This window comes from Phyllobates terribilis, unplaced genomic scaffold (genome assembly GCF_046119375.1).
Source record: "Phyllobates terribilis strain yellow unplaced genomic scaffold, ASM4611937v1 Scaffold_1__5_contigs__length_1240528914, whole genome shotgun sequence".
Classification (NCBI taxonomy): Eukaryota; Metazoa; Chordata; class Amphibia; order Anura; family Dendrobatidae; genus Phyllobates; species Phyllobates terribilis.
In genome coordinates this window covers 174028051-174172229 of record NW_027362761.1, presented here as the reverse complement: position 1 = coordinate 174172229, position 144179 = coordinate 174028051, and the positions used below count along the sequence as shown (strand labels likewise).

Here is a 144179-nt window from a genome sequence, read left to right as displayed (position 1 = left end):
GAGTGCAGGCTAGCCCATCAATGAAGCATAGCTGCCTACGATTTGATTAACTCATAGTACCTGCTGAAAGTGGTTCAAGGAAGAACAAACAATATTGAGAAACCCCTCAAGACCTCATGTCTCAGAGATACTCTGGCCAAGTTATCTAGCCTTCACATCACAATTTAGGCCTCATCAAAATCACTCAGGTCCCCCACCACTTGGCTTCTGCTCTGGCTTCCATTCTATTATCTGAATTCCATTAGCAGCCAGTGGCTCTTTGAACATTTAAATGGTACTTGTAATACGAAATTTGTAAAGATGAACAAAAACAGTCACAGGACTCTAGTCCAGCATCCATGTTAGTACTCCTTGGCATCCAAAGCAGGGTACTGCTGCGAAATCTTCAGTTGGCACTGGAATGCTAGCATCCTGGGTGCTTCTGGCATTTACAAGGCTCCCTTGACATCATGTGAAGCCTCACATGACCTCATAACATGTGTCACAATGTTGCATTGACATAGTCTACACCAGAGATGCCAGCATACAAGTTCCACTGTGTGAGGTAGTAATGAGGGTCATTACTAGTGATGAGCGAGCATGCTCGCCACTGCTCGGTGCTCGCCCGAGCATCTCAGTACTCGAGACTCTGGCGCTATTTAGAGCACCAATCATGCAGGGATTGTCTGCAACTCACTGTAATGCCACAGCCATGGTGGTTGTGGCATTATTGTGATTGCTCAAATCGATGAGAACAGTGCTCACAGTGAAACATGAAAAGCCGGCAATTCAGCAGCGGCATACACCAGTACCCGACAATTTAGAACAGAAAGAATAGAGCATCACAAATAGATTAGATAGATAGAAACATGTCAGTCACATATATAATAAGTACAGTGATAGTGTTGGTTACTGTACTTGTCACTTAGTGTTAAAATAAAGGATTTATTTAAAAAAAATAATAGTGTTTTCATGCACCTGTCTCTTTAAAAAAGCCGGCCGGCAATTCATCGGTACCTGACAATTTAGAACAGAAAGAATAGAGCATCACACATTGATTAGATAGATAGAAACAGGTCAGTCACATATATAATAAGTACAGTGATAGTGTTGGTTACTGTACTTGTCATTTAGTGTGGGGTTCCCCGTAATTTGTCTCTAGCGGAGGTTAAGCAGACGGCTGGGGCAGATGTTTGAAGCCTGGGAAGGGGGTAATACCCACGGAGCTTCCCAGGCTACTAATATCAGCCCCCAGCTGAATACCTAGCCTTTACTAGCTATTAAAATGGGGGACAACAAAAAAAATGACGTGGGGTCCCCCCTATTTTAATAGCTAGCAAAGCCTAGGCAGACAGCTGGGGGCTGATATTAATAGCCCAGGAAGGGTGCCATGAATATTGGCCCCCTCCCAGGCTAGAAACACCAGTCGTCAGCCGCCCCAGAAATGGCGCATCCATAGGATGCGCCAATTCTGGCACTTAGCTTCGCTCTTCCCACTGCCCTGTAGCGGTGGCAGTGGGGTAATAGGGCTAGGGTTGATGTCAGCTTATAATGCCAACTGACATCAAGCCCAGGTTAGTAATGGAGAGGTGTCTATAAGACACCCCCATTACTAACCCCATAGTCAAAGTTAAAAAAACCCCACAAACACCCAGAATAAAGTCCTTTAATTGAAATAAACACACAATTCTTTAATGTTCTAAATTAAACGATACTTACAGTCACGCCCATTCCAGCTGAAGCCAACGATCTCCTGCAATAAAAGTAAAATAATAAACCAACCTCATCCTTACCTTTCCATGGTTCCCAGGACAGCTTCAGCTCTGCTACATAGAGATGACAGGCAGGACCGCAGCAGAATGCTGCCATCCAGCTTGCCATGCCGCAGACACTGAAAAGCTTCTCAGTGAAGCTGCTCAGTGTCTCGCTGTGACGGCATCCAGATGAGCCGAGTTCATGTCCAATGAACTCAGCTCACCTCATGCACGTCACTGACAGCATGGGAGAATTCTCCTGCACATGCGGTGAGCGCAGGAGAATTCTCCCACGCTGGGATGGCATTGAGATGACAGGCTGGATCGCTGCTGAGCGCTGCCACCCAGCTTGTCATCCTTCAGAGACACTGCAGAGCACAAGCATGCCTGCGCTCTGCAGTGTCTATGAAGGATGGCATGCTGGATGGCAGCGCTCAGCTGTGATCCAGCCCGTCATCTCAATGCCATCCCAGTGTGGGAGAATTCTCCTGCGCTCAGCGCTTGAGCAGGAGAATTCTCCCACGCTGGGATGGCATTCTGATGACAGGCTGGATCGCAGCTGAGCGCTGCCATCCTGTAAAGGACATATTAATATTCATGCTATCCAAGTGTAAAGGACATATTGATACTCATGCTAGAGCAACTCCATTTTGTCTGCTTGCTTTAAAATCATGTTATTATCACTCCTTGCATAACATACATTCTTTCCTTCTTTTCTCTCGCTTCATCTTTCCCACACTAACTGTTCTCACAAGAACATTTTGTATTTTGTCAGACACTCCACTCCTGTTATCTAACTAGTTTAGGCCAGGATTGACCTTGTAAAATTTCCATAGTGCTTCGAACTAGCAATGATAATATGACCATATATGTGTTTCCGTAATAATTGTACTAACATTGGTTCAAGCCTGTAGTACTGTAGTATGGCTGCAGAGTTGATTGGCTATTAAAATACTCAAAACAATATAAAATGCTAAGCAAAATAAACGGGATCAGAGATTCTTTGAATCCTCCCAATACGGAGCACGCATTGCCTCCGTTTGGTTTTCTGTGGATTGCGCAATCAGCATAATAATTTGACACTCAGTTGGTCAACCGTGAAGGGTTATTGCCCTCCCTCAACAGCTGGTGCCGTGACTCGGATCCCTAACCAGGGACGCCCCTCCACCTCTGGAAGTCCACAAAGAGAGAGACTTGCCTTCAGCCTCCCCCACTGGAATTGGGACTGATCATCCCCCACAAAAAGCCACGGTAAGTGCACCAGTTCTTTACTAGTGACACTGACCGTTTGGTGTGGTTTCCACGTGGTGTGTGGTTGTTTGCCGAGTCTTCGGACGTCCTGGTTGGATATAGTCAAAGGTGAGACTATAAGGGGTGTAGTCCCATTAGGGTCTGATATTATTTACTTTCCAAGCAGTATCACCTCGGATTGACAAGTGAATATTGTGTGAATCTTTCCTTCTTTAACTTCTGACAAAGATCCTTAGGAGACTGGACACTGTTAGGTTTGGTCGCGGCAGGTGATCGAAGATTGGGTAGGGCACGCACCCAGATATAACTATATCTAGTGTCCGGAGAGCTGCAGGCAAGAGCTCCCTTTCACCTAAACCATTTCAGGGTAAACCCGTTCAGGGCGGGTGATCGAAGATTGGGTAGGACACGCAAGTAGATATACGTATATCGAGTGGCTGGAGCACTGCGAAGCTGCAAGAGTGCTCCTTCTTTCATTAGCCGTCTGTACGATTCCCCCGACGGATGGGGTGAATTAAAAGGTAGTAGGTATTAGTGGAACAGCTGGGAGCTCTGGCCAGACTCCGCTGTGCACAAGCATTAAGAATCTTTGTTGGTTGTGAAGCTGCAGTAGTGATTAATCAATGTTTCCGTAGAGCAGAAAAAAATTTGTTTCCCCTGCAGGAGGGGGAGGATGTGATGAATATCATGATCGGTCGAGAAGGGAAAAGATCTTTTAAGAATGCACCAAAAGTGTTTAAGGTGTTAAATTTTCCTGTGGAGGGGAGGCTTCAGCCTGTGTTGTGGGATGAAGTCATCTGGCAGCAAAGGGGTAGATTAGTTGACTGTGGATTGTTGGAGGACGCTGAGAAGTTCAGGAAAGTCGCACATGAGATTTGTGATGAAGGATATGTTGAAATAGAGGAGGAGATGAAGCCTGGTTATTTCAATTATTTTTATGTAAAGAAGGGAAAATTATCACTGTGACAAAAACTGGTTGTTTTGTGCTACAAAATGAAGCTGATGGGGAAAAAGAACAGGAGGAAGTAGATTCCCTTCCCAACTTATGTGTCCACAAACCAACTCCGAAGCCCCTAAAGAAGCATCCCCTACCCCCACAAATGTAGCAGTACCCCAGCCCCTGAATGCGGAAACTGAGCAATTTATACCTTATGAGATTAAATACCCTGCACTTCCCACTGAGAGTCAGTCACCATCATATAACCCAGATGGTTGGCTCTGTAATGTGTGTTGGGTCACTAATCCAACTAATCCAGGATGGAGCAAGACGTGCTATAATTGTGGAGCACGTAAACCTGGTGTTGTAGCACCAACTTGCCCATTACTTAACGCTGACGGCAGGTATTATAAATCACTACCCCCACCTGCCCCTGCCATGGTCCATACTCCATTCAGAGAGACCCAGGGTCCTCTGAACTCTTCCCTATTCACCCTCTCCCAAACTGGGGAAGTAGAACATGGACACGAGTATCAGGAGGTGGCGTCTGTTTTACTGAATGGTCCTCCGGATTTCTCCACTATACTGAGAATAGGCATGGGGAGTATACCACAACAGCAGGTTGGGATCATTGTAAACGCAGCAAATGCGAAACTGCAGCATGGGTGGGGGCTAGCTGCAGAGATATGTTGTATTGGGGGACCTACAATACAAGCTGCATCTAATGATTACATCTGTGACCATGGTCCGTTAAGAGAAGGAGAGGTGATGGCCACAAGAGCCGGACAGCTATCATGTCAGTTTGTTATACATGTAGAGAAAACCAAAAGAGTAATGTCATTGTGTAAGATTACAGTACAAGATGTTAAATGCAGCAAGGAAGATAATGGAATGTTGAAATGTTGAAAAGTAAATGCATGTGAAAAAAAGGTTGCGCTGAGTTTGTTGACAGAAGGAAAAAGTACGTGGATATGTGGAGGAACTTAAATGGTTAACTGAAATATGCGCGCTGCCAGATAAGCGCCCAGTTACAGCTGCTAGCATAGCAAAACGGCCTTGGCTTGATATGGAACAGCAGAGAATTTGTAAAAAGAAAAAAAAAGGGGCGAATGGAGGAAGAAAATGCATACAATAAGGGAAAGACGCTATGTTATGCGTATTATGCTCTCCGATAATGGCGGAGTAATGAATTGTTGGGAATGTTCTAATTGTGGCCAGCAGAATCCATTGTCAGCAGATTATTGTGTTGCATGTCACGCACCCCGTCCAGGAGCCCACCCTTCGCTACTACCCAAGCCACTCCTAGTGCCCCATCCTCATCTGTTATACCTATGTCCGCCCAAAGTTCCAACCCTTCCTGCAGCGGCCATGTTGCTACACCCATTGCATCACCTCCGGCCTCTGACCAGATGTCCCTTTGGTGGCAGCCATCTTGGTGCACCCTTCCTGTAGTATGCTTCCTTCTGGTGGCGGCCATCTTGGCACACCCGGAATACAGCCAGCAATACACACTACACCCAGAATGTGTATGAGGAAGATCATCATGATCAATGTGTGACAGAGCATTAGACACCAATACGTATGAGAGTGGGTTTAACTTCTGTCAAGCCCTTAAAATATGGGCTCAGGATAAGTTGGCTAATCAATCCACTACCCTCAACAGCACATATTTATGTCCACTTTGACATTAGGGCTAAAATATGGTGATGTAAACTAATTTTCTAGATGGTCATATATCCTTAAGTTTCTAATAGATGCACATATACGTTGTCTGGTTTACAGTAATTGATTTAGCAAACGTTTTTTTTTTTTTAAATTAGCATTCCACTACACAAAGACTGTCAGTTTCTGTTTGCATTTACATATCAGGGCAGGCAAATGACTTGGACAGTGATGCCGCAGGGTGCGCAAAATAGCCCTAATCAGTTTGCAAAGAACATGTCTAGCTGTCTGCTGCCATAGCCCCCACGGAGCAAATGTCCATCAGGGCCAGTGTTAGCCTCCTCAAGCATCTAGCAAAACTAAATTGTCGAGTCTCCGCCTCAAAGCTTCAGTTTTGCCTCGGTCAAGTGGTCTTCTTAGGCCATTGCCTTACTCCGGGTGCCAGACATCTCACAGAAGAAAGGAAGACGGTCATCTACCTACTACCATTCCCAAAAGATCCCATAGAGCTGCAACGGTTCCTCGGACTATGTACATATTGCAGACAATGGATCCCAGACGCCTCACGTCTGATGCAGCCCTTATATGATGCATTAACAGAAGACACTCTGGCTGATGTAAACAACAAGGACCACCAAGAACTGCTGCAACAAGCCTTTGAGCAACTAAAGTCAAGGATAATGACAGCCCCTGCCCTTGGAAATCCGAACTGTGCTCAACCTTTCCATTTGTATGTCTCTGAGACAGGAGGACATGCAGCTGGAGTACTCACGCAGAGACACTGTACAAAGCAGCGCCCAGTCGGGTATTACTCAGCGCATCTGGACCCGGTAGCCAGGGCCTCCCCCAGCTGTCTACGAGCGGTTCACGCCACACAGCAACCTAAACATCTGTCTACACAGAGACACCTGCGGCTGCAGTGTTCGTTGATTTTGCCAGAAAATGTGAAATTACACCGGTGCACCACCATCAACCCAGCCACCCTGCTACCAGCACCTGAAGGAGAGGGGAAAGAGGCTCCACCGCATAATTGTCTGGAACAAATTACTGCGGAGTCAGCTCCACTTGCTCTAGTGGGGGAAGTACCCTTGGATGACCCAGAACTTACGTTATATACGGATGGATCCAGATATGTTGACACCTCTGGCAGGTTTCATACTGGATATGCTGTCACAACTGAAGATACATTGGTAGAGGCTGCAGCCTTACCCCCCAGTATGTCAGCACAGGAAGCAGAGCTCAAAGCCCTGATTGCTGCTTGTAAACAGGCCGAAGGAAGACGTGTGAATATATTTACTAGAGATGAGCGTTGTTCTACTCGAACTGTTCGCCAATCTCAAATTCGAGCTGTTTTGGGCGGTGTTCGAGCCGTTCGGCGAACACGAACAATTTGAGAAAAATTCGGCTGTTCGAGGTTATGTTCGATAACTGTTCGTGCACCAAAATCATAACTGGATTTTTTCTCAGTAATGATGAAAATTAATGTTAATACGCAGTTTGAGTGTACAGCGGGGTGGGGGGAGGGGCAGGGGATGAATCTCTGCAGGAACAATGAAGATCTCCATTTTTTTTTCTCTTTCCCGCATTTACAGTGGGGAGGTGCAATCTGTCAGCCTATCAGCAGCGCACACACGGAGCGAAGTGCTTTTTTTCACACAAGCAAGGGCATGTGTCATTGGCAGTGTATGTCACATGTCCTTGCCCTATAAGACCAAGCCATTTTCCCCGTCGCCACCATTTTCTCACTGCTGCAGCTGCGTGTTAGACGGCACCGCTGTTGCTGTGTGCGCTATACCTTGTTAATTTCAAGCCAATTTTCGCACAAATATACAGATAGCTTGGGAGTAGGGAATAGTTGTGATTGCAGTCCTTTTAAGGACTAGGTTACAGCATTTCCTACGACTTTTATCAGGCAGGTCTGTGCTCTTAAATAGATAGGTTGTGGGAGTAAAGACTAATTGTAATTGGAGTCCTTTTCAGGACTAGGTTACATCAGTTCCTATCAGTTTTTGCCAGGCAGGTCTGTGCCAGTGCTGTGCAAGTTTTTTTCACAGCATTTGGCTGAATCTAGCAAAGCTAATCCTTTATGGCCTATTGCAGAGTGTGTTAGTCAGTGGAGTAGCCTATCTGTCTTGCAAGATATACCACCTGTGTATAGAATACCAATTTTTTTACTGCACCTAGTGAAGTAAAATCTTTTGGGCATAGCATCATTCTATTAGTCCATCTATACTGACCTCCATCAGGTTGCAAACTGAATCTAATTTTTTTCTGCATCTAGCTCTGAAAAAATATTTGGCCTTCTAGCAGTGTGTCGGACTTTCTCTATTAGTCCATCTATACTGACCTCCATCAGGTTGCAAATTCAAAATAATTTTTATCTGCATCTACAGTACCTCTGAAAAAATATTTGGGCTTCTAGCTGTGTGTGGGACTTGTTGTATTAGTCCATCTATACTGACCTCCATCAGGTTGCAAACTGAATATATTTTTTTCTGCATCTACCTCTGAAAAAATATTGGGCTTCTAGCTGTGTGTGGGACTTGTTGTATTAGTCCATCTATACTGACCTCCATCAGGTTGCAAACTGAATATATTTTTTTCTGCATCTACCTCTGAAAAAATATTGGGCTTCTAGCTGTGTGTGGGACTTGTTGTATTAGTCCATCTATACTGACCTCCATCAGATTGCAAACTGAATCTAATTTTTTTCTGCATCTAGCTCTGAAAAAATATTTGGCCTTCTAGTAGTGTGTCGGACTTTCTCTATTAGTCCATCTATACTGACCTCCATCAGGTTGCAAATTAAAAATAATTTTTATCTGCATCTACAGTACCTCTGAAAAAATATTTGGCCTTCTAGCAGTGTGTCGGACTTTCTCTATTAGTCCATCTATACTGACCTCCATCAGGTTGCAAATTCAAAATAATTTTTATCTGCATCTACAGTACCTCTGAAAAAATATTTGGGCTTCTAGCTGTGTGTGGGACTTGTTGTATTAGTCCATCTATACTGACCTCCATCAGGTTGCAAACTGAATATATTTTTTTCTGCATCTACCTCTGAAAAAATATTGGGCTTCTAGCTGTGTGTGGGTCTTGTTCTATTAATCCATCTATACAGACCTCCATCAGGTTGCAAACTGAATATAATTTTTTTCTGCATCTAGCTCTGAAAAAATATTTGGCCTTCTAGCAGTGTGTCGGACTTTCTCTATTAGTCCATCTATACTGACCTCCATCAGGTTGCAAATTCAAAATAATTTTTATCTGCATCTACAGTATCTCTGAAAAAATATTTGGGCTTCTAGCTGTGTGTGGGACTTGTTGTATTAGTCCATCTATACTGACCTCCATCAGGTTGCAAACTGAATATATTTTTTTCTGCATCTACCTCTGAAAAAATATTGGGCTTCTAGCTGTGTGTGGGACTTGTTGTATTAGTCCATCTATACTGACCTCCATCAGGTTGCAAACTGAATATATTTTTTTCTGCATCTACCTCTGAAAAAATATTGGGCTTCTAGCTGTGTGTGGGACTTGTTGTATTAGTCCATCTATACTGACCTCCATCAGGTTGCAAACTGAATATATTTTTTTCTGCATCTACCTCTGAAAAAATATTGGGCTTCTAGCTGTGTGTGGGACTTGTTGTATTAGTCCATCTATACTGACCTCCATCAGGTTGCAAATTGAATATAATTTTTTTCTGCATCTAACCCAGCCAATAGTTTTGGCCTAATACCACAGTTTGGCCACTCAGCTCTGCTCGGTTACCATCCATTGTTTTTTTGTGCAAACAACTCCAGAGTTGTGAATTAGTTAACCACCAAAATGAGTGGAAAAAGGCCTGCTGCTGGTGGAAAGGGGAATAGGCGTGTTGGGAAGGGGAAAAAAGGTTGTGTCCGTGGGGTAGGTGTTAAAGCAACAGTAACATCTGCAGAAGAAAGACCATCTTCCAGCCAAACTAAAATGTCTACTTCTTTTAGCGGACAATGTGATAAGATCCCTTTCTTACGGCCACGCCAATCGCTACAAATTCCAGATGAGGCACAAAAACAGCAGGTGCTTCAACGGATATCAAGTGCTCCTTTAAGTGGGCTCTCCTCCACATCAACTTCAACATCACAAATGCTCCAGTCCTCAGAGGTGTCACCCAAATCGCACTTGCTTCCTCACAGCTCCCAAATCTCCAGCTGCCCGTCTGAGTATGAGGTAGAACAGATGGTTGAGTCTGCAGAGCTGTTTACTCATACTATAGCCTGGGAATCAGAGGTCGACTCCAGCGCTTCTGTGAATCCAGACGAGGAAATGATCTGCACTGATGCCCAGAATCTTTATGAGTCGGATCCAGGACCAGACGCAGAAGGTTCTGACCATAATGTAGACCCTCATTCCCAAACTGTAACTCCTGTTGGTGGAGACAATGAGGAAGACGATGATAAGACTCAAATACCTGATTGGAGCGACAACTTTAGTTTTTTGTCAGGGCAGGAACAGGTTGGCTCTGAGGACGACGGGTGTGATAACACACAGGGTGATGATGATGAGGTTGGAGATCCCACTTACTGTCAACCCACAGTCAGCCAAGAGATGAGGTCAGCAGAGGAGGTGGAGGAAGATGCTAGTGACGACGAGGTCAGGTTGCGCCTTCCTGGACAGAGACGTAGTACTGGAAGCACGTCAACAACTGCATCCTCAAACACAACTCTGCCTCTCACCACAAGTCGTGGTGGCTCTTCAGGTCGCATGGGTGCTAAGCCTTGCATAGCCTGGGCATTTTTTCAGATCGATAAAGATGACCCAACTCGTGTTATCTGTAACATTTGTCAGCAAAAGCTAAGTAGAGGCCAAAAAATACATAGTTTGAGTACTTCATGCATGAACCGGCACATGGACATGAAGCATAAGTTGCAGTGGGAAGCTCAGTGTGCTACAATGCGGCCTAGCCGGCCGGGCCAACCACCGTCTGCCATATCTTGTGCATCCGCGGCCTCTTCATCCTCTGTGACTGGGGGGACAGCAGTCACACCTGTTTTGGGGCGCAGACCTGCCACCTCTTTACCCGCAACAGCCAGCGTGATTGGCAGGTCATCATTTTCTTTGGAGGTGGTAACACCAGCTGGTGTTGAGCGCTGTCCGACATCGATAGCACCACCTTTGGATCAAGGCAACCTAACATGTCCGCCTGCATCTTCCTCACAGACCGGCAGTTTGCTGGGGACACCCTTATCAACCCCGTCTAAGCACAATAGCCAGCCCTCGGTCCCTCAGATGTGGACAAGTAAAAGACCATTTCCTCCTAGCCATGAGAAAGCTAAGAGGTTGAATTTCACCATCTGCAAGCTCTTGGCTACAGAAATGCTGCCTTTCCGCCTGGTGGACACAGAGGATTTTCGAGACCTTATGTCCGTCGCAGTGCCCCAGTACCAGATGCCCAGTCGGTACTACTTCTCAAAGAAAGGTGTGCCTGCGCTCCACCAGCATGTCGCACACAACATCACCGCTTCTTTGAGAAACTCTGTGTGTGACAGGGTGCATTTCACCACAGACACTTGGACGAGTAGGCATGGACAGGGGCGTTACATGTCGCTGACTGGGCACTGGGTAACTATGGTGACAGCAGGACAAGGGGCTGCTGTCCAAGTCTTGCCGTCCCCACGAGTTGTGCGTCAATCCTCTTTATGTCAAAGTTCCTCCACTGCTTCTGCCTCCTCAACCTCCTCTCGGTCTTCCACCTGCACCCAAAGCCTGTCTGGTCATGCCACAAGCTTTCTAACTGCGCAGAAGGGATCCTGCACACCTCCTTACTATGCTGGCAGTAGGGCTCAACGTCATCAGGCGGTTTTTACTTTGAAATGTCTGGGAAATGTGAGTCACACAGCTGAGGAGTTGTGGTCAGCTCTGGAGAACCAATTTCATGAATGGTTGTCTCCACTGGACCTGAAACCAGGGAAGGCCGTGTGCGACAATGCTGCAAACCTGGGTGCGGCCCTTCGCCGGGGCAATGTCACACACGTGCCTTGTATGGCTCACGTGTTGAACCTGGTTGTCCAGCAATTTTTAGCCCACTATCCCAGACTAGATGGCCTTCTGCAGAGGGCACGGTCGCTGTGTGCTCACTTCCGCCGTTCGCATCCCGCAGCTCAGCGACTTACATCTCTACAGAAGTCGTTGGGCCTGCCACTTCACCGGCTAAAATGCGATGTGCCTACCCGGTGGAATTCAACTCTGCACATGTTGCAGCGACTGTGGCAGCACCGACAAGCCCTGGTGCAATACGTTCTGACGTATAGCCTGGGCCAACGAGATTCAGAGGTGGGGCAAATCACGCTGGAGGAGTGGTCTCAGATCAGGGACCTATGCACCCTTCTGCACAGTTTTGAAATGGCGACGAAGATGTTTAGTGCTGACGATGCCATTATCAGCATGACTATTCCGGTGATTTACATGCTGGAGCACATGTTAAACAGAATTCGGAGTCAGGTGGTGGCACAAGAGGAGGTGGAGGAAGTAGAGGAGGAGGAGTTGTATGCGGAAGGGCTAACATCTGCAAGGTCCAGACGGTCAGCAGCACCAAGGCGGCAGGCATGTGAGGGTGGGGGAGATGGTTTTACCAGGGCGCATGGTAGCAGCCAAACTAGTGAGGAAGGTGCAGGAGCCCAGGAAGAAGTGGAGGACGAACTGATGGAAGACTCATCAGATGAGGGAGACCTTGATCACATTTCTGTTGTGCGAGGTTGGGGGGAGAGGACAGAGGAAGGAAGCATGATTGTTACCTCGCCACCAACACAACAGGGACTTGGTGCTCCTGGATGCGCAACACACATGAGTGCCTTCTTGCTGCACTACCTGCAACATGACCCTCGAATTGTGAGAATTAGAAATAATCCTGACTACTGGGTTGCCACACTGTTAGATCCCCGGTACAAAAGTAAATTTGCAGAAATTATTCCTGCCATAGAAAGGGATGCACGCATGCAGGAGTATCAGCAGAGACTGTTGCAGAATCTTACATGTGCTTTTCCACAAAATACCAGTGGTGCACGTAGTGAATCTCACAGTTCCAACTTGCCAACCGTGGGACCGTCAAGTGTTCAGCACTCAAACCGTAACAGAACCACAGTATCTGCTGGTAACATCAATTTTGCGGAATCATTTCACCACTTTTTTAGCCCATCCTTTGCAAGGCCACAGGAGACAAGAAGTCTGACACATAGTCAACGCCTAGAGACGATGGTACAGGAGTATCTCCAAGTAAACATTGAAGCCACGACTGTGTCACTGGACCCTTGCTCTTTTTGGGCTTCCAATCTGGATAAATGGCCGGAGCTAGCCACTTACGCCTTGGAGATCTTGTCATGCCCCGCAGCCAGCGTTCTGTCTGAACGTGTGTTCAGCGCTGCTGGTGGTGTGCTGACAGATAAGCGCACGCGGCTCTCCACTGATAATGTAGACAGACTCACGTTCATAAAGATGAACAAATCATGGATCCGAAGCGACTTTTCTACCCCTGTGTCATCCTGGGGAGAGTAAAAGCTTGATGATTGGTTAAAATCACCCTACCAACCGTTTTAAGCTTTCAAATTACTAATCATGTTTATCTGTATCTTGACTGGAAAATAATTTGGGCTTTGTAGCAGTGTGCAGCACTGATCCTATTAGGCCATCTATAATAAGCTCCACCAGATTTAAAATTAAAAATAATTTTTAGCTGCATCTAGCCCGGAAAATAATTTTGGGGCTCCGAGATGCGCAAGACACATAAGTGCCTTCTTGCTGCACTACCTGCAGCATGACCCTCATATTGTCAGAATTCGAAGTAATCATGACTACTGGGTTGCCACACTCTTAGATCCCCCAAACTTTTCGATCAACCTTTTCATTTTAATAAAGACCAAAAAAATGGTCATTTTTGAAATTATAAGCATTAGCAGGTTATTACAAACTGAAATCAAACAGTTTTCAACTCAAAACTTTATTCTAGGTGATGTTACATTTTCACATAGGACCCCTTGTTCGAAAGGAACTTCTGAACTCTCTCGTCCATTGAATTTTTCAGGTTTTGGATGGTTTCTGCTTCAATTGTTTTGCATGAGGACAGAATACCCTCCCAGAGCTGTTGCTTAGATGTGAACTGCCTCCCGCCATCATAGACACTCCTTTTAATGATGCTCCAAAGGTTCTGAATGGGGTAGAGGTCAGGGGAGCATGGGGGTCACACCATAAGTTTGTCCCCTTTTATGCCCATATCAGCCAGAGATGCAGATGTTTTATGTGCAGCATGAGATGGTGCATTATCATGCAGAAAAATGATCTTGCTGTGAAATACACGGTTCTTCTTCTTGAACTATGGCAGGAAGTGCTGTTTGAGAAAATCCACATACATTATGGAGTTCATCTTTAGCGCCTTCAGGGATCCTAAAGGGGCCGACAATCTCTCTCCCCATGATTCCAGCCCAAAACATTACTCCACCTCCTCCTTGTTGGCGCTGTAGCCGTGTTTGCGTGGGGTGTCCATCAACCAGCCATCCTCCACTCCATCCATCTGGACCATCGAGCGCTGCACGGCACTCATCCGTGAACAAAACAGTTTTGAAATCAGTCTTCATGTAATGTTTGGCCCACTGGAGCCGTTTCTGCTTGTGTGAAGTGGATAGAGGAGGTCGACAGGATGGCGTATGCACAGCTGCAAACCTCTGAAGGACCCTGCATCTTGTTGTTCGGGGGACGTTGGAGGCACCAGCAGCTTCAAAAACTTGTCTGCTGCTATGACAAGGCTTTCTTGCCGCTGCTCTTTTAACCTGACGTAATTGCCTGTAGGAAAGAGTCCTCAATTTGCCCTTATCAGCACGCACACATGTGTACTGTGAATCAGCTACATACTTCTTGATTGCCAAGACACTTCATCCTGATCATCGCACAATGTTGATTGTAGTCATGCCTTGACCTAAACACTCCACAATTTGTTGCTTCTCAGCAGCCGACACATCCTTTTTCTTTCCCATTTTGGCAGAAAATGTAGGCTGCTTAATAATGTGAGAGAGCCTTCTTAAGTAGTCTTGCCTTTCATTGGACACACCTGCCAAACTAATTAGCACAGGTGTCTGCAATTGCTTACAGTGATATAAAGAGCCCTGACACACATCACCATCAATGAGTTTAACTGACAAACAAACAAATTCTTCCCTTATCACTCCTAAACACTTTTTGCATAATAATTTGGAACGCAGTGTACATGTGCTTTTCCACAAAACACCAGTGGTTCACGTAGTGAATCTTACAGTTCTAACTTGCCAACCGTGGTCTGTATGGAATTGTTCAATAAAGGGCCCAAAATTAAGATAACATAGATGGGAGAGGTCTCTATGAATAGGAATTCCTAAGTATTTGATACCCTGTGAGGGCCAGGCACAGGGAAAGTTGGACTGGATGGAATCCTATATGGATTTAGGGAGGGAGACATCGAGGGCCTCAGACTTCGCTGCATTGATTTTAAAATTTTACCATGTAACAAAGTGATCTATTTCAGCCATAACAGCAGGGATGGATATATGTGATTGAGTGATATATACTAGGACATCATCAGCAAATAGAGAGCACTTGTACTCGGTGCCTCCCACCTCAATCCACCTAATATTGGGGTTATGGCGAATTGATGAGAGCAGGTGCTCCATCACTAGGATGTATAAGAGAGGGGACAGAGGACATCCCTGCCTTGTCCCATTGGTGATTGTGAAAGGTGATGAAAATGTTCTGACGCACCCCCTGGGCCTTGGGACACCCGGAGCCGGACCCTTTTTGGTGGATGCTGGTGGTTGTAGTCTTCGTGGCGGCGACCCGGTTCCGTGGCTCAGGGCGGTCAAACCAGTGGCGGAACTATTTATGTGGTTTTGATGTTTAAATGTCCGACTACGCCACCCGTGGATTGCGGTCAGAGTGAACCGCCGCTACAGGGCAGACCGCTGAGGCTGGTGTTGTGGGTGCAGCAGAGCGTAGCATAACTCCCCACGGGAGGAGTATAGCCTCAGGGCAGTGTATGCGGAGGATGGGGGTGATGGTGCAGGGCAGCAGCAGTAACGACACGGAGTCAGTGATGCAGTCCAGGGCCTTTACTCACAGTTCTTATTATCCAGACGTCTGCAGGTAACGGCTGCCCACGTCGTACTGTGCTCACCAGGTGAGGGGCTCAGACAACTCCCAGATAACTTTGGAGCACTTCACAGGACCCCCTTTGTGTGTCCTTTGTCTGGCCTTTCTTACCAACACTTCTGTCCGGCTGCCTCGGGCCTCCTCTTGGTAAACTTGGCGCCAGTTTCCCTGACCCTATGTGGTGCCTTCCTAGCGGGTGTAGCGAGGGGCTGCGCCACATAAAATGTCAGAGCCTCCGGTTTCTAGCTGAGGGTCGTTTCCTGCCTCCACTAGTTCGGGGACCGGTCTCCCCCTTTGGCCTGACCCCTCCACGCAGGTGGATTCGGGCGTGCGGTGGCGACTCGCCCGTCCGCACCCCTGGGATCCCTTCATTCCTCGTTCCTGGAGCCTTCTCCGCTCCTCTTCCTTCCTTCTCCCTCTTCCAGGCCTGGGCCTCTGTTACTAGGCCCGCCTCCGGAGCAGAGCTCATGCAGAGCCCCTGCTCCCTGCCACTTCTGCTCAGACTTCTCTGCACTGAACTAAGATGGTGCCCACCTTTTATACTCCCTTCTCAATGCACCCAGGAACTGCTTCCTCCCTGCTCCTGCACTACAGGGTTCCCCTTCCTCAGTGTTCCCTCCCCCCACTCCAGCCAGGGACAGGGACTGTCGTGCCCATCTCAGGGGCATATTGGTCGCCCTGCCCCACGGCAATGTGGTGTAATGCATGCAGGTGTCGGGTCCTGATCCACACTCCATCCTTACCTGAGAGTGAGATATCACACCTCTGGGTGAGGTGCAATACGTCTGTAGCAACCGAGCCCTCAGGGTGCTACAGTTCCATTTATCTTCAGCCTAGGTGACGTATTGCGATACAGGGCCGTGATTTTGGCTATAAAAGGGTCCCGTAGACCCCTACCCCAAGCTTTTTAAGAGAATCATATATGGCGTGCCAGGAGACTCTATGGAATGCTTTCTCAGCATCCAACGAGAGTATCTAATTACAAATTTTTAACTGCATCTAGCCCAGGAAATACTTTGTGCCTAGTAGCAGTGTCTGCTAGTCAGCGGATTATCCCGGCTGTTAAGCAAGCTACACCACCTGTAGTTTAGACACTTAATTTTTTCAAAGGAAATGCTTCGGGACCATGGGATACTTAGTGAAGAGCATCAGGAGGCACCCCAAGGCATAGGGGCTGGGACTGGCAGTAGGATGCCTTGCGGTGGACAGCCGAGCTCGATCCTTATAAAAGCTTTTTAACTGCAGCAGCTTTAGTGGACGCTACTGGAGCTGGAATTACCGCGGCTGCTGGCATGAGACTTGCCCTCCAATAGATCCTTGTAAATGGATTTAAAGTGTATTCATTCAAATTAGAGAGACAATTTAAATTAAAAAGCTTAGAGCTGCCTCCACCACAGGGGGGCTCGCTCGACCCACCAGCGGACAGGCACCAGTATTGGGAGAGGGGGGCTGGCCGTCAGGGTTCACCGCGGCTCTGGCACAAACCCGGCGACACGGAGGTGGCACGGGCAGGAGCGGACTGGCCGTGTCGGCTTCTCACTTTTTGGATTTTAGAAGGGCATGACATGCCTATATCTGTGTCTCCCCCTCCTTTTACTCCTCCACCTCTTTTATTTTCGCATGACTATATGTACTTGTCACTTTTCCATGTGTTAGTTATGTCTTCTGAGCAGTTTGTCAGCTTTTGGACACCTTTGAAGGTGTTTTCTATGTGTTTCTATGTGTTTTTGTTTGCCTGCCATTGGTTTTAACGGTGTTCGAAGGTGTTCGACTAACAGTTCGGCGAACACACGGGTGTTCGACGAACCGAACCGAACTCGAACACTACGGGGGTGGCTCAACACTAATATTTACTGACTCGAGATACGCCTTCGGGATTGCACATGATTTTGGGGAGATCTGGGCAAGGAGAGGCTTTGTCACGACTGCAGGTTCTCCTATGAGACTACCGCCAAGAAGTTGGTCTCTGAAGTTGTTTGCCGGTATGGAGTCCCAGAAGTTATTGAAGCTGATCAAGGACCAGCCTTTTCCTCATGCGTATATCAAGAATACATAGCATGATCGGATCAACAGTGACGTTACATACTCCTTACCATCCACAGTCAAGTGGCAAGGTGGAGAGATTGAATGGCACACTGAAAGGGCAATTAACCAAAATGATGCAGGAGACTACGGCCCAGTGGCCTGAGCTCCTTTCCATTGCACTATATCACATACGCACCACACCCATAGGGAAACACAAACTGTCACACTATGAGATACTATTTAGGTCACAACCAGCCATAGCTAGATTTACCCCACAATTATCAGAAGAAACAGATTATGTTGTGCAATATGTGATTCAGCTTGCCAAAGCCTTAACTAACACCCATGCGTTAGTATCATCTTCTATTCCAGAGCCAGCTGATGCAGAAGGTTATCATACCTTCAATCCCGGAGATTATGTGTATGTGAAGAAGCTTGTTCGGAAACATGGACTAGAACCATTATATGACGGACCATACCAAGTGCTCCTGACAACCCCAACAGCAGTAAAACATGAATTTTCTGAATATAAGTCTAGTGATCCAACATGTGGCAATCTGGATGTTGGATATTGTAGCCCCCTGGGACAAATGCCTTCATGGTGTACGTTATCAAATAACACCGTTTTTATCGATTTGGTACATAAATTAGTATTACAGCACTCTGTTTTATGGGACCTGCCATCAGCCACATATTGGGTCTGTGGGAATAATGCGTATAAATGGCTCCCAGTCGGAGTAGGGGGGACTTGTACGTTGGCCCGGCTAACTCCAGCCACTTATCTTATTCCCCATAGTAAAAGTAGATTTGAGAGCCATCCCTCTCCATACCATCTATAAACGTGCCAAAGACAACACCCCACGCCCATCAGGAAGACCTCATTTAGTATAAATGAGTATACCCAATAAGATAGCCAGTACTGTCTTCCTCTACCCTATGGTAACACAAATGTGGGACAAATTAGTGGAAGTCACTGATTACTTAGATCACCAGATTTGGAATATTTTGGAAGTAATTAATACTACTGTTGCAGTGCAGAATCAACATACTTTAGTGCTGGACTATATGACAGCAGCTCAAGGAGGGATGTGTCAGGTTATAGGCCCAGCCTGTTGTCACTATATTGACCCCGACTCTACCATATGGTTAAAGACTAAAATAGAAGACATTAGGAAACTCAGGGAAGAATATAACAAACATAATGAATTGACCAAAGACAGTTGGTGGTCTGATACATTTTCCTTTTTAAATCCTGCTAATTGGTTTAAAGGGATTGGTGGATAGATTGCTGGAATATTACAAGGAATGTTGCATATTGCTGCTTGCATCTTGGTAATATACAGTGCCTACAAGTAGTATTCAACCCCCTGCAGATTTAGCTGGTTTGATAAGATGCAAATAAGTTAGAGCCTTCAAACTGCAAACGAGAGTAGATTTTATGAACAGAAGCATAAATCTTACAAACCAAACAGTTATGTTGCTCAGTTGAATTTTATTAAATTTTAAACATAAAAGTGTGGGTCAATTATTATACAACCCCTATGTTTAATATTTTGTGGAATAACCCTTGTTTGCAATTACAGCTAATAATCGTTTTTTATAAGACCTGATCAGGCCGGCACAGGTCTGTGGAGTTATCTTGGCCCACTCCTCCATGCAGATCTTCTCCAAGTTATCTAGGTTCTTTGGGTGTCTCATGTGGACTTTATTCTTGAGCTCCTTCCACAAGTTTTCAATTGGGTTAAGGTCAGGAGACTGACTAGGCCACTCCAACACCTTGACTTTTTCCCTCTTGAACCAGGCCTTGGTTTTCTTGGCTGTGTGCTTTGGGTCGTTGTCTTGTTGGAAGATGAAATTACGACCCATCTTAAGATCCTTGATGGAGGAGCGGAGGTTCTTGGCCAAAATCTCCAGGTAGGCCGTGCTATCCATCTTCCAATGGATGCGGACTAGATGGCCAGGCCCCTTGGCAGAGAAACAGCCCCACAGCATGATGCTGCCACCACCATGCTTGACTGTAGGGATGGTATTCGTGGGGTCGTATGCAGTGCCATCCAGTCTCCAAACGTCACGTGTGTGGTTGGCACCAATGATCTCGATCTTGGTCTCATCAGACCATAGAACCTTGAACCAGTCTGTCTCAGAGTCCTCCAAGTGATCATGAGCAAACTGTAGACGAGCCTTGACATGACGCTTTGAAAGTAAAGGTACCTTACGGGCTCGTCTGGAACGGAGACCATTGCGGTGGAGTACGTTACTTATGGTATTGACTGAAACCAATGTCCCCACTGCCATGAGATCTTCCCGGAGCTCCTTCCTTGTTGTCCCTGGGTTAGCCTTGACTCTTCGGACAAGCCTGGCCTCGGCACGGGAGGACACTTTCAAAGGCTGTCCTGGCCGTGGAAGGCTAACAGTAGTTCCATAAGCCTTCCACTTACGGATGATGCTCCCAACAGTGGAGACAGGTAGGCCCAACTCCTAGGAAAGGGTTTTGTACCCCTTGCCAGCCTTGTGACCCTCCACGATCTTGTCTCTGATGGCCTTGGAATGCTCCTTTGTCTTTCCCATGTTGACCATGTCTGAGTGCTGTTCACAAGTTTGGGGAGGGTCTTAAATAGTCAGAAAAGGCTGGCAAAAGAGATCTTTAATCCACACATGTGAAGCTCATTATTCTTGGTGCCTGAACTACTTCTTAATACTTTAGGGGGACCAAACAGAATTCTTGTGGTTTGAGGGGTTGAATAATAAATGACACTCTGAATTAACTTTTTACGTTTTAAAAAAAAAAAAAAAAAATTTGCTGCAGTGCATTTCCCACTTCCAGGCTGATCTACAGTACAAATGTCACAATGCCAAGTTAATTCCGCATGTGTCAACCAGCTAAATCTGCAGGGGGTTGAATACTACTTGTAGGCACTGTATGTCTTACTAAAACTAGTCTTTTATTGTATCCCATTTTGCATGAGGAAAACGTGAGGAGATGCCGAAAGGAAGGACCCTGAACTGAAAATGGCATACTGTCTGATTTAGTGAGACAACAAACCTCAGATATTGCTGGTAATCTGAGTGGATGGGCACATGGTAATATGCGTCTTTTAGGTCTACGGTAGCCACGACAAAGTTTTTCCCGATCAGTAGGACCGTGGATTTTACTGACTCCATTTTGAATCTTGTGTAAAGATTATATTAATTCAGCCGCTTCAGGTTGATAATAACCCGGTGTGTTCCGTTTGTTTTTTGTTTTTTTTACCAGGAATAATCTTGAGTAATGGCCCTTGCCCTGTTCTACTTCTGGTGCGGGAGCAATTACTGCTGAAGATTGCATCTGCTGAAGATGTTAGAACCTTCTGGAGTTTTGCTGATGGGAGAGATGTTATGTCCAGTCTTTGAGGGGGAAAGGAGGAAAATTCTATTTTTATTCCTGACCTGACCCAGTCTAGGATCTTGCGGTTTGAGGTTATTCTCCGCCATTGTCTGAAGAATCCTGAGATTCTGCCTCCCACTTGTCTAGCGTCATTGCCTATCAGAACGCTGGGATTAAAAAATGCTTTTACCTCTTCCCCTTTGGGGTAACTCCAGCGACCTGATTTACCCCTTCCTCTGCATGAGGGATTTTGTGTTTGAGGGGGACAAAATCGCCTCTTTTTGGGTGTTTTCGGTTCTGGGAGAGATTTCTTTTTATTGGAGACTTTCTCCAATAAATCGTCCAGTGCTGGACCAAACACGTACTCCCCTTTGAAGGGTATGGAGCATAATTTGGTTTTAGATAGGATGTCACCACTCCACATCTTTAACCATAGTGCCCTTCTTGCAGTATTGGAGGGAACTGAAGTTCTTGCTGCAATCCGGGCAGATTCGGCGGAGGCATCCGCTGGGAATCCCGCTGCCTTTTGTAAGAGGGGCAGTGAGGCCAGATGATCTTCTCTGGAGGTACCGCCCTGGTTGTAACCAGCAGAACAGGGTTCTTGTGATGCAGGTGGAGGCAACGTTCGTTCTCAGGGCAGCAGCTGATGTCTCCCATGACTTCCTTAGTAGACTATCCATCTTATGGTCAGTGGATCCTTAAGCTGAGAGAAGTCTACAAAGGGTAGGGTAGTCTTTTTCGCTACTCTGGCCATCTGAATTTCGACTTTAGTATCTCTGTCCACCATTTAGAGATGTCCTCATCTAAGGGGAAGCGATCCTTTAGGTTAAGATGGAATGTTCAGCTTCCTTTCTGGAAATTCCCATTTATCCAGAATTCAATTCTGGACGTTGTCATGAATGGGGAACACCATTTTCTTCCTTGATCTTAATCCCTCAAACATCTCGTCTTGGACCGTGCGTGACGTTTTTTCCTCTTCTATTCCCATTGCGTTTCTGACAGCAACTAAAAGTTCTTCCATGTCATCAGAGAAGAAGAAAAATTTTCTATCATCCTGATCAGTATTACAGCCTGGAGTAACTTCGCCTTTCTCCAACCATTCTTCTAGGGCTGAATTTTCTGCCTCGAGTCTGAGGTATCTTCTGGGGTGCACTTCCTCTTTTTGGATACTGAGAGACCCTCAGAAAAAGATTGTGAGAAAATGGCTAAGGATGACTGGACCTCCTGGCGCACCATTCCTGGCGCACCATTAAGGAGGGTTGCTCCTCATGGATCATTTTCTCCGTATACGGCTGACATAGGACCTTTTTGTGGGCAGATGGGAGCTTCTTAATGCAAATGGCACACTTGCGACTTGCAGGTTTTCCTTTTGATTTTGGTGCAGGATCCTTGTCACCTGGGCCAGGGTTTGCGCTGGGCTCTGCAGATGCAGCTTTAGGGGCAGACACATCCATCATTAGAACCTCAGTCCTACCTTATGGTGTCTTCCATCAGGGTCCTTTTATACAGGAACCGAGATCCAGCCCTCTCCTCATCCAATAGGATGGAGGCTCCCCCTCTCTTGACTTCAGGTCTAGCCAATTGTGATTACTGCCCCTTTTTTTTAAATTTCAATTTTCCCGCCAAAATGGCGGTGCTTTCCACCTTGTAACTCAACCGGAAGTGATGACGCGCCCACAGAATGGACCGGCGCTTGTCACTTTCTATGTGCGCTCTATGCAGCCGGCGATGCTCCGGAGGAGAGCTTTATGCGCAGGGAGAGGGGGGAGACATCTGTAACTGGTTGGGGAGCTAAGGGAGGCCCCCAGCCATTCTCTTCCCATCATCCAGCATTGCCTAAGTCCCGGAGGATGGTGCTGTCCCACCTGGAGGCAGGAGCAGCAGGATGGAAGGAAGGCATGGGACGATCGATCCACGGCTGCCTGACTGAAAGGTATGAGAATTGGGGAAGCTGATCGACGGCAACAGCCCCACCAGAAGGAAACCTCTTCATTCCTTAGGGACAGGAAAAACACTGAACTTAGAGGGAAGGGGAGGGCTATTTAACCTCTTGTTTCCTGTCCCTAATTAGGATGGGGAGGCAACCTCCTGTTGGTGCTGTCATGGAGGGGATTAGAGAAATAAAGGCTCTGTTTTTGACCTTACCTGGGTCACTGCGTTGCTACTGTACTGTCGTGAAAGACGCTGCATTACAAATGAAATAAGTTCACAATACCCTGGTCCAGCTGCCAAGGAGTACTGACATGCATGTTGGACCAGAGTCTTGAAATAGTTTTGCTCATCTGTATAATTTTGCATTAAAGATGCTTTTGCAGGGTAAATTAGCAATTGAGCAGCCAAGAGCAACTTACATTGACAAAATAAGTCGTTTGTCAGTCTCGTAACTAATGGCATATAAAAAGGTGATAGCTGTACTTATAAGGGTAAACTCAGACAAAGAAAAAGGTAGGGTTATGCATATTAAGATTTCAAAACTTACTTTCTCATCTTTGTCAAAAAATAAAAATAATGCACTTCTTGCATGAAAAAGTGTCAGTTTGTCAGTGGAAATATGCCACTTAACAAGAGGCCAATTGTTTTAGCTTTTAGAATGTGAACTGTAAATACTTAAAAACTGTATTTAAACACAACTTCACAAAAAAAATTACATACATACACACACTTACTTAGGTCCAGATACATTTGGACAGTGACTGGTTTTAGCTGCTTACCAAAACATATTCAAGGTACAGTTATATAATCAATATGGTTTTAAAGTGGACACTACGCTTTAACCCCGAAGCCTGTTTTCACCTTCCTGACCACACCAATTTTTTCAATTCTGACCAGTGTCACTTTACAAGATAACAACTCTGAAATGCTGCCAACATATCCCAGTGATTCTGATATTGTTTTTCGTGACATATTGTACTTCAAGTTGGTGGTAAATTTTGGTCGATATATTCATAAATAAATGCAAATCATATTGAAAATTTGAAAATTCTGCAACTTACAAACTTTGAATTTTTATGCCCTTAAACCAAAAAGTTATACCAAACAAAATAGCTAATAAATAACATTACATGTCTACTTTAGATCAGTATCATTTTTGAAACATTTTTTTGTTAGGAAGTTAGAAGGGTTAAAACTTTATCAGCAATTTCTCGTTTTTTCAACAAAATTTACAAAGCTAATTTTTTTTTTTTAAAGGAACCACAATCACATTTGAAGTGACTTTCAGGGGCCTATATGACAAATACCCAAAAGTGTCAATTTTTAAAACTACACCCCTCAAAGTGCTCAAAACTATATTCAAGATATTTATTAACACTTTAGGGACTTCACGGGAATTAAAGCAATGTGGAAGGAAAAAGAATGAAAATTTTACCTCTCTCCCCCAAAAAATATTGCTATAAAGATGGAAAATTTGGTTCTAAAAGGGTAACAGGAGAAACTATACAACAAACTGCATGGTCTGTTATCCTGAGTACATAGATACCACATATGTGGTGGAAAACAACTCTTTGGGCACACCGCAGGGCTCGGAAGGAAAGGAGCAATATTTGACTTGGAGCGCAAAATTGGCTGGGATAGCGGACACCATGTCAAGTTTGCAGAGCCCCTGATGTGCCTAAACAGTGGAAACCCCGCATTTCGGAACCTACACCCCTCAAGCATCTAGAGGTATGGTGAGCACCTTGAACTCGCAGGTAATTCACAGAATTTTATAACGTTGAGCTGTGAAAATGAAAAACTTAAATTTTTCCCACAAAAAAGGAGAAATTGGACCCTCAAATTTGTTGTGCGATTTCTTCTGAGTACGCAGATACCCTAAACGTGGGGGAAAAGTATTGTTTGGAAACATGGCAGGGCTTGGAAGGGAAGATGCAATTGAATTTCAGAGTGAAATTTTGGCTGGAATAGACTGCAGATTCCATGTCACATTTGAAGAACCCCTGACATGCCAAAACAGCAGAAACCCCCACTAGTGACCCCATTTTGGAAACTACACCTCTTGAGGAATATGTCTAGGTGTGTAGTGAGCATTTTTAACACTCAGATTCCTGGAATTGTATAATGTTGGGCTGAGTCAGTGGAAAATTACCATTTTTTTCCACCAAAATGTTGCTTTGGCCCCAAGTTTTCAATTTTCAAAAGGAAAAAATGAACGGTACAATTTGTTACGCAATTTCTCCTGAGTACACGGATAGCCCATATCAGGTCACCATATTGGAGTTCAGATTTTGCTGGAATCGTTTGCGGGTGCCATGTCACATTAGCAGAGACTCCGAGGTGCCAGAACAGTAGAATCCCCCCCATAAATGACCCCATTTTTCAAACTACACCTCTCAATGGATTCATCTAGGGGATCATATTGACACCACAGGTGTGTCACAGAATTTTATACCATTGAGCGTGAAGAAAAATAATTAAATTTTTACCACAAAAAAAAATTGTTTTAGCCCCAGATTTTACATTTTCACACAAGGAAATGGGTAAAAATGGCACCAAATTTGTCACACAATTTCTGCTGAATGTGGCAATACCCCATATGTGGCTGTACAGTACTGCTTAGGCACATGAAGAGACTCGGGAGGGAAGGAGCAATATTTTACTCTTGGAGGACAAATCATAGAATAGTTTGCGGACTCCATATACAGAGCTCTTAAGTGCTAGAAGAGCAGAATCCCCCTCAAGCAACCCTATTTTGGAAATTATACACCTTTAGGAGTTTATCTACAGGTGTAGTGACGATTTTAACACCATGGGCATTTCAGAAACAAGCAGCAATGGATGTTGCAGAGTGAAAATTGAAATACGGAATACGCCCATATATTGCAGTGCCCAGCTCGTGCTTCTGGAGTCATGGACTCCATAAGTTAAGAAGAATTTCATCACTACAGAAATGCAAAACATGTGGACACTAAATGTTGTTAGGCACACTGTGGGGCTCAGAAGGGAGTGGGGTATTTGGATTGGGAGCGCAGAATTTGCTGTATTTATTTTGGGGGACGAGGAGCCATAGCGCTTTTCCAGAGCCTTAGTTGTACCAGTAGCATGGAAGCCCCCTATATTTCCATTGACAGACCCAAGTTGGGACTTGCTTTTTTTGTGGATTGAGTTTAAGCTTTATTGGCAACATTTTACATAACATTTTGGATCACATTTATCCTGCGCTCTACCCTGAGCACTTACATCAGAGTTTCCATCCAAATCTCCACATGATGTGATTCAGATGAAACCTCTGAGGGATCCAATCATTATAATGAGGCAGCAGAGTTACTCTGGACTCCATCTGGGCTCCGTTCAATGTTGTTTTCTTCAGAGGTGCAGAAAGCCGGATTTTGGTAAGAACTTACCTGTAAAATCCTTTTCAGCGAAGGAAGGAAGGGAGACACAGATTCTCTACTTCGTGGGTAGGCGGAGCCCCATAGGATAGTCACCTCAGATTGGAAAAAGACGACCGGCCCCTCCAGTATATAGGCTCCTCCTACTCCCATGTTCATCAGTCCGTACACAAGCTAAGGAAGAGCAGACCAACCAGTAGAACAACATATCCCCTTCTGAAATTTCAGAAATGAGAGAAAACAGGTTATGTAATAGAAACACACAGTCTTAGGCATACCCCATTGGACCTGACAACTGTGTAGAGCTGGCGAAACTGGAAGGAGAGCCATAGAGCGCTAAACCCAGTCCAGAAGATCGACATCAGGAAGGAGACGCGCTGCATCTAGAAACACAAAAAAACACTTCTGCCCTGGGAGGGTGCTGTGTCTCCCTTCCTTCCTTCGCTGAAAAGGATTTTACAGGTAAGTTCTTACCAAAATCTGGCTTTCAGCAGCAGAAGGGAAGGAAGGGAAACACAGATTCTCTACTTCATGGGACGTCCTAAAGCAGTACCTACTTAAGGGTGGGAAATAGAGGCAGAAGCTTCCATACCCCAAAACTTAGGCAAGAGCGCAAACCGCACTAAAATAACGGAAAACTAAGTAAAGGGATAACTTAAATTACCGCCGCCTGCAGGACCCTGCGTCCCAGGGCAGCATCGGCTGAAGCACTTACGTCCACCTTATAAAACTTAGTAAAGGTGTGAACGGAGCGCCAGGTGGCCGCCCGGCAGAGCTGCGCTGCCGAGGCCCCCTGACGAAAAGCCCACGATGAGCCAATGGCTCTCGTGGAATGAGCTTTAACTTTAACCGGACAAGGCTTGCCCTTGAGCCGGTACGCTTCCAGGATAGCTGAACGGATCCACCGAGCTATCGTGTCTTTGGAAGCACGTTGACCACGCCGACGACCTGCCGGAATTATAAAAAGAGTCCGACTTCCGAAAACCTTGGGTGATCGTAAGATAGAACCTCAATGCCCGCACTAAGTCCAACGAGTGCAAGGCCCGCTCCCTTGGATTCTTAGGTCCTGGACAAAGAGAAGGCAACACAATGTCCTGATTAATGTGGAAATGTGACACTACCTTAGGCAAAAAATCTTCACAAGTACGAAGCACCACGCGATCCGGAAAAAATTCCAGAAAAGGAGGTGAGCAAGAAAGTGCTGCCAATTCCGATACCCTTCTCAAAGAGGTGACTGCCACCAAGAAGGCCACCTTCCAAGAAAGTAGTGAAAGTTTAGCAGAATCCATAGGCTCAAAAGGCCTATGCTGAAGGGCTTCCAGGACTAGATTAAGCCGCCATGGAGCCACAACTGCCCTCCGTGGCGGAAACTGACGTGCGACTCCGCGAAAAAAAGAGCGCACATCCCTACGAGAGGCAATAGCCTTCCTAAAAAGTGCGGAAAGAGCAGATACCTGTCCCCGCACCGTACTAACTGCCAAACCCCTGGCCAGACTAGATTGCAGAAAGGCCAAGAAGTTGGGGATGGAAAAAACCCTCGGGTTTCTTGAGGATCCAGAACACCATGAATAGAAAGACTCCCAAGTTCTGTGATAAATCCTGGACGTAGCTGGACTCCGGGCCGCCCGCAAGGTAGCAATGACCTCGGGCGAAAAACCGCGACGGGTCAAGATCTTGGTCTCAAGAGCCACGCCGTCAAACGAAGGGACCTCAGGTCCGGATGACGAATGGGCCCCTCAGTGAGCAAGTCCGGGCGAAGGGGCAGCGGAAACGGAGGTGCCGCCTGAAGAGACACCAGCGTCGAATACCATGTCCTCCGCGGCCAGTCTGGTGCTATCAGAATTATTGATACCCTTTCGAGTTTGATCCGTCGGATCACCAGAGGTAGTAAGGATATCGGCGGAAACGCATAGATCAGCTTGAACTGACCCCACGGGGCCACTAGAGCATCCACCGCCACCGCCTCCGGGTCCCTGTACCTGGACATGAACGTCGGAACCTTGGCGTTCAGCCTGGATGCCATCAAGTCCACCTGAGGAGTCCCCCAACGGGAACACAGCAGAGAAAACACTTCTGGATGGAGACTCCATTCCCCAGGGTCCACTTGCTCGCGACTGAGGAAGTCCGCCGAGATATTCAACACCCCTGGAATGTGAATTGCAGAGATTGCTGGAACTTTGGACTCGGCCCAGACCAGGATCCGAGAGACCTCCGACAAGAGACTGGAACTCCTCGTCCCGCCTTGGTGGTTGATGTACGCGACAGCCGTAGCGTTGTCCGACTGGATCCGGACCGGTAGACCGCTCAATAAGACCGCCCAATGTTGGAGGCAGAGAAATATTGCTCTCAACTCCAAAATGTTAATCGGGAGAGACGACTCCTTTGGCGACCAGACTCCCTGAATCCAGAGGTTGTTCCAAACTCCCCCCCAGCCTGTCCGGCTGGCATCGGTTGTCACCACCGACCATCTCGGAGGAAGGAAGGATTTCCCCACGGATAGAGTCTCCGGACGTAACCACCATCCAAGAGATTCTCGCACCCTGCGCGAGATAATGACCGAGCGATCCAGAGAAGTTAGCGATCGATCCCAATGGGTCAGAATAAGGCTCTGGAGATCCCGGGAATGAAATTGTGCAAATGGTACTGCTTCCATAGTTGCCACCATTTGACCCAGAAGGCGCATGCATTCCCGAAGGGACATTGACAGCGCCGACCTCATAGCCTGGACCAGAAGACGAAGGTTCGTCTGTTTGACAGGAGGCAGGGACACAACTGCCCGAACAGTATCGAACTGCATCCCCAGGAAAAGAATGGACTGTGCTGGCTCCAATGACGATTTCTTCCAATTGATCAGCCACCCGAAGTCCATCAGGTACTGAAGGGAGAGATCGCGAGCCGCTATTGCCTCCTCCGCTGTGGGTGACACTATGAACAGGTCGTCCAGGTAGGGGAGGATCGTAACTCCCTGTCTTCGAAGAAGCGCCATGAGAGGAGCCAGAATTTTTGTAAAAACCCTGGGAGCTGAGGCCAACCCGAAAGGCAGGGCCACAAACTGGTAATGGGTTTGACCTATAGCGAAACGCAAGAAACGCTGGTGAGCCCTGCCGATAGGGATATGCAAATAGGCGTCGCGGATGTCTATGGACACCAAGAAATCATACTGCGACAGGGTCGCTATCACCGATCGGAGAGACTCCATGCGGAACTTCCGCGTACGGACGTAAATATTCAAATCCCTGAGATCCAGCACTGGACGAAACTTGTCCTTTTTGGGGACCACAAAAAGGTTGGAATAAAAACCCTTTCCCTGGTCTTCCGGAGGAACCTGAACCACACCCTGCTGTAGGAGAGAGTCGACCTCCTGAAACAGTGCGGCAGCCAGTCTTGGCACGGACGGAACGCCCGTCAGACGAAACCTGTCTGGAGGCAGCGAATGAAACTATGAAATAGCCTGCCGACATAACCCGTGTCATCCAGGAATCTGCTATGTGGGATGCCCAGATCGACCCGAATTGTAGCAGACGACCTCCCACCCGAGAGCCCTCGGGGGGATCCCTGGCGTCAGTCAGCCTTAGCAGACTTTTTATCAACCTCCCGTCTGTCCTGAAGGGACCGTTGCTCCCAAGGAGTACAAGATTTCTGGGCGGATCTGCCGGAGGATGAGGGACGACCCAATCTCCAAGAAGGCTGACTGAATCGTCCCCTGGCCCGAAAGGACCGAAGACCTCTGCTGGGCCCTGTCCTGCTGGCTGTGGATGCCACTGCCTTTTTCCCAGGCAGAGTAACATCCTTAGCTTTAGCTTTGGCAATTAGTTCCGAAAGATCTGAACCAAAGAGCTGACCACCCTTATATGCCAGACTAAGCAATCCCTGTTTGGATACTGCATCCCCGGTCCACTGTTTAAGCCACAGAGCTCTTCTAATCGTGACTGCCGAAGCCTGAGCCCTGGACAGAATTGAAGCAGTGTCCAGTACTGCATCTCTGCCATAACACATAGCTTCTTCCATTCGCTGAAAAAGCTTTTCCACTTCTGAACGCGAAGTCCCATCCTGCCACGCCGCACGCAGCTGATCCAACCACCGCAGAGAAGCCTCACCGGCCCACATGGTCCCCAAGGCCGCTCGGAAACCATGACCCGCGGCTTCATAGATGGATTTCGCCGCTGACTCCGACCTTCTGTCCAAAGGATCCTGAAGATTGGCTCTCCCTTTAACAGGAAGCAGGGAAGACTTGGTCAGCTGAGACAGAGATATATCCACCTCAGGAGAGGGAACCCAATTAGTAACCATCTCCTTGGCACAGGGATATAGGGCATCAAAAAAACGCGTTCCTCGGAAGCGTTTATCCGGACACTGACGCTCCTTCTCCACCACTTCGTTAAGTTCCTCATGCGCAGGTAACGTAGAACGAACACGGCGCGTCTTCTGATACAGACGGCCCGACCTAGACGGTCTTGTCGGCTCTTCAGACAGCTCTAATACTTCCCGCATGTCCTTAATAAGCCCATCTACGCGACCAGAAAGAGAAACAGAGTGATCCTGTTGATCCTCCTCTTCGGACTCAGAAATTTCATCAACCGAATCTGTTGGTGAATCCGAAGCCTCTGATGCGCTCTGCGAGGGAGACAACGCCACCATAGTCTTGCGGCGCTTTTTACCTCGTGGCATTGGGTGTGATCTAGCTGACACCCACTGTCCCAGGAGACTAGAGAGACTATCAATGGAGCGAGTGAGCGCCTCCACCTTAACATCACTGAGCGTTGAACTTGATGTAGTAGAAGGCCTGAGTGTATCAGAGGCGTGCGACTGAACCTGAAACGGATCAGGAGACCGATCCGCACTCCCAGGCCCCTGATCCGACATGCCACCCACACCAGATGCCAGGATGTACAACAAGGATGGCAAAAAAGTGTGAAAGCTGCACAGCCTGTTTTCAAAACTCACTTTTTTATATATATATATATATATTTTTTTTATATATGCGACAGGCTCTGAAGGGTTAAAGCTCACCCTTAGAAAAGAGCTACCCCAGAGATGCCGAGCAAAAAATCAATAGGGGGAAACTCCCTTAAACACCATGTGTTTCCCCTAAAGTTCCACTTTTTCAGAAGGGGTTAACATCACAGCAACTAGAATACTACACAGCCTAAAAGGTCAGTGAAGTAAATAGCTTTAGGAGAGAAAGCGGCAGTGCTCACGAGGACTCCTAATAGGTAGCCTGGAGAGACAGCACTGACAAAGAACCCCTGCCAGAGGCAAAGGGGACTCACCGGTACTGCGGCGACCGCTCCTCCTAAGTGTGTGGACGGACGGGGAGCAGAGAGCATGAGGCGCCGCTGGACGCCGGAGGGAGAAGCAGGGACCGCCAGCGCACGCTCAACCAAGCGCTTCCTGCCTAAGTAATGACGGCAGGAAGCCAGGAGACGCTAGGCCACGCCCCCGCTAGGCCACGCCCCCGCCTTATTCAAACAACAAAAATGAGGGCAGAAAACTTCCTACCTCTATGAAGGCAGGAAGCAAGTCAATAAAAGCAAGAAAACGCGCGCCAATACAGGGAGCTTCCTGCTTCAATGAAGGCAGGAAGCAAAAACGAAAAAGGATGCGCAAATAAAAAATAAAAATTAAAATTACTGGCCTCCGTCTCTGCTCCCCAGTCATGGCAGCGTCTGAAATAGACAAGAAACACACAGGCAGTACACTTGCCGTAGCCGTCAAAGATACTCTTTAGACCAAAGAGCACTTACCCGGCTGAACGCCACAGGGATCCTCAGGGATGTGTGGCGCCATGGCTCTTTGCTCCCCCCTATGGCGGAGCACGCAGGGACCCTCTCAGATGTGTGGTGTGCGCCTCCGCCAGGGAGCGCCCTGTATCCCCCGGGGCCGGCAGGAATAAGTGGGAACCTCCTCAAGGGGTACACAGAGCTGCCAGGGGAGGGTCAGGGGTCTCAGCAGCGCCGAGACCCCCAGAGACCTCTAGACCACGGGGGGTCCAGGACTCGCTGGATATAAAATAACAACTCTTCTGAGGAGCTGCCGAAGCGACTATCCTCTGAGACCTCAGATAAAAAGACTGATGAACATGGGAGTAGGAGGAGCCTATATACTGGAGGGGCCGGTTGTCTTTTTCCAATCTGAGGTGACTATCCTATGGGGCTCCGCCTACCCACGAAGTAGAGAATCTGTGTCTCCCTTCCTTCCCTTCTGCTGCTGAAATCTCTGGCGGACAGTGCTTTTATACACGCTTAAAAAGACAAACACCACTGGATCATAGGCCAGATGGCATCCACAGTGCCTCCATTTCCCTTATTATAGGGAATCTTCCTCCAAGGGTTGTCCGACTCACATATTTCAGAGATTTACACGGAAACCCCGGTGTAAGCGCTCAGCGTAGATAAATGTGCGCCGAGCCTTACTGTGATCTTTGGGAGGCAGAATGAACAAAAAACAGCAGGTGAAGAATTTGTTCTATTTATTTTTTATGCCGTTCCTTGTGCGGTATAAGTGATAACACTGCTTTGTTCTTCGGGTTGGTGCAATTAAAGCGATACCAGTTTCATATCTTTTTTTTATGGTTGGCTGCGGTCACACACTAAAAAAAAAAAAAAAGCCTTTTGTTTGCAAAAAAAAAAGTTTTTGCATTGCCATATTTTGAGAGCTATAATTTTTCTAGATTTCTGCCAGCAGTCATGTGAGGGTTTGTTTTTTTGCCGGACGAGTTGACATTTTTATTGGCACCATTTTTGGGCACATAACATTTGATTGCCTTCTATTCTGATTTCTGGAAGGCAGACTAAATAAAAACCAGCAATTCAGAAATTGTGTTTTTTTTTGTGTGGTTCACAGTGTGGTAAAAGTGGTAAGGCAGCTTTAGGGTATGTGAACACGATCAGTAAACACTGCGGATTGGACAAAACGCACATGCACTGCGTGCAAACCGCAGCGTTCTACATTACAAGCAAAGTAGATGGGATTTCAAGAAATACCATACCCACTATGCGTCTCCGTGCAACCTGCGAATCACCCACGGACACGGACATGCGGCGCGTCTTTCCAGACCGCAGCATGTCAATTTCTCTTGCGGAGTTGCTAGTCTCCGCAAGAGAAATTAGATCAGTGCAATGTATTGATTGCGGTGAATCCGCATGGTTCAATGAACACATGCGGATTCACCTGCGTGCAGCGCTTTGGACGCAGCATAAAGTATGCTGCGTTCAAAGCGCTGACAGCACGGATCGTGTGCACATACCCTTATTCTTCGGATCAGTAAAATTACAGCGATATCACATTTGTAATTTTTTATATTTTGCCACTTTTACACAAAACTTTTATAGAAGAAAGAATTGTTTTTGCTTCACTTTATTCTAAGAGCTAAATTTCTTTTCATTCTCCACTGATGGAGCTGTATGGCGGCTTGTTTTTTTGCAGGACAAGATGACATTTTCAGCGATACCACTTATTTACAATTATTTGTAAACTTATTTATCGACTTTTTGATTGCGTTTTATTCCACTTTTTGTTTGGGGGTACAATGAAAAAGCATAGGTTTTTGCCACGTTTTTATTTTCTACATTGAAGGGATTAACTAATGTCACAGATTCATAGATCAGGTTGTTCCAGACACAGCAATACCAAATATGTGCGCTTTGTTTATTTTTGTTTTTACATAAATATGCCCATTTATTGGTATAATATTTTTTTCATGTTTATTTCTTTATATTTTTTTTTTCTACTTAGACCCTCTACGAGACATTAACTTTTATTACGCTGATTGAGCATGGTAATGCACCAGCATTGTAGTGCATTACACATGTCAGTGTGACACTAACAGAAGCCTTTTAGACCAAGCTACTGGCATGGTCTAAACAGGCTACCGTAGTTGGCAGACCCGAAGGTAGTCATGACGACCTTGGGTTGCCATGACAACAATCAGGAGCCTGCGATCACGTCTCAGGGGTGCCGATATTGTGAAATGCTGTGATCGATATTGATTGCAGCACTTAGGGGGTTAAACAGTCCTGGCTGTGATAGCCGGGACTCGGCTATCACTTAAAGAGGTTGTCCACTACGAAAAAATGGCCCAATGTATTTAAACGGTGAAGATAAGTGTTTTTGTAAATACCTTCTGATGTGCGTCTTGCCTGTGAGTGACGCTATCACTGACCACTCACAGGCATCATGTGACCCCCGACTGCAGCCGGCTCTGGCATCCGCTGATGTCACGTCAAGTTCTGGCTGCAGCCGGGCATGACCCGCTGATTGATGGGTTCCGGGCAGGGTTTCCCCACGCGTCACAGCCCAGCATCTACCGCACGCTTTCCCAATGAATGCAGGAGAGGGAAAGCGCGCAGTGTATGCTGGGCTGTGATGCGCAGGGAAACCCCACCCAAAGCCCATCAATCATGCGGGGAGCGCATCACGGAGTCAACCTCTTTAAGCAGATTTCCCGGCAGCGATTGCACAGGCACAGCTCCTGTGTCACGCACGATCGTAATGACGTATAGGTACATCAAAGGTTGTGATTGGGTTAATTTCAGGGTATTCACATCCTAATTGGAGTAAGGGTTCAGAAATTCCAGCTCTTTAATATGTAGCTGCCAATTTATAGAGGGACCCAAAGTAATTGGACAATTACCTCAAAAGCACTTTAATGGGCTGCATGGGCTATTCCGTTGTTAATCTATCATCAAACAGGTAAAAGGTCTGGAGCTTATTCGCATTTGGAAGCAGTTGCTGTGAACTCAAAACATGTGGTCAAAGAGCTCCTCAATGGAAGAGAAACAGACCATTATTAGGCTGAAAAAAAATACAACAGTGAGCTAGCAGAAATGTTAGAAGTGGCAGAGTCAAAATTTTGGTACATTCTGCAAAAAAAGCCTGCACTGGTGAACTTGGGAACTCAAAGGCCTGGACATCCATGGAAGACAACAGTGGTGGATGATCGCAGAGTCCTTTCCATGGTGAAGAAAAACCCCTTCACAACATCACAAAGTCTACTTTAAAGAGAAGACTTCATGAGAACAATTACAGAGGAGAGGGTTCACCACAAGGCGCAAACCATTAAAGAAGTTGTCCACTAGTTCTACATTGATGCCCTATCCGTATGATAGGGCATCAATGTAAGATCGGCCAGGGTCCCACACGAGGCACCCCCGCCGATCAGTTATCAGTGACGGCGGCGGCCGGAAGTGCTCACCTGCGGGGCTCCGCTGTCAAGTGGTAGTGGCCACCGCGGTGTACTGCACATCTGCCTCCCATTCAATTGAATAGGAGATGGATCTGCACTACACCGCGGCGGCCACTACCACTTGACGGCGGAGCCCCACAGGTGAGCACTTCCGGCAATCGGCACAGATAACAGCTGATCGGCAGGGGTGCCGCGTGCGGGACCCTGGCCAATCATACATTGATGCCATATCCTACAGAAGGGGGATCAATGTAAAAGTAGTGGACAACCCCTTTAATCAGCCTTAAAAATAGAAAGGCTAGATTAGATGTTGCCAAAAAACATCTAAAGAAGCCAGCCCAGTTCTGGAAAAGCATTCTTTGGACAGATGAAACTAAGATCAAACTGTAGCAGAATGTTGGGAAGGATTGTGATCCAAAGCACACTACATCCTCTGTAAAACACGGTGGAGGCAGTGTGATGGCATAGGCATGCATGTCTTCCAGTGGCATTGGGTCACTAGTATTTTTATTGATGATGCGACTGAAGCAGCTGGATGAATTCTGAAGTGTACAGGGCTATAGTTTCTGCTCAGATTCAACCAAATGCTGCAAGGTTGATTGGACGGCGCTTCACAGTAGAGATGGACAATGACCCAAAACATACTGTGAAAGCAACCCAAGAGTTTGAGGCACAGAAGTGGAATATTCTGCAAATTGCCGAGTCAATCACCAGATCTCAACCCCATTGAACATGCATTTCACGTGCTTAAGACAAAACTTAAAAGGGGTTGTCCGGTCCAAATCGATAAGTCTGCATTCACTGTGTGACTGTAGACTTATGAAGCGCCGCTTTCAGACCCGGGACCGGAGGGTATTTATGAGTTATACGTTCTCCCGGCCAGTGGGTGCGGCCATGTTTCCATAGAATTGTATGGAAAGACACACAAACAAGCAACAACTGAAGTCAGCGGCAGCAAATGCCTGGCAAAGCATCACAAAAGGAGGAAACCCAGTGTTTGGTGATGTCCATGGCCTCCAGACTTCAGGCAGCCATTGCCTGCAAAGGTTTCTCTACAAGTATTAAAAATTAACATTTTATTAGTGGAAAAATTTATTTGTCCAATTACTTTTGAGCCCCTGAAATGAGGAGGCGTAGAAAAAAAGGTTACAATTCCTAAACTCTTCACAGAATATTTTTGTACAACCCCTTTAATTAAAGCTGAAAGTCTAGAATATGTTTGTACAACCCCTTTAATTAAACCTGAAAGTCTACACTTCAAATTACATCTCAGTTGTTTAATTTTCAATAAAAAATAGTGGCATGCAGAGCTGAAATCACGAAGAGTCTGTCACCGTCCAAATATTTCTGGGCCTAACTGTATATCTTCAATCAAATTCCCATAAATCTACAGTACAGACCAAAAGTTTGGACACACCTTCTCATTTAAAGATTTTTCTGTATTTTCATGACTATGAAAATTGTACATTCACACTGAAGGCATCAAAACTATGAATTAACACATGTGGAATTATATAATTAACAAAAACGTGTGAAACAACTGAAAATATGGCTTATATTCTAGGTTCTTCAAAGTAGCCACCTTTTGCTTTGATGATTGCTTGCACACTCTTGGCATTCTCTTGATGAGCTTCAAGAGGTAGTCACCGGAAATGGTTTTCACTTCACAGGTGTGCCCTGTCAGGTTTAATAAGTGGGATTTCTTGCCTTCTAAATGGGGTTGGGACCATCAGTTGTGTTGTGCAGAAGTCAGGTGGATACACAGCTGATAGTCCTACTGAATAGACTGTTAGCTGCTTTTTTCTTGCCATAATACAAATTCTAAGTAAAGAAAAACGAGTGGCCATCATTACTTTAAGAAATGAAGGTCAGTCAGTACAAAAAATTTGTCAAACTTTGAAAGTGTCCCCAAGTGCAGTTGCAAAAACCATCAAGCGCTACAAAGAAACTGGCTCACATGAGGACCGCCCCAGGAAAGGAAGACCAAGAGTCACCTCTGCTTCTGAGGATAAGTTTATCCGAGTCACCAGCCTCAGAAATCGCAGGTCAACAGCAGCTCAGATTAGAGACCAGGTCAATGCCACACAGAGTTCTAGCAGCAGACACATCTCTACAACAACTGTTAAGAGGAGACTTTGTGCAGCAGGCCTTCATGGTAAAATAGCTGCTAGGAAACCACTGCTAAGGACAGGCAACAAGCAGAAGAGACTTGTTTGGGCTAAAGAACACAAGGAATGGACATTAGACCAGTGGAAATCTGTGCTTTGGTCTGATGAGTCCAAATTTGAGATCTTTGGTTCCAACCACCGTGTCTTTGTGCGACGCAGAAAAGGTGAACGGATGGACTCTACATGCCTGGTTCCCACCGTGAAGCATGGAGGAGGAGGTGTGATGGTGTGGGGGTGCTTTGCTGGTGACACTGTTGGGGATTTATTCAAAATTGAAGGCATACTGAACCAGCATGGCTACCACAGCATCTTGCAGCAGCATGCTATTCCGTTCGGTTTGCGTTTAGTTGGACCATCATTTATTTTTCAACAGGACAATGACCCCAAACACATCTCCAGGCTGTGTAAGGGCTATTTGACCAAGAGGGAGAGTGATGGGGTGGTACGCCAGATGACCTGGCCTCCACAGTCACCAGACCTGAACCCAATCGAGATGGTTTGGGGTTAGCTGGACCGCAGAGTGAAGGCAAAAGGGCCAACAAGTGCTAAGCATCTCTGGGAACTCCTTCAAGATTGTTGGAAGACCATTTCCGGTGACTACCTCTTGAAGCTCATCAAGAGAATGCCAAGAGTGTGCAAAGCAGTCATCAAAGCAAAAGGTGGCTACTTTGAAGAACCTAGAATATAAGCCATATTTTCAGTTGTTTCACACTTTTTTGTTAGGTATATAATTCCACATGTGTTAATTCATAGTTCTGATGCCTTCAGTGTGAATGTACAATTTTCATAGTCATGAAAATACAGAAAAATCTTTAAATGAGAAGGTGTGTCCAAACTTTTGGTCTGTACTGTACATATATTGTATTTTGCATATTTTTGATCTGGTCACAAAACTATCTGGCATTAGCAGTGTTCGTACCCAGCTTACTGCATATTAATGGGAAAAATTAATATCAAATTTATTTTATTTTAATAAAGAAAAATTAAACAGCGATTCAAGTAATTGAGATCCCAGTGCTGCTTTCACTTATATTTTGTTATGAATTTGCCTTTAATTGAATACAAAATACAGATAAATTGGCTTTTACATGTATATTTAAATCTTTGGTTAGACGAAGAAAATTGTTCTGGCATTGGAAGACCCATCACATGGACCTACAATGTAAAATGAAAAACAACCATTAGTTATATTCAATATTTTCACTTCCAACAGATTTAAGCACTCATTTATCACGCATCTATATTTTTTGCTAGACACAAGTTTTGTTAGGTCGTTTTAAACAAACATTTTTTATTACTATTGAGTCCGCATTTTTATATACAGAGGGTGAAATACGTATTGAACACGTCATCAATTTTCTAAGTAAATTTATTTCTAAAGGTGCTATTGACTTGAAATTCTCACCAGATATCGGTAACAATCTATCCAATCCAAACAAGCAAAGAAATCATACCATAGATGTCCATAAATTAAGTTGTGTGTAATAATGAGAAATGACACAGTGAAAAGACGGATTTTGGTAAGACCTTACCTGTAAAATCCTTTTCAGCGAGGGAAGGAAGGGAGACACAGTCATTACTAGTGGGTAGGCGGAGCCCACATAGGATAGAACACCTCAGATTAAAAAAGAGTGTTGTCCGGCCCCTCCAGCTTGGGCTCCTCCTACTCCAGCTCTCCAGTCCGTACACAAGCTAAGGAAGAGCAAATATCACCAGCGGAGCAACATAACCCCTTCTGAAGAACTTCAGAGAAAAAACAAGAGACAGGTTATGCATATAACAGAAAAAACCACACAGTCCCAGGTACTACTCACTGGACCTGACCACTGCGATGAGCTGGCAATGCTGGAACAGAGCCTTAGCGCGCCGACCTCAGCCCAGATAATCGCTATCAGAGAAGGGTCACGCTGCATCTGAAAACACAACAACACACTTCTGCCATGGGAGGGAGCTGTGTCTCCCTTCCTTCCCTCGCTGAAAAGGATTTTACAGGTAAGGTCTTACCAAAATCCGTCTTTCAGCAGCAGATGGAAGGAAGGGAGACACAGTCATTACTAGTGGGACGTCCCAAAGCAGTCCAAAAATTAAGGGTGGGAAAAAACCAACAAAGGCAGAATCCCAACAACCTAGAAAAAATGCGCAACTAGCGCTAAATACAAGTTAACGATAACTTAAACTACAGCCGCCTGCAGGACCCTACGTCCTAAGGCTGCATCAGCGGAAGCACTGACGTCCACCTTATAAAACTTTGTAAAAGTGTGGACGGAGCGCCAGGTAGCCGCCCGGCAGAGTTGAGCTGCCGAGGCCCCTTGATGAAAAGCCCACGATGAACCCACAGCTCTCGTGGAGTGAGCTCGAATCTTAATTGGACAAGATTCGCCCTTGAGTCGGTAAGCCTCTAAAATGGCCGACCGAATCCATCGAGCTATAGTGTCCTTGGAAGCTCGTTGACCACGCCGACGACCTGCTGGAATCACAAACAGAGAGTCCGATTTCCGAAAACCTTGAGTAATAGACAAATAGAACTTCAAAGCCCGCACTAAATCCAATGCGTGCAAGGCCCGTTCCTTCGCATTCCTCGGTTCCGGACAGAGCGAGGGCAACACAATATCCTGGTTAACATGAAATTGTGACACCACCTTAGGTAGAAAGTCGCCCCGTGTGCGAAGCACCACGCGATCCGGGAGAAACTCCAGAAAAGGAGGCGAGCAAGAAAGAGCCGCCAGTTCAGAAACCCTTCTCAAAGAGGTGACTGCCACTAAAAAGGCAACCTTCCAAGAAAGCAAAGAAAGGCTAACAGAGTCCATAGGCTCAAAAGGCCCATGTTGAAGAGCCTCCAAGACCAGATTGAGCCGCCAAGGGGACACAAGCGCCTTCCGCGGCGGAAACTGACGGGTTACCCCGCGAAAAAAGGAACGAACGTCCCTACGCGAGGCGATAGCCTTCCGAAACAGCAAGGACAAAGCAGAAACCTGACCCCTCAGAGTGCTAACTGCCAAACCCTTGTCCAGGCCATACTGCAAAAAGGCCAACAAATTGGGAATGGAAAAAATCCTCGGGTTCCTTGAAGAACCCGAACACCATGAAAAGAAGGCCTCCCAAGTCTTGTGATAGATCCTAGTAGTGGCAGGACCCCTGGCAGCTCGCAGAGTGGCAATGACTTCGGCTGAAAAACCTTGACGAGTCAAGATTTCGGTCTCAAGAGCCACGCCGTCAAACGCAGAGATTTCAGGTCCGGATGACGAACGGGCCCTTGGGTTAACAGGTCCGGGCGAAGAGGGAGAGGAAGTGGAGGCGCAGCCAGAAGCGACACCAGCGTCGAGAACCACGTCCTCCTTGGCCAGTCTGGGGCTACTAACATAGCCGAGACTCTTTCCAGTCTGATCCGACGCAACACCAGAGGAAGTAAGGATATCGGCGGGAACACATAGATTAGCTCGAATTGGTCCCACGGAGCCACCAGAGCATCCACCGCCACAGCCTTCGGGTCCTTGTACCTGGACATGAACGTCGGTAACTTGGTGTTGAACCTTGATGCCATCAAATCCACTTGAGGAGTTCCCCAACGGGAGCACAGCTGTGCAAAAATTTCTGGGTGAAGACTCCATTCTCCGGGATCCACCTTCTCGCGACTGAGGAAGTCCGCCGTGATATTCTGAACTCCCGGAATGTGAATCGCAGAGATGGCTGGCACCTTGGCCTCGGCCCATACCAGGATCCGAGACACTTCCATCATGAGCCTGGAGCTCTTCGTTCCACCTTGATGATTGATATACGCGACCGCCGTCGCGTTGTCTGTCTGCACTCGGACTGGCAGACCGTTTAAAGGGACCGTCCAGTGTTGAAGGCAAAGGAAAATCGCCCTCAATTCCAGGATGTTGATCGGCAGGACAGACTCTTCCGACGACCATACTCCCTGAATCCAGAGATCGTTCCAGACACCCCCCCAGCCTGACAGGCTGGCATCGGTGGTTATAACCGACCACCTCGGAAGGAGGAAGGACTTCCCCAGGGATAACGCTTCCGGACGTAACCACCATTCTAGAGACTCTCGCACCCTGTGGGAGATGATGACACTGCGATCCAGCGAAGCCTGTGATCGATCCCAACGGTTCAGAATGAGCATTTGGAGAGTCCTGGAATGAAATTGGGCAAACGGAAGTGCCTCCATTGACGCCACCATCAAACCCAAAAGGCGCATACACCTTCGAAGGGACATTGCTGTCGAAGACTTCATAACCTGTACATGTCGAAGAAGACTTGCTTGCTTGTCTGGAGGCAGGGACACCACTGCTCGTACCGTGTCGAAATGCATCCCCAAAAACAGGATTGACTGCGACGGTTCCAGAGACGACTTCTTCCAATTGACTAGCCACCCGAAGTCCTCCAGGAGCTGAAGGGATAGATTGCGAGCCGTCACCGCCTCCTCCTTTGAGGACGCCACAATCAAAAGGTCGTCCAGGTAGGGAAGAACCGTAACCCCCTGTCTTCGAAGGATCGCCATGAGAGGTGCCAGAATTTTTGTAAAAACTCTGGGCGCCGAGGCCAACCCGAATGGTAGGGCCACAAACTGGAAATGGTCCTGACCTATGGCAAAACGAAGGAAGCGTTGGTGGGCCCTTCCGACAGGAACATGCAAATAAGCGTCGCGAATGTCGATTGACACCAAAAAGTCGTTCTGCGACAGGGCCGCCACAACAGAGCGAAGCGACTCCATGCGGAATTTCCGGGTGCGGACATGCCGATTCAATCTTTTGAGATCCAGAATGGGGCGAAATTTGTCCTCCTTTTTGGGGACCACAAAGAGGTTTGAATAAAACCCTCTTCCCCGGTCCTCCGGCGGAACCGGTACCACCACACCCTTCTGCAGAAGGGAATCGACCTCCTGCCGTAGAGCGGCAACTAGCTCGGTCTCTTTCGGAATGCGAGATCGACAAAACCTGTCCGGGGGTCGAGAAAGAAACTCTATGAAGTAGCCTGCTGACACAACCCGCGTCACCCAGGCGTCCGAAACGCGGGACGCCCAAGTCGATTCGAATTGGAGCAGGCGACCCCCCACTCGAGAGCCCTCGAGAGAAAACCTGGCGTCAGTCCGCCTTAGCGGGCTTTTTGTCAGCTTCCCGCTTGTCTTGACGGAAGCTCTGTTTCCAGGGAGTGCGGGATTTCTGAGAAGCCTTTTTTCCTGAAAAAGAGGGACGACCCGATCCCCAAGAGGGCTGACCGGACCGTCCCCTGGACCGAAAGGGCCGCCGACTACTACCGGCACTAGGCCTGCCCGACGCAGAAGCCACAGTTCTTCGCTGTGGTAAGGCCGCTTCTTTTGCCTTTGCCTTGACAATCAGCTCCGTGAGGTCAGATCCAAATAACTGACCACCCTTGTAAGCTAAAGATAGCAAACCTTGCTTGGAAACCGCGTCCCCGGTCCACTGTCTGAGCCACAGTGCTCTTCTGACTGTGACCGCCGAGGATTGCGCCCTGGACAGCAGTGACGCGGTATCCAAACCTGCATCACTGCCATATCGGGCCGCATCCTCCAACAACTTGAAAAGCCCATCTACCTCGGATAGCGGGGATCCATCCTGCCACGCCGTCCGTAGACGGTCCAACCAGCTTAGGGAAGCTTTACAAGCACACATGGATCCTAGCACCGCTCTGAATCCATGACCCGCGGCCTCGTAGATGGATTTCGCCGCCATCTCCGTTTTTCTGTCCAGCGGATCCTGCAGACTCGCCTTCCCTTTAACAGGCAGTAATGAGGATTTGCTAAGTTGGGATAAAGGGACATCCACTTCAGGAGAAGGAATCCAATTATCAATCAACTCCGTGGAACACGGATACAGTGCCTCAAAAAACCGTGTCCCCTGAAAACGTTTATCTGGACACAGGCGTTCCTTCTCCACTGCCCCATTAAGCTCATCCAGAGATGGTAATGCCAAGCGCGACCTATGCGACTCCTGAAACATCCGGGCCGACTTACCAGGACGTCTAGTTACCTCCTCCGGAAACTGTAACGCCTCCCTCATGGCTCCAATAAAAGCCTCTGCACGGCCTAAAAAAGAGGCAGAGTGCCCCTGCCGATCCTCCTTATCCGAATCGGACATCTCCCCATCTGAGCTTGAAGGGGAACCCTCCATAACAGAGATCTCCGAGTCGCTGCGCGGGGAGGGCAGTACCGGCCTGTGGCGCTTCCTGCCATGAGAGGATCTAGCTGACACCCAATAACCTAGAAGGTCAGACAGGCCATCAATAGATGACCACTGCCCCATCACCGAAACCCCCGACCGCTGCGCTTGACGCCGTCGAGGACTCCTGCGTGTCAGACACGCGAGACTGATCCTGTAGCGGACCTGGGAGACGGTCCACACCTCCTGGACCCTGATCTGACATGCCCTCACACAGTGTATGGCAGGATAAACCTGTCAGTAAGTAGGACAGTGTGGTTTCTTAAAAGAAAGCTGAAGGGTTAAAGCTCTTAAAAAGAGAGCTACCCCAGCTGACCCCCAATTAAGGGATAACCGCCTAATAAGGGGTTAATGTCGCAGACTCCCCACAACCTCTGTGAAATGAAAAGGATGTGCGAGCCCCAGACAAAAAAAGAGACCTCTATATGAGGTAATAGCTGCAGGACAGCACAGTCTGTCACCTTATTGTGCCTCAGAAAGGTGCCCTGCGCTGAGGGGGTGAGGGGTTAAGCTTCTGCCCTGACAGGCAGAAGCGACTCACCCAGCTGGCCGCGGTGCAGTGTTCCTTCGGTCTATCGGGAGGAGAGGAGAGTGAGGAGCCCGATGGAGGCCTCAGTAATGGCCGCCGCACTGTGAGGAGAGAGAAACCGGAAGAGGAGGGGCAGGAGAAAGCGCGCGCTCAGAGAGCTTCCTGCCCGCGAAAGACCGGGAAGGCGCGAAGCCACGCCCCCCGCCGGCTTCAAAAAAAGCGCGCGCGACTCCTCCGCTCTCCGCTCCTGCCCCGCTTCCATGTCCTGCAGGCCTCCACCTGCGGACAAAAAAACACAAGTCACCACCTGAAAACATGTAGCAGCGGCTGCCGCAGCAGCCGCTGAAGCACTCAAAACACATTAACATGCTGAGTACTCACCCAGCTGAGCGCCACAGGGACCCCCAGGGATTTGTGGCGCTGTGCCCAAGCTTCCCCCCAGGGCGGAGAACGCAGTGACCCCAGATGCGCGGTTTGCGTCCCCGCCAGGGAAGCATCCCTCATCCCCCGGGGCCGGCAGGGTTCTGCAGGGACCTCTCTCAAAGGGTAATGCAGATCCGCCAAGGGAGGGGTGGGGGTCCAGCAGCGCTGAGACCCCTGAGACCTCAAGACCACGGGGGTCCAAGTCTCTGTCCGATAAAAATAATAAAAAAAAAATTTTCTGAGGAGCTGCTTCCAGCAGCGACCATCCTCTGTGACCTCAAATTTTAGACTGGAGAGCTGGAGTAGGAGGAGCCCAAGCTGGAGGGGCCGGACAACACTCTTTTTTAATCTGAGGTGTTCTATCCTATGTGGGCTCCGCCTACCCACTAGTAATGACTGTGTCTCCCTTCCTTCCATCTGCTGCTGAAAAAGTATTTAACACATGAAGAAAGAGAGGTACAAAAGGCCATAGAAAGTCCTGACACCAGCTGAAATCTATCAGTAATTAGAAAGCAATCCTGCCACTTAGTGACAAATAATATCAGATGGTTCAACGGACGGCCTATAAAGAGGTGTTTCATTCTTTCTCTTCAGATAATCTCAGACAGACTGGATGTTGAGATCAGGGGTCTGTTGGGGCCATATAAAATCACTTCCAGGATGCCTTGTTCTTTACATTGAAGATAGTTCTTAATGACTGTCTATATGTATGGGGCCATTGTTCTGCTGCAGAATAAATTTAAATCCAATCAGATGCTTCCCTGATGGTATTGCATAATGTACAATTATGTACCTGTATTTCTCAGCATTGAGGACACCAAGAAATGTGCAACATTGAGGGCAATAGCCACTGTGGCCTGCCAAGGAAACTTTGTACAGCACATGAAAGACACATCGTGCTTATTTCCCTTCAAAATTGAAAGATGTCCAACAGTGCTGGCAGCAAACGGTGGGAACCAGATGCACCCATCTATTGTTCAGAGAAGTCTGGTCAGAAGTGGTCTTCAGGGAAGAATTGCGGTCAAAAAACATACCTTCCAGATGGAAAAAGCCAAGAAACTAAACTGTGCACAAAAACATACAAACTGGGGTGCAGAAAGATGCACCAGGTGCTTTAGACTGAGTCTAAGTTTAACCCCTTTACCCCTGAGGGGGGTTTGCACGTTAATGACCAGGCCAATTTTTACAATTCTGACCACTGTCACTTTATGAGGTAATTACTCTTGAACGCTTCAACGGATCCCGCTGATTCTGAGACTGTTTTTTCATGACATATTGTACTTCATGATAGTGGTAAAATTTCTTCGATATCACTTGCGTTTATTTGTGAAAAAAATAGAATTAGACTTACCGGTAATTCGGTTTCTAATAACCACCACGACAGCACCAAAGGAGGATGTCACCCCACCCTAATAGGGACAGGAAACACAAATAGGTTAAATAGCCCCTCCCACATCCTCCCTCCAGTGTTTTTATAAAGGACCACACAAGTATGGATGCTTCAAATTATATTTATTCAAATTAAATGATTGGCTAACCAAGCCTGGGAGGGAATTACCAGTGCTGTCGTGGTGGTTATTAGAAACCGAATTACCGGTAAGTCTAATTCTATTTTCTCCAATAACCCCACGACAGCACCAAAGGAGGAGTACCAAAGACTCATGTTTAGGGAGGGACAATGGCCTGAAGCACTTTCCGCCCAAAGGCCAAGTCTTTAATGGACATTAAGTTTAGTTTGTAATGCTTGGTGAAGGTATGGACAGAGGACCATGTAGCTGCTCTGCATATCTGCTCGAGGGAAGCGCTAGCCTTTTCTGCCCAGGAGACGGACATGGCTCTTGTAGAGTGTGCTTTCAGTTTCTCTGGTGGTGAGAGATTTTGGATCTGATATGATTCCACAATTGCTTTCTTGATCCAAGTAGCGATGGTAACCTTTGAGACCTTTTTCCCTCTGTTCTGACCAAATGGCTGAATAAAGAGATTCTGATTTTTTCTCCAGGCCTCTGTCCTCTGGAGGTAGTGAAGAACAACCAGTCTTACATCCAAAGTATGGTATTCTTCTTCTCTTTTATTTTTTGGGTCTTGACAGAAGGAAGGCAGAATTATCTCCTGAGACCTATGAAAGTCTGAGACTACCTTTGGTAAGAAAGATGGGTCCAATTGTAGAATAATCCTATCATCCAGGATTCTCAGATAAGGGTCATTCACTGAGAAGGCTTGGATTTCTCCTACTCTTCTAGCAGTGGTAATTGCTATTAGAAATGTTGTTTTCCAAGCTAATTTATCCAGCTCTATTGAGGCCAAAGGTTCAAATGGTGGTAGTGTCAGACCTTTAAGGACAATATTAAGATCCCAGGAGGGAACGTGGTTAATTATTCTGGGACGCAGACGAGTAGCTGCTGTCATGAACCTTTTTACCCATCGGTGTTCGGCAAGGCTCTGGTCGAAGTAGATACTCAGTGCCGCAATCTGAACTTTGAGGGTGCTGGGTCTAAGACCCTTCTCCAGCCCTTCTTGTAGAAAATCCAAGATCTGGGTCATGTCAGGATGCCGAAGATCTGGTACGTTTGGTTTATACCATGCTAGGAAGGTCTTCCATATCTTGCTGTATATGGAGTTTGTGATTTGCTTCCTACTTTTTTGTAGGGTATGAATTACTCGGTCTGAGAGCCCTCTAGCCTTTAGGATTGTGATTTCAGAAGCCAGGCTGCTAGATGGAGGTTCTCTGGGTCTGGATGGAGTATTGGACCCTGATGGAGAAGGTTCTTGATTGCTGGTAGAATGAGGGGTCCCTCTATGCTTAAATTGTTTAGTGCACAGAACCAACTTCTTTTGGGCCAAAGCGGGGCTATCAAGATTATCTGGACCTCCTCAGTCCTTACTTTCTGTAAGGTTCTGGGTAGCAATGGAATTGGGGGAAAGGCGTAAGCCAGATGGAAACGCCATGGGTGAGCGAATGCATCTATCCCCAGGCATACGTCGTCTGGATCTAGGGAGAAGTATTTTTCTGCCTTGGTGTTCTGGCGTCTTGCAAAGAGGTCCACCTCCGGACGACCCCATCGTTTGGTCAGCATGTGGAAAATGTCTGAGTCCAGCTCCCATTCTCCCGGATGGATATTCCTTCTGCTCAGAAAGTCGGCTTGGGTGTTGTCTGAGCCTTTTATGTGCAACCCCGATAAGGAACGAAGATGTCCTTCTGCCCAGAAAAATATTCTTGCCGAGATACTCTTTAGATTCTCGCACCTTGTGCTCCCTTGATGAGATAGATGAGCTACGGTAGTCATGTTGTCCGAGTAGACTTTTACGTGTTTGCCCGTAATGATTGGAGCCGATATCTTGAGTGCTTCCTCCACTGCCTTTAATTCGCGGAAGTTGGAGGATTTCTTGCTGGTTTCTTTTGTCCAGACCCCTTGGAAGGGGGTTTGAGCAACAACGGCTCCCCATCCTGTTTTGCTGGCATCTACCGTGACTGTTACCAGAGGGAATTGAGACCATGGAACCCCTATTCTTAGGTTCCTTGGGTTTAGCCACCATGATAGGGATGTTTTCACATAATGAGGGATCATGATCTTCCTGTCTAGTGAGTTTGGGGATCCGTCCCACTGTGCAAGAATGTGAGTCTGCAAAACTCTGGTGTGAGCCTGAGCCCAGGCTACAGATTGAATGCAGGCTGTCATTGAGCCGAGGGTTGACATGGCAGACTTTAGGGACACTCTGTTCAGGGTCTTTAGATTCGATATCTTGGATCTCAAGAGTATCTGTTTGTCCTTTGGTAGGAAGGAGGTTTGTCTGGCGGAATCTAGTAGAACCCCCAGGAACGTTTTTTCTGTGGCAGGGACCAGGTCTGACTTTTGATGATTTATCAACCACCCTAGGGTGGTCAGGATCTACCGAGGGACTTACTAGTAAGAAGTCGTCGAGGTAGGGAATGATGTAGATTTTCTCTTTCCTGATTGAAGCCACTACTTCTGACATAATTTTGGTGAATATTCTTGGTGCTGAAGATATCCCGAACGGCAATACGTTGAATTGGAAGTGTAACGTCTGATCCTCTTGAACCACTGCAAACCTTAGAAATTTTCGGTATATTGGATGTATAGGGACGTGATAGTATGCGTCCTGTAAGTCTATGATTGCCATCACATACCCCTGCCCTATTAAGGGAACTGCTGATTTGATGGATTCCATCTTGAATCTTCGGTAGACAATGTACTGGTTTAAGGGTTTCAGATTTATTATTATTCTGTATGTGCCGTTTGGTTTCTTTATCATAAACAGGCTGTGTATCTTTCTGTTTTTGGAACTGGTGAAATAGCCCCCAAGGATAGTAGGTCTTTTAGGCCGGACATCAGAATGGTTTTTAATCTTGGAGAGGTTAGATGAGTTATCCTTACTTTTTTGGGAGGATATGAAGAGAATTCGATCTTTACCCCTTCTTGAATTACATTTAAGACCCATTGACTGGAGCAGATCTTTTGCCATTGGGGAAGGTATTTCATGATTCGTCCCCCCACCGCACAGGCGTCACCGCTTCTGTTGTCGTTGTCCTTTTGGGGAAAAAATATTCCTATCTTTACCCCCTTTGGGGTAGCTCCATCGACCGGACTTGCCCTTCCCCCTGTATTGGGGATTCTGTTCCCGAGGGGGGCGAAAGGGGGTCTTCTTATAGTGTCTGGGTTCAGGCAAGGATTTCTTTTTGTCAGCCGCCTTTTCCAGGAGGTCGTCAAGGGCCTGGCCAAACATATATTCTCCCTTGAAGGGAATAGAACAAAGTTTTATTTTAGAGGCCACATCACCGCTCCACGATTTCAGTCATAGTGCTCGCCTTGTGGAGTTTGATAGGGCTGCTGCCCTGGCGGTTACCCTCACGGATTCTGCTGAAGCATCCGCCAGGAAGTCGGTGGCTTTCTGCAGTAAAGGTAGGGAAGCTTGTATCTCCTCTCTGGATGTGACCATAGCCAGGTGTTCTTCAAGCTGGTTGAGCCATCTTGACATGGACCGTGCAACACATGTGGAGACTACATTTGTGTTCATAAGGACTGCTGATGTTTCCCAGGATTTCTTGAGAAGGCTGTCCATCTTACGGTCCAGAGGATCTTTTAGTTGGGAGGAATCTTCGAATGGCAATACTGTTTTTTTAGCTACTCTTGCCACTTGAATGTCGACCTTAGGTATCTCGGTCCAACATTTTGCGGTTTCTTCATCTACGGGAAACCTATTTTTCATTTCCGCTGGTGTATTCAGCCGTCTTTCAGGGTTTTCCCATTCGTCCAGGATTAGATCCTGAATGTTTTTATGTATCGGTAACACCATCCTTTTCTTTGAACGGAGACCACCGAACATCTCTTCCTGTATTGATCTAGTGGGCTTCTCTTCTTCCACTTCCATCGTTCTTCTTACTGCTGAGAGGAGGTCTTCCATAAATTCCATTGAAAAATAATATTTTTTATTTTCCGGACCTTCCTCTGCTGAACTAAGTTCACCTTTCTCTATAGGGTCTTCTGGAAGGAATGTCTCGTCCTGGGAGTCCGAGTCTCCTCTTTCTTCCAGGGAAATTTTCCTCTTTTTTGCCTTTGGAGGCGAATCAGAAGTGGGTCGGGAAAAGGAGGCCAATGAAGACTGAATCTCTTGCCGGACTAGCCCTTTGATTTCGTCCATAAGGGTCGGCTGCTCTTCCCTCAATCTTTTCTGTGCATTTCTGGCATAAATATTTTTTGCTGGAAGAAGACCGTTTTTTTGAACATATAGCACACTTCCGGCTAGATTTATTTCCTGGTGCAGGATCCTTGTCCCCCTAAAAAAGAGGGAGAAGGGTAATTAAATATTAATTCTAACCTGCACCTAGGAAAGGACCCCCAGTGCCAGACTTACTGGGACTGGAATCGCGCTGGGCTCCGCAGACATGGCAAAGATAGACTTCTGACATCCAATGTAGCAAACAAATGGATTAGGTCCTACCTTAGCTGTCTTCAGTCCAGGGCTGTTATATAGGCGACTGGACTCAGCGCTCTTCCCCTTCCCTGGGGAGGGGGGTGGTGTAGCTCCTCCCCCTGGGTCCAATTTGGTGAAGCAGGAACACCTGCGATCACCTGCGGGGTTATTCATTTATTCCCTCTTTTCCTCTCTCTCTCTTTTTTTTTTGAACAGACCGGAAGTGACGTCAGGGACCCATTTCCGGTGTCCCATGCAACTTTCCGGCCGCTTCCTGGAGGCCCGTGTCACTTCTGGGATTCCACACGTGGAGCTCCACTACGGAGACCGCCGGAGGCCGCTTAGAGGGGGGAGAGGAGCAGGGCTGGAGAGCTCGAGGAGGCCTCCAGCCCGACACCCACCGGACCTTACCCGCAGGGGCGGACACGGTGGGGACAGGAGTCCCGAGTCCCAGAGGAGACGGGAGCAGCATCAGGGAAGGGGGAGAAAACTGCCCGGTCCCAGCTGCCCGGCTTAAACAGGTATGTCAGGTGTCTGCCGCCGGCACAGAGCACCCCGGATGACCTCTACATCCCAATAGGGACAGGAAAAACACTGGAGGGAGGATGTGGGAGGGGCTATTTAACCTCTTTGTGTTTCCTGTCCCTATTAGGGTGGGGTGACATCCTCCTTTGGTGCTGTCGTGGGGTTATTGGAGAAAATGGAAATTTGGTGAAAATTTTGAAAATTTTGCAATTTTCAAAATTTTAATTTTTATGCCCTTAAATCAGAGAGATACAGTACAGACCAAAAGTTTGGACACACCTTCTCATTTAAAGATTTTTCTGTATTTTCATGACTATGAAAATTGTACATTCACACTGAAGGCATCAAAACTATGAATTAACACATGTGGAATTATATACTTAACAAAAAAGTGTGAAACAACTGAAAATGTCTTATATTCTAGGTTCTTCAAAGTAGCCACCTTTTGCTTTGATGACTGCTTTGCACACTCTTGGCATTCTCTTGATGAGCTTCAAGAGGTAGTCACCGGAAATGGTCTTCCAACAATCTTGAAGGAGTTCCCAGAGATGCTTAGCACTTGTTGGCCCTTTTGCCTTCACTCTGCGGTCCAGCTCACCCCAAACCATCTCGATTGGGTTCAGGTCTGGTGACTGTGGAGGCCAGGTCATCTGGCGTAGCACCCCATCACTCTCCTTCTTCGTCAAATAGCCCTTACACAGCCTGGAGGTGTGTTTGGGGTCATTGTCCTGTTGAAAAATAAATGATGGTCCAACTAAACGCAAACCGAATGGAATAACATGCAGCTGCAAGATGCTGTGGTAGCCATGCTGGTTCAGTTTGCCTTCAATTTTGAATAAATCCCCAACAGTGTCACCAGCAAAGCACCCCCACACCATCCACCTCCTGCTCCATGCTTCACGGTGGAAACCAGGCATGTAGAGTCCATCCGTTCACCTTTTCTGCGTCGCGCAAAGACACGGTGGTTGGAACCAAAGATCTCAAATTTGGACTCATCAGACCAAAGCACAGATTTCCACTGGTCTAATATCCATTCCTTGTGTTCTTTAGCCCAAACAAGTCTCTTCTGCTTGTTGCCTGTCCTTAGCAGTGGTTTCCTAGCAGCTATTTTACCATGAAGGCCTGCTGCACAAAGTCTCCTCTTAACAGTTGTTGAAGAGATGTGTATGCTGCTAGAACTCTGTGTGGCATTGACCTGGTCTCTAATCTGAGCTGCTGTTAACCTGCGATTTCTGAGGCTGGTGACTCGGATAAACTGATCCTCAGAAGCAGAGGTGACTCTTGGTCTTCCTTTCCTTGGTCGGTCCTTAGGTGAGCCAATTTCTTTGTAGCGCTTGATGGTTTTTGCAACTGCACTTGGGGACACTGAGTTTTCCCAATTTTTCGGACGGACTGACCTTCATTTCTTAAAATAATGATGGCCACTCGTTTTTCTTTACTTAGCTGCTTTTTTCTTGCCATAATACAAATTCTAACAGTCTATTCAGTAGGACTATCAGCTGTGTATCCACCTGACTTCTGCACAACACAACTGATGGTCCCAACCCCATTTATAAGGCAAGAAATCCCACTTATTAAACCTGACAGGGCACACCTGTGAAGTGAAAACCATTTCCGGTGACTACCTCTGGAAGCTTATTAAGAGAATGCCAAGAGTGTGCAAAGCAGTCATCAAAGCAAAAGGTGGCTACTTTGAAGAACCTAGAATATAAGACATATTTTCAGTTGTTTCACACTTTTTTGTTGAGTATATAATTCCACATGTGTTAATTCATAGTTTTTATGCCTTCAGTGTGAATGTACAATTTTCAAAGTCATGAAAATACAGAAAAATCTTTAAATGAGGCGTGTCCAAACTTTTGGCCTGTACTGTATGTCACACAAAATAGTTAATAAATAACATTTCCCACATGTCTACTTTACATCAGCACAATTTTGGAACCAACATTTTTTTTTATTAGGGAGCTATAAGGGTTAAAAGATGACCAGCGATTTCTCATTTTTACAACAAAATTTACATAACCATTTTTTTAGGGACCACATCACATTTGAAGTCACTTTTGGGCGCATGGCAGAGCTCGGAAGAGAAGGAGCGCCATTTCACTTTTTGAATGTAAAATTTGCTTGAATAATTAGCGGACGCCATGTTGCGTTTGGAGAGCCCCTGATGTGCCTAAACAGTGGAAAACCCCCACAAGTGACACCATTTTGGAAACTTGACCCCTCAAGGAACTTATCTAGATGTGTGGTGAGCACCTTGAACCCCCAGGTGCTTCACAGAAGTTTAGAACATTGAGCCGTGAAAATAAAATTTTCACATTTTTCCCACAAAAATGTTTTTCAGCCCCCAATTTTGCATTTTCATAAGGGTAACAGAAGAAATTGCACCATGCAGTTTGTTGCACAATTTCTCCTGAGTAGGCAGATACCCCATATGTGGGGGAAAACCACTGTTTGGGCACACAGCAGGGTTCGGAAGGGAAGGAGCGCCATTTGACTTTTTGATTGTAAAATTTGCTTGAATACTTATCGGATGTGCCCCTGATGTGCCTAAACAGTGGAAAAACCAGACAATTGACACCATTTTGGAAACTAGACCCCTTGAGGTGTGTAGTTTCCAAAATGGGGTCACTTGTGGGGGAATTTCCACTGTTTAGGCACAACAGGGGCTCTCCAAACGCGACATGGCGTCCGCTCTCAATTCCAGCCAATTTTGCGTTGAAAAAGTCACACAATGCTCCTTACCTTCTGAACTCTGCCGTGCGCCCAGACACTGTATTTTCCCCACATATGGGGTATTGGCGTACTCAGGAGAAATTGCACAACAGGTTTTGGGGTCCATTTTCTCCTCTTACCCTTGTGAAAATAAAAAAATTGAGGCTAAAACATTATTTTTGTGGAAAAAGTTAGATTTTTTTATTTTCACGGCTCCATGTTATAAACTTCTGCAAAGCACTTGGGGGTTCAGGGTGCTCACCACACATCTAGATAAGTTCCCTGAGGATTTTATCAAGGGGTATAGTGAACATTTTGAATCCAGAGGTACGACACAGAATTTGATAACATTAGGTCATCATATTGAATAAGTTGTCATTAGTCATTAGTCTTGAGCGCAAGTGCTCGCTACTTGAGTTTGCATCAGGTACATGGGTATACACCATGTATCACGGGTGCTCGAGTGACATGCTCGAGTCCCCGCCAGCATGTTTCATGGTTATTAAACACCCCAAAAAAAACATGCGGGCATCGCTCGTGCATGGCAGGCAATCCCCGCAAGGTTTTTTTGGCCACGAAGCATATGGGGCAGAGACTCGAGCATGTCACTTGAGCACCCGCGATACTCAGTGCATTCCTGAGCACCCGATGCAAATTCAAGTAGCGAGCACTTGCTCTCAACACTAGTCGCCATATCGTCATTTTTTTTTTTTTTACTTTTGAAAAAAATCCCAACCCCATCACAACCCTAACCCTAGAGTTTATTTTGTATGCTGTTCCTCGTGCGGTATAAGTGATTAGACGACTTTATTCTTCGGGTCGGTGCGATTACAGCAATACCAGAATCATATTGGGTTTTTATGATTGACCGCTGTCACACACTAAAAGACGCATTGTTTTGCAAAATCTAGTTTTTGCATCGCCATATTTAGAGAGCTTTAATTTTTCCATATTTTGGCAGACAGAGTCATGTGACGACTTGTTTTTTGCGGGATGACTTGACGTTTTTATTGGTGCCATTTTCAGGCACTTGACATTTTTTCTATTCCTATTTTTGGGAAGCAGAATAAATAAAAACCAGCAATTCTAGAATTTTTTTAATGTTTTTTTTTTTAATTCTGTTCCGCGTGTGGTAAAATTGATAAGGCAGCGTTATTCTTCGGGTCAGTAAGTTTACAGCGGTACCACATTTATATTGTTTTTCTATGTTTTGGCGCTTTTACACAATAAAAGCTTATAGAAAAAAAAATTTTTTTGCATCGCTTTATTCTGAAAGCTATAACTTTTATTTTTCGGCTGATGGAGCTGTATGACGGCTTGTTTTTTGCGGGACAAGATGATGTTTTCAGCGGTACCATTTTTATTTATATTCGTCTTGTTGATCGCGTGTTATTCCATTTTTTCTTTGGCGGTATGATAAAGCATTGTTTTTTGCTTCATTTTTTTTTACCGTGTTCACTAAAGGGGTTAACTATGGGGACAGTTTTATAGGTCTAGTGTTGAGCGAGTATGTTCTGTTAACCCTTTCGCTGAGTATGCTTGGGCCGAGCTCCGAGTACAGCTGCTCGGTGATGTGTTTGAATCGCTCCCGTGTGCATGATTTGCGACTGTTTGACAGTTTTAATACATGTGAGGAATGTCTGCTTCTTACACATTCCTCACATGTAATAAAGCTTTCAAACAGTTACAAATCATGCACACAGGAGCGATTCAAACATAACACCGAGCAGCTATAAATACTCGGAGCTCGCCTGAGCATACTCGGAACAGAACATACTCGCTCAACACTAGTCAGGTCGTTCTGGACGCGGCGATACCATATATGTGGACTTTCATTGTTTTTTTTTCATAATAATATTTATTGATGGGTACATTATATTTTTATTTTTGGTGGATTATTTTTTTTATTTTTTTAATATTTTTAAATTTTTTTTTTTTTTTCATTTTTTGACACTTATTGGACTTTTATTCTGTGTCCCACTCTGAGACTTTCACTTTTTTTTATTCTGATCGCCTGTATAGCACAGGAATGCAGCACCATTCCTGTGCTATGCAGGCTGTCAGTGCTGCACAGGGAGAAGATAGTTTGGTCATGCACTGCGCATGACCAAAGAATCTTCCTGCTGTCTGGTGACCCGGATGTTGTCATGACGACATCGGGTCGTCATGACAACATCCGGGAAGCCGCGGCATACAGCGCTGGAGGCCGGAAGAGGAGGTGAGTATTTCGATCACCTCCCCTTGCCACCGCAATGCTGCGATCGACTTCGATCGCAGCATTGAGGGGGTTAATGTGCCGGGAGCGGTGCGGGACCGATCCCTGCACATAGTATCGGGTGTCAGCTGTGACTATCAGCAGACATCCGGCGGCGATCACGCCGCACCACTTGTGTGCGGGCGCGATTGCCATATGACCTAACAGTACGTCATTGGTCCAATCGGCCCAGGTCACCAAGACGTACTATTAGGTCATACGTCAGAAAGGGGTTAACACATTTAGCTGTAACACAAGGAAGTTTGTTTGCTGGATGGCTGAAGAGCAGTACAATAGTGATTGTCTGTAGGAAACAGTGAAGCATGGTGAAGGTTCCTTGTAAGTTTGGAGTGGCATTTCAGCAAATGGAGTTAGGGATTTGGGCAGGATTAATTGTGACCTCACTTCTGAGAAATACAGGCAGATACTTAATCATTATGCAATACCATCATGGAGAGATCTAATTGGCTCCAAATTTATTCTGTAGCAAAACGACCAAAAAAATACAGCCAATGTCCTTAAGAACTATCTTCAGCGTAAATTGGACTGTTACACTGCTCAGTCGTGATCGGCATTTCACTCATCATAGATGAGGGAAAAATCAACAGAACAGGAAACAATTATGCTATGCAATGGCAAAGGAGCATTTTTAACCCCTTTCAGACATGGCGATTTTTATTTTTTTTTGAACTTTGCTTTTTTAGATTTTTGTTCTTCCAAAATCCATAATTTGATTTATGCGTCACCATAGTAGTAGTAGTAGTATGATGGCTTCTTTTTTTGCAGAAAGATTTGCAGTTTTGAATTAACCCATTCAATGTACTTGAAAAAAAAAGTTCCAATTTTGAATTTAATTTTTAAGGCATTCAGTATGGTAAGAATGACCTGACAGTATGATTCTCCTTGTCAGTTAGATTGCACAAAACATGTATAGAATTTTTTTATGCAAGCTAAAAATAAATACATTTGTATATTTAAGAGACCCATCATTTTTTAGTCAATGGCGCTCTGTGAGGGCTTGTATTTTTGTGTGGAGAGTTGACATTTTTTATTGGTACCATTTTGGGAAATATTTACATAGCAGAAAGAACAAACAAAACAATAAAAAGAAACAGGACTATAAATTTAGTCCAAGTAAATTAAAGTTCATCACGCCCAGAGAAAAAAAAATAGATAAAATATTCAAATTTTTATTCCATATATGTGTCAAACAATTAAAATCCACATGTTGGTGATAGAAAAAACACTTGATTGTTGGGGATTGGAAGCAAGTGATTTGATTTTAAATAAGTACAGGAGCTGTTCTGGTGACAACCAGAGGTTTTAAGGTTAACTAATTCAACTCTAGTTTATTATGTAAAAATACAACAAAATTCATGAAACAAACCTTTGTTTTGTTCACTGCTCTTTAGATCTTGGATTTTTTCTCTTGTTTGTATATGGTGGATCATCTAAAAGTAAAGATATAATGTTAGTATAGCTATATCAAGTTATAAAGTTTAATAATTCAGCACAGTAATTGTGACTGGCCAAGAAAATAACTACTCTAGGAAATAAGGTTTGGCCAACACAGTTTACTAGAAAAAATGTACAGACTGGTCAGTAAAAACTAAAAGTTCAGAAGTTGGATACATAGAAAAATGTACTAATACAAGCCATACTTTTTCTAACAAGTATAAACATGAACATCTTTATGTACAAGGTCAAAACTGGTTGAAGGACATGTCCGGAGATTCTAGTTAGCTCTGGGTGGTTTTTGTCTTAGATTTGGGAAAACATGACAGTCATAACATACAAAGAAGTGCTGCCAAAATGTAGAAAGCAAATGCCATTAGTGCATTAACTAAGGGTGCATTTACAATGGCCGATAATAGGGAAGGAGCGTTCCCAAGAACACTAATTTCCCAATTATAGGATGGTGAAACACAGTTAACTGCTCGTTCGTCAGATGAAATAATTTTTTAACCTTGCTCAAAAATTATTTTTCACCGGCAGCACGTCGTCCGGTGTAAACAGTACGTGCTGTCGAGAAGAATGATAGTTCTGCTCGCATAGCATATCATGTTAACAATTGTTCTGTGTACATGTAGATGCAGTTGGCCTCTCTAAACAAACTATTAAATAACCGCTGATTGTCGCGCATGTCTTAATGACTGCGTTCAGCCTGTGTAGATGCCCCTAGAATAGAAACAGATGTAAACACATTTTGATAAAACTGAAATATTGTTTAAACATAATTACAAAACATCACTTCACCTTCCATTTCGGAATCACTGTCTTCCACATAAGGCAAGTTTATCAGAGTCTGACGTTTGTCCCTTAGGACGACAAGCTGCAGCTTCCCTCTTGATTTTTCTATCAATGCCTGGGCCTCACTCAAAGACATGTTCTCTGTTAAAATACCATTTATCTGAAAATAAACAGGATGTCGTGAGAAAAAAAAAAAAATATGACCTTTATAAAGAAACACCGTAAACTCCCATCCCCATATTGAAGACAGAATTTTGGAAAATAGAAAATGGAAAATAGAAAAAAAAAGGGAAAATTATTTTATGTCCAAAGTAGCAGCCCGAGTTCCGAAACAAATAAGTTTCGGAAGCTAGAAAAGTGTGCTCTACATAATAAAAACTAACTCAAATTACCCATGTCTATTTACATGATAAACAACAAAGTTGTCATAATTAATAGATTAGTAAATGGCATTACAGAAAAAAAAAAAAAATTTTTAGAAGATTACAGAGACGTTCGCCAATTCAAAAAGTGAATTTCCCATGGCAGATCTTGTGGAAATCTCTCTGTATGCTGCTCCTCTGGCCTACTGAAGTAGATGTATGCATGGCTCCCTCAGCCCAATCCTGTATGTATGGCACCCCTCATCCCTAATCCTGGTATGCATGGTCCACTCATCCTCAATTCTGGTATGCATGCTCTCCATCCAGGTAAGAATGGCCCCCATCCTTGTGTGCATGGCCCCCTCATCCTCAATCCTTGTATGCATGGCCCCTTCATCCTCAATCCTGGTATGCATGGCCCCTTCATCCTCAATCCTGGTATGTATGGCACTCCTCATTCCCAATCCTGGTATGTATGGCACCCCTCATCCCCAATCCTGGTATGTATGGCACCCCTAATCCCCAATCCTGGTATGTATGGCACCCCTCATTCCCAATCCTTGTATGTATGGCACCCCTCATTCCCAATACTGGAATGTATGGCACCCCTCATTCCCAATACTGGAATGTATGGCACCCCTCATTCCCAATACTGGAATGTATGGCACCCCTCATTCCCAATACTGGAATGTATGGCACCCCTCATTCCCAATACTGGAATGTATGGCACCCCTCATTCCCAATACTGGAATGTATGGCACCCCTCATTCCCAATACTGGAATGTATGGCACCCCTCATTCCCAATACTGGAATGTATGGCACCCCTCATCCCCAATCCTGGTATGCATGCTCCCCATCCAGGTAAAAAAGGCCCCCATCCTTGTATGCATGGCACCCCTCATTCCCAATACTGGAATGTATGGCACCCCTCATTCCCAATACTGGAATGTATGGCACCCCTCATTCCCAATACTGGAATGTATGGCACCCCTCATTCCCAATACTGGAATGTATGGCACCCCTCATTCCCAATACTGGAATGTATGGCACCCCTCATTCCCAATACTGGAATGTATGGCACCCCTCATTCCCAATACTGGAATGTATGGCACCCCTCATTCCCAATACTGGAATGTATGGCACCCCTCATTCCCAATACTGGAATGTATGGCACCCCTCATTCCCAATACTGGAATGTATGGCACCCCTCATCCCCAATCCTGGTATGCATGCTCCCCATCCAGGTAAAAAAGGCCCCCATCCTTGTATGCATGGCCCCCATCCTTGTATGCATGGCCCCCTCATCCTCAATCCTGGTATGCATGCTCCCTATCCAGGTAAAAACGGCCCCCATCCTGGTATGTATGGCACCCCTCATCCCCAATCCTGGTATATATGGCACCCCTCATCCCCAATCCTGGTATTCATGCCCCCCCATCACTGCACACATGAAAAAAAATAAACACTTAAGACTCCCCTTCCTTCCTCACCTTTGCTCCATTGTTGCGTCCTGTCTGTCAGCAGCTCATGTCAGCATCTGAGAAGGGCATGACATCACTGCCATGCGTTCTCAGATGCCGAGGAGAGCTGCGGGGATATTCACTCCTCTACGCTGGGACCATGTGCGTGTCACGCCAGATGTAGGAAAGACTAGTGCAACACAGCGGGGAAAGAGAGCCCAGACACTAGGGAAAGGGGGAAGTGGAGACCTCCTAGTCTGGTCTAGCGTCACCCTGTCTCAACTATCGTCCCTATATTGCCTCTTCAGCAATCGCCACACGCATGCCTCGCCCTACTCTATAGTTTGCGGCCTTCCTTGTGCCATATAAGTGATTAGACGACTTTATTCTTCGGGTCGGTGTGATTACAGCGATACCAGATTTATAGCGGGTTTTTATTATGGACAGCTGTCACACACTAAAAGACGCTTTTTTTTTTGCAAAGACTAGTTTTTGCATCACACTATTTTGAGAGCTATAATTTTTCCATATTTCGGCCGACAGTCATGTGACGGCTTGTTTTTCGCGGGACGAGTTGGCATTTTTAAAGGTACCATTTTCAGGCATGTGACTTTTTTTATCGCTTTCTATTCCAATTTTTGGGAGGCAGAATAAACAAAACAACAATTCAGGAATAGTTTTTTTTTTTATGCTGTTCTGCGTGTGGTAAAATTGATAAGGCAGCTTTATTCTTCGGGTCAGTACGTTTACAGCGTTACCACATTTATATAGTTTTTTTTATGTTTTGGCGCTTTTACACAATAAAAACTATTTTATAGAAAAAAATATTTTTTGCATCGCTTTATTCTGAGAGCTATAACTTTTTTTATTTTTTGGCCGTTGGAGCTGTATGGTGGCTTGTTTTTTGCGGGACAAGATGACGTTTTCAGCGGTACCATTTTTATTCACATTCGTCTTTTTGATAGCGTTTTATTCCATTTTTTGTTTGGCGGTATGATGATAAAAGCATAGTTTTTTGCCTCGTTTTTTTATTTCTTTTTTACCGTGTTCACTAAAGGGGTTAACTAGCGGGACAGTTTTATAGATCAGGTCATCCCAGACGCAGCGATAACAAATATGTGTACTTTCATTGTTTTTTAGTTTTGTTTTTTTTATAAAATACTATTTATTGACGGGCGCAATATATTTTTATTCTTTTGTGATTTTTTTAATTTTATATTTTTACTTTTTTTTTTTTTCCACTTTCTGATTCTTTTTTTTAACTTTTACACATTGTCCCACTATGGGACTTTCACTTTTTACATCTGATATCCTGTATAGCACAGGAATGCAGCAGCATCCCTGTGCTATACAGGCTGTCACAGCTGCAGAGGGAGAAGATACTGTGATCCTGTACTGCGAATGATCAAAGTATCTTCCTGGTGTCAGGTGACCCGGATGTCATTATGACAACTGTGGGACCCGGCCACAGACACCGCGGGATGCCTGAGCACAGCCTGTGTGCGTGCGGAATCACCGATGCATACTAATACGTATCTGGTCCATAAGGCCCAGGGCGCAGCTACGTATTAGTACGTATCATGTCGGAAAGGGGTTAAAAATGTAATTCCGTTTTCATTGAAAACAACATATATGATTGCGCTTGCAGAGAATGGGCAGAAACTGCACTTTTTTGCATGACCTATGCAGACCTCGCCAGGGAAATGTTGGCCTGGTACAATACGGCCATCTTCAGTTCCACAAGTACTGGGGCTCTCCCCTTCCAGATTTCCAAATATTAGGGCTTTGATTACTACCTCCTGAAACTGAAGGAATGTACCAGTCTGGCCTGCACATTATGATGGCACGTAAGCATTAAACAATGCCATCTGTAATGTGTGTGATGACAGCTTTTAGTACCACCCTTTTGTTTTCCGCATGGCACTGCATTCCTTGAGGATTTGGTCAGAGTAACTCTTCCTATGTCCTTACTGTACCCCAAAATGCCTTCTGGTCTGGGGGTCTGTGCAGAAGTACCTAGTAGGAGGTACTCCCATTTCCTTTATTCTTACACTCGACCACCAGCAGCATGTTGTCGCTACATTGGCTCTAGTTTCCCCAGTTAGCAACCTAGTAAGGCCTCTTTTTTTTTTTTTGCAGACAGTACAAGCAGAGAGGGGCTTGAATAGTGGGACTCTGATCACTGAAGTGCAATACTGAGCAGAGTACAGCCTTCACAGAGGTGGTGGATATAAAAGTCCTTTCCAAAAAATGAATATGGATGACCATCAGTGATTTACATCATTGATCAGCGCTTGCAGGACACACAATGGTGTAGTGCAAATTTAATAGAAAGAAAGGCTTGTTCAAAAAAACTGGGCACAAATGTTGTTGGGTGCCAAGCAGCAGCAGGCCACACACATATGGGAGGAGTGGGGAAATGGGGAAAGGGACAAAATAAGCAATCAGTCTTCAGCTGTACACCACAGCACACTAGTAGTACCACAAGTCACAGCAAGGACAGATCATGCAAACAGGCAATGTAACCGCTCTGCATGCCATACCTGCCTACAGTGACAGTGAAGTGGAGTTATGCATCTGTCATGGCTCTGAGATTTGATTGGTTGGCCACACAAACCCAATCATATGACAATCAGCAGGGGAGGAGGTGTCACTACAGCCGCTGCTAGCTCTGTGATTGGGCTGACGATCACCAACATGAAGAAATGCTGTTTGGCAGAGGGATAAGGCATTTCAATGTTAAAAGTGGTGCGATTTGCTGGTCAGAATTTATTGCCGATGCCTCAACAGGTGATAAGGGAAAATGGCCTCTTGTCAGGGATAGTAGCCATCTTTACCTAATCGACCATTTACCCGCACAACATAAAAGTACAAACATCTTCCTGAATTAGATATCACATGTCGGGAAGGAGTTAATTAACCCAAAGACGCATAAAAACAATTCTGCCTTCTATTTGTATTTAAATTTCTTTTTACCCTCACCCGCACCTCCCCCAATACTGGTTCAGAAAGTGTGCGTGACATACAGAGCAGTGTGCAGGTTGACCTGACAGTTTTCACATGATTGAACAGATCAGTTCAGCTTTCTGCAAGAAGACTTTGTAAATGATTAACAATGAAGGACATTCGAAAGCCCTTCTGGTGAAAACAAAAGAAATAAAATGGAAAAAAAGATAATAGGGGGATGGGCAACCAATTGTGCATTTTATTTCTAATTATACCATGTGATCTTTCTACTTGCATTTAGCTGAATAGTTGGAGTTTAAAAAATAATCTCAGTTTAATCATTGGGTCCGGAGATATAAAAGGGCTGTCAAGAATTTAAAAAATATGGCAGCTTTTTTCCCAAAAACTGTGACACTCCTATTCACAGGTTGCGTGTGGTGTAGAAACTCATCCCAATTTACTACAGTGATGCGAAGATGCAATGCCACAAAAAACCTGTGGCTAGAGGCAGCACTCAATAGCAGTTTGTACCTAAACTTATACTGTACCTAAACTACAGATACCGGTTCATGAAGCTTTATTTGAATCCTACTAATAATATACCCACAGGAATATCACATGTGTATCTGGTTAGGAGCATAGTTTTATGTACCATGACATCTATGATCATAGGCGGATTATAATGAGGACGATCTGGGCTACCGCCCGGGGCCAGAGGCTCCGGCAGGGCCCATGGCCAGATCGCCCTCATTATAATGTTTTCTGGAGAGGCAGGGGCAGAGGGACCGCACATTACCATTAGACGCCGGCCGGCCGCATTATGGAGACAGACACACCCCCTGCACGCTGTGGCTGTGTCTCCTGGACTGACGTCACACAGCAGCGCCTGGAGCTTCTTCACTTCATCCTGCCGGAGAGGAGCTCATGCATCAGTGGATGGCGGTAAATAAGAGGTCGAGGTCGGGCCCTGGGCAGGATGTCTGGAGTGAGGTGGTGGCTGCAGGACTCTGCTCCCCTCCTGATGAGTTCACACGGATCCCTTAGTGTCAGGTCGGCGGCCGTTCTGCTGGGGCCCTGTATGACTTATGGCCGGAGTCTGACCTTTGCTGCAGATCAGGTCACTCTGGGTCATCGGCTCCATCGTCACCAGATCTGCAGGAAAATTCAGAGTCCTGCAATAAATCACACTGAGCCCCTGCAGAGCGACCACAGACATCAGCAGAGCGGATCCTACACTGACTGATCAACCCTGAACCTACAGGACGTCACATACTATACTGCTCCATATATAATATGTGAGGTCCTGTAGGCAGGTCCAAGTGTGATCAGTACAGTGTATACCCATGTACAAAAAATGTCATCCAGTATATTGATTACTGTATGGTATACTGTGGTACAGACATCAGATGGGATATAACAATGTGTATAACATATAACATCTAATGTCTGTATCACAGTATATCATACTAGCTATTGAAACTGTTCTACGCCCGGGTGGCAAGCTTTTTTTATTGGTATATGCTCTCCCATCCTGGCCCCGTATCCTGGTATATGCTCCCCCATCCTGGTCCCCCATCCTGGTATATGCTTCCCCATCTTGCTCCCCCATCCTGGTATATGCTCCCCCATCCTGGTATATGCTTCCCCATCCTGCTCCCCCATCCTGGTCCATGCTCCCCCATCCTGGTATATGCTTCCCCATCCTGGTCCCCCATCCTGGTATATGCTCCCCCATCCTGGTATATGCTTCCCCATCCTGGTCCCCCATCCTGGTATATGCTCCCCCATCCTGGTCCATGCTTCCCCATCCTGGTCCCCCATCTTGGTATATTCTCCCCCATCCTGGTATATGCTCCCCCATCCTGGTCTGCCATCCTGGTGTATGCTTCCCCATCCTGGTCTCCCATCCTGGTATATGCTCCCCCATCCTGGTATATGCTTCCCCATCCTGGTCCCCCATCCTGGTATATACTCCCCCATCCTGGTCCCCCATCCTGGTGTATGCTCCCCCATCCTGATCCATGCTTCCCCCCCATTATGATATATGCTCCCCCACCCTGGTCCATGCTTCTCCCCATTTTGGTATATGCTCCCCCATCCTGGTATATGCTCCCCCATCCTGGTCCATGCTCCCCCCCATCCTGGTATATGCTCCCCCCATCCTGGTATATGCTCCCCCCCCATCCTGGTATATGCTCCCCCCCCCATCCTGGTATATGCTCCCCCCTCACTCTGGTCCATGCTCCACATGTCCCCATAGCGCGATATCTGGTTTCATTTGAATGAATACAAATGTGCAGAGTGTATTCAACAAAATGGCGCCAAAGTACGCGCATGCGCATACCACGCTGTCCATTTTGTCGAAGACACTGTTCATATTTGTCTTCACTAAAATAGCGCCAGAAATCGGCGCCTGCGCCACACTCCTCCCCCGGCCTCTCCAGAGATGACAGGACCGAACACGTATGTGTTTATGGTGCTGGAGATCGCGGTATGCGCTCAGTGCTTATGCATACCGCGATCTCCGGCGCCACACTCCACATCCATGTCTGGGATGTGGATGTGTCTTTCTGTCTGTGGCCAGACTGCACAGGTATTGTGCTTGCACAATCTATAGAGGCTTCTGGCAGAAGGACACATCCCTGATTATACTATAGATACCAGTCATGTATTGTCATATAAACTATACAGGGCCATACCTAGGGGAATCAGGGGGGGCATGTGACCTGGGTACAGCCGTCAGGGGGGTGCCTTTGGGCCACCTCATGCGATGGTCAGAGGTGTCTCCCAGGTAGCTGCATTTTGCATTCGACCATTCTCTGAGCTGGCTGTGGAACCGACAATCGATCAGAGAAGGGAGCTATGTACGGGCTCATATTGTATGTAGGGAGCTATGTGGGGGCTCATACTGTATATAGGGAGCTATTTGGGGCTCATACTGTATATAGGGAGCTATGTACGGGCTCATACTGTATATAGGGAGCTATGTGGGGGCTCATACTATATATTGGAGGCTATGTGCGGGCTCATATTGTATCTAGGGGCTATGCGGGATCTCATACTGTATCTAGGGAGCTATGTGGGGGCTCATACTGTATCTAGGGAGCTATGTGGGGGCTCATACTGTATCTAGGGAGCTATGTGGGGGCTCATACTGTATCTAGGGAGCTATGTGGGGGCTCATACTGTATCTAGGGAGCTATGTGGGGGCTCATACTGTATCTAGGGAGCTATGTGGGGGCTCATACTGTATCTAGGGAGCTATGTGGGGGCTCATACTGTATCTAGGGAGCTATGTGGGGGCTCAAACTGTATATAGGGGGATGTCAGCATACTTAATTCTGCTCAATATTAAGGCTGTGTGCCCATGATGCGTTTAAGCATTTCCGCAGCGGCAAAAACGCTGCAGAAACGCTTAAAAAACGCTTGGTAGAAGGTCTGCCATGTTCCCCAATGATAATCCGCATGTGCTATGCACATGCTGCGGAAATTTCCGCTGCGGAATATCATTGCGGAAAAAAAAGCAGCACTACCAATTATTTTGCGGAAGTGCTGCGTTTTCGCCGCCATTGACTTTCATTGGAACGCATGGATTAAGCATCACTGCATATGTAGATGCGGAATCCATGCGTTTCAATGAGCCGATGGTATCCAGGTCTAGAGGACAGGAGACTCTCCTCTGGACCCGGGTACCATAGAAACTGTAAAAAAAAGAATAAAATAAACAATAAATGTTATATTTACCTTCTGGCGGCCCCCGATGTGCTCTCTCTCTCATGCCGGCAGATCGCGATGGACTGAAGGACCTGCGCTGACGTCATAGTCATGTGACGGGTCACGCAACGCTGACGTCGGCAGGTCCTTCAGTGTACCGCGATCTCCCGACAAGGGAGAATGGAGAGAAGCAAGACTCCAGGGGCCATCAGAAGGTAAGTATAGATTTATTTTTTATTTTTAAACATTCTTTTCGTCACAGTACAGTCATGGCCAAAAGTATTGAGAATGAGACAAATAGTAATTTTTCCAAAGTTTACTGCTTCATTTTTTGTAATGGCAATTTGCATATACTCCTGAATGTCAAAGAGTGATCAGCTTAACAGCAATTACTGTACTTACAAAGTCAATATTTGCCCAGAAAATGAACTTTAACCCCCAAAACACATTTCAACATCATTGCAGTCCTGCCTTAAAAGGAGCAGCTAACATCGTTTTAGTGATTGATCCATTAACACAGGTGTGGGTGTTGATGAGGACAGGGCTGGCGATCAATCAGTCATGATTAAGTAAGAATGACATCACTGGACACTTTAAAAGGAGGCTGGATCTTGGTATCATTGTTTCTCTTCAGTTAACCATGGTTATCTCTAAAGAAACACGTGCAGCCATCATTGCACTGCACAAAAATGGCCTAACAGGGAAGAGTATCGCAGCTACAAAGATTGCACTTCAGTCAACAATCTATCGCATCATCAAGAACTTCAAGGAGAGAGCTTCCATTGTTGTCAAAAAGGCTCCAGGGTGCCCAAGAAAGACCAGCAAGCGCCAGGACCGTATCTTAAAACTGTTTCAGCTGCGGGATCGGACTACCAGCAGTGCCGAGCTTGCTCAGGAATGGAAGCAGGCTGGTGTGAGTGCTTCTGCACGCACTGTGAGGCGGAGACTCTTTGTGCAAGGGCTGGTTTCAAGGAGGGCAGCAAAGAAGCCACTTCTCTCCAGAAAAAACATCAGGGACCGACTGATATTCTGCAAAAGGTACAGGGAGTGAACTGCTGAGGACTGGGGCAAAGTCATTTTCTCTGATGAATCCCCTTTTCGATTGTTTGGGACATCTGGAAAACAGCTTATTCGGAGAAGAAGAGGTGAGCACTACCACCAGTCTTGTCTCATGCCAACTGTAAAGCATCCTGAACCCATTCATGTGTGGGGTTGCTTCTCAGCCAAGGGAATCGGCTCACTCACAGTCTTGCCTAAAAACACAGCCATGAATAAAGAATGGTACCAGAATGTCCTCCAAGAGCAACTTCTCCCAACCGTCCAAGAGCAGTTTGGCGCCCAACAATGCCTTTTCCAGCATGATGGAGCACCTTGCCATAAAGCAAAGGTGATAACTAAATGGCTCATGGAACAAAACATAGAGATTTTGGGTCCATGGCCTGGAAACTCCCCAGATCTTAATCCCATTGAGAACTTGTGGTCAATAATCAAGAGACGGGTGGACAAACAAAAACCAACAAATTCTGGCAAAATGCAAGCATTGATTATACAAGAATGGACTGCTATCAGTCAGGATTTGGTCCAAAAGTTGATTGAGAGCATGCCAGGAAGAATTACAGAGGTCTTGAAGAAGAAGGGGCAACACTGCAAATATTGACTTGCTGCATTAACTCATTCTAACTGTCAATATAATCTATTGGTACTCATAATATGATTACAATTATATTTCTGTATGTGATATAAACATCAGACAAACACTAATAAAAACTAGAGGCCAGCAGATCATGTGAAAATATAATTTTGGTGTCATTCTCAAAACTTTTGGCCATGACTGTATATAAATCCATGCCGTTTGCATGGATTTATATAGTGTGACCTAGTTGTCACAAGCACTTTCCAAGTGATGCTAAAATCGCTTGGAAAGCGCTTGTCAACACGCATGCGGAAATGCATGTGAAGAACGCTTCACATCCGCATGTCCCTGGCAGGAAAAATGCATGTAAAATCCGCATGTACAATCCGCATGTACAATCCGCATGCGTTTTTTCTGCAGAAACGCTCAGGAAAAATCCGGAGCATTTCTGCATCGTGGGCACATAGCCCGAGTCATACAATTAATATATTTTTTTATTATTTTGTTAATAATATTAATATTGAGCAGAATTAATTTCAGCCTATTGGTTCGGCTTCCACAACAGTCACGGTCTCTCATGTGGCCCCTCAAGGAAATTAATCTCCCACCGCTGCTCTATTATATATAGCGCTATGTTATGTATAGGGCTGTGTACATAATGTAAAAAAATTTCCATAATTTTCCGTCTACAGATGTCACCAAAGCATCTGTGTTAGTCACATGACCTATCACATGATCTATCAAAGGGGATCATGTGACATGTCACGTGATACATCAGGTACCTGTGGGGGGGCCCACGCCTTCTAAACTGCCCAGGGCCCTGGCTACTCTTAATCCACCCCTGTCTATGATCCTCCATATAGTATGCTTTTGGATTATATAGTAACTTGATACTAATTGTACACTACAAATAATGAATACTATCAGAAAGAAACGGAGTACTATACAATTAAACAAACACTAAATTTTTATTAATATACAATTTCATTATAAAAACATAAGTCAGTGGCAAAGGACGACAGCCTGTTAATGGCCCAGTGCCATGCACATCAAGACACACTCAATCGTTCCAGTGGACAGTACTTAGTGGTAAAAACCCTCAACTATGAAAATTATCAAGCTATCAAACATGTGCTTAATTACAGGTAGAATGAAGGACGTAACCTTCAGTCCCTTTGTGCATGTGCATGAACAGTAACGTGCACAAATCAGTGCCTACTTAGTTAAGGGGCTTACCCATATTGTGTCCAGAAGTTGCATGTACCCAGGCACGATCCCGACGCGCGTTTCGCGATAGCTTTTTCAACAGGGAATGCGTTTCTTTCTGACAGAATTTATTTTAATACTACTACTTGTTATACTGATGGCTGGACCATACATAACAAGAACTTTTTACCTTGTGTGTCCCCCCCTATTTTCTCAGATTGTAAGCTTGCAGCAGGGCATTCATTCCTCTTGCTTTAATTGTTGATTAACTTATAGCTCTGTAATATCCAATGTTGTTTGTACATGTACCTTCTGATATGTAAAGCAGCCATGTTTTTCCAACCATGGACAACTCCTTTAACCCCTTCGCGATCTTGGGATTTTCCGTTTTTGCATTTTCGTTTTTTGCTCCCCTTGTTCCCAGAGCTATAGCGTTTTTATTTTTCGTTCAATATGGCCATGTGAGGGCTTATTTTTTGCGGGACAAGTTGTACTTTTAAACGCCATTACTAGTTTTACCATATCATGTACTGGAAAACAGGAAAAAAAATCCAAGTGCGGTGAAATTGCAAAAAAAATGCAATTCCACAGTTGTTTTTTTTTTTTTTCTTTCCACGTTCACTGGATGCTAAAACTGACCTGCCATTATGAGTTCGTAGACACCAAACATGTATAGGTTCTTTTTTATTTAAGTGGTGAAAAAAAAATCCAAAGTTTGCTAAAAAAAAAATAAAAAAAATGGCACCATTTTCCGAGACCTGTAGCGTCTCCATTTTTCGGGATCTGGGGCCGGGTGAGGGCTTATTTTTTGCGCACCGAGCTGAAGTTTTTATTGATACCATTTTGAGGTAGATCCGATGTTTTGATCGCCGCCCGTTATTGCATTTCACTGCAATGTTGCGGCGACCAAAAAAACCCAATTCTGGCGTTTGCAACTTTTTTCTCGTTATGCCGTTTACCGATCGGATTAATTCTTTTTTTATATTGATAGAACGGGCGATTCTGAACGCGGCAATGCCAAATATGTGTATGTGGGGATTATTTTTTATTATTTTATTTTGAATGGGGCAAAAGGGGGGTGATTTAAACTTTTAGATTTTTTTACTTTTTTTAATATTTTTAAAAACATTTTTTTTAAACTTTTTGCTTGCTTCTATAGTCTCTATAGGAGACTAGAAGCAGCAATTGCCTGATCGCCTCTGCTACATAGAAGTGATGAGCAGATCACCTCTATGTAGCAGAAATGCTCCTGTACTATGAGCGCCGACCACTACGTGGCGCTCATAGTAATCTTTACATGACAACCACTTGAGTCTGCTGCAGACCCAGGGTTGTCATGACCACCCATCGGTGACCCGCGATCACATGACGGGGTCACCGATGGGCGGGGCTAATGCCGCGCTTCCGGCGCGGCGATGTTAAATGCCGCTGTCAGAGATTGACAGCGGCATTTAACATGATAACAGCCGCAGGTGGATCGCGATTCCACCTGCGGCTGTTGCGGGCACATGTCAGCTGTACTAATCAGCTGACATGTGCCCGGTTCAGTGCGGGCTCACCGCCGGAGCCCTCACTGAACCGGGGGTGATGGCCCCAGGCCATTAAGGGGTTAAATGGACAAGAGTTCTATATTTTTAGTGTTTTTTGATCACTTTAGACATAAAACAGCCTGAGTGAGAAATTAAATACATGAAAACCAGAAGTACACTCTACCTTGAGAACTATATCCCCTTCGTGCAAATTTCCATCTTTTGCTGCTAAACCAGTGTTCGTCAATCCTTTAATGTAGATCTGGCTGCCAAGACGAAGACCATATTCTGAAAGAGAAACAATGGGAAAAAATAAATGAAGTCAATGCAAATTTTTTAGTTAAAAAAAATTCTTACCTTTGTAATTCTTACCCTCATTTGACTTTTTTTTAGTTAGCAGGACACTAGTAGTATCTGAATCTCCATAGCCTTGAGGGGACGGACTGCGAGACTGAAGTTTATCTCGACTACGGCTTTTCTGTATATTCCGGTCATATTTACGTTCTGCTGGAGATCTTCCATACTGACGATCTGGACTATACTGTGTATTTCTTTCATAGGTGTCTTCCCTCTCCAAGGTCCTTCCACGACTGCCATCTCTTCCATAACTATAAGGGTCATCTAAGTCACGATCAAGGCTCCTGCCACGACTTCGCTCCCTTCTGTACCCACGATCTTCATCAAGACCACGGTCTATGCTTCTGCCACGACTACGATCTCTTTTATACATCTGCTCATCATCAAGCCCACGATCTATACTTCTGCCACGGTTGTAATCTTGCTTAAGTCCATAACCCACATTAAGATCTTGGTCAACGCTTCTTGCTCTGGTTCCATAACCTTTTTGATCTCGTTCATAATATGGTCCCTTATCTTGGTCCCTTCGGAAGCCTCTATCTGGACTAGGGTCTCTGCTTCGAGATCCCCCAAATCCGCTCCTATCACTGTATGCACTGTAGGCAGTTCGGCTCTCCATCTCTGTGTAGTCTTCCATTATATCCAGGGCAGGTTCAGATTTGCTTGGGGCGCCCATTTGTACCCTTCGTGGCCTCCTCACTACCTGTAACATTAAAAATAGCTTTATCAGCAGTGCCATTAACATATCCAAAAATATCTTATTTAAATCTGCATGCACTTGGCTATTTTTAAACTCGTCAAGAATTGAATGGAGAAAGCAGTGCACGCACAGCAACTGCTCAATTTTCCGAGGCCACCCATTTAGAGATGGGACCCATATCTATCCTACCCAAGTCTACTCTTGTGAATATGTAAAAAATATGTCAAGATCAGAATAGTGCTCTAAATCTTTGACAAAAGTGTCTCATTCCTGGAACATGATACAAAATAATTAAAAATGCATTACATTATTATTTAAAAACATTAAGAGGTAAAGAGTGAGCCTGGAAAAAGACTATAACTTAAGAGTTTACTATTGATCATAGGCCTGGCAATATATGCTAACAAAACTATTGCATGCTTGTTGTTTTGAGATATTTTTCACGTGTTCCCCCAAATATTGTAGCTAGAGATTCTGCTTTGAAAGCAAAGGTTTGGAACTAAAAGAAAAAAAAAAATCTGCTCATATCAGTTTCAATGATCACTTAAAGCAATGGTCATGCCATACTACACACATCCTTGGCAGTGAAAGAACTAAAGGGGTTTTCTCTCTCATTATGACAATGTTTTAGATTGAAGCTGACCTGACAATCACTGGTCACCCAGTATCCCAAAGATACATTTTGGCAATCAGTCAAATTTTGGGAAGCGGCAGAAGGCCATGCAAGTAATAAATGGAAGGGCTGGATTTGTTTTTTTGGTAGTGGTTCTTTGCTCTGGCTAAGAGATTAAGGATCCTAAACAGGGCTACCTCTACCTTTATGATAGCAATTTTAGTACATGTTGAAAGAGGTTGTCTTCATGACACAACGGCTCTTTTCTTGCTGGAATCTAGCTTTACTGATATCAAAGGATTAAAGGTTTCAATCAATACATACACTACATTGACAAATGTATCAGGATGCTACATGGGTTTTCAATGACATCCCAACTCTTAGGTCCATAGGCATTAATGTGGAGTTAGAGCTATAATAGCCACCACCCTTCTGGGAAGATTTTTACAAGATTTTGGGATTTTTTTGCCCATTCATCCAGAAGAGCATTTGTGAGGACAGACACCCATGTTGTACAAGAGGACTTGGCCTGCAATCTCCATTCTAGTTCATCACAAAAGTTTTGAGCAGGCTGAAGTCAGAGCTCTGTGAAGCCTGCCACGTTCTTCCACTTCAAACTTCCTGCCTTTATGGACCTAGCTTTGTGCACCTGGGCAGTCATGCTGGAATAGAGAAGGACCTTCCCCAAACTGTTCCCACAAAGTTGGAAGCGCACAATTGTCCAAATGTCTTGGTATGCTGAAGCGTTAGAGTGATTATTCACTACTGGACAACCCCAGCTTAATCAATTCAGGGCCCCACAGAAAAAAACAAAACAAAAACCAATGTGTACTCACACTGTATACTCCCCTCCTGCAATGGGACTATTGCAGTGTTGCCTGTGCTGCTGTCCCCGGCAGGTGACATGACATCGTTGTCACTTAACTGCTGCAGCTCATCAATATTCCATATTCAGACCAGACGTCTGCTTTGAGAAAATAAGAGAGATTGCAGCTGGTCAGTAGCCGCTAAATGGCTGCATTGGTTATGTGAGTAATATCACATCACCCACTGAGAACAGTAGCGCAGATATATTTGGAATGGCGCCGCTGCAGGAGGAGAGTATACATTGCTTTGTTTTTTTCTATGGGGCACTGAATTGATTAAGTGGAGGTTATCCAGTAGAGGAAAACATTTTAAAGATATACGTTAACAACAACGAATGGGCCTAAGCCAACCACTAAAATAAACAACCCCATTGTATTATACCACCTCCATCACACTTTACAGTTGGCACAATGGGTTTGGAAAGTACCAGCACACTCATCTTTCAGACTGCCAGATAGAGAAACTTGAATAGTTGTTCTACAGAACACATTTCCACGAATTAGTTCAGTGGCAGCATGCTTTATACCAGGGGTGAGGAACATTTTTTCTGCCAAGGGCCATTTGGATTCTTATACTATCCTTTGGGGGCAGCACAAATCGCGTGCTAACTCCGCCCACAAAGTATGTCCTGACTCTGGCACTGGTGTAAGGACGTAATCTTTCATTGCTCGCGCCTCAGCACTCAGCAGTGGGCACTGCTCACAGAGCAAGAACAAATTAATGGGTCAGTGGCCGTCAAAATACAGCTGCTAGTCCAAGCACTGCAGTCTCCGGGAATCGGCCCGGGGGCTTGATAAAAGGTCATCGCGGGCCGAAAATGGCCCGCAGGCCTGAGGTTTCCAAACCCTGCTATACACCAAACCATCCGATGGATGGTGATGTAAGTCTTACATGCAGCTGCTCGCCCATGAAGGCCCAATGCCATGAAGCTTCCGAAACAGTTTGTGTGCTGATGTTGATGACAGAAGAGGTTTGGAAGTCTGCAGATCTGGAGTCAGAAGAGCATCAGTGCCCAGTGAAACTGCTGTGTAGGTTACATTGCAGAGTTTCTTTGGTTAATAAAACACTTCCACTTTACAATAATACCACTCACAACTGACGGTGGAATATTTAGGAGTGAAGAAACTTCATGAACTGACTTGCTACAATAATGGCATCCTATTATATAGTAGCACACTCAAATTTTGTGAGTTCTTTAGAACAACTGTTTCTTTCACAAATGTTTGTAAGGCAGACTGTATGTTCTGGGTAATGGGACAGAATTAAAAATCTAAACTCGAGGATTAAGTGGGGTGTCCCAATACATTTGCTGATATAGTGCATATGCATATGTAGCTATAGTAACATATCCAAACATGTGCGTCAACTAAAAATTACAAAACGGTTGCGCTCTTTACCAGAACTGCAGTTTTCCCACATTTTCTTAGCTGCTGAACTGCAAAAGAATGTGGCACATTTTCCAGGAGGGTCCCATTAACCATAACAACCCGATCATTCTCTCTTTAAAGAAAAGGGGAAGAAAATTACTTTATAATTCAGCAATTAGTGTTGTTCTGTCTGTTGTGCATGGTTTTCAGTCGGTAATATACAATTATATTGATCCACAAGAATGAATGTGCTATTCTAAAGCATATTTTATTACAAAACTCCTCTCACAACATGTAGTGAAAGGAAACTTAAGTAACTGAGGAACCATAATAATGATCCAAACCACACAAGCAAGCCAAGCAAAAAAATTACCATTTAGGTGTCTGGAAATCTTTATTGGTTGAACCCCAATTTCTCCAAAAACAGTTTTATAACTTAACAAATGAACAACTCAAGGACTTTTGCGAGAAAGCTGTTGCTCTTAGGACTTCCCTCTTTGTGCCCAAAGGATTTTAGAAAGTATCACTTCAAAACTTGTTAAACAGGAAACACAGTAATTAATAGCTACTGTCTGAAACTAGATTAAAGTGGATCTGTCATCAGGTTTCACAATTAAAGCTATACATTAAAAAACAAAAAAATAAAAAACAAACCATAATCCACACCAAAAAGGTTGTATAATCCTTTATGAAAGTTTTAAAGTGAATCTGGCAACTGATACATGCTGACTGATCCAGAGGCAGCATGTATCAGACACTGGCTATATGATTTCAGCCATGTACACTGCTCAAAAAAATAAAGGTAACACTCAATTAACACATCCTAGATCTTAATGAATGAAATATTCTCATTGAATACTTTGTTCTGTACGAAGTTGAATGTGCTGACAACAAAATCACACAAAAATCATCAATGGAAATCAAATTTATTAACCAATGGAGGCCTGGATTTGGAGTCACCCCCAAAATTAAAGTGGAAAAACACACTACAGGCTGATCCAACTTTGATGTAATGTCCTTAAAACAAGTCAAATTGAGGCTCAGTATTGTGTGTGGCCTCCACGTGCCTGTATGACCTCCCTACAACGCCTGGGCATGCTCCTGATGAGGTTGCGGATGGTCTCCTGTGGGATCTCCTCCCAGACCTGGACTAAAGCATCCGTCAACTCCTGGACAGTCTGTGGTGGAACGCGACGTTGGTGGATGGAGCGAGACATGATGTCCCAGATGGAAGGGGCCGTAGGAGGGCAACAACCCAGCAGCAGGACCGCTACCTCTGCCTTTGTGCAAGGAGGAACAGGAGGAGCACTGCCAGAGCTCTGCAAAATGACCTCCAGCAGGCCACAAATGTGCATGTGTCTGCAAAAACTGTTAGAAACGGATTCCATGAGGGTGGTATGAAGGCCCGACGTCCACAGATGGGGGTTGTGCTCACAGCCCAACACCGTGCAGGACGCTTAGCATTTGCCACAGAACACCAGGATTGGCAAAGTCACCACTGGCGCCCTGTGCTCTTCACAGATGAAATAAGTTCACACTGAGCACATGTGACAGACGTGACAGAGTCTGGAGACGCCGTGGAGAGCGATCTGTTGCCTGCAACATCCTTCAGTATGACCGGTTTGGCAGTGGGTCAGTAATGGTGTGGGGTGGCATTTCTTTGGAGGGCCGCACAGCCCTCCATGTGCTCGCCAGAGGTAGCCTGACTGCCATTAGGTACCGAGATGAGATCCTCAGACCCCTTGTGAGACCATATGCTGGTGCGGTTGGCCCTGGGTTCCTCCTAATGCAGGACAATGCCAGACCTCATGTGGCTGGAGTGTGTCAGAAGTTCCTGCAAGATGAAGGCATTGAAGCTATGGACTGGCCCGCACATTCCCTAAACCTGAATTCGATTGAGCACATCTGGGACATCATGTCTCGCTCCATCCACCAACGTCACGTTGCACCACAGACTGTCCAGGAGTTGGCGGATGCTTTAGTCCAGGTCTGGGAGGAGATCCCACAGGAGACCATCCGCAACCTCATCAGGAGCATGCCCAGGCATTGTAGGGAGGTTATAAAGGCACGTGGAGGCCACACACATTACGGAGCCTCAATTTGACTTGTTTTAAGGACATTACATCAAAGTTGGATCAGCCTGTAGTGTGTTTATCCACTTTAATTTTGGGGGTGACTCCAAATCCAGACCTTCATTGGTTAATAAATTTGATTTCCATTGATGATTTTTGTGTGATTTTGTTGTCAGGACATTCAACTTTGTACAGAACAAAGTATTCAATGAGAATATTTCATTCATTCAGATCTAGGATGTGTTATTTGAGTGTTCCCTTTATTTTTTTGAGCAGTGTATATGACTGCTAAGGCATTTCAGAGAAAAAAAAACTAACACCCTTTAACCTCTTCCTGAATGGAAAACTTCCATTTTTGAGTTTTAGTATTTTCTTCCCCTTTTTTATTTTTCCATGTACATAGACGTATGAGGGTCTGTTTTTTTGTGAGACAAGTTGTAGTTTGGAATGATGTCATTCATTTTACCACAAATGTACTGGAAAACAGGAAAAAAACTCCAAGTGCGGTGAAATTTGGAAAAAAACCTCCACACAATTCTGACATTGTTTTTTTTCCCCCAAAAAAAATAGCCAAATATTTTGATTGTGTCGCCATTTTCCCGAGACCCGTAACATTTTTATTTTTTGGTTGTGCGACGGCTACTTTTTGTGGGACAAGATATTGTTATTGGCACTATTTTGTGATAGATATGACAATTTGATCACTTCTAACTGAAATTTTTTTTTGCAGCGACCAAAAAAGTCCCCGCAATACTGGTGTTCTGATTTTTTTTTATTTTTTTTTTTTTTACTGTTTACAATGTTTATTGTCCGGATTCATTAATTTTATATTTTAATAGATTAGACTTTTATGATGCGATGATACTACATGTGTATTTAATATTTTTAGCGTGGGGGGAAAGTGTATTTAATATTTTTAGCGTGGGGGGAAAGGGTGGTGATTCGAAATTTTATCCATTTTTTTTTTTTTCATATTTTAGAGATAGATCCTGGCTGTGACACAAAGCCATTATCTGATTGGTGCGGGGCAGGCTCAGCATATGAGCTCGCTCCATACACATACGGGTGTTGGAAAAGGTAAATCGTTATTCAGCAATCATCTGCCTTTAACAGCCGCAAGTGGAGCAGAGCTCCGTCCCCAGCTGTTAAATGCTGATCTAACCACCCATTAGAGCTCCATCGATGCAAGCTGTCATGACAGTTAGGGGGGTTCTGCTGAAGAGCCCTATGCTCATCATGACGGTACTTCTTAGAGAGACAGTTCTTGGATGGCATTCACACAAGATGTGATTTTTGCTATACATAGTAATACTGTGGTATTGCTGTGTTTAGTATGAGCGAATAGACAATCGCAGTTTCAAGCCCACTAAGGATAATAACAAGTACAGAAAAAAGTAAAAAAAAACAAAAACACACATGGTAATCGCTAAGTTTGTAAAAGTCAAGTCTATCTACATATAAAATTAATAAACCCAAACAGGAAAATGCATGAGAATAAAAATCAAGCCACCAGAATATTGGTTTTTCAGCTGTGACAACACCTAAAAAAAATGCAATAAAAAAAACATCGTATTTACCCCAAAATGGTATCAATAAAAATGTCAACTTGAGATAAAAACAAGCCCTCATACAGCTGCATCGACTGAAAATTGAAAACTATATGGGTCTCGGAAAATGGTGACACAGCCAATTTTTTTTTTTTTTTTTTTACTAATCCCCGATTATTTATTTAGCCTCTTAAGTAAAAAAAAAATGGAAAAAAAAAAACATAGGCTATGTGCCCACAATGCAGAAATGCTCAGGATTTTTTCCTGAGCGTTTCTGCATCTCCCTGGCAGAAAAAAACGCATGCGGATTGTACATGCGGATTGTACATGCGTTTTCCTGCCTGGGACATGCGGATGTGAAGCGTTCTTCACATGCATTTTCGCATGCGGGTTGTCAAGCACTTTCCTAGCGATTTTAGCATCACTTGGAAAGTGCTTGACAACTTGGTCACACTATATAAATCCATGCAAACGACATGGATTTATATAGTGTGACCGAGAGAATGTCAAAAAATAAAAAAATAAATATATACTTACCCTCCGATGTCTTGCTTTTTCGGTCCCGGCAGCGGTAGAGTGTAGGACCTGCCGACGTCAGCGCAGATCCTTCATTCCATCGCGAAGTGCCGGGAAGCAAGGAGGAGCGCAGCGCGGGCCGCCAGAAGGTAAGTATATATTTATTTTTTCTTTTTACAGCTTTTTTAAATGGTACCTGGGTGTGGATGAGACTCTCCTCTCCTCTACACCCGGGTACCATCCGCACATTAGAACGCATGTATTAAGCATGCACAGATCCAGTGATGCGTAATCCATGCGGTCTAATGCAAGTCAATGGCGGCGAAAATGCAGCACTTCCGCAAAATAATTGGTAGTGCAGCATTTTTTTAAGCAATGATAATCCGCAGTGGAAATTTCCGCAGCATGTGCACAGCACATGCGGATTATCATTGGGGGACAAGGCACGCCTTCTACCATGCGTTTTTTTTAAGCGTTTCTGCAGCGTTTTTGCCGCTGCGGAAAAGCTTAAAAAACACATCGTGGGCACACAGCCATACAAAAAAACTATGCATGTTTGGTATCAGACATAATTTAACTGACTAGGAGAATCTCATTGCCAGGTCATTTTGAGCATATAATGAAAGCTGGAAAAACAAAACCCCAAAAAACAATTGTCCTAATGATGACTGTCAGTCAGTGCCGTGTTCTGGTTACAGCTGACGCTCTCTATGTACAAAGTGGTGACTGAAACTGCGCCAACACCACCCTTATGTCGAATATAGGCAATTTGCTCATGGCAGAGGGGCTCTCAGTGCAAGCACCGGACAGTGTCAGAAGGTTAATGTTATTTTACATGACAGGTTCCCTTTAAATTTCATGATGAAAGCTAAACTGAAAGCAGCATACAAAGATCAGGAAAACATAAAATTTTAACTGTCTACAAGTATTCTTCCAAGATAAAAAAAATAAAACGCTTACTGCAAGCGACCATCTCCAGGTCCTCCTTGAAGGACATCAGAAATTACAATGGAATTATCACCATTGTTAAAATGCGGGTTGTCTCTTCCTCCTGAAACCGCAATGCCAAATCCTTTCTTTGGATCCTAAAACACATGCAAAAGAAGCAGAGTAAGATAATTAATGTTTACAAACCACTGTATACTTCAGCCAGTCCCCCCACCATCTCGCTACCCCTGGACATCCTCTATATACGATAAACATTTGCACTGTCCATGTTCTGCTTCACGGTGACAATCTAAAAGGTTACTGCATAGTAGAGTAGCTGCACAGTTGCATGCGATTGTGCATATGCGGGAGAGGGAGCTGGCGTCAGACACAGCTGAACTCTCCATAGAAAAGGCAGACACTGTTTATGAACATGTCGAAAAGGGGAAACACAAGCTCACCCAGGCACAGAAACAGGCGTCCTGAAGCACAGAACTCGGGGGACCACTTGTAGCACAATTCAGAAAGGAGGAGGATTCCAGCTTCTTAAATTTGAAAAAAGTTTATTCCAATAAAATAGATTACATAATCAAGGTGGGATTGGCAACGCGTTTCGAACGCAAAAAAACTGCGTCCTTTATCAGAGCTACCCATATACTGACACACAGATCATTTATATGGGAGAACGCCAATCAAAATGTGTATGCTGATCACATGATATGGGAATACAACACATTTAGGAGAAATACACAAAGAACATAGTAAACACAATACATAAATATAGGCTCCAAACAACCTGTGAAAAAAAACAAAAATCCATAAATTCAGTAATGAAACATCAATTCACGGCACATGTTGAGTCCATTCAGATGGCATATATTCAAATTATACATCCAGAACGCTTCCCAATCTAATAGCAGTCTTCTGATGTCACCGTCCCTGGGGTTTGCAAGCACCCTTTCTGTGCCACAGATCTGCAGAGGAGACGTATCCCTATTGTGATACTGGATGAAATGTCTAGAGGCATGAGAAATAGCGCGATTAGTTTCAGTCAAATTATGACCGATAGTCTCCTCTGCAGATCTGTGGCACAGAAAGGGTGCTTGCAAACCCCAGGGACGGTGACATCAGAAGACTGCTATTAGATCGGAAAGCGTTCTGGATGTATAATTTGAATATATGCCATCTGAACGGACTCAACATGCGCCGTGAATTGATGTTTCATTACTGAATTTATGGATTTTTGTTTTTTTTCACAGGTTGTTTGGATCCTATATTTATGTAGTGTGTTTACTATGTTCTTTGTGTATTTCTCTAAAATGTGTTGTATTCCCATATCATGTGATCAGCATACACATTTTGATTGGCGGTCTGCCATATAAATGATCTGTGTGTCAGTGTATGGATAGCTCTGATAAAGGACGCATGTTTTTTTGCATTTGAAACACGCTGCCAATCCCACCTTCATTATAGAATTATTTTACTAGTATAAACTTTTTTTGCAAATTTAAGAAGTTGGAATCCTCCTCCTTTCTGAACTGTTTATGAACGTCTGTCTTCTAGATCCCTGTATACACAGCACTGAACAAGCGCTATGTATACTTTAATACAGGGGTCTCAAACACGCGGCCCGCGGGCCGCATGCGGCCCCTGAGGCTGCTTTATGCGGCCCTCAGGCACAGACCCCTTGACGATCCCGACCTGGTCCAGGAGGAGCCGCCGACAGCAGCGCTGAATTGCCACACACAGAGACTGTCTCCCAGCACAGCATTTCCAATGACAGCCGCTGGCCAATCAGAGGCCAGCAGCTGATATCTGCGTGTCGGCGCAGCGAGTATGACGTCATTGCCATATGCAGATGTCAGCTGCTGGCCTCTGATTGGCCGGCGGCTGACATTGAAAATGCTGTGCTGGGAGACAGTCTCTGTGCGGCAATGCAGCGCTGCTGTCGGCGGCTCCTCCTGGACCAGGTCGGGATTATCAAGGGGTCGGACTCTGTGGTGCCTGCGGGCCACATCTGCAGGAAGGCCGCCGAGGGAACGGAGGACAGGTGAGAATCATCTTTTTTTTTTTCTATTTTATGTGTGTGAAGAACAGCACAGGGGGCACATAGCCACAAGAGGGGACCTGGATGGGGCACATAGCCACAAAAGGGGACCTGGATGGGGCACATAGCCACAACATGGGGACCGGGATGGGGCACAGAGCCACAAGAGGGGACCTGGATGGGGCACATAGCCACAAGAGGGGACCTGGATGGGGCACATAGCCACAGGATGGGGACCTGGATGGGGCACATAGCCTCAAGATGTGGACCTGGATGGGGCACATAGCCTCAAGATGGGGACCTGGATGGGGCACATAGCCTCAAGATGGGGACCTGGATGGGGCACATAGCCTCAAGATGGGGACCTGGATGGGGCACATAGCCACAAGATGGGGACCTGGATGGGGCACAGAGCCACAAGATGGGGACCAGAGCCACAACATGGGGACCTGGATGGGGCACATAGCCACAAGATGGGGACCTGGATGGGGCACACAGCCACAAGATGGGGACCTGGATGGGGCACATAGCCACAAGATGGGGACCTGGATGGGGCACATTGCCACAGGATGGGGACCTGAATGGGGCACATAGCCCCAAGATGGGGACCTGGATGAGGCACATTAGTACAAGATGGGCGCCAGGATGGGGAACGTTGCCACAGGATGGGGACCTGGATGGGGCACATAGCCACAAGATGGGGACCTGGATGGGGCACAGAGCCACAAGATGGGGACCTGGATGGGGCACAGAGCCACAAGATGGGGACCAGAGCCACAAGATGGTGACTTGGATGGGGAACATTGCCACAGGATGGGGACCTGGATGGGGCACATAGCCCCAAGATGGGGACCTGGATGAGGCACATTAGTACAAGATGGGCGCCAGGATGGGGAACGTTGCCACAGGATGGGGACCTGGATGGGGCACATAGCCACAGGATGGGGACCTGGATGGGGCACATTAGTACAAGATGGGGACTTGGATGGGGAACATTACTACAAGATGTTTTCCATTATTACTATATGATGCTAATTGTAAGACAATATTACTGTATGTGGCCAATTGGGGGAAATAAAATTGTAAAAAAAATAAAAAATAAAATAAAGGATGAAAAAATATTGGGCACTAAAAATGCTGTTTTATATGTAAACTAAAGTAAACACAAAAAAGTGCACGTTTATTATCGCCACATCCATAACGACCCAAGCCATAAAAAAATAAACACGGCAAAAATGTTCAAAAGGTGTATACAAAAAAAATGGTATCACTAAAATTGTCACATTGAACAAAGAATGCGGCCCCCCAAATTCAAATTTTTTCCATGTGCGGCCCATATACCCAGCCGAGTTTGAGACCCCTGCTTTAATAGGAAGTGCTGGTAGCACTTCTTCCTCCAGACTCAGCAGTCATGTGATCGCTGGGTCCTGGGAGATCTAGTCAGCTCTGATATGCAGCCGGGAGGCCAACCGGGGCCAATATACCAGCCTCAGTGTTAGGGGAAAATCAGATAAAAAAATATATATTTATTTTTCCACATGAGAAAATCACTGATGAAACACTAATGAAAAACTGAAAACCCTGACCAAACACTGCTGAAACTCTGATGAAAAAACACTGATGACATCTCAAATTGATGTTTTTTTTGCATACATGAAAAATCACGAATGTCTGAATAAGGCCTTCACTAGCTTAAAAAAGTTCATTTAAAAAAAATAAATTAGTATTTACCTGCAGACATATTGATAGACTATCAGGCATGTTTAAATCTGTAGTTACCAGCAGACTAATGAAATATTCTCATTGCAGCCACTTGTTTCTAGTCTTCAGGGCGGTGCTGGAGGCAGTGAACAGTCAGTACACTGTAATCACTCCCCTACTCCATGACGGACCTCCTCTGCACACATGCTGCAGGAAATATAGCACTTCATTTTTTTTTTTCCCTGTAACGTGCTTTCAGTTAAACTGGTGAACATGTTTAAATGGACTGTCAGCCAAAATTGACACTTTAAAACACATTGCCTTGTATAAAATTGAGGAACAATACATAACACTAATTACAACAACAACAACGATACTAATAATGTCTTTAAAATCTGTTCTCAATTGCCCCAGAAAACAACTTTATAGTAATATGCAAAAGGTGGTGCTTAATGCACCCTTGGCTTGCCTAAATGCCTCGGTGCACCGCTCCACCCACCAATTTAGATTATGGCCACTCCTATGTTGATCGACAATGCTGGCTTGCCCAGGAACAGTGCTAACTGAAGAATAATTTGCATTATATGTGCACTGTCCCTGTAGAAGAGAAAGCACACTAATCACTCCCTCCCCATGTAATGCCAGAAGCAAGGAGACTGATTTGTACACAGGTGAAGAACAGATATAAAAACAGAACGATTTGTATTGTTTATCAATTCCCACAAGGCTATGTGGTTAGTTTGTAGTATAAATTTGGGGTGACAAACCCCCCTTAAAAGAATAACCAGTTTACATTTTTAATTTTATAAAAGCAATAGTACACAAGAAAATAAGAAACTTTCTAAATACTTTATCAACGAAATCTGCTTCTTTATTCGCCAGGATTGATCTTTTTCAAAATTCTCAATTCCCATGTAAAATCTGTATTCAGTGAAGACAAACTTTCCCATTACTGAGAGAGGCTTATCAGTAGTAACTGTCATCACATATGTAGAAGGCAGGGGAGGATAAGGGAGCAACTAGAGGCAGAATTTCTCCCTCCTTCTCCCTTTTACACAGCACCTCTCACCTAGCCAAATCAGATCTCATCCTTTACACTGATGAGGGGCAATACCCCGAAACACCATGTTATGAAATTGGGATTCTGGTTTGGCTTTTATCCCAAGTCATATTGCAAGGCTTGTTAAAGGGTCGATATTGACTTGTAGGATTGCTACTTCCAATAGGTAGCATTAAACTACTCTTCCTCTCTGAACAGACAATTTGCATATTCCCTTCTACATAGAATCTTCTCATTAGTAGCTGCCATCTCCTCTCTCAATAATAGGAAAGTCTGTCTTCACCGAATACAGACTTTAGCAGTGAATTGAGAATTTCAGAATGATCGTTCAGTCCTGGCTGAGAGAAAAGCAGATTTCTCCGATAAGATATATTACAAAATTTCTTATTTTCATGTGAATTATTGATTTAATTGATTTTTTAGCCCCATATTTCTATTTTCCACAAGGGTAAAAGGAAAAAAAATGGACCCCACATTTGGTTGTGCAATTTCTCGAGTACACAGATATCCCATATGTGGTCAGAAACTGTTTGGGCAAACGAAAGGGCCCAGAAGAGAAGGAGCAGCACTTGACAATTTTAGCTAGAATAGATTGTGGACAGCATGTCTCATTAGAAGAGCTCCAGAGCTGCCAAAACATCAGAAAGCCCCACAATTGACTTGATTTTGGAAACTACAGCCCATGAGGAATTCAGGAGGTGAGGGGGTGTAGTGATCATTTCAAACCCACAGGTGATTCACATAATTTTATAGAATTGGGCTGTGAAAAAAAAATATATTTTTTTTTTTCCACTAAAATGTTGTTTTAGCCCCAATTTTTTTAGTATTCAAAAGGGCCAATAGGAGTAAATGGATGAGATAATTTGTTAGGCAAGTTCTCCTATGTATGATGATACTCCATTTGTGGATGGAAACTACTTTTCCACCACAGTGCAAAGCTCAGAAGAGAAGGAGCGCCATATTGGAGTGCAGATTTTGCTGGAATGGTTTCCGGGTGCCATGTCACATTGGCAGAACCACCTTGGTGCCAGAACAGCAGAACCTTCTAGAAGTGATCCCATTTTACAAACTACAAGACCTTATTTAATTCATTTTGAGGTGCAGTAAGCATGTTGACATGTGTTTCCCAGAATTTTATTCTATTGGGCGGTGAAGAAAAAATAATTACACTCTACCACTAAAATGTTTCAGCCTCAGATTTCCAATATTTGACTTGCATATATGTCATAATGGGGGAAGATGTTCCCTCAATATGACGTACAGGTAGGTTATGGTGATCATACAGTCAAAGGAGCACATCCACCACCAGGAGCTTGGCTTAACCTACAAATTAGCTCCTGTAGCAACAGCTAGAGCCACTACCAGTACAGATCCTGGTGGTTTAACCTCCTAAATACCGCGGTCAATAGAATTTCATTTTTTGTGAATAACCATTTCAGTACCATAATCTTCTTTAAAACCTCACTCTTTTAAGGCTAGTACCACCAGTTTCCCTCAATTTACTCCATTCCTTCCATCAGCTTAGAAAAAAAAAAAAAGTAATCTCACCTTTTGTAGCGTCACGGTATATTGCTCCCAAATTGTGTCTTCCATTCCAAATCCCTGAAACAAAAACATCTCAGTGTGAAAAAAAAGATAGTATTTAATGTCAAAGAAATATTGCAGTGTTCATTTCACCTATATGCATATAATTTCTTATAATCTGCTTCATGTTTGGATTTTTTTTTAAAGGGCAGGATCACATGCAGAGTTCACAGCATAATACGAGCTATTGTGCTTAAAGGGAACCTGCAGGTATAGCGTTACAGAGCTGCTTGAACACTTTACTGAAAATATGGCTATCGAGAGAAAATTTACTTATTTCCTAGTCGGTGTCACCAGCATTCAGTCATAGAGGATTTGTCATCGCTCGCAGCACTGCTTACCATACCATGGAGCAGTGCTTTGACAGCCAGCTCTGTGGTGCATCTGTAAACTGGTGTCATTCGCTGCTTTTATCTCCACCCCCCGATATTGTCATCTTTCACAGAAGCTACAGCGGTGACAGAAGAAGACTGCACTCGCATCACCCACAGTGTCTATCACCTAGGATATCTTCAGAGGGGGCAGCGATACAAAAAAGTAGTGAGTAATTGCAGCACTGCCCCTGAATATGTCCTATTCCAGGAGGGGCGATGACACTGCGGGAAGTGAGTGCAACCCCAGACTCCTGTTACATCACGTTTGAGACTCCTCTTAAATGAAAAGTCACAGGAAGTACTGTAAAAAAAAAAAAAAAAAAAAAATTCAGAGATCAGGTAGATCGGGCAAATCAGGGCTGTGGAGTCGGTAAGCCAACCCACCGACTCAGACTCCTCAATTTCCCTGACTTCCAACTCAGACTCCACAGCCCTGCCTCACTGCTGAGCATGTACATAAAGTGCAGCACAGATTCATCTCACTGCCTCACTACTGAGCGTGTACATAAAGTGCAGCACAGATTCATCTCACTGCCTCACTACTGAGCATGTACATAAAGTGCAGCACAGATTCATCTCACTACTGAGCATGTACATAAAGTGCAGCACAGATTCATCTCACTGCCTCACTACTGAGCATGCACATAAAGTGCAGCACAGATTCATCTCACTGCCTCACTGCTGAGCATGTACATAAAGTGCAGCAGATTCATCTCACTGCCTCACTACTGAGCGTGTACATAAAGTGCAGCAGATTCATCTCACTGCCTCACTACTGAGCATGTACATAAAGTGCAGCACAGATTCATCTCACTGCCTCACTACTGAGCATGTACATAAAGTGCAGCAGATTCATCTCACTGCCTCACTACTGAGCGTGTACATAAAGTGCAGCACAGATTCATCTCACTACTGAGCATGTACATAAAGTGCAGCACAGATTCATCTCACTGCCTCACTACTGAGCATGTACATAAAGTGCAGCACAGATTCATCTCACTGCCTCACTGCTGAGCATGTACATAAAGTGCAGCACAGATTCATCTCACTGCCTCACTACTGAGCATGTACATAAAGTGCAGCAGATTCATCTCACTGCCTCACTACTGAGCGTGTACATAAAGTGCAGCACAGATTCATCTCACTACTAAGCGTGTACATAAAGTGCAGCACAGATTCATCTCACTGCCTCACTACTGAGCATGTACATAAAGTGCAGCACAGATTCATCTCACTGCCTCACTACTGAGCATGTACATAAAGTGCAGCACAGATTCATCTCACTGCCTCACTACTGAGCGTGTACATAAAGTGCAGCACAGTCATCTCACTGCCTCACTACTGAGCATGTACATAAAGTGCAGCACAGATTCATCTCAACTAACAGCCGAGATCCTTAGATCAGGAACAGAGCAGACATTTATAGAACATTTCATAACTAGCCCAAATTCTTATGGAAAAACTTACAGCATATCCTGAATTGTACTACTGAACCCAATTTATTATATATTTTAGGAGTCGGTCCATACCAACTCCGACTTGGCCAAAATGGACAACGACTCAGACTCCACAGCCCTGGAGAAAAGTATACGGTATTGTGTAATACAGTGAATTCAAAAGTGGTTAGGGTGTAAAGATAGTTAGAAAATAAATTTTAGGTGCCGGATCACCCCATTAAGACAAAATGAGAATTAACTCAAACTAATCTACTACAAATGGTCTAAATTACCTTTCTCAGCAGTATGAAATTTTGCGTTCATGGTCACCTTAATGGCTCATGCAGACGTCCGTGGAAATCGGTCAGAGCACAGACCAGTAATGTACGGACTGACCGTGGGTCTCCCGACCCGAGCCTCACAGCTTCATGTGTTTCTATGTTATGCTGAGGTAAAGAGAGAAGAGGCCAGATCTCTGATCAATTTGCACAAACGTCTGAATGAGTCCTAAGACTGAGTTCAAACAGCTGTATTTCATAGTCTTTACATGGACCACAATGCCCAGACTGACCATGGTTCTCATATTCTGAGCTCACATATTCATATATGCCTATGAGGATAGAAGTTTGTGTCAGGAAACTGAGTCTGGGTACTGAAGACCGTATAAGGATCATGAAATAAGTCCATCTGAACCTGGTCTAAGGCTACATTCACACATCCGTGTGCGGTCGTTTCCACCCCTCCTCCCCTTCGACAGCACATGGACTCAATAAGGTTGCACTGATCCATACACATTAGTTATAAAAATGTGTGTCCTGTGGATAAATAAAAGTTCAGACAATTTTTAAAAATTGAGAGGGAAAAAAAAAAAGAGGGATGCGAAATTAATGACACGTGGAAGAAAAATAGTCTGTGTTACACTGCTCTAAAATATTTATGTATACATACACACACACACACACACACACACACACACACACACAGTTAGGTCCATATATATTTGGACAGAGACAACATTTTTCTAATTTTGGTTCTAGACATTACCACAATGAATTTTAAACAAAACAATTCAGATGCAGTTGAAGTTCAGACTTTCAGCTTTCATTTGAGGGTATCCACATTAAAATTGGATGAAGGGTTTAGGAGTTTCAGCTCCTTAACATGTGCCACCCTGTTTTTAAAGGGACCAAAAGTAATTGGACAATTGACTCCAAGGCTATTTCATGGACAGGTGTGGGCAATCCCTTCATTATGTCATTCTCAGTTAAGCAGATAAAAGGTCTGGAGTTGATTTGAGGTGTGGTGCTTGCATTTGGAATGTTTTGTTGTGACGTAAACATGCGGTCAAAGGAGCTCTCCATGCAGGTGAAACAAGCCATCCTTAAGCTGCAAAAACAGAAAAAACCCATCCGAGAAATTGCTACAATATTAGGAGTGGCAAAATCTACAGTTTGGTACATCCTGAGAAAGAAAGAAAGCACTGGTGAACTCATCAATGCAAAAAGACCTGGGCGCCCACGGGAGACAACAGTGGTGGATGATCGCAGAATAATCTCCATGGTGAAGAGAAACCCCTTCACAACAGCCAACCAAGTGAACAACACTCTCCAGGAGGTAGGCGTATCAATATCCAAATCTACCATAAAGAGAAAACTGCATGAAAGTAAATACAGAGGGTTCACTGAACGGTGCAAGCCACTCAAGCATCAGGAATAAAAAGGCTAGACTGGACTTTGCTAAAAAACATCTAAAAAAGCCAGCACAGTTCTGGAAGAACATTCTTTGGACAGATGAAACCAAGATCAACCTCTACCAGAATGATGGAAAGAGAAAAGTATGGCGAAGACGTGGTACAGCTCATGATCCAAAGCATACCACATCATCTGTAAAACACGGCGGAGGCAGTGTGATGGCTTGGGCATGCATGGCTGCCAGTGGCACTGGGTCACTAGTGTTTATTGATGATGTGACACAGGACAGAAGCAGCTGAATGAATTCTGATGTATTCAGAGCCATACTGTGTGCTCAGATCCAGCCAAATGCAGCCAAACTGATTGGTCATCGTTTCATACTACAGATGGACAATGACCCAAAACATAAAGCCAAAGCAACCCAGGAGTTTATTATTAAAGCAAAGAAATGGAATATTCTTGAATGGCCAAGTCAGTCACCTGATCTCAACCCAATTGAGCATGCATTTCACTTGTTAAAGACTAAACTTCAGACAGAAAGGCCCACAAACAAACAGCAACTGAAAACCACCGCAGTGAAGGCCTGGCAGAGCATCAAAAAGGAGGAAACACAGTGTCTGGTGATGTCCATGAGTTCAAGACTTCAGGCAGTCATTGCCAACAAAGGGTTTTCAACCAAGTACTAGAAATTAACATTTTATTTACAATTATTTAATCTGTCCAATTACTTTTGGTCCCTTTAAAAACAGGGTGGCACATGTTAAGGAGCTGAAACTCCTAAACCCTTCATCCAATTTTAATGTGGATACCCTCAAATGAAAGCTGAAAGTCTAAACTTCAACTGCATCTGAATTGTTTTGTTTAAAATTCATTGTGGTTATGTCTAGAACCAAAATTAGAAAAATGTTGTCTCTGTCAAAATATATATGGACCTAACTGTACATACACATACATAGATTGAAGTGTGAATGTAGCCTAACAGTGCTGAGCACAAAAGATATGCATTTGCCCAAATGAACTTAGTATAACTTCTACTTCACACTTAATCAATGAAGGACGTCTGTTTCTCCGAGAACTCATTTTCCCTTGAATATTTTCGCTAAGCATCATTAACATCTAAACGGAACTCATTAGGTTAACAATTTACGAATCAAGCACTGCAACTATTTTGACAAATCGTATTTTTTGTAACCTTATTTAATGCCTCCATCATATACTATTCCTAATTAAACCTACAGCACACGGTCTAGTTTACGCAAAGAAAAAAACGTCCAAGGGCAATGACCTTTCTCCGGTATTGGAAAACTTGGACAAAACCTTGGCATATGGGATGATTATGCAGATAATGGGTCCTCACTTCATTCTGTGATTACGGCAGCACTCGATACAATAGAATGAGTGTGAGACTCTCACTAGGCGTGTCTATATACAACTTCACTCACGTATACAATCAAGATCAGAGCTTCACATGCACATAATTATAGATTTATTTGCTTCTACTAACTGCCAACATGTGACTTTATTCACTAGGATTTGTGCTACACTCTAATTAAAGCGAACCTATTACGTTGTTCATGCAGTCTGATCTGTGGACAGCATGGTATAGAGAAGGACTATCTGAGCAGAATGAGGACATTCTCTTTAAAAGTTTATATTCACATTTTTGTAGAAATAATACATTTGAGCAAAGCATATTTCTTGCAAAGATGTCCTCCTAAGAGATGTCAAGTGGCTTTCCTGGTCTCTGCTGAGAGATTGAGCAAACTCAAGAGCATATTGTTTCTGACTTCTGATACCCACAGGCACAGCTTCGGTAAAGCATCATACAGGTAAGGTTGGATTCCATTATCACAGGCTCATCTCATTTGGCCGAGCATGCATATGTTCTTAGTGGGCAGAGGGAAGTTAATGCTATCAGACAATTCTGGTGGGTGTTCTCCCCAGAGCCAACCATCCCTCAACATCATCTGTCTACGGAGATTTGGCACCCCATACACATAGTTACCTGTCCAATCTCTATGAAACCAGAAGGTTCGGCCAACTATTCTATTATGTTTATGGCCACTCTCTGTCATTCCCTTCACTGGCTCCTCATTGCTTAGAGACTCCAGTTTAAAACCCTAACCATGGCATACAAAGCCATCCACACCCTGTCTCCTCCATACATGTGTGACCTAGTCTCCCAGTACTTACCTGCACGCAACCTCCGATCCTCAAAAGATCTCCTTCTCTACTCCCCTCTTATCTCCTCTTCCCACAATAGCATACAAGATTTCTCCCGTGCATCCCCCGCACTCTGGAACTCTCTACCCAAACATATCAGACTTTTGCCTACCGTGGAAACCTTCAAAAGGAACCTGAAGACCCACCTCTTCCGACAAGCATACAACCTGCAGTAACCCTCACTCCACCATACTGCTGCACGACCAGCTTTACCCTGACCTGCTGTATCCTCACCCATCCCTTGTAGATTGTGAGCCCTCGCGGACAGGGTCCTCTCTCCTCCTGTACCAGTCGCCGTCACATTTTTGTTCAAGATTATTGTAATTGTTTTTGCTATGTATACCCCTTTTTAACATGTAAAGCGCCATGGAATAAATGGTGCTATAATAATAAAATATATCAGATGAAAGTCTGCCAGATCCATCTTAACGGTAGATGTTACCAAAATAAGCCTATAATCTACTGAAAAATCTCATGTATGGTCAGCTTTAGTATTTAAATGGTTTTTCCAAACATTATTTCCTTTTATCCCATACAAAAAAAAATAAATAAAAAATGAAGCTTTACTCGCCAATCCCTGTTCCTGCGATGGTTCTCAGCCACTGTCCCCCATGTCACCACTGCAGCCAGTCAACAAATATCACCACTACAGCGCATGAGTACAGCAGCCAGTCACTGGGATCAACAGTTGTGCAGACTATCGTGGCATCACTGTTGAGCTAAGTGATAGGCTAAATTGGTCACGTGTGCTTAGATGATGCCATCTTTGTAGCCAAACAACAAAGACTGGGAGCTGCAGAGCAGAGAGCAGAGCTGCGAATCCCCCCCTTCCACAAATCTATGATCTGGTTGAAAACCTCCAAGGTTAGTGTTTGCTTCCTCTGTCTCAAATGTCAAACAACTTAAGAAGTCCACTTTGCTCTTTTCTGTTCCACTTACATGGAGAGCTGATGGAGACAGAAAATGTGTTTCTGCCATGTGGAGAATTTCCCAAGTCTTCACCATAAGCGACTTGGACCTGTTCCACCCTGATGATTTATGTAGGCAACTGTGTTTCTGTTGACTGATGACTCATGTGACAGCTTCGGATAACTGTAAGCATTTCCTGTAGTGCTCATTTTACTGCCGAAAGTGCTTTTAGATTGGACAGACGAGGTCTTTTCTGCCTTTTCCAAACTTCTTAGACAAAAAAAAGTTTCCCATGTGAGCTCCTTAGCTTTGAGGACTGGCATCTACGGTTAAGATTAGGAGTGTTGGATTTACCAAGGAAATGCATCTGGACAATTTTTCCTCCATATTCAGACTAAATAATAACGAAAAACAGGATTTTTTTTGTCTAGATGCCCCTTTAAGACTTTCCTCTATTCGAGGATCTCCCATTGCAGGACTGAAGAGTGTATTTGGGCCCAAACCACTGTAGTGATGCAGGAGGTCAGGGAACCCAATATCGAAGTTGCTTTCTGCTAAGTTGCAAGTATGACCAACACAGCTCAGATGTGGGAGACTACTTTCTTTCTTTTTTTGCACTTGGAGAAAACCTTTTTTTTGAATGTTGGAATCTAGGAGAATGCCTAAAACGATTTGTACCTTCTCCAGCACGAGTTTGATTTTTGTAGATTTACCATCCACCCTAGCTTTGTCAAGATGGACATGACAAGATAATCACCATGTTTCTTTCTTGCACGTGAGCTGACATTTTGGAAACTATTTTTGTAAATATCTAGGGTGCCAGTGATTCCAAAAAGGAGCACCTGGAATTAAAAATGTCAAAATTTCCCCTGCATTCTGAGCACCACTCTTAGGAACTTTTGATGACCTATTAGGTTAGGGACAAGATAGTAGGCATCATAAAAGAATCTGGATAAAGATACACTTTAGATGTTATGGATTCCACTCTGAACCGTTTCCGATTTTTTAGGTTTATGATGGTCTGGTATTAAAGAATCTGGCTTTTTTTTTTTTTTTTTTTTATAAACACTAGAAAGAGAAGAGTAGAGTCCCAAACTTTCTTCCTGCTTTGGAACTGGAATTAGTGCTGATTGCGGTCTGGATGAAATTTAATTTTTTTGTAAGCTCAAAATTGTGAGGTGGAACCAAAAAGAATTCTAGTTTTAGGCCTGTTCCAATAGTATAGAGATCCATTTGTTTAAAGATATGTGCGCTCAGACCAGAAAAAGTTTGTCTCCCTCTTACCTTGGGTTTGGCGTCACTTTGTATTGGATTTCTTGTTTTTTCCTAGGGTACCCCAACACATTATCTTGGTCTTTTGGCTCAGGATGTCATCCAGAACAGGGCCAAAAGTTAACTCTCCTTGTCAAGGTATGGAACAATCTTTAACTTGACTGGAAAATCCCTAACCAACATTTCAATCATAGGGCTCTTCTAGCTGCATTTGAAAAGGCTGACGACTTTGTTGCTAACTGAACAGTATCTATTGAAGCATCTGCTAAAACCCCCACAGCTTTTTGAAATTGTATGGAGAGAAGATAAAAAATAAATCCACCAGGGAAAGTATTCTAGCTGAATTTTCAGCTTGTCTAACCACACCATTATGGATCTTTCAGTACAGGTTGCTGCTATGGTTTGAACTTGAAGGTACTTGCTGTGGATTTCTAGGTTCTCTTTAGAACACCAAGTCAAAGGCTAGCAATGACTTAAAAGGCTTTGGAAACACATCAATTTTTGGAAGTCTGTCCCAGGTAGCCAAATGATCTTCTTCAAAAGGTGTATTTACATTTACTGTCAATGGACAAAACTCTTTTCGCTCAGGTTTCTTCCATTTCCACCTTATGAGATATAGAATATTTTCATGAACCTGAAAGGTTCTATGTTTGTGATGCTATAATCCCCCAAACACAATATCCTGAATGGACATAGGAGCTGTTTGTTTCTCAATATTCATACTGGTCCTAATGGCTTGGATTAGCTTTTCCATTTCTTAAAACAGAAAGCAAGGACGGCCTGCTCGATCGTCTTCGGAAAACGACAAAGAGGCGAGCGAGACATATTCACCCTCAGACGTCAACAAAATCCTAGGACCCTAGCATGACAGTTTGACTGTACTCCCACCTCCCCATCCCTCTGAAATATCTTAGGGTGCATCAAGAGTTTAAAGGGGGGGTTTCATTCTGGCTTTGATGGATCTGATTTCATAATTAACACAATATATTCTTATCCCATGTGTTTGGTAACTTGGCTTTACAAAGTGCAGACACTTCATGCTTCATTATAGTGAAACATTAAGTCAGTCCCATAAGACAGCATAATACAGATCACTAGAATGGAGTAAATTCATGGATGTCACTTATGCATCTCCAGGAGTCATAGATTAGCAGATTTGGAGGACGGTTCGGCTCATCTGAATGGTCTCTTCTGGAGGCTGTGGCATCAACCATCCTGATGTGATAATGAGAGGGCAGAAATTACTGCCAGGGTGAATTAACCACTCACAAAGTCACTCAACGCAGTTAGGCACAGCAACGCCTTTAGAAGGAGAAATCTGGCACCCTTTGAACAGTCACCGCTCCTTGCTGCCTCCGTCCAGGGCCCCTGAAAGTCTCATGGGACTTCCAGGTGTGTTCTGGTGCCGCCCCAGCCTGCCGCTGTGGTCGCGGTACTGGTGCACGGTGGTCCGAGTGCTGGTCAGGCCCAAACAGGGGCTCGCGACAATCTGTGTTAATTGTGGGGTTAATAATAAAAGAGGTACGCGACACCAGTTGGGATGTTTGGCCTGGTATGGTGGGGTACTGATGAAGGTCCCTGGGAGTTAGGTGGTGATGAACAGTGCCACATGATTAACCCTTCCCAACCAGGACTGGCTCCCAAGGGGAGTTGGAGCAGGAATGGCGCAGCAGAGAATAATCAGCGTAGACTGGGTGATAATCAGTTTGTACCTTTTACTGAAGTTCTACAAACAGTTCCAGAAGATTCCATACAAGTCTCACAAAGGATTTTGAATGAACCTGCGTGGTGAGGGTTCAGTTTATCTGCTGTGAGGTATGTAGCATTCCTGCTGATAATTGTATCTCTGATGAACGATACCTTGGATCCCCAGGGGTCCAAGGTGAACAGAACAATTACTGGATTCGTGATCCCTTCCAGTGAGCAAGCAATGTGAATCCTGTCAGAAGACTTACTTCTTCTAGCAACAGTGTCCCTGATTCCATGCAGTTGCTGAGCTCCTGGGCAAAACACTTCACTGTTCGTTATATGAAGACAGAGTCTCTCAGTTTACCACAGACTCTGGAAGTCTCTGTGGCCCTAGGGACTGATACCCTGCCTCATACAGCTTGTCCTCTGCAGAGAGCACGCTGCTTTTCTACATGGACCTCCATGATGCTTCATCTCCTCACACAACTTCAGAAGCACCTCCCCCGCCCGAGGGATTGTGCACAACTTTCTGGTTTAGGCAAAAGTGCACAATCCTTCAGTAAGGGATCGGGTACAATGTGTGGAAGCAGTTTCCCAGCAGAGAAACCAACCCTCACCATAGCTGGCAATACATACACTGTGTTCCAAATTATTATGCAAATAATATTTTCTCAGATTTTCCCAAATTACCTATATGAATTGCAGTCATTGTAATTTTCCAGTCAAATAACTATTAGAGTACAATTGAAAGGTTTTTGCACAAACTGCCTATGATAACAGTATATTTTTAAAAAAAATAAAAAACTCAAACTGCACTCAAGATGCATGTTCCAAATTATTAGGCACAGCAGAGTTTTCAACCTTTTCATTTTAATAAAGAACAAAAAAATGGTCATTTTTGAAATTATAAGCATTAGCAGGTTATTACAAACTGAAATCAAACAGTTTTCAACTCAAAACTTTATTCTAGGTGATGTTACATTTGCACATAGGACCGCTTGTTCGAAAGGAGCTTCTGAACTCTCTCGTCCATTGAATTTGTCAGGTTTTGGATGGTTTCTGCTTCAATTGTTTTGCATGAGGACAGAATACCCTCCCAGAGCTGTTGCTTAGATGTGAACTGCCTCCCGCCATCATAGACACTCCTTTTGATGATGCTCCAGAGGTTCTCAATGGGGTTGAGGTCAGGAGAGCATGGGTGCCACACCATAAGTTTGTCCCATTTTATGCCCATAGCACCCAGAGATGCAGATGTGTTATGTGCAGCATGAGACGGGGCATTATCATGCATGAAATGATCTCGATGGTCCAGATGGATGGAGTGGAGGATGGCTGGTTGATGGACAACCCATGCAAACACGGCTACGGCGCTAACAAGGAGGAGGTGGAGTAATGTTTTGGGCTGGAATCATGGGGAGAGAGACTGTCAGCCCTTTTAGGATCCCTGAAGGGGTAAAGATGAACTCCATAATGTATGTTGAGTTTCTCAAACAGCACTTCCTTCCATGGTTCAAGAAGAAGAACCGTGCATTCCGCAGCAAGATCATTTTCATGCATGATAATGCCCCGTCTCATGCTGAACATAACACATCTGCATCACTGGCTGCTATGGGCATAAAAGGGGACAAACTTATGGTGTGGCACCCATGCTCCCCTGACCTCAACCCCATTGAGAACCTCTGGAGCATCATCAAAAGGAGTGTCTATGATGGCGGGAGGCAGTTCACATCTAAGCAACAGCTCTGGGAGGGTATTCTGTCCTCATGCAAAACAATTGAAGCAGAAACCATCCAAAACCTGACAAATTCAATGGACGAGAGAGTTCAGAAGCTCCTTTCGAACAAGGGGTCCTATGTGCAAATGTAACATCACCTAGAATAAAGTTTTGAGTTGAAAACTGTTTGATTTCAGTTTGTAATAACCTGCTAATGATTATAATTTCAAAAATGACCATTTTTTTGTTCTTTATTAAAATGAAAAGGTTGAAAACTCTGCTGTGCATAATAATTTGCAACATGCATTTTGAGTTTTTTATTTTTTTAAAAATATACTGTTATCATAGGCAGTTTGTACAAAAACCTTTCAATTGTACTCTAATAGTTATTTGACTGGGAAATTACAATGACTGCAATTCATATAGGTAATTTGGGAAAATCTGAGAAAATATTATTTGCATAATAATTTGGAACAGTGTATAAGATTATACTACACATGCAGGCATTTTGTGGCGCTACAGACACGGGCGCCACCCACACTCCTGTCATCAATCCGCACCAGAATTCCTTGTGCGCTTGTGTGGTGATGCTGCTTTCAGTGTTCAGCGCTGTCTGATACGGGAAGGCTGGCCTCACTGAAGCACTTATGCCACCACCCTTCCCACCACCATTCCCATTGTGAACCAGCAGCAGGAACTCCCAGCTGCGATACCCAAGCCCCACACTTTTCGCCCAGGGAAAGCGCGCCAGGACAAAACGGTTGAGTAAATCGGTCCGACGGACCTGATGAAATATCTTCTCCTTTAAGTACAGTTCCCTCTCCAAGGACATGATACCACAAATGCATTGGAGAGGCTCTACCTTTTTATTCTGCAAGTTTCCTGTCCTTGGAGGGCGAATCCGCTCTCTCGAGTTGCCAGCATCGGTGAAAGGAAAATCTGCAGTCACTGAGTGCAGACTGCTCAATCATGTTAGCATGCGCATATGTTATCACGATTATCTGGTATTGCTGGTGCAAGAGGTTGGTCACATAACAGCATATATGTGATCTGCATGCTTTTGCCCATGTGTCGGCTAGAAATTTCTCTCAATTTACTTCTTTTGAGAGAAGTTGAAAGCATCTAGTCAGCACTTGACCACAACTATGCAAAACTCTTAGAAGCAATACATGACCGACTACACGCACTAGCAAACCTAAACAACCCCTTTAAATTCTTGTAAAATTCCTCTATTTTCTTTTCATGTCAAGGACTGTACATCTTCCCCATAAGAAAAGTTCACATCATGTCTATGTTCACTTCTTCACATTAAAATACAAAAAATATAGAATATAATTTATATATTATATGTATATACACTAAGACGATTTACTTTTATATCAACCTTTTTAGTGGATAATAAAAAGGTCCGGGAAAGAATTTAGTAACAAAAAAAAAACCCCCAAAAAAACACAGCTAAATCTTCATTGCAAAGATAAAAAAAAAAAAACCTCAAATCTCTAGGGTAATGTAAAATGCTAATTCATTTCCAAATTCCTGGGATTCGTGCCCTCTTACGCAGTAAAACTCCCATGCCTTATGTTTTCAAAGAAAGCAGCTGTGGTGACAGAGATGAAGCAGTCAGATGTATTTGTGTCAGATTTGTACGGACAACTAATTAATAATACTCCTCACTTCTTGGGAACAAAGCTGACCATCTTTGAAATAAAGGCTGTCAGCATATTCATGATGCCCCGACAGTCGCAGGATAATTTAGTGACGGGACCTTATTCCATTAACCCAACAAGTACACTACCTACAATGGCTTTCATAATGCAACAGGGTTTGTTTTTATCTCATTCTTTCAGCCAGAAACTACAAAAGACAACACTTATGTTTTCACCAATGCAGCAATATAAGGGCTTGGTTTTCATATCCCCTCATTCCAAGACCCACAACATTTTTATCTTTCTCATAGGCACAGGTTTATGATAATGACAGATTGAAGACATGGAGGCCTCTGGCTGCAATAGCAACCCATGGGCATCCTGAGATCGCATTTCGGGATCATTAATGGGATGACAGAAGGAGGTCCCTCCCCCTGATAAAAAGGAACCAGTCATCTGATTCATGCTGCCCATACTACAGGCAGCACAAGTCAGATATTGGTTTCGTGATCGCAGTCTGTTATGTTTCACTCTGAAACATTGCAGCGTTTTAGAGAGAGCATACTTTGAAAAGTTGGCTGGGGACCATGATTCAGATAACTATTCTAAGGTAGGTTACTGGCGACTTCTCGCCGCCGGGTTCCCTCGACTGACAGGCTTCTTACTATGTGTGTATAGGAAAAATACTTTTAGTCAAGGGCATCGGGTCATGGAGAAGCCGAAAAGGAACTGCCTTAGACTAGTCATCCAAGTGGCATAGTCCACAGCTGGCTTTTTAGAGTAATATATGCAGGGCTGCAATAACCAGCCAATTTTTGATTTGCATTAATCAGATGACAGGTTCACTTTACTTAGATGCTGCAGTCAGCAGTGATCGTGGTGTGGCGCCCCTGAGGGTTCAGTTGCCACAGGGGTACTGCACCTCAGATAGAGGTGTGATATCTCCTCTTCCAGGTAAGGATGGAGCATTTCTCAGGACCCTACTTTACCACTCAACACTACACCACTCCTGTCCTGTAGGGGGCCTAAATGCACCAGGGTGCTGCCCCGGCCTGGGATAGAGGAGAAGGGGGGGAACCAAAGATAGGGGGAACCATGTAGTGGGTGAGGGTGGAGGACACACTTACTGGAAGCACTTATAGCAACATATAAAACCAACGGCCATCTTAAGTTCAAGGGCTTTGATTGTGATCTTCGTCTTTGATTGTGGCCTTCTGCTAAAGTCCAGATAGAGTCTGCAGCTGACTGAAGATACACGGTCCTCGTTCTCTGGCCTTGAGACGAGGAGCGGGTCAGAGTTAACCACTGTCTCTACCCGGTCAAGGACCTGACCTAAGAAGGCCTGGAGGGGAGCGGAGGAGATAGGCTCCACAGACAAAAGGATCCCAGGGGATGCGGACGGAGCAGCTTACGCCACCTGTATACCTCACTCTGGCCTAGTCAGAGGGATTCCTACTGCAAGAGGGGTGACCGGCCCCCGATATCTGACTTTGTTACTTCACGTCTCAGTCGGAAAAGCCCGGAGGCTTAGTGGATCCCAGGGGGATACGGACGGAGAGCACACGCCACCTGTATCTCTCACACTGCGTTCACCCAGTGGGACCCAGCCTTACACTACATTCGCACCACGCAAACAGTCAGGAGAAGACTTAGTGGGAGAACTTACCAAGGAGAGGAACACACACCAGTGGGGTCTCGACAGGTGCTCCTGATCTACCTGGGAAGTGGTGAACCCCCTTCCTGGTGGCCGCAGCACGCCGTGAGTAGCAGAGGGAAGCTTTGCGGCTAAAGTTCATCTGAATGTGAGTAAAAACCCTGGATGACTTCACACCCCGCTTCAGCCTCTTATTTCCCGTGCGGCACTGCACCCACCATCACCAAACACTGCCCTGAGGCCTGCTCCGCCTGTGGGGAGCCATCTCATCCTAGCTGCCCATATCACCAGCCTCAGTGGACTGTAGCAGCGCTGGTGGCCCTCACCAGACACCACAGGTGGCGTAGTCGAAATACCACTCATCCTAAAAGAAGCCCATTATTTTTATGTGACAGCCCTGGGCACGGAACAGGTCTAGGCCACGACTGCATCCCCTCAACATCAGCAAGAGGCCCGGCTCCGAGTACCTCATTTCCCAGGGAGGGCTAGTGCGTCACAGTGGCATCCAGGTAGATTAAACAGGTGTAACCAGAGTCCTCTGATCCCAGCCATTAAAACAGAGTGTCAGTTGTATAATACAGCTGGCATCTGTAAGCAATGGGGCAGGCACAGTTCTCATGCCCTTGACATCAGTCCATCACGTCAGCTTGCAGAAAAATTCCTAGTGTGATTTACTAGTTTAACGCATTTCCACACTGTGATGTATGCAGTGCTGGTAACAGTTTTAAATAAAATTTTAACACTGACATAATACAGTGGCTTGTATTATGTGCCGAGCTCAGAAGGAACAATCACTGGGTGATTCTACTGCAGCTTTTCTCTGCAGAGTTTGATTGAAAATATTCTACCTATATGTAAATGGACACTTCAGCAAAATATTGGAATATGGCAATATTCAAATGTAAAAAAAAAAAAAAAATCATCTGTGTTCCCACGTATGAAATCAGAGTTACAAGAGAGCACTATACAACTTTATGGGCTCCATGAGCTGGTTTCACACAGATGTAATACAGGGTTCAAAGACTGAAGTTCCATTCTATAGAGTCACAAGGTGTCAGGGTGTTGCAGACATAAATCAGACACTAAAAATACAGACAGGGCATTGGAGTCGGAGTCGATGCCCATTTTGGTGGAGTCGGAATCGGAGTCGGTATAAAATGGACCGACTCCAACTCCTAAAATATATAATAAATTGGATACAGTAATTCAATGCAGTTTGTGGGGAATATTTTTTCATAAGAATTTGGGTAAGTTATGAAATGTCCAATAAATGTCTGTCCTGTTCCTGATCTAAGGGTCTAGACTTTTAGCGGAGATGAATCTGCGCTACAGTAAATTTATCACTTAAAAATGAGCCATGAATGAGGGAGTCGGAGTCATGGAGTCGGTGTCATGGAAATTGAGGAGTTGGGAGTCGGAGTCGGGGGTTTGGATTACCGACTCCACAGCCCTGAATACAGATGTATTATATTCCTGTGGAACAGGCTTAATGGGGTTGTCCAAGAAAATTTTTTATTTGTACATAAGCTTTCCTTCAAAAGTGTCAAATTTATTAAATAAATAAAAAAAAAACTGTCCCTGTCTAATGTTTTGCGCTGCTCATGCAGGCTGTGATGTCACTCTCGTGATGTTGTAAATACAGACCATAGTTTTTAGTCAAACTGCATTGCCCAATATACAGATTATTCTGTCAGTAAATAGGCACTGTTAAAGTTGTAGGATCATGCATGTGCTATCCAGGATTCACGTCCTATACTCTCAGTGGTGCAGAAGTTGGATTGTGCAAGAGCGATTCCCACCGTCTCCCCCACTCTGTCTCAGGTGACCTTGTGAGGATCACACAAGAATGAGTGAGGCATATAATCCCTACTCCCTCTGCTGCTGTACAAAAACACCTGATTATCTATGCCTATACTACAGTATAGAGCAGGGATCCCCAACCTGTGGCTCGGGAGACAAATGTGGCTCCCAAGCCCATGATGTGAGGCTCCCAGCTGTTTGTGAACTTGTTGCATTAGCACCAGATCTAGCTAAGCTATGAAGAGCAGGTCTTGAGATTGTGACTTGTGTGAAGCTTTGCACTGAATAGCAGACCTAGATGAACATATACTGGCTTAATGGTTGGAGCGCTAAATTAAGTATGGTAAGCTGGAGATAGGGCGATAATGCCAATCAAAGGGTTTCTTGAAGCTTAATGCAATAGTGTGGGGCAGTGTCTGATGCAAGAATACAAAATTGGGGTAAGGTAGGGACCGCTGGATGTAAGAACAATGGCATGTAAAAGTTTGGGTGCCTCTGGTCAAAATTACTGTTATTGTGAACAGTTAATCAAGTTGAAGATGAAATGATCTCTTAAAGGCCTGAAGTTAAAGATGACACATTTCCTTTGTATTTCTCTTTAGATCTATCTATCTATAGTTTGTCATCTTTTACATTTTAAAAATTAGTAAAAAGGAAAATGGGCCACTGCAAAAGTTTGAGCATCCTTGGTATGTGCGCTCAATTAACTTTGACCAAGGTTTCAGACCTTAAATTAACATGTTCGGGTTATGGCTGGTTCACGATCATCATTAGAAAAGGCCATGTGATGCAAATTTCCCAGCTTTATAAAAACCCAGCTTCCTCTAACATTGTGCCAAAAAACAGTAACCATGGGTTCTTCTAAGCAGCTGCCTAGCACTCCGAAAATGAAAATGGTGGAGGCACATAAAGCAGGAGAAGGCAATAAAAAGATAGCAAAGCATTTTCAAGTTGCCCTTTCCTCAGTTAGAAATGTAATTAAGGAATGGCAGTTAACAGGAACAGTGGGGGGTCAAGATAAGGTCTGGAAGAACAAGCAAAATTTCAGTGAGAGCTGCTCATTGGATTGCTAGAGAGGCAAATCAGAACCCCCGCTTGACTGCAAAAGACCTTCAAAAAGATTTAGCAGACTCTGGAGTTGTGGTACATTGTTCTACTGTTCAGAGACACCTGCACAAATATGGCCTTCATGGAAGAGTGATCAGAAGAAAACCTCTCCTGCGTCCTCAGCATAAAATGCAGCGTCAGAAGTATGCAAAAGAACATCTAAACAAGCCCGATGCAATATGGAAACAAGTCCTGTGGACCAATGAGGTTAATATAGAACTCTTTGGCCACAATGATCAAAAGGCATGTGTGGAGAAAAAAAAGGCACAGAACTTCAGGAAAAGAACATCTAACTATGAAGCATGCGGGTGGATCAATTCCATGGTCTGATCACAGGCGGCAATGCATGGACTGTATCAACTTGACAGCCTCAAAAGACAAATGAGGCTGTGAATTTGGATTGGGGGAGGTATTTCTGAAAGTCCAAATCAGTTTCAGACAAGGTTTGCACTGAAAATTATATAACCAAATAGAACGCTTAGCTTTCCTCAACTGAGTTAATAGCTCAGTGGTTAGCGCACTGGCTTCTAGATGTAGAGTTTTGGGTTCAAGTCCCATCAGCGAACAGTGAATATTTTTTTTATTATTATTACAGTTGTAAAAGTCACTTGTCAAAGCCACTTGTCAGAATCGGTTCTCAGACAGGGTATTTAGCCTCAAACTGACATCATTCTGATGTTTGATTTGGATATCTGATCATGTCCTAAAATGGACACTGTACAGGACAACCACAGCCAGTCCATGTATCACGATCTCAGCTCTGACCATGATGCATTGGGTGTGAACAAAGCATGTGGTTGTGATCACGCTGCGGCTGAAAATGGACACTAAGGTCTTTTGCACAATATCTTTACCTTGAAAGGAAACAGCAGTTCAAATGAAAAATTAATTCAGATGCAAAGTCTTGCAGGTGAAACTTTTATTTCCCTGCAAAATTAAGTATTTGTGCAGGGCAATACTGGAAAGACTGCAGCAGTGCAAGATTTCATAGAACCATAGAATGGTAGAGTTGGAAGGGACCTCCTGGGTCATCTGGTCCAACCCCCTGCTCAAAGCAGGATTCACTAGATCATCTCAGACAGATGTCTGTCCAGCCTCTGTTTGAAGACTTCCATTGAAGGGGAACTCACCACCTCTCGTGGCAGCCTGTTCCACTCATTAATCACCCTGTCAAAAAGTTTTTTCTAATATCTAATCTGTGTCTCCTCCCATTTAGTTTCATCCCATTGCTTCTAGTCTTTCCTTGTGCAAATGAGAATAAAGATGATCCTTCTAAAATGTGACAGCCCTTGACATATTTGTAGACAGCTATTAAGTCTCCTCTCAGTCTTCTTTTTTGCAAGCTAAACATTCCCAAATCCTGCAACCGTTCCTCATAGGACATGGTTTGCAGACCAGTCACCATTCTGGTCGCTCTTCTCTGAACTTGTTCCAGTTTGTCTATGTCTTTTTTAAAATGTGGTGCCCAAAACTGTACACAGTATTCCAGATGAGGTCTGACCAAAGAGGAGTAAAAACCGATAATGACTTCACGTGATCTAGACAGTATGCTTCTGTTAATACATCCCAGAATTGTATTTGCCTTTTTTGCTGCTGCATCACACTGTTGACTCATGTTCAGTCTATGATCTATTAGTATACCTAAGTCTTTTTCACATGTACTGTTGCTTAGCTCTATTCCTCCAATTCTGTATATGCTTTTTTCATTTTTATTGCCCAGATGTAGTACTTTGCATTTTTCCCTGTTAAAAACCATTCTGTTGGTTGCTGCCCACTGCTCCAGTTTATTTAGGTCTTTTTGAATCCTCTCTCTCTCTTCTCTAGTATTAGCTATCCCTCCTAGCTTTGTGTCATCAGCAAATTTAATCAGTTTACCCTCAATTCCTTCATCTAAATCATTGATAAAGATGTTGAACAATACAGGTCCCAGGACGGAGCCCTGTGGTACCCCACTTGAGACATTCATCCAGCTGGATGTGAAGCCATTTACAACCACCCTTTGAGTCCGATCACTAAGCCAGTTATGAATCCACCTAACAGTTGCCTGGTCCATTGCATACTTGGTCATTTTTTCAATAAGGATGGTGTGAGATACTTTGTCAAATGCTTTGCTGAAGTCAAGATATACTATATCTACAGCATTTCCCTGATCCACCCAGTCAGTGATTCTGTCATAGAAGGAAATTAAGTTAGTCTGACATGACTTGTTAGTTACAAACCCATGCTGACTCTGGTTAATCACTTCATTCTTATCCATGTACTTACATACATGTTGTTTAATAATTTGTTCAAAGATCTTTCCTGGTATAGAAGTCAGACTCACCGGCCTATAGTTCCCTGGGTCCACCTTCTTCCCCTTTTTGAAGATAGGAACAACATTTGCTCTTCTCCAGTCTTCTGGGACTTCTCCTGTTCTCCAAGAATTTTCAAAGATTATGGAGAGTGGTTCTAAAATTTCTTCTACGATCTCCTTCAGTACTCTGGGGTGTAATTCATCTGGACCTGGAGACTTGAACTCATTTATGTTAGCTAAATATTCCCTCACAATCTTTCTGTTTACAGATAACTTGGTTTCCTCTATTCCTTTAAAAGGACAGTGAAGATCAGTTGATGTTACATTTTCTTTCTGAGAGAAAACAGATGCAAAATAGGAATTAAAAAGTTCGGCCTTCTCAACATCCTCTCTTACCATTTCTCCATTTTCATCCTGTAAAAATCCTATAGCATCTTTGACTTTTCTTTTACTTTTGACATACCCCCAAAATCCTTTTTTATTGCTTTTGACATCTCTTGCAAGCCTTAATTCATTGTCAGCTTTAGCTAACCTGATACGTGCCCTGCAGGATCTGCAGACAGCATTATAATCTTCTTTAGATATGCCTCCCTCTTTCCATTTAATAAACATTTCTTTCTTTCTTTTTAGCATGTGTTTAAGTTCTGTGTTCATCCATCCTGGTTTCCTTAAATGCTTCCCATTCTTCCTGCTTTTCGGGATTGTTAACGATTGTGCTTTGAGAATCTCATTTTTAAAAATTTCCCATCCTTCCTGGACATTTTTGTCCTTAAGAACATCCAGCCATTGGATCCCTCCTATTCTCTTTCGGAGTCTCTTAAAATCTGCCTTTCTAAAATCTAACCTTGAAGTTTGAGTCTTCACATGTCTTCCTCCTCTAGTTATCCAAAATTCTATAATAGCATGATCGCTGCCTCCTAGGGTCCCAGCCACCTTTACCTCCTCAACCATTTCCTCCCTGTTTATAAGGATTAGATCCAAAGTAGCAGATCCCCTTGTTTTCTCCCCTACCTTTTGGAAGATAAAGTTGTCAGCAAGAGAGGATAAGAATTTGCTTGACCTGTTAGTTTTACTTGAGAGAGATTCCCAACAAATGTCTGGATAGTTGAAATCTCCCATGACCACTAAGTCATATTTTTTGGAGAACTTGGTCATTTGATACATAAAGAGTTCATCCATATCTTCAGCTTGCCCAGGTGGCCTGTAGTGAATGCCTACAATGGTGTCCTTTCCGTTGTTCTCTCCTTGTATTCTTACCCAAACAGTTTCCACAGAACTCCCAGTCTCTGAAGCTTCAATCTCTGTGCAGATATACGCTTTTCTAACATACAATGTGACACCTCCTCCTCGTTTATCAAGTCTGTTTCTTGCAAATAAGTTGTATCCTTTTAGCCTTTTATTCCAAGCATGTGTATCGTCCCACCAAGTTTCAGTGATTCCAATGACATCATATTTCTTTTCCTGCATTAGTAGTTCCAATTCTCCTTGTTTGTTGCCCATGCTTTGTGCATTTGTATAAAAACATTTTAGTTTGTGATTGGTTTCTCGTCCTCCCATATTTTTATTTAGATTTTTTTGTCTTTGTTCTTTCTTTCCACTTCCAGTAGCAGAGATCTCAATAGTATTTGTCAGCTGTATGGCTTTTTCTGGCCTTTTGCTTCCCTTCCCACATTGTTCTAGTTTAAAGCTCTCCTGATGAGTGTAGCAAGGCGACTTCCAAATACATGTTTTCCAGTCTTCGTAAGGTGCACCCCATCTCTAGCAAGTAGTCCATCGTATAGGTAATTCATTCCGTGATCCAGAAATCCAAATCCTTGTTGACGGCACCATCGACGTAGCCAGTTGTTCACCTGTAGAATCTTATTCCACCTCATTGTTCCATGGCCATCCACTGGGAGGATGGATGAGAAGACCACCTGCGCTCCCAATTCTTTCACTTTCTTGCCTAAGTCTTCAAAGTCACTGCAGATGGTTTCCAGGTCCTTTCTTGCGGTGTCATTTGTCCCCACATGTATTAGCAGGAATGAGTAGTGATCTGTAGGTCTGAAGAGTCTTGATATCCTGTCAGACATCTTTAATTTTTGCTCCTGGAAGACAGCACATTTCTCTTGAGGTTATGTCTGGTCTGCAGATAGCGGCCTCTGTTCCTTTCAACAGGGAATCCCCCATGCCCACCACTCTCCGTTTTTTCTTCACACCATTCTTCTTTCTCCATCCAGGAGGATTCTGAGGGCTTACAAGGGTATTCATTGTGGGCAAAGTCTTATTTTGCTGTATTTCTACGTGGCTCTCCTGCATGAGAGCCTGGCACTGGTTCCTGAGCAGTATAGGTGCTGACTGCCTCTCGATCCTCCTGCTTCTGTGGGTCACATGCTTCCATTCCTCTGTTTCGTCAGGTGCAGTTCGAGTTTCTTCTCTTTCTGAATCATGAAGAGATAATTCTGCTCTGTCTAAGAACTCTTCACCTTCCTTAATGATTTTCAAGGTAGTTAACCTCTCTTCTAGATTTCGCAACTTTTCCTCCAACAGGGACACAAGCTTGCATTTCTGGCATGTGAAGTTTGGCTTTTCCACTGGCAAGTCTGTGAACATGTAGCAGGATATGCAGCTCACCAAATGGCTCCTGGACTCTTCCATGTTCTTACTGTTAATGTTCTGAAAACAGTGAAAAAAACTTCCCTCTTTTCAGCTCCAACAGCCAAAATCCAGTGTTCTTTGAGCTCGCGGAGACTCTTCACTTACCCCAAAATGCAGTGGGAATATGCAAATTATCTCCTCAGGACTCCTCCCCTTGGTTTTCACCTGCTGATGCACTGACATGCAGTGCATGGGATTCAGCCAGGAGTGCGCAAGCTGTGTAGGTTCCGCTCGCACCCTTAGACAGTCGTATTCAGTATCTGTGGAGCTGAATACAGATTTACCCTGACAAACAAGAAAATTGTCTGGTTCAGAAACCGCACAGGGGAACATCTGGAAGGTTTTCTTTCGGATTTCATTTATAAGGTATATTTGAAAGTTTATTAAAATTGGTTTCCCTACATTATTATTAAATAGAAACTAAAGTAGACAATTACACTTTAAGCCTCTGCTCTTTCTGGGATTTTAGGTCCAATGGATGGTCCTATCAGTGACTGACAGCGGTCTATGCATAGAAAGCTGTTAGTTCCTGATTAGTCCAGTGGGCAGTCCTAAAGTCAAGGAAGAGCAGAGATTTAAATGATTAAAACATGGGTTATATTGAATCTTTTCTCACAAAACTATCAATCTACTCACCTTCCCCCCTGCTCTAGCACATGATGGCTGCATACTGCATTTTCATGGTGATGGGTTCCCTTTAATGATGTGACAAATGTATCAATCCCTTAATCCTTCAATTTCATAAGCAACTTTTGTGGCTTGCTTCATCCGGTATTACATGTAAAGAGCTTTTCTCTCCTAAAAAGCATTGCATACATGAAATTCCACTTGTCATTCACCTTCATGAGGCCTTAAAGGGTTTTGTAAGCATATTCTCAGCGCAGACTTTTTGTAATCTTTGCATATCCTATTGTTTTATTTTTCTTTAAGTTAGCATGGCATATTTTATTTAGTTATCCATTACCAAATTTGATGTAATCACACGTCAGTTTTAACGGTTCCAACGTGGTGTGACATCACATGTGAATATACCCTTTGGGTCTCACGGAGAAGAGACGTATGAGCAGCTGGTGCAGTCTGAACCTTGTCAATAACCTCATTATCTAGAGATGCTACAGCAGAAGCCCTGAAAAGGCATAGTTTATAAAAGGTGATAAGAAGCGATAACATTATCAAGTTAATCCAAGAGTTACATGGCGACGTGGAGTCAGGGTAAAATAGCAGGATTGCGAAGAAACTTCAACATTGCCCATAGAAAGCCAGCTACTGCTCACAGGGGGCCATACACGGAAGTTGGTTGTCAAGCAAACACTGTGTAGCCAGAAAGGATTACTGTCAAACGAACAGGTCACAAAAATGACCCTGAATATGGCACCCATTATTTACATGGGAACATACAGAAGTTTCCCTCATGGTTCTCTTGTAAAATAACTGTTGCCTTCTCCACAATACGCCATATTACAACAAAATGTTACGTCTGCTGACAGTTGCTACCAAGGGAACAAATCAGATTTTTCTTCCAAGGGACAATAAAATAATGATGGTGAGTTCATATACAATTTTATCGCTCTACTTCTACAATAATGGAAGTGTGAGAAACCCTTCATGATGGACATCAGTGGTGCCAGAAGAACCTCACTGACTATGAGAACGTCTGTTTTGTTCCTGCCATTTCTCATGCTGCTCTATTTTGTCCAGATGTGCAATGGAGCCTCCAAGTCTTAGGTTGTGTGCACACGACGAGTTTCAGGCAAGTAAACTCCAGAACTCCCCCCAAAAAACACTAAAGATTAAAAATAAAAAAAAATAACGTAAACACTACAGGGTAAAAGCGACTTGCTGTTCACATGATCCGTCTTTTAACTGCTTCATGTTTGTAAAGTTGCAAATCAGTTAAAAGAAGTGACTTGATCATTCTTTAGGTGGCTTGCTATTTGACAAAAAAAAAAGGAAAGAAAAAAAAAACAGTTTTCCTGAAGAGTCTTCTGCTTGCAAAGCTCAGCGAGAGGCGTCTAAAAGACGTCGTGTGCACATACCCTTAGGGACCATGCACACGACAGTCATGAGTGGCACAAAGCACTAGTAGACTTTTTTTTTTTTAAAGGAATCGATCAGGTAGGATCAACCCTCTAAGCCGTCTATATGAGCATGTAGGTTATAGAAAGTTGAATAAAATTATACTTTAATATCTGCGAGTCGATGTCTTGTTCCTGAGAAATCCATGCTTTTCTTATATGTAAATGAGCTGTTAAGATCTGTGGGCCGGACACTGATCTCCCAGAGGACCTACCACCTCCAGAGCTCATTTTAAATAGTAGGGGGCAGTACCTGTGTGATATGTAATGTCTGACAGTTTGCTCTCATAATCACACACAGCTCTGCAGTGAGATCAGAACCAGCGCTGTGGAGTTGGAGTTGGTGTCCATTTTGGTGCAGTCTAAATAAAATGGACCGACTCCGAAACTATATAATAAATTAGGTTCATTAGTACAATGCAGGATGTGCTGTAAATGTTTTTATAAGAATTTGGGAAAGTTATTAAATAAATGTCTGTTCTATTCCTGATCTAAGGATTTCTGCTGTTAGTTGAGATGAATCTGTGCTGCACTTTATGTACCCGCTCAGTAGTGAGGCAGTGAGATGAATCTGTGCTACACTTTATGTACACGCTCAGTAGTGAGGCCGGGCTGTGGAGTCAGAAGTCAGGGAAATTGAGGAGTTGGAGTCCGTGGTTTGGCTTACAGACACCAGAAGTGAAATTTGTCACATTGCAAACATTTGCAGTTGTCCTAACACTATGCTGTCAGATCTGCTATGCTAACCTTACTGCCCCCACACCCATTTTACAGGCAACCAGTATGTAAGCTTAAACAGTATGAGAGGACAACTGAAGATGTGTTTGTAACAATTGAAAGTTAATTTCTGCTGTACTGTGTAAGTTGTAATCACACACAGCTCTGCCGTGAGATCAGGAGAGCAGACTGTCGGTCATTACATGTCTCACACTGGTAACACTCCCTTTCATTTAAAATAAGATTTGGAGGCAGATTCTCAGGGAGATCCTTGTCCAGCCCATAGATTTTAACAGTTCATTTGCATATAAAGAAAAACGTGGATTTCTCTGATAGCAGATCTCAAGGTATAATTTTATTCACCTTCCTATGACCTACATTTCCATATAGACGTCTTAGGAGGGTTCAACCCACTGACAGATTCTCTAATGCGGCTATACTGTACCTCCGTAAACCGCCAATGTCCTAAATAACCCAAAGAAAACTATGGCATGCTCCAGGACATGCAGAAACACATTAGTGCCATGTAATACATTGATGTGTGGCGTGTTTACAAATCTGAGCCAGTACAGAAAAAGTTTTGCAGTATGCTGAGACTTGTAGTGCCTACCAACAGATCAAATTTACAACACAAGTGAAAAGTATAATCCAAGCAGACCGGCGTGGGCAGGATGACAATGGCGACAGCAGGGCTCTATAAGATTTATATTCAGATATTTTTGGCAAGGCTACGCGGTGACATGTATTGCACTGAGACATCGCATGCAGTGATTTTCTATGGTGTCGCACTGTGACCTCTGACTGCAATAAGGAGTCGCAAATGCTCCCACTTTCTTGGGATTTTCTGTCACTTGTTGCAAGTCGCATGCACAGATGGTTTTTTGGTTCACTGTTTACCCCTAGTCTCATCAAAGAGGTGAAAAACGACAGACATTTCTAGTAAACGGCTCATGAAACGTTCCTTCTATACTTTCATTTTCCTGAAGAGTTACTGGTGATGAAGTATAGTTGCAGTCTTCTCTTTTGACCTAATGTATCAAATTTGTATCTCAAGTAAGTGACAGTGCCCTGTCCCCAACCCCAGGTGTTCAAAAATCAACCTTTTCTTTTGAGAGGATCCACTTGAAAGGGACTGTGTGAACATAACCCAATAGGTCCCATGTATACGGACACAGGCACAGCCCATTACAGGGATGTTATTTATAAAGTTATTTAGAGGCGACTTGTTTATATAAAACACCTCAAACTTTCATGAAAAAAAAAACAAAACTCAAGTATTTGCCACCTCTTCTGGTGGCTCAGGAGTCCTGGGCAGAACTTCTGCCCTCTCCTGCCCATGGCTACAAGCCTTTCCTGGCCCCTGCCCTCCATCTGTGGAGCTGAGAGGGAGCTGTGCTGTACAACGTCCCAGGTGATAGCACAGCAGTAAGAGGGCAAGTAACGAGCGAGCACTGGTGACCCACATTCTGACTTACCTGGTACTGAGCTCTGACAGCCATTTTAGAAGCAGGGAATCAGGCGGGGGCTCGGGAAATTCCAGTTCCTCCCTCCTCGTCCAGCACCTGTGTACAGGGAAGAGGACTTAGACCGCGGCAAAAGGGAGTGGAGGAGGAAGCGCAGCCCTGACACTGTCCTATGGAGGGCAGGCAGCCCGTGCTCCTCAGGAGCTTCCGCCCACCTGCCCTGCCCTGCCCAGCTCCCAGCCAGGTCTGACGTGCTCACCTCAGCGCTGTAATGTGATCCGAGTCACAGCCTCACTCACTCACACACAACAAGCGAGGGAGCCGGAGGGAAGTCAGCAAAGTGCGGGAGGAGGAGGGACGTGTGCTGCCATACACAGAGCAAAGAGGGACGCAGCCCACAAGGCTCACCCACAGGGCAACTAGGGAAGCAGCCCACAAGGCTCACCCACAGGGCAACTAGGGAAGCAGCCCACAAGGCTCACCCACAGGGCAACTAGGGAAGCAGCCCACAAGGCTCACCCACAGGGCAACTAGGGAAGCAGCCCACAAGGCTCACCCACAGGGCAACTAGGGAAGCAGCCCACAAGGCTCACCCACAGGGCAACTAGGGAAGCAGCCCACAAGGCTCACCCACAGGGCAACGAGGGAAGCAGCCCACAAGGCTCACCCACAGGGCAACTAGGAAAGTGGCCCACAAGGCTCACCCACAGGGCAACTAGGGAAGCAGCCCACAAGGCTCACCCACAGGGCAACGAGGGAAGCAGCCCACAAGGCTCACCCACAGGCCAACGAGGGAAGCAGCCCACAAGGCTCACCCACAGGGCAACTAGGAAAGTGGCCCACAAGGCTCACCCACAGGGCAACTAGGGAAGCAGCCCACAAGGCTCACCCACAGGGCAACTAGGGAAGCAGCCCACAAGGCTCACACACAGGGCAACTAGGGAAGCAGCCCACAAGGCTCACCCACAGGGCAACTAGCGAAACAGCCCACAAGGCTCACCCACAGGGCAACTAGGGAAGCAGCCCACAAGGCTCACCCACAGGGCAACTAGCGAAACAGCCCACAAGGCTCACACACAGGGCAACTAGGGAAACAGCCCACAAGGCTCACCCACAGGGCAACTAGGGAAGCAGCCCACAAGGCTCACCCACAGGGCAACTAGCGAAACAGCCCACAAGGCTCACCCACAGGGCAACTAGGGAAGCAGCCCACAAGGCTCACCCACAGGGCAACGAGGGAAGCAGCCCACAAGGCTCACCCACAGGGCAACTAGGAAAGTGGCCCACAAGGCTCACCCACAGGGCAACTAGGGAAGCGGCCCACAAGGCTCACCCACAGGGCAACGAGGGAAGCAGCCCACAAGGCTCACCCACAGGCCAACGAGGGAAGCGGCCCACAAGGCTCACCCACAGGGCAACTAGGAAAGTGGCCCACAAGGCTCACCCACAGGGCAACTAGGGAAGCAGCCCACAAGGCTCACCCACAGGGCAACTAGGGAAGCAGCCCACAAGGCTCACCCACAGGGCAACTAGGGAAGCAGCCCACAAGGCTCCACATACAGGGCAACTAGGGAAGCAGCCCACAAGTCTCTACATACAGGACAACTAGGGAAGCTGCCCACAAGGCTCACACACAGGGCAACTAGGGAAGCAGCCCACAAGGCTCACCCACAGGGCAACTAGGGAAGCAGCCCACAAGGCTCACCCACAGGGCAACTAGGGAAGCAGCCCACAAGGCTCACCCACAGGGCAACGAGGGAAGCGGCCCACAAGGCTCACCCACAGGGCAACTAGGAAAGTGGCCCACAAGGCTCACCCACAGGGCAACTAGGGAAGCGGCCCACAAGGCTCACCCACAGGGCAACTAGGGAAGCAGCCCACAAGGCTCACACACAGGGCAACTAGGGAAGCAGCCCACAAGGCTCCACATACAGGGCAACTAGGGAAGCAGCCCACAAGTCTCTACATACAGGACAACTAGGGAAGCTGCCCACAAGGCTCACACACAGGGCAACTAGGGAAGCAGCCCACAAGGCTCACCCACAGGGCAACTAGGGAAGCAGCCCACAAGGCTCACCCACAGGGCAATGAGGGAAGCAGCCCACAAGGCTCACCCACAGGGCAACTAGGGAAGCAGCCCACAAGGCTCACACACAGGGCAACTAGGGAAACAGCCCACAAGGCTCACCCACAGGGCAACTAGGGAAGCAGCCCACAAGGCTCACCCACAGGGCAACGAGGGAAGCAGCCCACAAGGCTCACCCACAGGGCAACTAGGGAAGCAGCCCACAAGGCTCACACACAGGGCAACTAGGGAAGCAGCCCACAAGGCTCACCCACAGGGCAACTAGCGAAACAGCCCACAAGGCTCACCCACAGGGCAACTAGGGAAGCAGCCCACAAGGCTCACCCACAGGGCAACTAGCGAAACAGCCCACAAGGCTCACACACAGGGCAACTAGGGAAACAGCCCACAAGGCTCACCCACAGGGCAACTAGGGAAGCAGCCCACAAGGCTCACCCACAGGGCAACTAGCGAAACAGCCCACAAGGCTCACCCACAGGGCAACTAGGGAAGCAGCCCACAAGGCTCACCCACAGGGCAACGAGGGAAGCAGCCCACAAGGCTCACCCACAGGGCAACTAGGAAAGTGGCCCACAAGGCTCACCCACAGGGCAACGAGGGAAGCAGCCCACAAGGCTCACCCACAGGGCAACGAGGGAAGCAGCCCACAAGGCTCACCCACAGGCCAACGAGGGAAGCGGCCCACAAGGCTCACCCACAGGGCAACTAGGAAAGTGGCCCACAAGGCTCACCCACAGGGCAACTAGGGAAGCGGCCCACAAGGCTCACCCACAGGGCAACGAGGGAAGCAGCCCACAAGGCTCACCCACAGGGCAACTAGGAAAGTGGCCCACAAGGCTCACCCACAGGGCAACTAGGGAAGCAGCCCACAAGGCTCACCCACAGGGCAACGAGGGAAGCAGCCCACAAGGCTCACCCACAGGGCAACTAGGAAAGTGGCCCACAAGGCTCACCCACAGGGCAACTAGGGAAGCAGCCCACAAGGCTCACCCACAGGGCAACTAGGGAAGCAGCCCACAAGGCTCACCCACAGGGCAACTAGGGAAGCAGCCCACAAGGCTCCACATACAGGGCAACTATGGAAGCAGCCCACAAGTCTCCACATACAGGGCAACTATGGAAGCAGCCCACAAGTCTCCACATACAGGGCAACTAGGGAAGCTGCCCACAAGGCTCACACACAGGGCAACTAGGGAAGCAGCCCACAAGGCTCACCCACAGGGCAACTAGGGAAGCAGCCCACAAGGCTCACCCACAGGGCAATGAGGGAAGCAGCCCACAAGGCTCACCCACAGGGCAACTAGGGAAGCAGCCCACAAGGCTCACACACAGGGCAACTAGGGAAGCAGCCCACAAGGCTCACCCACAGGGCAACTAGGGAAACAGCCCACAAGTCTCCACATACAGGACAACTAGGGAAGCATCCCACAAGTCTCCACATACAGGGCAACTAGGGAAGCAGCCCACAAGTCTCCACATACACAGGGCAACTAGGGAAACAGCCCACAAGTCTCCATATCTCACATACAGGGCTACTAGGGAAACAATCCGCAAGTCTCCATATCTCACACACAGGGCAAATAGTCAAGGAAACGGCCCACAAGTCTCCACATCTCATACACCGCGGGCATATTGCCGCCTCTTGCCATGAGAAAACTTGTGAGGTGTACCTCCACTGTGTAGACGGCTTTTGCCAGAAAGGACATACAGAAAACCTACCACGATATTCTTGCTCTTCTTTAGTCGAAACGTTCCTCCTCTCACAGTAATGTCTTATACTTGATATAAATATGTGTCGTTGAGGGAAACGTGAAGCATTTCTGACCCGGCTTTGGGGCAGATATTGGTTGGACTTATAGCGTTATAGTTAGTGTTTTTTTATGCTTAGGATATGGCCTCCTCTGGGACAAATATACACTGCTCAAAAAAATAAAGGGAACAATCAAATAACACATCCTAGATCTGAATGAATGAATGAAATATTCTCATTGAATACTTTGTTCTGTACAAAGTTGAATGTGTTGACAGCAAAATCACACAAAAATCATCAATGGAAATCAAATTTATTAACCAATGGAGGCCTGGATTTGGAGTCACCCCCAAAATGAAAGTGGAAAAACACACTACAGGCTGATCCAACTTTTGATGTAATGTCCTTAAAACAAGTCAAAATGAGGCTCAGTATTGTGTGTGGCCTCCACGTGCCTGTATGACCTCCCTACAACGCCTGGGCATGCTCCTGATGAGATTGCGGATGGTCTCCTGCGGGATCTCCTCCCAGACCTGGACTAAAGCATCCGCCAACTCCTGGACAGTCTGTGGTGCAACGTGACGTTGGTGGATGGAGCAAGACATGATGTCCCAGATGTGCTCAATCGGATTCAGGTCTGGGGAACGGGCGGCCAGTCCATAGCTTCAATGCCTTCATCTTGCAGGAACTGCTGACACACTTCAGCCACATGAGGTCTGGCATTGTCCTGCATTAGGAGGAACCCAGGGTCAACCGCACCAGCATATGGTCTCACAAGGGGTCTGAGGATCTTATCTCGGTACCTAATGGCAGTCAGGCTATCTCTGGTGAGCACATGGAGGGCTGTGCCGCCCTCCAAAGAAATGCCACCCCACACCATTACTGACCCACTGCCAAAACGGTCATGCTGAAGGATGTTGCAGGCAGCAGATCGCTCTCCACGGCGTCTCCAGACTCTGTCACGTCTGTCACATGTGCTCAGTGTGAACCTGCTTTCATCTGTGAAGAGCACAGGGCACCAGTGGCGACTTTGCCAATCCTGGTGTTCTGTGGCAAATGCAAAGCGTCCTGCACTGTGTTCTGCTGTGAGCACAACCCCCATCTGTGGACGACGGACCCTCATACCACCCTCATGGAGTCGGTTTCTAACTGTTTGTGCAGACACATGCACATTTGTGGCCTGCTGGAGGTCATTTTGCAGGGCTCTGGCAGTGCTCCTCCTGTTCCTCCTTGCACAAAGGCGGAGGTAGCGGTCCTGCTGCTGGGTTGTTGCCCTCCTACGGCCCCCTCCACGTCTTCTGGTGTACTGGCCTGTCTCCTGGTAGCGCCTCCAGCCTCTGGACACTACGCTGACAGACACAGCAACCCTTCTTGCCACAGCTCGCATTGATGTGCCATCCTGGATGAGCTGCACTTCCTGAGCAACTTCTGTGGGTTGTAGAGTCCATCTCATGCTACCACGAGTGTGAAAGCACAACCAACATTCAAAAGTGACCATCAGCCAGAAAGCATTGGTACTGAGATGTGGTCTGTTTTCCCCACCTGCAGAACCACTCCTTTATTGAGGGTGTCTTGATAATTGCCAATAATTTCCATCTATTGTCTATTCCATTTGCACAACAGCATGTGAAATTGATTGTCAGTCAGTGTTGCTTCCTAAGTGGACAGTTTGATTTCACAGAAGTTTGATTTACTTGGAGTTATATTCTGTTGTTTAAGTGTTCCCTTTATTTTTTTGAGCAGTGTATATATATACCTATAAATATATATCCACCCAGTGGGCTCATGCACTGGGAACTGCTCCATTTAAAGAGAACCCGTTACCTCGGAAAACCCTATCAACCTGCAGGTATATAGCATTACAATGCTGCACTGAAAGAGCGGCTACTGGGAGAAAATTAATTTTTTCCTACCAGGAGGAAGTCATGGTGGCAGTGCGCGGAAAAGCTACAATTACTGCTCACAGCGCTACCCACTATACTTTGAGTGTAAGCACCCTCCGGCCAACTCACTACAGATCCACCTCAGAGCCTTCTGTCAATCCAAGTGCTCTCTCAGTATGGTGAGAGATTAACTGTAATCGCTCCAGCACACCCTTATTACTAAAAGCAGCCGGCTCCCAGGAAGAAATAAGTTCATTTTTTTCTAGTAGTCGCACTTTGAGTAAGGCGGCATTGTATTGCTATTTACCTGCAGATTAACCCTATATCTGCAGGTTATTAGTGTTTTTTGAGGTGACAGGCTTCCTTTAAATGAAGAAGTTGCTGGTGTGTGAGAAGACTGGGTCCTCCGCCTCTACATCCGATGGCTTGCCATGGCATCCGGGGGCCTTCTGAAGGACTGCCATCATAGTGCTCATTTGAAGCACAGGCTGAGCTTTATAGGAGATCATGATTTTTACTATATACTGCAATGCTGTGGTATTGTAGTAAATTGCACAAATGATCTCAGCTTCAAGCTTCGTAAGGGGACTAAAAAATAGAGTAAAAATATAAAAAACATAAAAATTCAAACACCCCCCTTTTTCCCTCCTTTAAAAATACAGAGGAAAAATAACATATTTGGTATCACTGTCTTAGTATAGTTTAATCAACAGATCTTGGAATAAAAATAAATTCCACAATTGGATGTGTTTAATTTTTTTTTTTCCTGTGTTGAGCTAATCTTATAAATGTGCCCCTGCTGTGTACTGTGTAATGGCTGTGTCTGGACCATACATGATCATGGTCACATCATACCACATCTCCTATCTCAAAGCAGGGACATTTTTTAACCCTTTCATCCCAAAGTCTGCTTTCACCTTCGTGACCAGGCCAATTTTTTTAATTCTGACCAGTGTCACTTTATGAGGTAATAACTCTGGAACACTTCAATGGATCCCGGTGATTTATTTGATATGACTTATGTTTATTTGTGGAAAAATTGGAAATTTGGCGAAAATTGTGAAAATGTAGCAATTTTCAAAATTTTTATTTTTATGCCCTTAAATCAGAGAGTCATATCAAACAAAATAATTAACCCTGCTGTTCTGTTCGGGTCTACTCTACACTTATAATGTTGCGGTCATTTTTGACCGGACCTATTAAAGTCTTTATTTTTAGCTAATTTAAGTGTTTTATTTGAATACCTGTTGCATTATTATACAGTATGTGAACATGGTTGTTCATAAACAAATGAAAAATGAAATAAAAAAAAATATTTTTTTTTTTGTATCAAAAAATGTTACATGGCCTTATTGTAATATTCATGCATATTGCACTTTTGCGCATAAAAAAATATTCTTTATATAACTGTAAACTATAACTAATAACATTAGCCCATAGGCAGAGTATATAGTATGATGTACCCTCCATAGACAGATTATATAGTATGATGCACACCCCATAGGCAGAGTATATAGTATAATGCACCCCCATAGGCAGTCTATATAGTATAATACACCCTCATAAAAAATAAATAAATACAATACTCACGTCTCCTCGTTCTCCCCGCGATGCTCCGAGCTCCCGCACATCTCAGAACAGCCACACATCAGTCCCCTGACGCAGACACTGACAGGGCGCGATGACATCATCACTTGGCACCCGGTCAGTGTCTGCGTCAGGGGACTGATGGGAGAGGGAGTGCAACGCTCCCTCTCTCATCATTGAACTTGGGGTGACTAGCGGGGGGCCCGATGCTGGCACCGGGGGGCCCCCCTCCTGCTCAAGGGCCCCATAGCGGCCACTTGGCAGTACAGGGACATCGAGTCTCCCTGCTCTGCCCCAGAGTGTAACTGTATCAGCGTGCTGTGCACATCCATACAGTTGCACTAGCGTAGCTCCGGGTGGACCCCTGAGAGCGTGGGGTTCGGTGCCACCGCCCCCTCTGCCCCCCCCTGTAGCTACTCTACTGCCTGGTGTCATACTTGATTCAGATCTTTCCTTCACTCCTCACATCAAATCACTCACTCATGTCATCTACACCTCAAAAACATCTCTAGAATCAGAACTTTTCTTACCTTTGACTCGACAAAAACTCTTACTGCAGCTATTATTCATTCTCGTCTGGACTATTGCAACTCTTTACTAATAGGTCTCCCTCTTACTAAACTTTCCCCTCTCCAATCCGTCCTGAACGCAGCAGCCAGCATGATATTCCTCACCAACCGCTACACTGATGCCTCTTCCCTGTGCCAGTCGTTGCACTGGTTGCCCATCCAATATGGGCAATATAAACTTATCACTTACCCACAAAGCACTCAATGCATCAGCACCCCCGTACATCTCCTCCGTCGTCTCAGTCTACCACCCTACCATGCCCTCCGTTCTGCCAATGATTTAAAACTAAAATCCTCCATAATCCAAACTTCCCACTCCCGTCTCCAAGATTTCTCACGTGCTGCGGCAATTCTTTGGAATGCACTACCCAGGACAATTCTATTAATTCCCAATACCCACAGTTTTAAGCGTACCCTAAAAACCCATTTCTTTAGACTGGCCTATCGCCTCAACACACTTATCTAACTGTCGTAGTTTGGCCCATATTAAAATCTTCTTCAAAATCATATTCATACCATCCATGCACTTAATAGCCTCTGTCTGTACTGTACACATACTGGCTGGTGACCAGTTCATGTAGTGTTATATACATACCCTATTTAGTATATTATGGCTGTATTATAAAACATATGTACATGTTACCTTTTTTGTCGCCCCCCCCTATTTCCTCATAGACTGTAAGCTTGCGAGCAGGGCCCTCACTCCTTTTGATATGTTATGCTTATTCTGTAACGTCTGTACTGTATTTATAAGTCCCCCCTAAAATTGTAAAGTGCTGCGGAATATGTTGGCGCTATAAAAATAAAAATTATTATTATTAATCCTTATTAAATCCTTACCTCGCTTGTAAAGTTTATTTTGACATCATAGAGAAATTCAGCTTGAAGGTTTGGTCGCAAGTGCAGGGGATACTGCACTTCCTATCTCCCTTTTCTCCACCCATCACTGGTCTCTGGTCTCTAATGGACAGGTCATTTATCGCTCAGTGATCTGCCTCCACCGCCCAAGACTTTGGAAGGTTGTCTCTTCTGAAGTGGCGACGCATGCACAGATCAATATTCCAGCTCTCATGACATCATTGTTGCGCACGTGGTTGTGGAACCATTGTGCCATGGTCCAGGGAGAGCCTTGAGGGGCGTAACTAAGAGACCATCTGGTCCTTCACTAAAGCCCCTGATGGTATGGGTAGACTTGAACCCAGGTGGATGCCTGGTGCTACTCCAAGACACACCCCAGAGCCACGGCAGCTGACCCCCAAAGTGGAAGGGAAGCAGGACCGACCAGGAACTGGTTAGCAGGAGGATGTGCAGCTGGTAGACAGATGTGGAATCAGGCACAGGCAGGATAGTTACATGAACACGGGACGGCCACTGGTACGGGATCACAGGTACAGGTACATAGGTGCTGGTTCAGACGGATAAGGAAAATGACTAGTCACAAGGAAGACAGGGTTCAGGTATAGGTACAGCAGGACGGAACGGAACAGGAGCAGGCAGGGTCCGGTAAAAGGGAAGGACAGCATCAGATTCAGAGAGCACAGGTACAGGGACCTTACTACTAGTAACAGGAAACTCACTGATACTTATTTTGCTAAGGCACCTCCCATTTGGGCCTCCACCATTTTCATTTTTAGAGTGCTAGACAGCTGCTTAGAAGAACCCATGGCTGCTGTATTTTGGCACAAGGTTAGAGGAGTTTGAGTTTCTATAAAGTTGGGAAATTTGCATCACTTGACCTTTCCTAACGATGATGGTGAACAAGTCATAACCCTAACAGGCTAGTTAAGGTCTGAAACCTTGGTCAAAGTAATCTGAGCACACAAATGTCCAAGGGTACCCAAACTTTTGCATCCGCTTATTTTCCTTTTTGTAATTTTTAAAAAGGATGACATATATATATAGATAGATAATTTTTTTTCTTTTTGCCTAAAGACAAAGGAAATGTGTCATCTTTACCTTTAGGCCTTTCAGAGATTATTTCATCTTCAGCTTGCTTAACTGTTCACAATGACAGTAATTTTGACCAGGGGTGTCCAAACTTTTACATGCCACTGAAGCAACGAACCTCTCTACTAAGTTAAGAGAAACGACAGTCCATCATTATTTTAATACATAAACCTGGAAAGTATCCTTAAGTGCAGTCACGAAAACCATCAATCACTATGATGAAATTGATTCTCATGAAGACCACCCAAGGAAAGAAAGTCCAGTAAGTATCTCTGTTACAGAAGATAATGTCATCAGCGTTACCAGCCTCAAAAAACTCAAATTGACATCACCACAGATAACGGCCCTCATAAATTATGCACAGACATTAAGTAACAGACTCATCTCAACATCAGCTGTTCAGAGAAGACTAAGCAGCAGGCCTTTATTGTCAAATTGCTGCAAAGAAATCACTAATCAGGACTGTGAACAACAAGAGACTTGTTTTGGCCAAGCAACACAAGAACTGGACATTGGGTCAATGGAAATCTATACTGTGGTCTGATGTTCTTTGTGAGATAGAGAAAAAGTGAGCATATAGTATGTATATATGTTGTACCGACCATGAAGCATGAAGGGGAAAGTCTGATGGTGTGGGGTGCTACAGTTGGTGATTTATTCAAAATTCAAGTCACACCTACCCAACATGGCCACCACAGCATTCTGCAACAATATTTAATCACATTTGGTTTTCACTTAGTGAGACCATCATTTGTGTTGCAACCAGACAATGACCCAAAACACACCTCAAGGCTATGTAAGGGCTATGTGACTGTGACGCCTTTACTCGAAAGCCCCTTTTACCCTGGGAGATGGGGGACTCGGAGTCGGGTCCTGTGATGGAGAGATGGGGTGCAACCGTGGCCCGGACCCGCTCCGTGCCCAGGGCCGTCACAATTAAAAGGATGGTACGGGCTTATCCGGGTTGAGTGGGTGATTTCGACAACGCCACCTGTGGCACCTGGTGAAGGCCACCAGCGTCGCCGCAGTCCGCTGAGGCATGGTGTTATGGCAGCCGTCGTTGTTACTACTCCCCACAGGCAGAGCAAGGCCTCAGGACAGAGGGACAGGATGACGGGGGTAGTAGTCTAGAAAGTCTGCGTAGTGCGGTGTAGCGCAGAATAAAGAGTCCGGAGGCCTTAGGGGTGAATGTCCAAGGCTTTACTCACATAAGAGATGGCAGAAGGAAGGCGACTCCCTGCTCCTCGCGGAGTTCTGCAGTCACCAGAGACGAAGGGTGTAACGGGGCCGGGTGGTGGAACCTCTGTGCCCAGGAACAAGGCAGAACCTCGAGAGGCAGATGTTATACTGGGGACGACCTTGTAATAGAGCAGGTGGCTCCCACGGGTCAGGTAGCTGGGACTGACCGGAGTAGCGGGTGGACACAGCTGGTAGGTAGCAGTCTCTGGGTGAGTAGGCGGGTGATCACGGGAAGTGACGGAAGAGCAGGTAAGAGTCTCTTGGCTGGCAGGCAGGCGGTCACGGCAAGTGACGGCTGAGCGGGTAATAGTCTCTTGACTGGCAGGCAGGCGGTCACGGCAAGTGACGGCTGAGCGGGTAATAGTCTCTTGGCTGGCAGGCCGGCGGTCACGGCAAGTGACGGCTGAGCGGGTAATAGTCTCTTGGCTGGCAGGCAGGTGGTCACGGCAAGTGACGGCTGAGCGGGTAAGAGTTTCTTGGTTGGCAGGCAGGTGGTCACGGCAAGTGACGGTGGAGCGGGTAAGAGTCTCTTGGCTGGCAGGCAGGTGGTCACGGCAAGTGACGGCAGAGCCTCCAGGTAGGCTAGCAGGCGGGTAGCAGGTGAGCGCTCCCAGGTGAGCGGGTTAGCAGGTACGGCAGGTAGCAGGCAGGTAACTGGCAGGTGCTTCCTGTACCGCAGGTGGACTTGCCCATAGACAGACTGTCGGGCTGAAGGGAAGACAAGCAGGCAGACAGGACTGGACGTCAGGCTGGCAAAGGGACCTGAGGGCTGAAGCAGAGGTGAGTATGCTTTGCAACAACTTTGCTCGGGCACCTCCATTTTGGAGGAGGTGCCTTATATATGGGAAGTCCTCCGGCTATTGGCCGGGGACTCCTTAGGACGGCGCGCGCGGTCCCTTTAAGAGAGGGGGAGCGCGCGCGCGCCCTAAGCACAGTGCCCGGGGAGGAGCGCGCGCCGGCAGCAGCGAGGGAAGGAGCGCTGGAGGACGCCGCGCGCTGAACAGGAAGGTGAGAGGGACGGCGTCTCTGCCTAGCAGGAGGCAGAGACGCCGATGCTACAGTACCCCCCCCTTTAGGCCCCCCCTTTTTTAGGCCAGAGAGAAATTTCTCAAGGAGAAGCGGAGCGTTGATATTCTCCCTGGGTTCCCAAGTTCTTTCCTCAGGACCAAACCCCTTCCAATCCACCAGAAAAAAGGTTCTCCCTCTTACCCTCTTGGTGGCCAGGATACTCTCCACTTCAAAGACGTCCTCAGCAGAAACCGGAGTAGGAGGAGTACCTGGATTGTCGGAAAAAGTGTTAAGGACAACGGGTTTGAGGAGGGATACGTGGAAGGAGTTGGGAATGCGTAGGGTGGTCGGGAGTTTTAATTTGTAAGCCACTGGGTTAATTTGCCTGAGGACTTCAAAGGGTCCGATGAATCGAGGGCCCAACTTGTAGGAGGGTACTTTGAGCCGCACATGTTTGGAAGAGAGCCAAACTTTGTCTCCCGGACGAAATTGAGGCGGATCCAGACGTCTCTTATCAGCATATCTCTTCATCCTCTCGGAGGACAGAAGAAGAGCGGACCTGGTACTCTCCCAAATAGTAGAAAATTCGCTAACAAGAGACTCCGCGGCAGGGTTGTCCACAGAAACGGAGACAGGAACTGGAATCCGGGGATGTTGGCCACTAACTATAAAGAACGGGGATTTGGAAGAGGATTCGCTCTCATGGTTATTATAAGAGAATTCAGCCCATGGTAGGAGATCCACCCAATCCGAATGGTGGGCATTAACGAAGTGCCGAAGGTAGCTGGTCAGGATCTGATTGATCCGCTCCACTTGACCATTGGACTGTGGGTGGTAAGCGGAGGAGAAATCCAGGGTGACGTCTAGCAGCTTACATGTGGCTCTCCAGAAGCGAGAGGTGAACTGAACCCCACGATCCGACACAATGTGGAGGGGTAGGCCATGGAGGCGGGAGATGTGGCGAATAAAGTCTTTAGCCAGCTCGGGTGCAGATGGGAGACCAGGCAGGGGAATGAAGTGGGCCATTTTAGAAAAGCGGTCAGCGACCACCCAAATAACTGTACAACCGGCAGAAACAGGAAGATCGGTGATAAAGTCCATAGCAATGTGCTGCCATGGAGCAGCAGGTACGGGAAGGGGCTGGAGATGGCCAGCTGGTAAATGTCTGGGAATTTTGTGACGGGCACAGGATGAGCAGGCCGCGACGAAGTCCACGACGTCCTTTTACAGGGTAGGCCACCAGTAGTGCCGGGAAATGAGCTGGAAGGTCTTCTTTTGGCCAGCATGGCCAGCTAGTTTAGAGGAATGTCCCCAGCGAAGAAACCTCTCCCGATCTGGTACTGCTACAAAAGTCTTACCGGGTGGAAGACGAGTCAGATCCAAGGGGGCCACATTCATCACCTTGGAGGAGTCAATGTTGTGCTTAGGCTCCTCCTCTTGATCGGAGGACAGGAAGGACCGGGACAAGGCATCAGCTTTGACGTTCTTGTCCGCCGGGCGGAAATGAAGAATGAAGTCGAAGCGGGCAAAAAACAACGACCACTGGGCCTGGCGAGGATTGAGTCTCTGGGCATTTTGGAGATATGCCAGGTTTTTGTGATCCGTGTAGATGATTACCGGGTAAAGAGCCCCTTCAAGCAGATAGCGCCACTCCCCCAGTGCCAATTTGACGGCTAGTAATTCTCGGTCTCCTATGGAGTAGTTGCGCTCAGACGAGGAGAAGATTTTGGAGAAGAAGCCGCAGGTTACCATTCTCCCGGTAGAGGATTTTTGGGTGAGTACCGCTCTGGCTCCGGAGGAGGAGGCATCAACCTCCAGGTAGAATTGTTTATTACAGTCCGGAGGGTGCAGAACGGGGGCAGAGGCGAAGGCTCTCTTTAAGGAAAGGAAGGCCTCCTCGGCTTCAGGCGACCATACCTTGGGATTTGCCCCCTTACGGGTAAGCGCAGATATGGGAGCAGTCCGGGACGAGAAATGTGGGATGAAAAGACGCTAATAATTGGCGAAGCCCAGGAATCGCTGTATCGCCTTCAGACCTTCTGGACGGGGCCATTTTAGAACGGAAGACAGCTTCTCGGGATCCATTTGCAGGCCTGTCTGGGAGATAACATAGCCCAAGAATGGAAGGGAGGTCTGGTCGAAGAGGCACTTCTCGTATATGGCATAGAGGTGGTTCTGCCAAAGCCTAAGCAGGACCTGGCGAACATCCCTCCGGTGTGTGAGGAGATCCGGAGAGAAGACCAAGATATCGTCCAGGTATACCACTATGCAGGAGTACAGGAGGTCACGGAAGATGTCGTTGACCAGCTCTTGAAAGACAGCGGGGGCGTTACAGAGACCAAAGGGCATCACAAGGTACTCATAGTGACCGTTCCGGGTATTGAATGCTGTCTTCCACTCGTCTCCTTGACGGATACGGACCAGGTGTAGGCTCCTCGTAGATCCAGCTTGGAGAAGATCCTGGCGCCCTTAAGACGGTCAAACAATTCGGAGATGAGCGGTAGGGGGTATTTGTTTTTTACAGTGATTAGATTGAGTCCTCTGTAATCTATACAGTGACGTAGCGAGCCGTCTTTCTTTTTGACAAAGAAGAATCCGGCTCCAGCCGGGGAGGTAGATTTACGGATAAATCCCCTAGCCAGATTTTCCTCAATGTATTCAGACATGGCCTGGGTTTCGGCCGCAGACAACGAGTAGATACGCCCACGGGGAGGAGTAGCGCCAGGTTCCAGGTCGATCGGGCAGTCATATGGCCTATGGGGTGGCAACGTCTCTGCTTCCTTTTTACCGAAGACGTCCGCATAGGGCCAGTATGGAGCCGGGAGACCGGGCAGATTAGCTGGAGTAGGTGGAGGGCAAGCTGGGCGGACCGGAACCAGGCAAGTCTTATGGCAGTCTGGACCCCACCGGAGTACTTCACCGGATCGCCAGTGCAATACGGGTTCATGTGTCTGGAGCCAAGGTAGCCCTAGCAACAGGGAGTGAGAGAGTCCGGATAGCACGTGGAAGGAGATCTTCTCTGAGTGCAGCATTCCCACATGCAGACTTAAGGGTTCAGTGACGAGCAGGATGGGCACTGGAAGGAGTCTACCATCCACGGAGGCAACTGACAAAGGTTCAGTGAGAGGCTTGGTGGGAATACGGTATCTCTCTACCAAGGACTGGGAGATGAGATTCCCAGCAGCTCCAGAGTCTAGGTGGGCGATTTCAAAGCGCCGATCCTCTCCCCAGGAGAGAGAGACAGACAAAGTCAGGGAGTGAGAGGACTTACTTTTGTCTAGGACGACCTCTCCGAGTGATCCTAGACACCGGCGTTTCCCGGCCTCTCCGGGCAGGAACGGATCAGGTGCTCCTTGCTGCCACAATAGAAACAGCTCCCCTTGGCCCGGCGTGACTCCTGGCGGGATTTGACCAACTTGGTCTGGTCGACCTGCATGGGCTCGGGTGAGTGCGCCTGGGGAGTGACTGGAGAAGAGACAGGTCTCTGGAAGTTAGGAGCAAGGCGGGGAAACCTTCTCTCACGTGTGGTTTCCTTGGTACGTTCCTGGAACCGGATGTCAATCCGGGTAGCTAGTGACACCAGGTCGTCCAAGGTGGTAGGGATGTCCCGACCTGCAAGTTCATCTTTAATCCGTCCGGAAAGTCCCTCCCAGAAGACGGATAGCAGGGCCTCGTTATCCCAGGCAAGCTCAGAAGCGAGGGTACGGAACCGTATGGCATATTGGCCTACGGTGAGACTCCCTTGGCGGAGACGTAGCAGAGAGGAGGCTGATGAGGTCTTTCGTCCCGGTTCATTGAAGACTTTCCGGAAAGCCGTGAGGAAAGCTGACAGGTTGGATACCAGGGGATCCCCTCTCTCCCACAAGGGATTTAGCCAAGCCAGTGCCTCCCCAGTGAGATGGGACATGATGAAAGCCACTTTGGCCCGGTCGGTGGTAAAGTGATGTGCCAAGAGTTCAAAGTGCAGGGTGCACTGGTTAATGAAGCCTCGAGCCAAGGCGGGATCTCCACCAAAACGAGGCGGTGCAGAGAGTCGAGGACCTGGACCGGGTACCATGGCATTGATGGGTAGCGGCGTTGCCGGGGCGTGAGTCGTACGACTGGAGGCAGGTCCAGGTGGAGCAGTCAGTGTGTCCAGGCGGGAGTTGACATTACGCAGATGGTTCAGGATGGATTCCTGTTGGGATCTTTGACGGGAGACTTCGTGGAACTGGTCAGAGAGCGAGGGAGCTTGGGCGCTGAGCGGGTAATAGTCTCTTGGCTGGCAGGCAGGCGGTCACGGCAAGTGACGGCTGAGCGGGTAAGAGTCTCTTGGTTGGCGGGCAGGTGGTCACGGCAAGTGACGGCGGAGCGGGTAAGAGTCTCTTGGCTGGCAGGCAGGTGGTCACGGCAAGTGACGGCGGAGCCTCCAGGTAGGCTAGCAGGCGGGTAGCAGGTGAGCGCTCCCAGGTGAGCGGGTTAGCAGGTACGGCAGGTAGCAGGCAGGTAACTGGCAAAACAAAGGGTTTTCAACCAAGTACTAGAAATGAACATTTTATTTACAATTATTTAATCTGTCCAATTACTTTTGATCCCTTTAAAAACAGGGTGGCACATGTTAAGGACCTGAAACTCCTAAACCCTTCATCCAATTTTAATGTGGATACCCTCAAATGAAAGCTGAAAGTCTGAACTTCAACTGCATCTGAATTGTTTTGTTTAAAATTCATTGTGGTAATGTCTAGAACCAAAATTAGAAAAATGTTATCTCTCTCCAAATATATATGGACCTAACTGTAATGCTGCCTTCAATAGTAATACCCCCAGTGTGTAACACTCCCTGTAAAAAAATACCTTTTGGTATATCATTTGAGGATCTTTTGGTCTACTTCACTTTGTCAGGCAGGTTCTATTTAAGTGATTTCTTGATTGAGAACAGGTGTGACAGTAATCAGACCTGTGTGTGGCTAGGGAAGTTGAACTCAGCTTCCCAAAGATGTGATAAACCACAGTTAATTTATGTTTTAAGAGGGGGGCGATCACAGGGCCCTGTAGGTTTGGATTTCTTTTTCCGTTAATAATAAAGATCTTCATTTAAAAACTGCATTTTGCGATTACTTGTGCTATCTTTGTCTAATATTTAAATTTGTTTTGTGATCTGAAACATTTTAGTGTGACAAACATGCAAAAGAATAAGAAATCAGGAAAGGGAGCAAACACTTTTTCACACCACTGTAGACATGTCTGGACGCTGCCTGCAAAGATTCTACAACCCCTGGCAAAAATTATGGAATCACCGGGCTCGGAGGATGTTCATTCAGTTGTTTAATGTTGTTGAAAAAAGCAGATCACAGACATGGCACAAAACTAAAGTCATTTCAAATGGCAACTTTATGGTTTTAAGAAACACTGAAAGAAATCAAGATTAAAAATGTGGTACTCAAAGACGCACCATGACAGCTCTCATCATGAAAGCATATGAGCTGTACTTTGGATTCAAGATGTGGATTCAAGACAAATGCTGGGCTCCTCACATATATGTTGTGCAAGATGTGCTGTTGATTTTAGAGGTTGGCTGAGATTTTCCTCCAAGTCAACGCCATTTGCTGTACCAATAATATGGTGGAAACAGATGGATCATGTGACAGACTATTCTGTCTAACCAATGTCTCTGGTTTCTCTGCTAAGAATATGATGGAGCCTAGACAAGGCAGCCAATGAAGATTTTGCAGTCCATGGGTCAGAGATGAACGGCAACCCTGATTCAGACTTTGAGCCATGTATGTCTGGTGAACTAATGCTGCGGGTAACATTTTAATGATTCATGATTAGTGAAACTAAATCTCATGTTTCTCAAAACTATACATTATTATATTTCTGCTTAGTTCGAATGGGTTTATCATAGTCACCTCAAATTTTCAAGGAAGCAAAGCTTTCGAAAAAATGTGTTGCCCAGTGTTATTTATATAAATATAGAAAGCTTATCAGTTTCTTTACTTGGTGCATATATAAAATACTTAATGGCAGACTATTATGTATATATATGTTCACTTAATAATTAGAGATGATTGAGTCAATTCGGTGCAAGTTAAATTTGAGTCCATTATTAGGAAATTCACATCTTCCAGTACATTCAAACAATTTGATTTGATTTGTGTGAATCGACAAAGAAATGCCCCCCACCATTTTACACATTGCAGGAGATTGCGTCAGTCACAAAAACTGATATGACCTCAGGCGCAATTGCGCGAGCTTCCCAATAATGTCTTAAAGCTTTCATGTCACAAGGTAAAGTGCAGCCAATCAGGAGGGACTGTAATAACCCGTATAAAAGCCAAGGCTTGGAATGCAGCAGCCATTTTAGAGTGATCTTAGGATATTGACAGTATGTCAGAGCTCACAGCTCAGCAATTGAGATAGTTAGACAAAGCCCTAAAATATTAGACAAATACACGAGATACTAATATGTTAAATAACAGCAGCAGTAAAGTAGATGATAATTGTAGTCTGCAAATAAGGCTATCGTCACACATGCAATGAATCTTTCTTCCGAGAGTATTGGATCGATTATGGTAATGACACTCTACTCAAACTCTGATCCGAGTTTGATCAGAGTGTCAGTTTACTGTGATCCGGTTCTTTCAGATGAGAGAATCGTATCACAGGTGCGGAGAAGACAGAGAACTTAATTTCTCCATTATATGTGTATGCGTAAATCAGTCTGAACTCGGATGACATCCGAGTGCAGTCCGATATTTTACATGCACCCATAGACTTGAATGGGTGTGTGTGATCCGATTTGTGAAGCCTCTTGCAGCATGATATGATTTTTTTCCCACAGACCGATTTGGTCTGTACAAAAAATGCAGATTTGCTCTGCCACATAGTTTAACATTGCTTCAAGTGCTATCCGATAAAACATTGGATAGCACTTGTCCGAGTTATTGGCTCATGTGAGTGAGCCCTACTACAGAGATTTAATTAATAGGGGAGAAGGAGATTACACAGCTGCCTTCAGCAGTGCCAGACTAAATGTGATTGATCAGTGATAGTGTGTAGCTGGCATCTTGTCTAGCTGCATTTGCATTACAATGCGCATTTTTTTATCTTCATTCTAAATGCACTACAAAGCAGATGCAAGACAGCACAATAGGTGTTACAGAAAATAAAAATCTGAAATCAATGTCAGTCCGTATGCTTTCTTGTCACAAGTGACTGTACTGAGTTTTTAAATTTCTTGTGAAATTGGTTTTGTCAATTTGGAAATAATATATTTTTTTTAAATACAAAAGAAAGTTCCCTAAAAAACATACATTTAACTGCAACCATCCACCTCACAAAGTGAGCTTGTCACAAACAATGTTTTTTTGCACATCTATTTTACTAGTCAAATTTTACATTTGTACATGCCATGATAATACAGCACCCTGTTGCGAGTGACTAATGTTTGGTCATGTACGTACCTATCACTTCTTATTTTGTCATTTTTAGTAAAAAAAAAGTTCATTTTTGTTGAAAAAAAAATTCTAGACATTTAACTATGTATGTCTGTTTTGACACACTTGTTTTACTAGTCCAAAGTGACAACCATATACTGTATGCTACATCTATGCTGTAGCCTGCTACCACATTTTGCTTTCTGTGCGCAACCTACCCAGCATTTCTTATTGGTCCTTTATTACCTGCCATGAATCTACAAAAGCAAAATTCACTTGTTTTACATGTAGATTTTGCTATGCAGCAATGTTCACTGCTGATATCCCTAATAGACTCCACACAAAGATTCACACCCTGCAGATCTACATTGTGACCTGTGAATTTAAGCTTAGTGAAAAAATGGAAACAAGAAAAGACTTGTAGAAACACAACTAAATAAAGACTACATTTTTCATTTGAGCAACACTGAAATTCCAGACAATAATTTTTGGAAAATATTTACTAGATATGAACGTAGAAACTAAGGACTACTGATATTTATCAGTAAAAATGAATTCTTCAGCTAACATTCCTTTCTAGACATATTTTTTTTTGCTAATTCAAACGATAGTATATGTAAGTGAATTATCCCAAGCTTGAGTGTCCAATCGTGGACAGTATTTCTGGCTATTACTGATGTTATACCCCATGTTTGAAATGTGGCAATGCAGTAAACGTCTAAACTATTTATAGTGCCACATATATATTTTATATGATGGACCATACATATTTATTACGCGTGAATGTGTTTGATTTAACCTACTTCAGTGTTGGCAGTAGAAAACACAGGAATAAATGAGGACTTGTAGAAGTGAGAAAAGTAACATTTTGTGATAGTGTTTATTCTTCATTAACTGAAGGTTTAGCAGATAATGCTTAAATTATGAACAGATTTATGTTATGTTCACACCACAATCAACGAGCAGATTCAGTGGGTGTGTCAGGAAAAACTTCAGGAGCCTTTGCTGACAAGTCCATAGACCTATATAGATGACTCAGATATCAAAAGAGTTTGCTTTTGTCATCTCCCAGAAACATATACACTGTCAAACTTTTTTTTCTTCATTAACGTTATAGGAAAGTTAAAGCGGTTGTCCTGTAAAAACAAGTTATCAGCTCCATTAGTTGAGTGATAACTTGCTGATCAATGGATGTCCGACCACTGGGACCTCTATCGATCGCAGAACGGGGCACTTTTATGGCCATTAAAATGGACTGGCATTTTTTCAGGCCACCATTCCAGACTTACGTAACGTGCGTTGCACGTTGCTCGCATGGACATATGTGATCTCACTATTACGAAGTTAACGAGACACCTCCACTGCAGTGTTTGTCGCGTCAGAACTGATAGACCTTGCGATGAGTAAACTTGTTGACTCCGATATTGCAGTAACAATGCAGTGACATGATAAGAATCTGCATGACTATGCTAAATAGTTGCTAGTCAAATTTATGTATGAGATAGCCAAGATGATTGTCTATAAAATGGTGGCAGTGATGGCAGTTTAAGGCAGTAGTGGATGGTGAGATATGGAGTAAAAAGTTTAAACATTGTTACACTTTTGATTGTCAGTGTATATGTAAATTATGAGAGGTTCAGGTTGCTTAATGCTATTAGCTAATTCCTATATTGTTTATTGTTTTCAGACCTGCTTCCTATGAGTATGATCATTATATATTTTACACCCATTTCAAAATAGCATCAGTTATAGTCGTACACCTTGAGGAGAAGATCTCTTTGGTTTACAACTGTTTCTTCGATCTTTTTTTCCATCCTACGTATCACTACGTATATATTGAATAGAGGCAGCAGCAATTTTGCTGCCTCTACTGAACCTACTGATCATGTGTTCATTTAAGCTGTAATTATTATTTTATGATAAAATGTACATCTTTGATGTATCTATTCATCTGTGTACTTGTTCTCATTTGAGAGATGAAGGAGTTAAATTCTAATTGTGTAGGGAACAGCCATCATATGCTCTCAAACTGAAGGCAGAATACATTTTTCATAAGCGAGGGACTTGCTCATTTTAACTTATAAGTAGGTCAGCAAACATTATGTATGCATCGTTTAGGTATTGCTTTTTATATATCACAGTTACTTTAATAATGATGTTTTACAATACTAAAGAGTCATGACATGTATCCAATAAATCTCCAGTACTAGAAATATTGCATATCCACACATCCCTCACATGGCATGATAGAAATCACATGAGCAAGAACATCTCGTAGACTTGTTCTACCGGCTTCACGGAAGTCACAGACTTAATTAGAATTCTATTCTTGTGTTCTGCCTGACTTTTAATATCATTCATAAACAGATTCAAAAGATGAACTTTTTCCCACAGAACTGACTTTTGACATGGTAATCTTTCTGTATGAATTTTACCATATTACTTCTGTGCGATTACTTCATCTTTATAGCTGTGATTTTCTGCTTGCCTCTTTTCTTTCATTTAAGGCATGTCTCCTGTCATATAAATCTCACAAGTGGAAATTACAGAGATATTATTGATCATGAGCGTTTTTGTAAAAACTACAGCATGCTCTATTCTGATCCATTTTTTTTCTCATCAGGCTTTCCCATTAAACCCAATGGGTGCAAAAAAATCAGTTGTCATAAGTACACCATCCTCATGGCATCCGTTTTAATGGCTCCATTGCAATGATTACATAGGAAACTGTATTTGGCCTTTTATTATTTGTTTGTTTTTTTTCATGTATAAATCAGAGGTCATACTGATGTTAAAGATGGACATACAATAGTGAAAAACAATTATAAAAAAAATCATCCATTTTTTCTGTATGAAAAATGAGAATTTTTCATATAATCAAATTGTAAGTTTGGTGACGGTTTCAAATTAAGCCTTGTCTCCTTTTCTCTCTTTTGGGTATTATTAATGATGATATATTATTATACCTTGCAAAGGCTCTACAAGTTGTGCAGCAGCATCTGAATACATTTTTTACACGTAATCCAGTAAGTGTGTTAGTGATAACGATCTCTTGCCTCGCGAAAAATGCTGTCTGAGTGCTTCCACTAATACATGTAAGAATTGCAATGGAACGGTAATAACAGACACATACTGATGTCTGTATGATATTAATTTTTTTATGCACTTGTTGAGTTTAAAGGGAACCTGTGACTTCAAAACGCTATTAACCTGCAGATATGGGGTTAATCTGCCGGTTAATAGCGTTCTGAACCTGCCCAGTGCTGACACTTAGAGGCCCATTGCTGGGAGGTAATGAATTTTATTCCACCCGGCAGCGTTCAGGTTTCAGTCATGGGGGTGGCGCCGGCACAGGTTCAGTCACCACTCTGTGTATAGAGAGCTGTGGCTGTAACCGCACTCCTGGCACTGACTGACAGGTGCGGTTACAGCCGTTGGTCTCTATACACAGAGCGGTGACTGAACCCATGCCGGCGCCACCCATGTGACTGAAATCCGAATGCTGCCGGGAGGAATAATGTTCTCTTCCTCCTGGCTGCGCGGCTCTAAGTGCAGGTGCTGGGCTGGTTCAGAATGCTGTTAACCCCATGTCTGCAGGTTAATAGCGTTTTTTTTTTCACGTAACAGGTTCCCTTTAATAGGCAAGGCTGATCCAAAAAAACAGATCTGAATAGTGCACGTGAACTAGCCCAGTCACTTGCTTTAGCCTGTGTGCTTTCTGTGTGCAGTTCCTTTTCCACATGGACAGCATACAGCACAAAATTACACTTGCCTAAACTAACCCTTAGAGCAGCTTCAATTGTCCACATTTCATGCGGGTCTCCTGATGTGAACTAACAGCCAAGCCAGGTCCAGTAATTGTAGTCTATACACAGAGAGTGAAATGCGGAGAACCGCAGTTGGTTGGAATTTGCAGTCCATACACAGATTTTGAAATGTGGACACATGAAGCCAGCGTAAGGCTGTGTGCCCACGATGCATTTTTCAAGCGTTTACGCTGCGGAATTTCCGCAGCGTAAACGCTTGGGAAACGCTTGGTAAACCTTTCCCCATGGTCTCCAATGCAATTCTGCATTGTCAATGCCCATGCTGCGGATTTTTCCGCAGCGCTTATGCTGCGCTCAAAAATCTGCAGCATGTCCATTAATTTTGCGGACACGCAGCGTAATCGCCGCCATTGACTTGCATTAGAACGCGCCAATTCCGCAAGACTGCATCTGTACTTGCGTAATTGGCGCGTTCTAATGTGCGGATGGTACCCAAGTCTGGAGGAGAGGAGAGTCTCATCCAGACCTGGGTACCATAGAACCTGTAAAAAAAAAGAATTTAAAATAAAAAATAAAGTTTATACTCACTTTCCGATGTCCTCCCGGTGTTTTGTCCACGCCGTCCGGTCTCTTGCAATGCTCGCGCTGTTGTGAAGGACCTGCCATGACGTCACTGAGTCATGTGACCCATCACATGACTCAATGACGTCACCGCAGGTCCTTCACACCACCGCGAGCATTGCAAGAGACCGGACGCAGCAGAGATGACACCGGAAGGTGAGTATAATCTTTTTTTTTTTATTTTTTACCATTCTTATTTTTTTTTTAACTATTACTTGGTCACACTACATACAGTGCCTACAAGTAGTATTCAACCCCCTGCAGATTTAGCTGGTTTGATAAGATGCAAATAAGTTAGAGCCTTCAAACTGCAAACGAGAGTAGGTTTTATGAACAGGAGCATAAATCTTACAAACCAAAAAGTTATGTTGCTCAGTTGAATTTTATTAAATTTTAAACATAAAAGTGTGGGTCAATTATTATTCAACCCCTATGTTTAATATTTTGTGGAATAACCCTTGTTTGCAATTACAGCTAATAATTGTCTTTTATAAGACCTGATCAGGCCGGCACAGGTCTGTGGAGTTATCTTGGCCCACTCCTCCATGCAGATCTTCTCCAAGTTATCTAGGTTCTTTGGGTGTCTCATGTGGACTTTATTCTTGAGCTCCTTCCACAAGTTTTCAATTGGGTTAAGGTCAGGAGACTGACTAGGCCACTCCAACACCTTGACTTTTTCCCTCTTGAACCAGGCCTTGGTTTTCTTGGCTGTGTGCTTTGGGTCGTTGTCTTGTTGGAAGATGAAATTACGACCCATCTTAAGATCCTTGATGGAGGAGCGGAGGTTCTTGGCCAAAATCTCCAGGTAGGCCGTGCTATCGATCTTCCCATGGATGCGGACCAGATGGCCAGGCCCCTTGGCTGAGAAACAGCCCCACAGCATGATGCTGCCACCACCATGCTTGACTGTAGGGATGGTATTCTTGGGGTCGTATGCAGTGCCATCCAGTCTCCAAACGTCACGTGTGTGGTTGGCACCAAAGATCTCGATCTTGGTCTCATCAGACCATAGAACCTTGAACCAGTCTGTCTCAGAGTCCTCCAAGTGATCATGAGCAAACTGTAGACGAGCCTTGACATGACGCTTTGAAAGTAAAGGTACCTTACGGGCTCGTCTGGAATGGAGACCATTGCGGTGGAGTACATTACTTATGGTATTGACTGAAACCAATGTCCCCACTGCCATGAGATCTTCCCGGAGCTCCTTCCTTGTTGTCCTTGGGTTAGCCTTGACTCTTCGGACAAGCCTGGCCTCGGCACGGGAGGACACTTTCAAAGGCTGTCCAAGCCGTGGAAGGCTAACAGTAGTTCCATAAGCCTTCCACTTACGGATGATGCTCCCAACAGTGGTGACAGGTAGGCCCAACTCCTTGGAAAGGGTTTTGTACCCCTTGCCAGCCTTGTGACCCTCCACGATCTTGTCTCTGATGGCCTTGGAATGCTCCTTTGTCTTTCCCATGTTGACCATGTCTGAGTGCTGTTCACAAGTTTGGGGAGGGTCTTAAATAGTCAGAAAAGGCTGGCAAAAGAGATCTTTAATCCACACATGTGAAGCTCATTATTCTTGGTGCCTGAACTACTTCTTAATACTTTAGGGGGACCAAACAGAATTCTTGTGGTTTGAGGGGTTGAATAATAAATGACACTCTGAATTAACTTTTAACGTTTTAAAAAAAAACAAAAAAAAAAAACAAAAACAAAATTTGCTGCAGAGCATTTCCCACTTCCAGGCTGATCTACAGTACAAATGTCACAATGCCAAGTTAATTCCGCATGTGTCAACCAGCTAAATCTGCAGGGGGTTGAATACTACTTGTAGGCACTGTAAATCCATGCCGGTTGCATGGATTTATATAGTGTGAACAAGTTGTCAAGCACTTTCTAAGTGATGCTAAAATCGCTTGGAAAAGCGCTTGATAATCCACATGCAGAAATGCATGTGACGCGCCCCCTGGGCCGTGTGGGGAACCCGGAACCGGGCCTTTTGTGGGATGCTGGGGGTTGTAGTCTCCGCGTGGCGGTGACCCGGTCCGTGGCTCAGGGTGGTCAAACCGAATGGCAGTCTGTTTGTTGTATTTTAAATGTCCGACTACGCCACCCGTGGATTGCGGTCAGGATGAACCGCCGCTGCAGGGCAGACCGCTGAGGCTGGTGTTGTGGGTGCAGCAGAGTGTAGTACAACTCCCCACGGGAGGAGTGTAGCCTCAGGGCAGTGTATGCGGAGGATGGGGGTGATGGTGCAGGAGTAGCAGTGACAACACAGAGTCAGTGATGCACTCCAGGGACTTTACTCACAGTTCTTATTATCCAGACCACTTCTGCAGGTAACGGCTGCCCACGTCGCACTGTGCTCACCAGGTGAGGGGCTCGGCCGACTCCCAGGTATCTCCGGAGTGTTTCACAGGACCCCTTTATGTGTCCTTCCTCTGGCCTGTCGTACCCCACCAGTGACCACGCTTCTGTCCGGCTGCCTTGGGCCTCCTCTTGGTAAACTTGGCGCCGTTTCCCTGACCCTATGTGGTGCCTTCCTAGCGGGTGTAGCGAGTGGCTGCGCCACATAAAATGTCACAGCCTCCGGTTTCTAGCTGAGGGTAGTTCCCCGCCTCCACTAGTTTCGGGGACCGGTCTCCCCCTTTGGCCTGACCCTTCTACGCAGGTAGATTCGGGCGTGCTGTGGCGACTCGCCGGTCCACACCCCTGGGGTCCCTTCATTCCTCTGTGTTCCTGGAGCCTCCTCCGCTCCCCTTCCTTCTTCCCTCTTCCTTCAGGCACAGGCCTCCTGACAGAGCCTGCCTGTGGAGCAGAGCCCATGCAGCAGCCCTGCTCCCTGTCTTCTCTCTGTCTTGGGCCTCTCAGGCTAGGCCCGCCTCCTGGAGCAGAGCTCCACAGAGCCCTGCTCCTGCTCTTTTCCTCCTCTGACTGGATCCTGCTCTAAGATGGCCCCCACCTTTTATATCTCTCTCTGTGCATCCAGGAACTGCTTCCTCTCTGCCCCTGCACTACAGGGTTCCCCTTTCCTAGGTGTTCCCTCCCCCCACTCCAGCCAGGGACAGGGACTGTCGTGCCCAACTTGGAGCATATCGGTCGCCCTGTCCCCTGGAAATGTGGTGTAGTGCATGCAGCTGTCGGGGTACTGATCCACACTCCATCCTTACCTGGAAGTGAGATATCACACCTCTAGGTGAGATGCAATACCTCTGTAGCAACCGAGCCCTCGGGGTGCTACACATGCAAAGACGCTTGACAAAAGCTTCTACCTGGCGGGAAAAACGCATGTAAAAAACGCATGCGTTTTTCCTGCCAGGGAGAAGCGTAAAAAATATGCAGCATTTCTGCATCGTGGGCACATAGCCTTAGGGTTTATTGACACAATTATAGCTTTAGTCCATATGCTGTCCTTGTAACAAAAAGACTGCATACAGACCGCACACAGACAAGTGCAAGTGAATGGGCTACTTCACATACACTATTTGAATCTGTATATTGAACCAAATTCACCCATTATTTTCATGGGGTGCGTAAAAAAATGGGGTTCTTGCACATGACTTAGTCTTATGCTGGAGCCCTTATGTGAAATAATAATATATAAAAATATCTATATTTAAAGGGGTATTCCCATCTCCAAGATCCTATCTCAATATGTAGTAGGTGTAATAATAATATTAGCAATTACCTCTAATTAGAAATGTAGTATAGTTTTTCTGATTCGCTATGTCTCTTTCCTCATGTGCAGGCATTGCAGGACCTTAGGTATCGCGACCATCTCTTAGTGTTGAATATGGCTCTTGACAAATAGGTTGGGAACCGCTATTCTAGACTTTGAGAATGTGTTGTAGAATGTCCTCACTGTATTAGTTCAGCTGTAACTGAAAGTTATCCATGATTATGGGATCATTTAGACTGGTTGATAAATGTTCCTAGTAGCACTCGTCGTTTTCTGCCTTTCTGCCTTTCTAGACAGGTTGGCAATCACACAAAATGCTTGTTCATCAGGTGAAATCCCTGTTAAGCAAGGTGAGTTGATCTCGATAACATAATGTTCCATGCGCACAGGACAATCATATAAACAATCATTTTGTGATAATGGAAGTGCAGTCGGCCTGTTTAAACAGGCCATTAAATGACAGGTGGTCAGCTTGCTTGCAGCAGATAGGCGGTTGTTTAACGGCCACTGTCGATGCAGTGTTAATGGGCCCTTAAAATAGCTTTATAATTTAGGGTATGTTCACATGGATTTTATACACATTGAATTTTCCAGACAGAAAACCTGTTGTGTTTTACAGTATGGCTTCGTTTACACAACCATATTTTTGGTCTGAGTGCTATCCTTGAAAAAAACTGACAGTACTTGGACAAATGTTAATCAATAGGGCTATTCAGATGACCATTCTTTTTCATGGACCAGATGTCAGCATGAAAAAAAATTGCAGCATTGCACTAGTTTCTTACGTATTTCGGATGAGATTCACCTATTCAAAAAATCGGATCCCGTACTGATCAGCCGTATGGCATCCAATTTTTATGGAAATTGTTTTTGGTCTTATTCACTGCTGTTATATAAAAAAACAGATGTCATGCAGATGACAAAACAGATGAAAATCACCATTTTTTTTATTGATGAAAATCGGACAATTTTTTTTTATGCTTGTGTGAACTTAGCCTACCAGTGTTGCAGATTGTATTTTTCAAAATGACGTTCACAAGCTTCCACAGTGGAAATTCTGCCATCCCATTTAGATGTACCCACAGCTATAATTCACGCTTAGTTTAGGTGATCAGGTGTGGTTGTTTTTTCAGCTGGAGAGGGAAATAAGCTTACATCCTGTGAGAGCAAATTCAGATGCTGAAATTACCATACACATCATGTTTGGCAAACTAAGGGAAGTATTTCGTCCCCACACAATTCTGTCCCGAAAGTAGCTGTAAAGCATTATATACAATGTGACTGAATTGCCTATAGATTGCAAGCTCATACGTCAATAAAGAATTGATTGTGCAGCTATAGTGTTTTTTTCATGTGAGTTATTTGAACAGAAGATACATTTTGTATATTCGCATTTAGGGATGAGCGGACCCGTGGATGTTCGGGCTCGTCGGGTTCGGCTGAACTGTAGTTCAAAGTTCGGTTCAGCTACAGAACTTGTCCCCGGACTTGACCCCGAACCCAATACAAAACAATGGGGACCCAAACTTCGGTGCTTTAAAATGGCTGTGAAATTGTCATAGTCAGGGCTACGGCAGCTGAAAAAGTAAGCAAAATGGGAGTAAGAGCAGGACAATTGCCCTGCAAACAAATCTGGATAAGGAAATGACTTAATTATTTTTTTTCATTCTATGTTATTCTATCTTGAACCATGAGGCAAATAGAGTTGAACTATAGCTGGGTGCAGCTGGTATAGTTGTCTAGCCAGCCAAAGGTATGGACAAATCCTGTGGGAAACATGCCTGGTTCATTTTACTAAATTTTAGCTTCCCCACATTGGTTGTGGACAGGCGGATGCGCCTGTCTGTGATCACACTCCTCCCCGTGCTAAACACACGTTCCAACAGTACACTTGCCACAGGGCAGGCCAGCACCTCCAAGCCATGAAGGGCAAGCTCAGGCCTTTTTTCCAATTTGGACAACCAGAAGTTAAATAGGGCAGACCCATCAGTTAGTTCATGGAGATGTGTAGACACATAATCTTTCACCATGTTGTTGTAACTCTGCCTCCTGCTAATACGTACCGTATCAGATGGTGCTGCCGGATGTTGTGGCATGCTGAGAAAGTTTTGTCACATTTCGGCCATGCTAACCCTGCCTTTCCAAGGCGGTTGGCAGTGCCCCAGCTGCACTGGTGACTTCCTCCTCCTCTGCCTTGTTCTTCCACTGAGCCCCCCGCTGTCAGGTGGGAACGCCGCCAGTAGTGTCTCTACCAGCGTGCGCTTGTATTCATGCATTTTGCGATCCTGCTCCAGTGATAGAAGTTTAGGATGGTACGTTGTCCTTGTAGCGGGGATCAAGCAGAGTAGGCACCCAGTAATCAGCAGTTGTAACAATTTGGGTAACTCGGCAGTTGTTGCGCAGGCACAGCAGCATGTATTGGCTCATCTGTGACTCGCTGAAGTGATGCTACAGCGCAGACAGGCCAGCTGCAGCAGGGTGAGAACGCTGAAAGTGCGAACACACTGCCCGCACTTTCAGCAGCAACTCTGACGTATGTGAGTAATTTTTAAGGAAGCTCCACCAAATTCAGAACATGCGCCAGGTGCAGGATGTGTGTCAAACCGGCTAAGCCCAGGTTTTGCCCGTTATCGCACACCACCAGGCCGGACTTGAGGTTCAGCAGCACCAATTACTCATCGGTCTGTTGTTTGATCCCTGTCCACAACTCCTGCGCGGTGTGGGATTTGTCCCCCAAACAGCTGGGTTTCAGAACAGCCTGCTGTCGTTTCCCCTTGGCTGTGCTGAAGTTGGCTGTGTAGATCTTACTGTGACCGGAGGAGGCGATGGAGGAAGGGGAGTATGAGAAGGAGGCAACCTGGACAGAGAAACGTCCAGCATTCCTCGGTGGTGGTAGGACATGTGCAAGAATGCCTTTTGCCTTAGGCCCAGCCACCATTACTTTTACCCAGTGGGCAGTTAGGGAGATGTAATGTCCCTGGTCGTGCTTACTGGTCCACGAATCAATGGACCTTGTCACTGATGGCGTTGTGCTATTGCACACCTGATTTGGTCCACAATATGTGGGTGCAGGGCAGGGATGGCCTGTCTGGAAAAGTAGTGGCGGCAGGGAACAGCGTACT

The 144179-nt window shown here is 45.2% G+C and overlaps 1 protein-coding gene across 1 annotated transcript; it reads right to left on the bottom strand.

The window, feature by feature from the left end:
- Window positions 1-38750: 38750 nt before the first annotated feature.
- Window positions 38751-113814, bottom strand: LOC141249762 (tight junction protein 2-like). The gene is made up of 10 exons (XM_073669802.1): window positions 113781-113814; window positions 113534-113620; window positions 86786-86839; window positions 80463-80587; window positions 75398-75500; window positions 71836-72523; window positions 71648-71751; window positions 58619-58772; window positions 57750-57813; window positions 38751-38958 (listed from the first exon to the last, which is right to left on the bottom strand). Exons 2-9 carry the CDS (start codon window positions 113555-113557, stop codon window positions 57761-57763), a joined length of 1305 nt encoding a protein of 434 aa, XP_073525903.1. The 5' UTR covers window positions 113558-113620; window positions 113781-113814; the 3' UTR covers window positions 38751-38958; window positions 57750-57760.
- Window positions 113815-144179: the final 30365 nt, after the last annotated feature.

Excerpts from the sequence above, each read along its gene's own strand:
- LOC141249762 (XM_073669802.1), bottom strand. The coding sequence starts at position 113,557 with ATGGCTGTCAGAGCTCAGTACCAG. Across the intron at positions 75,501-80,462 it reads CCTGGAGATGGTCGCTTGCA|AGAGAATGATCGGGTTGTTA; the intron begins GTAAGCGTTTTA and ends TTTTCTTTAAAG. Across the intron at positions 72,524-75,397 it reads GTGGGAAAACTGCAGTTCTG|GTAGTGAGGAGGCCACGAAG; the intron begins GTAAAGAGCGCA and ends TTAATGTTACAG.